The sequence below is a fragment of the Hesperophylax consimilis genome, chromosome 9 (assembly GCF_061612785.1).
Source record: "Hesperophylax consimilis isolate HC1 chromosome 9, BYU_Hcon_1.0, whole genome shotgun sequence".
In the NCBI taxonomy this organism is placed as follows: Eukaryota; Metazoa; Arthropoda; class Insecta; order Trichoptera; family Limnephilidae; genus Hesperophylax; species Hesperophylax consimilis.
The window spans coordinates 12,240,722-12,376,609 of NC_142844.1; the positions used below are offsets into that span (position 1 = coordinate 12,240,722).

The window sequence follows — 135,888 nt, forward strand, 5'->3', positions numbered from 1 at the left end:
GGAAATTCCTTGTTCAGCTACCCCTACCGTTTGTGCCACGACGCGCAATACAATCATGAATGAAATTCCATACAATCATCATCAATCGATCAATCACCAAATAATATCATCATTTCGTTTGTGACGTGACTGAGTACCTGATAACTTCCATTGAGGGCTGCTGTTCACATAGGAGACTCAGATATTGTAAAATTGAAGAAAATAGAGAAAGGACACATAAAATTCAAAACACACATTATTTCACAAGCCGAACTGTTGAGCACAAAAACGATCCGTTCTCGTGAGGGAAATAACAAACATTCACAAATCTTAGGCACATAATTAGCGACGTCTGTCACGGGACATCTATGGGTATAAAGAATACAGTGCGTCTTTTGCGATAAGGGAATCTGCTAAATTTAATGCCAGATTTTGCAACCGAGTATATTTTCAAGTTGCTCCATATTAGAGGTGGCTATTTCAACAGTGTAGTTGTGATTTGTACAGAGTCAGAAATTGTGCAAGTAAAAATAAGAATATTTTTAAAAAATCTGTGATTCGGAACTGGCTTACGCTAGCAAAACGCAAAAGTATAACTGTACGTGTATATCGAGCCATAATCGGCAGAACAGCGTAAGCGACGTTTTTTGTCAAATTACGATTTTTAACGAAAGCCGTTCAATTTTACCTAATACGTATGCTACAAAAATATAACAGTTCTATCTTACACCTGACGCTTTTTTGGTACCTGTGCCTTTTAGCGTATGAACTTCCTTACAAATCTTGTAGATGATCAAAACAGCGCAACCGACGTCATTTGATAGCGTAAGCGACAATATGGTCGGTTACGTTCTTACGCCGAACGGTAGAGAATGTTCCAGTTTTGTCAGTTAGCGTCCATCGGATGACCGGTAAATCTGTTTAATTTAACGTTACGTATTTAAATATTAGCATAATTAGTTATATAATATTAATATAATTACTGTTACCTACTACGCACTGTGCGTTTAAGGGGTAAAATGTCTATTGTGTTATGAAGTAAACTAATACAAAATACTTTTCTTGTGCAGATGGCTCCACAAACTCCAACCCGTAAGATGGTAGAAATAGCATTACAGTCTTTAGCTAATACCTCTTCAGGTTCACCGATTATTATGCCAAAGATAGATGGTGATTCAAGAAAGTCACCTACATTACCGAAACCTTTGACTACTGTTCGTCTAGTAGATTACACTGATAGCGAAAGTGATTCGATGGACATTCTGGAACCCCCCGATAATAATTTAAGAACAATTTTATGTATTGACGAGGAGCCCCATAATCAGAAAATAGATGTTTGTGATGGGAACACTTCAGCAACAGCACATTTAAGTCCAATTGTTCAATTCTCCGATACTGAATTATGTTTAGATTTCGAACCATCTGAAGAGTCTTGGAAGCCTGATTCAGATGATGCAGAAATGAGCGATGAAAGCTTACTTATTGGGAGTGTTAGTGATCCACATTTATCTGTTGGATATGCTGGGTTAAGGAAATCAAAATTAGTCCCAAAGAGAGTGCGAAGGAGAGGAGAAAAATGTACTGGACAGAACAAAAGTGTTAAACCAAATCCGTGTCTAAATAAAAAATGTGGCAACAATTGTGCCATTCAATTCAGTGAAGAAGATCGCCTTAACATACATGCATTTTATTGGGGCATGGCCAGCAACCAGCGGCAGAGGGACTGGCTTCTTTTGTGTATAAACAAACAGCCAATCAAAAGAAAAAAGGGCTAAAAATGATAGCAGAAGAAACACATCATATAAATATTTCATAAATTGGAACAAGAAAAGAGTTCAAGTCTGTCAGCAATTTATTTTGACAACTCTTGACATCGGGCAAATGACTATCAGGCATGCATGCAATAATATTTTAGAAAATAATTTTTCTAAAACCGATATGAGAGGAAAGCACGAACCATCCAATAAAACGGACCAAGAAAAAAAGGACATGGTAATAAAGTTTATTACACAATTGCCCGCTGTTCCATCTCACTACTGTCGAAATAACATATAATGTCGAAAAGATATCTTCCTGCCGATTTGCGTAATGTGAAAACTGTGTATAAAATATACATTGAAAATGTTAATTCATTAGATGAATCTGGGCATAGTAACATTGTGAGTCTGAATATTTTTAGAAAAATATTTAATACGAATTTCAACTTGGGTTTTCATTTACCTAAAAAGGACAAGTGTTCTTTATGTGAGAAAGTGAAAAATTTGTCCGGTGACGAGAAGCTTCAGCAAACTGAAATGGATATTTACAAAAGTCACCTCAGCGAAAAGGAAAAATGCAAAGAGATCTTCATTAATGATCAGGCTAAAAGCAAAAATGATAATGATATTTTGTGCGCAAGTTTTGACCTCGAGAAGGTGCTAACAACTCCCCATGGAGAAAGCGTAAATTTGTATTATAGTCGAAAATACGGAGATCAAGTATAGGGATCTTAAAGGTCTCTGCGAGAAAGGTATTATTCCTGAGAGGATGAGGCATGAATTTTTGGAACTGCCACATGGATCCACAGTGGAAGATACCTTACCTGAATCCGACCAGGAAGACATGTGAATAGTTTTGAAAAATGTGGCTCAAACCAACAAACTTTTTCAAAAATTGCCGATATAAGTGCTATTATTAAAAAAATATATAAACGATGTATCTATTATGTTTATTATTTGTTAAAATATTTTTGTTTTATTTTTATAGTTTTTAGAAAATAATATTTTTTCTTAATTTTCCCTGTAAAGTACAAGCAAGATAATTAAAAAAATATTACTTTAAAAATATATATGTTTTTTATTAGTAGTTACTTATGGCCTATTGCATGATAAAAAATTTTAAAAAATCTACTCCAAATAGCGTAAGCGACATTTCAGAGGGAAAAAAATCTGTTAGGGTTACAGGCAAAACAGCGTTACCGCCACTATCTCGACAACTGGAGGCATTTAAATAAAAAGTATTTTCATTTCATACAGGCAGTAACCAAAGATTATTAATCTTGATTAACCTAAATCCTTTTTGGAATCAATTAAGAGAGTTAATTAAAAAAAACCTTCTCCTGTATAATTTACAAATTGTCGCTTACGCTGTTCTGCCGATTATGGCTCGATATGTTCAGGCATTTTTTCTGTTTTTGTTGGTAAGAAGAGGAAGCGGTTGCAACAGAGCTCTCAGCGGCAGGACCAAACATGCAAAATCCCTAATAAACTTGCAAGTAGCCGTTCCAGTAAGATTTCTGAGTCCATATTGATGACTCGCAGGAGTCGAGGGACGCGCTTGGAGCCAAGGAGCTTTCCGGGCGATTTGTACAGATGACGCCGCGTCTAATCCAGTCCAGGGGCGGTGCGGGCGGTGCGGCGGGAAGGGCGGGCGAACCAAGTCGGGCAATTAATTGCCCAGGACCCAAGGAGGACCCAGCGAGGTCCCACGCCCGGATCACTGGATAAACCCTACAAGGCAACTAGACTTACCCGAAGGCCATAATTTACGGGTTTCAGTGTTAAAAGGTATTAATGATAATTACCATCGGTTAAACCGTAAACGCTAAATGGTGTTTTAGTCTCTTGTATTTTACGCGACGCCTCCGGCTTGAAGGGTTTAAACAGATTTAAACTCATTAAGATTTATAAATGAAAGCATGCTATTGAAATTACTTTTGAACGCGTTATTACAAAAGTTCGGCCAGTCAAAGTTTTTTTATGGTTTCTCCATAAAAGCAATATTAACGACTTTTACAGAACTTTGTGCTCTTGCTCGCAGTGGCTGCGGTCCAATCGACACTTATTCAAAAACGGATACCTTGATCTACGCAGGTATTACATTACGTACATATTTAAAAAATTATATTTTATGTAATTTTCAGGTCCTGCAATAAAATCTCCAATGATTATCATTGTACACCTTATAACGCCAGTTACATTTTCCGTGGATTTGGCGTGATATTTTTTCACTCCCTAAACACAAGTTTTCTCTCAATTAGGTATTAATTAAAATCATATATTATATATTTGACCATAGTTAAAAAAAATATGATTATAATTTATAAATAAAAAATTGGCGTCAAAATGCACATCTTGTTTTTACTAAAATCATCTATAATGACTAACATAACTCCATGCTCCATTTCAAGTAGTTGCTTCTCGCAATAATTTTATGCACAATTCTTATTCACAGAGATTGGGTCGCGTGGGGAATGAAACTTGCTCTTTATTTTTACATATTTGTTTTTTAACAATATTGCTTCCTTTCAAAAGAAAAAAAATACAGATGCAATAGTCCTTAGATGTATTAGTTTTTTGGGAAATTTAATAAAATAATTAAATGTATTTTTTTTTAAATATAAATAGTGTCCTTTTTGTGTGATTTTTAAAAACTACTGTCACTGAGCAAAAAAATGTAGGAAGCCAAATGGAAATACCCAATCATATTTCTGTGCTCTTGGTATTTTATTCTTGTTGGCAGCTTCACGATATTATGTAAAATTGCGACATAAGCGCCAAAGCGGAAATTAACACAAATTACCCTACAACATTTCTGTGCTCCTGGTATTTTGTTCATGTCAACAGATTTTGAAGTTAATTTATTTAGTCCCGTGAAAAATCACGTTATGTCTGAATTGTCAACAAAACAGTTTTGAAAATGACAAATTTACAAAAATTTTTTTAGATGTGTACCTTATCGCTTGAGTGAATGAGGAAGTGGAGTCCATTTTTTTCATACCTTCTATATACATTTGTATTTTTTTATTGTTATAGTTTTTATAGTTTTCAAAGTTTTTTTTTGGGTCACCAAAAACGTATTGAAACTATGGACCCCTTGCCACCGATGATCACTTTCAAAAAACCTTTTTTTCAGACCTGCGCTGTATTTTATACGTGAGCCGAGACGTTTTTTACTCTTGAGATTACCCGCTTTTAACGTCGAAGGACAGTAGGTAAATGTTACATCTCGTCACTAATGTTATCGTATTGAATCAAAGTTCAAAAAATGCATTCTTGACCGCACCTGATTTTACAATTTACCGTTGTTTAAAAAGGGGCATTGACCAGAATGCAAATGTTCTAAAATACCTACTATAGATGAAGAGATTTTCAAATTCCCCACAAAATCGCCACAAGTTCCTTACCGCCAAAATGAAACAATATTATTTAGAAATTAGCATTCTTTATTACCTACTTATTTCCGGATTTTCTCTTTCGTTCTGGCTTTAAAAATAGACTTTTTTGAAAAGTTTATGTGAACAAAAATGAAGTATAGTGCGTTCTCATAATTGTGTATTGTAAATATTATTTTTCAATTTGGTTGGATAATCAGAATTTCCGCATTTTCCCTTACAAAATGAATCTACCCGCAAAAAAAAAACAATTCTTCAAAATCTTAGAATTTCCCCGTAATTAGGGGAACTCTCCACGATTAAGCATTCCTTATGTGGATGATGTAGACAATAGATATATTACTCACGTAGCCTGATTGTGATGAAACTGCAGGTTCAGTCGTACCAACCAAACGGTATATTTTAATGGGATATTATTTTATTTTGTTTTAAATGAAGATTTATAAATTCTATGTGTAATAATATATAATAAAACTACGTATTCAGAATCAGCGTTTGTTGATCTATATGCACTTTTATATATTAAAGCCATAATATTTTTCACTGCAGTTCCATATCCCCCAAACAAACACTTCCAATATTAAATTCAAAACAAAAACTCTAAAGTACATTAAACGGAAGTTACTGACAGACGGAGTCACAACCGAATTTTTTTAATTATGTGCTCACATTCTTTATATTTTTTGTATATTATCTATGTATGTAAAAGCCCAATGGACGTCTCAATAAATAAGTATCAAAATCACGCATGTGAAAGCACGGAACTGCGTGTTATAGGAGCAGGAGATATTCATCCTTTGACAAATAATACATAGACTTATATCCACTCATACCATAACTTCCGTTACGAAATTAGTCTGGCAAATTTACATTTTCCGAGACGTTCGAAACCGAATGAGTTAAACTTGAATATTATGCCTAACTTAGAAATTGTACGTAATATATTATACTCATATATACTTTATTCAAAATAGACTTCCGTTGTATTTATTCAGCGGTGTTACTCAAGAAATCATTGGTAGTTGGTGTTGGTAAGGTATACACGAAGACAGCTCATACTTGCACCAGAAGTAGCCGCAATCGCCAGAGCGAGTACAGAGATCTGAAGTAGCCCAGCGATTCCGTTGGCAATCAGATCTTTGAATCAGGTTTACTTACCGAAGTTAAGTGAAAACCAATCATTATCCGTCTTTCGTTTACTTTGCAAAATAAATGTCCCCAAGATCTTCCATCGGCGTTTAATTTCCAATCCAGCAAAAATGAAATCGTTTAAACGGAATGAATTATTTTAGCGGGTATTTGTCATTGTACCGAGCCCAAACCGGCTGATATCCCGGATTCGAGATTTCAGTGATATCCAAATATTGACTGTACTCTCAATGCTGACTATCTCTTTCCCAGCAACGTTTGATGTTTGTTTGCTATTGTAAGGAGCGAAATATCTTTTTTGGTGTAATTAAATTTGATTGTTCAGTCGTTTTGATTAATTTGTTAAGTGGCGTGATTGTCTGAATGGAGGACAATCATTTCTCTCTGTCATTAACCGCGTGTCGGGAAAATTAATCATTTCTCGAAGTTCATTATGAAATAATCCACTATTATTTTGATTAAAATTAACACTTCACGTTTTTTAAAAACGGATATTTATGCATTACATCATAAATATCCATATAATTACTAGCCATAGTGTATCTATTGGTGAATGAAGACTAAAAAAGATGATTTCGCTCTTGTGTCCATTGTTTATGGCAGTGGCTGCTGCTATACGGAGAAAACTTACTGATATGAAATACTGTTATTTATTCAAAATCTGGTCAAATTATTCGTTTTTTATTAAAAATGGGACTGCGGGCCTATAACGAATGAATTGAAAGAATTACTAACAAAGTGTCAGTCAAGGACAAATGTTTTACGAGGACGGCGAAACACGTGTTCATACAAATACTGATATACTTATATTGTAGCATTCCGTCGTGATATCTATTAGGAAAATGTTTTTTTAACAAGATCATTTTACACCGTGTATATACGTATACAGTATATATTATTTTCTTAGTAAGTTTCAGGGCGAACTTAACACGTTACTATATAAATATATACACACATACAGACATATTTATACATATGTATTTATATACATATATGACAATATGAATACAATAATAAATTGTACAATATATGCAAAAAAAAATCGTACCGGTACACAAAAACTTTTTTATTACGGCCGCGCATCAAAGGATGCGAAGGATGTATATGGGTAGGAGGTGGAGAGGGTTTTCATCGGGACTTGAATTCCCGAGACATGAGATACTTGGGTTCGGATTTGAAGCAAGTTTTGAGAAAAATGATTTGGCTAGGTCAACTATGTATTTTTCAAGTGTAGGGATTTTCGTGCCTGAACTAATAATGTTGTTTTGTGTCTTTTGGTGAATGTTCTAAGCAAGACATTTTAAAGGGTTTCAAGCCTCTTAGTGTTGCTTGTGGCCCAAATCGGGGCGGCTTAGGTCATGATGGTTAGTAATTTTGATTTATAAATGAGAATTTTGTTTTGTTGTGATGTTTGATTGCTGTAATGCAAAAGCGGGTAAAGGGCTGTAGCTGTGTTTTTTTTTAATTTTGATTGATTTGTGTATGCCAGGTGAGTTTTTCTCGGGTATGACTGCAAGGCATTTAACCTTGTTTTGCGAACTTTCTTCGTGAGTCTTAAGAGTCTCTAAGAGTTCCGAGGTATTGATGACCGCCGTTTATAATGTTTTTAAAAGTTTCAGAGAAATTTCAATACAATAATCAACATTCAAGCTTTGTGCGTTTAGATAATTTATGTTCCCAGGCGACATTTCGCGGTGAGCGATATGGAACCCGCTCACACCACGCTCGCTGACTAAATATATATATATTTATATATATGATAAAACTTGGACTATATATATATATTTAGTCTATATATACATAGACTTTATACATATATTGTCCTAATAACCAAAACATAACCAAAATATAACAAGTAAAATTAAATATTTATACACGTTTTTCAAGAATTCTCACTCAACTCACATAGAAATGTGTGTTTGCATGTTTGATTATATGTTGAATTATATGTGAAAAAAAAAAGTAAAAATAAAACTAACTTTCTACTACAACACATAAATACTTGTCACACTTAATCACAAACACGCTAACACCTCAGCACAGGTTCTCCTAGTGAGGTGTTCACGTAACATACAATATTACCCACACACAGTTTTACCTCATCAACCTATTTTATTTATTTTCTGTACCTTTTTTAAACAAAGTAATCATTTGTAATGAAAGTAACCACTGTAATCATTTGTAAAATGTGTATTCAAGAATAAATATATAAATATCAAGAGATAAAGTACGTCCATCAAATCGTGTGGTTTCAGTATAAAATTTTAAATCCTAAGATTTGGGGTTCGACTACGGGTATCTCATAAATGTTTTTTGTATTATAATATGGCCGCTCTCCGGTCTAGGTGTCATGATGTTGATTGTAGTTTGAAAATAGCTCTACAAGGAATATCGTAAAATGAACCAGATTAATATATGCATATCTTTTGAATTTATATTTGTTTTTGTGAATGAGGTTGACCGAAATGAATTTTTTGTTTGCATTTTTAGTACAAAGAAAGCAATCCATCGTTGAGTCGTGACCTTTTTAAATCTTGTTAGACTTTATCTCGTTGATCGAGCCATCATAAATCATAATAAAATCGTAATTGTAAAAAGCATTCACTTTGTGGCTCATCATAATTTATAATAAAAACACATAAATTTGTTTTTATTATACATAATAGTTGGTCACTGTCACTGATAGTTGACCACTATCGTGGTCAAAAACAAATTTATGTGTTTTTATTATACATAATAAAATCATTTATATACGACTTTTTGCCAAATTTTATCATTTCCGTTTATGATTCCATGTTTTTAGAACGTCAGAAATAATACTCAAAACAATTACAACAAAAAAAAATCTGGTCATTCGTGATTGTGTGAATCATTTGTGATAAATACTTTTAAAAATTGATCTCCGGAAGTATGTTGTAATATATTTTACCTGAAAGAGGTTCGCTTGTACGTTTCAAAAAAAATTCCCGTGTGTACTTTTCAAAATACGTCTATCCGTAAAGTAATTCAGTTACTTAACTATGTAAAGTTCTACGTTAAACCAAATAATTCCCATATCAAACCAAAACAAAAGGCAAATAGCTTTCCAAAAAGCATAAAAAATAAACTTTACAATGTTCACATTTCAAAAACTATTTTCTTCGATAAAAATGCGTCTTTTTGGGAGTTGTTTGCATGTCCAGTTATTAGAACGTGTTGCGCTTCATCCTTATTTAGCCACCATTTCGGACAGTGTTACCGTGTTCATAATAAGGACAGCTATGTGGATTGTAGTGAATTGTGTTTTTATGTAAAAAATGGTTTGACTGAAGATTGAACCTTCCTCTCTAAGCACTGGAGTCAACCGCGCTAACAAATGAGCCGAATCCCGATTGGATAGGGCCAACATTTGTTTCGTGTACTGATATGCAATTTCATAGAAATGCTTGTATCTCCGCATGTGCATGCGTGCTTGCCTCTAAAATTCACATATAGAATGCATTGTCATCATATCTGCCGAGTTTCAGCTTGATCGGATGTCGGGAAGGGGGTTAATTTCCACTTCCAAAATTTGCATTCATTCATTCACGAAAACAAAATCGAAATTCAAATCGATATTTTTTCTTTAATAATTGAAGACCCCAAGGCAAGAAGTTGTTAACTTACATTGAAGGCATTCTGAGATATTTAGACTTTTGCGTTTTGACTTATAATTTTTTATTTGAATGTCATATACAATGTGCTGATCCTTCATGGTGTAGTAAACAAACCAAATTTACATTACATTTAGTAATATTAAGTAGTTTTGCCGTCTAAAAGTTAAAATAAACATGTTTTCTACAAAAATATGTAGTTAACATGTTCATGCCATCTTCAGGGATAGGTGAGGAAGATACAGAATTGAAAGGCAAGAACATGTTAAATTCTTGTTGTTTTATTTAATCAAACAATAAGAATGATATAAAGTAACTAAATAATAATTATTATTGAAAAGAAAAGGTAGCAGAGCATGTGTCAATTTTTTTAAATTTTTGCATGTGAGACTTTTAAAAAATCCACGATAAAACTCATCCAGGTATGGTTACAATTTTTGGATAGCATTCCATTTGGCCGCATCGATTTCTTTGTTATCTCTCACTTTTGATGACAGCATTGGCGGGGAAGATAATGTTTCAAACTTTTTTTTTTAAGATCCACTTCTTTCCAAGGCTCTTCTTCGGAGAGTGATTTTCGATATTTATAAATCCCGAATTCCTCCACTCTTATCCAGCGAATTCCTATTTGAAAGTTAACCTTTTTTCCGATAGTGTTTTTTGTATTGTGTATAAAGTTCAGATGCCTTTTTCTTATCATGTTTTTGCATTTCAAATGCAGCTTTATACATATTTACATGAACTTGGTCAGATTTTTTGCTATCGCAAGTCCCACAAGTGTCTGTCTTAGGCACACCAAACGACAAGTTGAAATCCTCTGTAAAGATCCTAGTGTAACGATTCAACGAAACAGGGGCATACTCTTTTTCTCCACAAAACATATTATAGAGCTCATACAGTTTTGGGATTGACAAATCGGATGCGAGGTACAATTTATGGGGATTTTTGTTCCTGGAATAATGTGAAGCTTCTGCAGGGAACATATTGATGTGTTCTCTTACTTCTTTAAGCTGGTTATCTGGTGTTTTGTTAGGCCTCGTGCAGTGGCGACCTCTGTGACTTACTGCTGGTGATAAAACTCCTGCAGCTACTTTTCTCCTCGAAATATCTAATCTGCCTCTACCTATTTGGTAAATGGATTGTAAGGCTGGTTTGCAAACTTGTTCATTAATTCCTTGTATTGAAACAGAGTACGTAATATTGCAGGATCGTTTGGCCGAAGTGATCCTGGTTATATTTTTAATATTCATCGATCTCAATAACAAAGTTGATTGGGCTTCTGAATGTAGTGAATAAAACTCTAGAAAGAGTTTTTGCCTAACTTCGGCATTAAATCTTGAATTACATTTCAATCTGCAGTTGCTAACACAAAGATTTTCTTCCAGTTTTGGTGTTTTAGCAGGTTTAAGGCTTTTTTTATAATTAACATAAGAATCACCTCTCATCCTAGCGTCCCGCGCTATTTCTCTTGCTCGCCCTAGCTTGGGCCTCTTCCTACTCTTTTTAGTGCCTGAAAATAATACACACATTCATATCAGTTAGCGAATAGTCAAAAATGATTTTTTTTAAGTTAATCTGAAATTATATACCTAGGTACAGCAATACAAATTACCTTCTAAATGACTGTTTTCTATATCAGAAACGTTTAAATTGTTTTCAATTTCGCTTTCAGCGTCCTCAGTATATTGTCCTACACTGCTTTCCACAGCAAGAGCTGCATCTGAAAATAATAATTTAATCTTCATTACATGCAAATCAGTAAAATAAAATTCAATTCAAGTTATAAAGCCTTATCCTCACCAGTTTGATTTAAAGTATTGAGTATCTCATCTTGTTGTACGTATTCCAAAATTATATCTCCTGTACCAGTGGTAGTAGCGATATACTCTAGACTCCTCTGATTATCTTCTGAAAATACAAAGTACAATAAAATAATCATTTTTAGTTCAATGTTCAAAAGAATTTAGTGTCGCAATAAAGTATTTTTAAGTTTACCTTCCATTAACATGACATCATGTTGAGGTATTCCTAATAATATCCCAAACTCAACACCAGTCAAAGAGTCTTGAACACTTTCTGAAACGAAATATTGTAAAGCATTAATGAAGGAATTCAAAACATAAGAAAACATAAAAGAATATTCAGAGTCACAGAGTAAAACTTTTTTTTTTGCATTTACCATCCATTAAAATTACATTATTTTGAGGTATTTCTAAATGCTTCTCAGGTTGTACTAAATTAGTGGACTCTTGAACACTTCCTGAAACAAATTAATAAGCATTACAATAAAAATTTGTTGACTTTTAGACAGAAAAACACCAAAACAAAAATGATCCACCCATTTTCAAACTACTTTAAGGATAAATTAAGATGAACGATAATGTTTTATACAGCTTACCTGATTCCCTGATCAATTTTTGACACATCTTCACCATTTTTTCACCTCTGGAACTCATTTTCGATGATTTTTAAATAAAAAACGTGCACTGCAAAACTTTTTAAAACCACCAATGTAAACGTCAAAGTGAGTGAATAACATGTTAACCATAAAAATCTAAGCCAATGTAGATGGGAAGAAGTTGTTAATTACAGAATTACGGCAAGAACTTGCTAACTTAGTAGTTAACAAGTTCTTGCCCTTATTTTATCAACTTAATGTCACAGAAACACGTAGTTAACATGTTCATCACATTGATTTAAGCATGTTCTTGCCGTTTTTAAGCTCTGGCATGGTGTTCATTGGAAAGAGCGTATGCGAATTAGTTTAGAGAGCATTCTAACTCATTTTTTACGAAAATGTAAGTTAACAACTTCTTGCCTTGGGGTCTTCAATTGCAGAATCACTTTGTGGCGTCATTTTAATTATATGAAAATAAAATACTTTGTATACACCATTATTTTTTATTTGTACACGTACATGATTATAATTTTTTTTTGCCTCATACATAAATACAATAATTAACTATTTTATATCTTTTTGTTAAAAAATAACTAATTAATCACCATTCATTGTAATATTTTTATAATAATAACTAATCAATCACTACTCATTATAATTATAACTAATCAATCATCACTCATTAAAATAATAACTTATCAATCACCACTCATTATAATTATAACTTATCAATCAACACTCATGGAAATATTGTTATAATAATAACTAATTAATCACCACTCATTATATTTTGTTTAGTAATAACTAATAACTAATTAATCACCACTCACCGTAATATTCTTATCTATAGGTACTTATTTGTCCATACGTTTTTTGTTTATTTTTAATTTTTTTAAATTTGATTGCGTGTTTATTCGAACAAAGAAACCATTGGTGTGCAAATCAAAACCATGTCCATCTATTTTAATTAAATAGTGTTGTGTAAGTTTGTACCAAGTATTTTATTTTCATATAATCAAATAGATGTAATTTTTTGTATTTCTTTGGCATTCACTATGTAACAATTTCTTGACATTTTTGTTTTTAATGAGTTTTATTATTCCAATGTACATTTGTTACGTATAAATTTTATTAATTAGCGACCGGTTTCGACGTCCGTGTCATTAACTAGCTATTTTAAAAGTAAATTTTTAAGTGCAGAAATATGGGGTTTTAATTAGTTTGGTTCTTTGGTGGGAGGGGATTTGAGGGAGGGGGAGGGGGTTGAGAGGGAAACAGAGGGAGGACTCAACATAACGGGGAACATTGGACGTGTCGAAACCGGTAGCTAATTAATAAAATTTATACGTAACAAATGTACATTGGAATAATAAAACTCATTAAAAAAAAAAACAAATAGATGTATTTAAAAAGATACACAGAAACTTGTAATATTCATAACTCACATTTATACCTACATGAAAGAATAACAGAACAAGGCACAGGCTTCCAATTTAGCCAATCCAATTGAAGCAGCCCCCTCCTTGGGGACGGGAGACGGGAAGACGTAATATACCCCCTTGTGTCAATAGCACACCTCTCGCGCAGATGCCTGACCGCCAGAAACCGCACTCGATATTATATTTATCTCAGAAATACATCTCGAATGGCCTCCTCCGGGAGATTAATCAAATACCCGAGAATGGAGTCCGCTCCTCGAGTCACGGACAGCCCCGCAAAGGCTCCCAAGAACACCCAGCCCATACTTGGGACTTGCCGGGGCCGGAGCTAGGGGTTGCTAAAACTACTCGGTTCGTGGTACTTGCTACTTTCGTAGATACCTCTCGCGTACTTGGGTCGCGTCCTAAATCCGTTCTATCGTGAAACTCTGAAGATGCAGCACGTTCATCAAATTAGATGTTTTGAGTTCATTACAATCCTTGTTTGTTCGACATTTTATTTATTTAGAGATGTGGCAATTTACACACGGTAGTTACAAAAAAATAATATGAAATATAGAAAGAAGAAAAAAGATTATAACATTGATTTTTTTGGGTCCAAAGTAAATCAAATCGATAGTTGGAAAATAGAAGAAAAAAAACATGTTATATTTACCTCGTTAAAATACCTACCCACCGTTAAAGTGTTTGATAAGCTCCGCTTTATACATCAATCGAGGCATATTTAAAAATATCAGCTGCATAGCAAAAAGTTACCGTTAGTGTGTAATCTAGTTATAACAGAATATTAGCCTGAAACCATAGTATAATTGTTACAATAATACGTACTGGGGAATCTTCCTCTTCTTCTTCCCCTCTTCCACGTTCTTCAGTTTAACAACACTCTCTTAAAGAAGTTACCATAGATTCATTGGTTCTTGGCAGCTGGCAAATATAAGTCACGAGAAATGAACAGAAATATTATATAATAGTAGACATAATCAATTTACTAACAATAATCGATTTCGTTTAAAAAATTTACACTTTCTAACCTAAAATTCTGAACTTAATTCTAACTAAGACGATCGTAAAATAAAAATATTTTGCACTTTAAAATGCAAGTTTCTTTCTCATTCTTTCAATCGTTTTTTTACATTAATGCCACACAGGAGGAGTTGATGAATATAATTTCCATCAGGGCCTATATCATCTTTGGGAATGCTTTGTCAGGGGTCTTTTTTAAGTAAAGAAAGGAGAAGAAGTTCTGGAAAGGAAAAATATATGAGGAGAGGTAAGAATCTAGGGATCAGAGTGTACGGATAAATGAATATATGCCTCCCGCTCCGGTTGCAAGGCCATGGTCACGAGACCAGCTGGCGCTGAAACCCGGGCACATCACGGGCTAAATCAACAAACGTAGCGAACCCCTTGGGGTGACCTTTGGCTGAGATGTTAGTTATCAATTAATGGTTTCCATAAGCATTGGTTTTATAAGTAATGATCCTGCCACCGAGAGATTTATTATAAATTCTCCCACACTCTCACAAACGAAGCAAGAATCAGAAAGAAAAAGGTTTTTAATTAGATTTTTCCTACCCTCCATAGTTCTATCGTCGCTTCTAAATCCCCGTGAGTGGTCGCCGGTCACCCTCGGAGGTGGGAATAGCTCTGAGCTCTGTACGTAATTCAAAATTGGCCAAGACTTTGATAGACTTTATAGCCCGTGGAAAGGACCATATAAAACAGACGCGGCCGAGAGGGACGCTTAACATATAACTTGGGCTCATCGAACATTCAACTTAACAATAGATAAGAAGGTGCTTGGACACAGGCGATTATGGGAAATATGCCCTGCCTGTATTTAAGGGATGATTCTTATAGTGATATTATTCTTATAGTGATTTCAAATGTAACGGCCATATTCCATTTGAAATCACTATAAGAATAATATCATAGGCTGGGGAGGATCTTATAAAAACAATCTAAACTCTGTAAAAGTTTCACAAAGAATCATCATAAAAGTAATACTAAAAAAAATCTACCTTCTCAACATAATCACTACTTAAATAGTTTCCAGTACCAAATGTCAATGACATATTTAAGCAAGCTTCCATTGTAAAAATGTGCAAAGAAAAAATAACAAAGAATACCAAGAATTTTCCAAACTGGTGAGAAATGGAAATCAATTTAGTACACCAAATTTTAAAACAACACAAATGCAAAACCATTATACATATTTACCAAGCCATAAAAAACTATAATAATCTCCCTTCTGAACTGCGCTGTATTTTCAACCAATCAGAACAAACAAATTAAATTAAAAAAATTTAAAAACTTAAATTAAACATTACATTGAAAAATCTATATTCTATACAAAAATATTATTACAACATAAAATCTATGTAAGAATCGTGGCTCCCTTATTAGGCACAATAACTCCTCCTTTGTGATAAGGTATACATAACCAAGAAGATTAAAATATGGAAGATTGTGAACTCTTACAAAAAGACCTTAAAACTTTATCTGCTTGGTGTGTTGACAACAAAATGGAACTGAATATAGCTAAGTGCAAAGTTATAAATTTCACCAAGAACACCAACAAAACCCTATATTCATATAGCATATGTAGTCACAATCTGGAAACAGTTAAATCGATCAAAGATTTAGGAATTATATTCGACAACAAACTAACGTTCAACCAACACATTAAAAACACTGTAAGTAAATCAAATAAATTACTTGGTTTTATTGTAACATCAACTAAACTGTTCAAGAATTCTAATAGCCTAATAATTCTATTCAATTCGTTAATCCGCAGTGTTCTTGAGTATGGGTCAACAGTCTGGAATCCACATTATATCACACAGGTATCTAGACTTGAATCTGTCCAAAGAAAATTTACACGGATTTTGTCTTATCGATCAGGTGTCTACTATCTACTAGACGGTTACGAGCAAAGACTTACATATTTCAAATTAGAGAGTCTAGTTAAAAGACGAAACATCAATGACCTCTTAATGCTTTACAAAATTGTGAATAATCATGTAGATAGTAACATAGTCCATCTAATCAAGTTAGCCCAAATTCACTAAAAACCTTAATATATTTTGGACCGAAATTTTTACCAATAACACTGGTTATATTAATCCTATGTCTAGAATGTCTCGATCATACAACGATATCGCTAAAACACATGCTTGCATAGATATTTGAGATTTCTGTACCTAAAAAAAAAACAAATATTGTTTGTTGATTTTTGATGGTTTGATATTTTCTATTATATACCTAATTTAAACATATTTTTAAAATTATTATGTCTTGTAATTTCTGTAATTTAAAGCTTTGTATAAAAAAATTATGATATTGTTTTGATAGTTAATGTGCAAATGTGATTGATGCAGACACATTAGTCTAGGGACATTTATATTTGTATGTAAATTTATTTTATACTATACAAGAATGTACTTTAAATGTCCTGTTTGTGTCTCAAATAAAAATAAAAATAAATAAAAATAACCAATGATGATCTAAAATGTAATATTGTTAAATATATATGTATCTATATTCCTTATTTAATAATAAAAATATTTAAAAAATATTGGACGAAGATATACGCTGCCTTTTAATATTTCATTGATTGTCATTATTTCAATATAACTTTTCTTTCCTAAATAACTTCTTACTAATAGTGAGAACTCATTGTGTCTTAATAAACTACTTTACTGTGAATAAATTGTTGGTCATCTAGGTTTCCAAATCATAAAAACGTTTACCAGAGAAGGAAAGTCTAGAAGGGATATTGAATGAAGAGAAATTCAGTCCTATATGGAGTTTACTGCAGACTGAATGTTGTTGGTGCTAATAAAAAAATGTTCATAGAAGCGAAGCTAGCAGTTCACAATGGACTGCATAGTAAAAGTAATGACCAAGAAACATGCATAGTTGACAACAAAGGAAAATGCAAAAAACATATCAATTTCACTTTATTCCCATATAAAACCTTAAATGATGAAATACACTTCCCTAAACTCCTGCCTTAAATTAACCTTAAAATACCGTTTAAACTCTAATCTTACCAATAAAAAAATAATTTACAACCGTTAACGGTATTTTATACAAAAGACTGTACACTTTTTATTTGGTATTATTACTAATAAAAAATGTCTCGCAACATTACTTTTTCATTGTGCTACTATTTTGCATGTGTGCCGTCGTTTCACCACGAATGTCTGTGTTGATTTGGCATTTATGATTAAAATCATTTTTTAATAATAATTTCTATTATAATTATCATTTTAACCCGGACATAAAATCGGAAATAATACTATTAGTATTATGTCCGGGTTAAATCTTCCCCATAGGAAAAACCAAACCCTTCCACACACTTTTCCACAAATGATCATCTAGTCAATCAACATTATGCAAGTGCATTATATAAGCAAAATAAATATTTATTTAATATAAACGGTATAAATATACCATAAACTCATGATAACATGTCACAGTTAAAATCGTAGAAATATTTTGAAAAAAGAATTACAAATATATGTGGCATTTGAATGTGAAATGACATTAGAGAGTAAGTAAACAAGAGATACAAGTACATAAGTTTCTATAGTGCAAATAAGGTAGAATTAGATTTAATTAATATTGATTGAAAAGATTTGATAGCATAGCCCTCTTGTACCTACCTTGCGTGCAGTTAAATAGATCTGCCACATCTGCGTATCTATTACTAACTTCATGCAACCTAGGTACAAGCGAGTGTTTGGAATACTCAGTCCTGATATTGTTGCATTTAAACAAAATTTTAGAACGAGTAGCTCTCGTGGGTATATGAAATTCAATGAGGTTAATTAAATCAGGACTGTCTATACTACCATTTACAATTTTGAACATAAATATTAAGTCGGATATAATTCTTCGATCTGAGAGTTTTAATAAATTTAGATTTTTCATCAAGTAATTATAATTTATATTTTCAATGGGAATACCGAGTTTAAAATTAATGTGTCTTAGGAATTTATGTTGAATTTTTTCGATTGAATCTGAATGTAATTTGTAGTGGGGGGACCAGATCGAGGAGTTATATTCGACTTGACTACGAACCAGGGATGTATACAAAATTTTTAATGTTGAAATATTCTTGAAACCTCTGGAATTTCGAAGAATGAAGCCTAGCATTTTCATTCCTTTATTATTAATATTATTTATATGCGATATAAAGTTTAATTTAGAGTCGAAAGTTATCCCCAGGTCATTAATTTCTTCGACAGAGGTAAGGATTGAGTTATTGAGTTTATATGAATGAATAATTGGTTGATTTATTCTGTAAAATTTAATTGAATAACACTTATTTATGTTCAGATGAAGTTTGTTAAGAGAACACCAATTAATTAACCTGTTCAAATTATTTTGTAGACAGATACAATCTTCAGCGCTTTTGATTATTTTAAATATTTTTAAATCATCTGCGAAAAGTAACGTATTAATATCTTCATCAAATATATTTACAATATCATTTATGAACAGTAAAAATAATATTGGGCCTAAATGAGACCCCTGTGGTACACCACTGGTAGCTATAAATTGATTGGAAATGAACAAATTGATTTTTACAAGTAAAACTCTATCAGTTAGATAGCTAGCAAACCATTGTAAAAGTTTTCCGTCAATACCGAGCTTACGTAGTTTGATCAGGAGAATTTTATGGCATACTTTGTCAAAGGCCTTGATAAAGTCCGTATATATGGAATCGACTTGAGTTCTGTTAGCTAATGCGTTTGATATATAGTTTTCATATAACGAGAGATTTGTCAGAGTTGATCTACCCGACAAAAATCCGTGTTGATTCTGAACAATGAGATGGTTAATACATGGTGAAATTTTATCAAGTAATAGTTTTTCAAAAAGTTTAGGAATTACAGATAGCTTACATATTGGTCTATAGTTAGTAACATCACTTTTATTACCCTTTTTAAATATAAGAGTTAGATAACAACGTTTCCAAATATCAGGGAAGCACCCTGTGTCAAGAGATTGATTAAACAATAGAAAAATCGGCTCAGCCAGTGAAGTAATGCAATTTATCAGGATATTGGGATGTACATTATCAGGTCCAGCCTTTTTGTTTTTGTCTAAGGATTTGATTTTACTTATAACGTCGTTTATGTTGATGTGTATGGCAGGGATATGTATGCTCTCGTTAAGCGACGAAGGTGGTATATAATTGTCTGGGATATCTTCATCATAGACGCTTTTAAAATAATCAGCAAAATAGTTAACTTTTACATTCATGTCAGTACTACTCTTTTCTTTGAAGTGCATTGAAAGGGGTAAACCTTGTTTATTTTTTCTAAGAGAGTTAACGTGAGTGAAAAAGTTTTGAATATTAGAAGGTATAGAGTTTTCGATTCCATTTATATAATTGAAATATGAATTTCTTGATAGTTTTTTACATTGAGTTCTATAGTTGTGAAATATCTTGTAGTCGATAAGAGAGTTCGATTCTTTAAAGTTTTTGTGTGCAATTTTTTTACATATAACTAGGTTAATTAGCTCGCCACTGAACCATTTTGGGAACTTCGCTTCCTTGAAGTGTGAAAGTGGTACAAAGCTTTCAATGGCCTTATTAATAATTTTGTAAAATAATTCAAGATTATAGTTAATGGTATTATTATGGTGAAGAAATGACCAGTCTTCATTTGCAAGATATTGATTCATGTTAGAATAGTCAGCTTTGGAGAAATTATAAGTTAGGTTAGGAAGAACAGTTGTGTCATCTGGTGAGTTATTAGTAGTGATGGTTATGCTTAGGGCGGGGTGATGGCAGTCTAGGGGGAGAAGCTCGTCAACTGATTTAGCAATATGGACTGAGGTATCACTGCAGAATACTAAATCCAGCAGCCGATTATTGGTATTGTAGACTTGATTGACTTGATGTAGAGAGAGTAAGTTCGTCATATCTATTATTTCGCGGGCATTTTCTGGTAGGCTTAAGTTATTATAAGAGTCCTTATTCATCCAATCAATGCAAGGGGTATTATAGTCACCAAATAAAATTGTTCTGGCATCAGGGTATTTATTTTTAAAGGTTTCGAGGTCATCTATGTGGTTTCTGTAGACTGTGATATGGGATCCAGGAGGAATGTTGACACATCCCAGTAGAATTTTACCTGATTTAGTTTTTAGTAAAACGAATACCTGTTCCACGTCCAGATGTTTACAAATTAATCGAGTGGATGGCAGTAATTTTGTAACGGATATAAGAACTCCTCCTCCTCTGGTTTTAGTACTAGTGGCTGGATTTCTGTCAAGGCGGTAGGTGTTGTAAGATGAAAATCCAAGTTCCTCGGTGTGAATATCAGGATCAAGCCAAGTTTCGGTAAGAAGAAAAACTTCAATGTGTTGGAGTAGTGGAAGAGTAGTTTGTAGCTCTATGAGTTTGGTACGGCAGCCTCGGATATTTTGGCCGTATCCGATGATGTGTTTGAGTTTTTTGAAGTTGACCTTATTATTGTGGGCTTGTTATTCATATATTTTATTGTTAACCCAACTTCTCCTCCCTTTATCCGAGTTTCCAATTCTTGGCGGAGGTCCGACAAGAATTTTCGTTGGTTCGGTGTTTGGTCGGAAAAGATTTTAACAGTGGAGTTGGTCAGATAAAAGTTCTTTCTCCTGAGGATATTTATTGCTTCAGTGGAGTTCTTTAGAATAACCTTAACGGGCCTAGGTTTATCCAGCCTCACTGCTCCAAGGCGTAAAGTGTAGATAAAGTTAATTTCAATGTTACTATCAATCTTATTCAAGATATTTGTAATTTGTATTTTGTCATCTTGTATTTTTTCTATTTGGTTGAGCTTAGAGCTTTCAGGAATATTTATGATTATTAGATTATTTGCTCTTTTTTTTCTTTCTTCGAGTTCGTCGGCTGCTTCACAAGTAGATACTACTGAGTTAGGTTTATTGGATAATGCTTTAAAAGCTGACAGCTCACCCTCGAGTGCTGCCATTTCGGCAGCCATTTGAGCAATGGTTCCGAGAATAGCATTTGTTTTTGGTACCATTTTTGCAATTTGATCTTTGTTTAATTTGCTTGTTGGGTCAATTATTAATTCAGTGAGGGCCTCAACCGCGTTTCTCGCCAGATTGATGAATCCTTGGGAATCCATTTTATTAACTTAAAATTTTTTTTTTTTTAGGAAAAATGGAGGATGGGTCAGCCTGTATTTAAGGTGGAGTGATTTGAAGTAGATACTAGGGACCCAGCCGCGCGGTAGTAGTTTGGGTGACAATAATACTTAATTTTTTGACTTTTATTTAAATTGACAATGCTCACTCAGTTATGAATTTAGGAACCAGCAGGATTGCTCTCCGACTTCCTTAAACTTGCAGTCTCTCAATGACTCGTTAACTTGTTAGTTTCACTGTTTAAAAATACTGTAAAATATTAAATTGTGTTAAGCGTAAAATTGAGTGTGCTCTCCGTGTCACTATATAAGGTTGAATGTAAAACAATACAAGAACACCGACTCCAAATATTTTCATATCAGAGGGTTCGGCTTGGTAGAACTCCTAACAGGGCCTATAAATCCTACTGATCCCTCAACATAAATATTTAAAAAATCTTGCGTTATCCTACATGTATTTAAAATGACTGAGTTTTGCATTTAAATAATTTTTGTATAATTCAATATATTTACTATTATTTGTGTTATTTTTCGTCAGTTTTAGTCCATTAGTAACGTTATATTGTTAATAATATAATTTCATCTTATCAAAAAAAGCGAGGGTTAATTAGGACTTATTATTTTTTACTTCATAAAACTTCCATGAAAGTGATGTTGTTTAATAACATAAATGCCTTATGCAAGTGTAGATAAATACAAAGTAAACAAAATCAACGTTCACAGCTTTCAAACAACAAACCACACTTTTTCTATTATTTCATTGAGGGGTTTTCTGGCAAGACAGTGCTATGCCACCAAATCTTGATTAATATGAGCATTAAAGTTTAAAAAAATTGAAATAAATTCTAAATACAGCTTTTATCATGTTGAATTTGCGTATACACAATTTAAATATGAAAATATAAGTTTGCGCTTGGAAAGGTCGCATAAAAACTAAACGTACCTATAACTTTTTTATGTGTAAATTTAAAAAATATGCTTTTAATGACTAATTATTTTTTTATTTATGTGAAGCTCATCACCTACCGTCATAAAAATACCTATATAATTACAAATACCGTACATAAGTCCCAATTCCTCAATAATCTCTGAAAAATTTTCAGGACGAAGGGCAAACCAAAAAATGCTTTCGATTTTTCAATATCAGATCTTTTAATATAATAATATTAGTCAATATCCCAATCCTCTAGTAATTTCTTAAACCGAAATATCTTCGTATTGCTTAAAATTGAAACCTTTAAAACATATCAGCTTAACCGGCTAGTAGCTGAGGACCCAGTCGCGAGTTCAAAGCAATGCTAGCTGAGTCATCCATCATTGCACAAGCAACATGTTCGGCTTCCATAAAAATTTGACATATTATTTTTCAAATTTTATGTCCTCAATGTGAACCATTTTCTAAGCACCCCCTAATACGAAATGGTTTATTACCGAGACGACGCGTTATGTTTGGCACTAATTTTATCACATTAGTGATTTTGGCGCCGGTTTCAAACGTAGTTTTTCTTTATTTTTTATTTGTTCACCAATTTGTCTAGGGGGGCAGCGTGTTCATAGGTACACATTAACATACACTTATGCACCGCATACCTTTATTGTATAATATATTTTATCCAAAGATCTTTACCTCAAATCATTCCCCGGGATTAGTTCTTATCCCGCACGGTAAATTGTATTTTGTTCACTCAGATTTTTCGTAGAGTATCTTAAGAACCTTATAAACTCTTTACTTATCTACTGTTTGTTTCCATAGTAAAAATTTAAATGATATAAATTAAATACTATATTTAAAAATGTGCACGCTGGAGTAATAAAACCTCCTGGTATGGTAATAACATAATTATATAATGAATAATGACACTCGGTATGTCCTACGACTCGCTGCACTTGCTAACTTATATTTGCACCGCGCATCGATTCAGTTGCATGAGCACGAGATTTCTGTTAGCTTTAGCGAGTTGAATATTAAAGATGTTTTGCATGCAATTTGCTTCGACTCGGTTCGACAAGCACTTCGATTTATAGGTTCTACTCGTGCCTACGTACACGACTTTACTGCACACGTTATTATTATTCAATGCATATTGAGTGCGTCTCGGATAGAATTCCCTTCAAATGTAAACTCTGGTAAACGAGCAACTTTTCACGACAGTTTCTTACTGGCAACGTTTTTCCAGTAAGAAACTGTCGTTTTTCTGTAAAGATTGCAAAAGATTGTTGTGTATTGTCTATTATTACTTACTCCCTTATTCTGTCTCATACCGAGAGATAAATCACATTTAGGAATATAAATTATAATCAAATTCTTGTACTGTTGTACCGCCCAACTTGAATTTTACTTTTCTCTTCTACACACTCTCATAAAAAAACATAAAGTTTTTATTGAAATAAATACCATAATTCATAAAGACATTTCCAATTACATATTTTGGTCCAATTAAGTCTTCTGCGAGCGAACTGTACCTAAGTTTCTCTAATAAACAATAAACAATGTTAGTCTCAAGTGACCTGTATATTATTTGCCCTACAGGACATAAATAAATAATAATACATATATGTACACACTAACGCAACATCACGTTTATTGGTCAATACAATATATATTCGTTTTAATACTAAAATCTTATCGGAAACCTATTAATCCTTTTTTTACAGTTTGAAAATGGCCAGTTTGATGGACAGTTTGAAAATGGCCTTAAAAGCCGAAACAGCTGTAACAATAACAAAAACCAACAAATACTTGCAGCACTTAATAATTATATTATTAAATTTGATTTTAATTAAATTTAAAAAATATATAAATGGAGTTCTACAAATTAAACACAAAAACAATAAATGTATTAATTCATTATTTAAGGGCCTGCAATCCCTTTTTAATATTCGTAACAAATTGCCAATAGGTACTTATTTTTGTCCGCTTAGCGATAACCGGTGAGCACTGTGCGTAGACCGGATTTTCTAGTCTCCGGTCGTTCAGCGTTTGTGGTGAGTTCGACCGGCTACCGATATTACGATAACAGGTATTGCCGGGCCAAATCTATTTCCTTCTCGCTATGTCATATTATGTGCGTATCTGTTTACCACCTACCCGCTACCAAATCTGTTATAATTTCGAAGGCGATTAATAAATAAATAATTTCGCAGGAGATCGTTTTTTGTTTAGTGAATTTGTCTTAAATACATTATAGAAATCTTAGCGGGACATGGCAATATTGACGACCAACACCTTGCACAGAAAGATTATTGACTACTAAGACAGTTATTCGGCAATAAGTAATAATAGGCAATTTTTCTTACTGTTTTACCAGTACCTTTACCTAATAATGTGTAGGTAAAGGTATCAACAGCCGGATGGATATCGTAATAATAAGATTTATTGAAGGTTGGTTTATGTAGATTAAAATACGTGAATAAAATAGTAAAGTATCGTGTTCAGAATGAGATATTTTAATAAAAATAGGGATCGTTAGGCTGAAGCAATATTTTACAAATGATAAGTACGTCGTCAATCTTGGGCTGCGTATCTTCCTTCGTTAATTTAACATTTCACATTCGGATCTGTTCTGACATTTCTTTTTGTTGGGAAGTAAGAGCTTCACAGATGCACTCATAGAGGGCAGTGCATAGAGCTTGCTTGGAAGTCCGCAAGATGGCAGCTAGTAGCCAGTAGTCGACAGGACCAGTTAGAATGCTCCCAGACAAACTCAGCGTCTCAGATCTCAATTAGCCAGCTTCTAGTTAGGTCGACTATCGAGTCACTATTGTAATACACGAAGTATTAATAAATCCCTGATTTTCCACAAAGAACTAATTATTTATAATCTCCTTTCACGACGAGTTGGAGAATTGTTTGTGGGAACACAACACTTTTAAATACTTATTTCATTTCTGCATACGTTCAAAGATCTAACGTATCTACAACCCTATTCACAAGGAAAGGAAATATTCGACAAAGAAACTTTGTCGCGGAGGGGTCGACACTCGATCTTTCAGTGCTAGACACTTTTCGCAGCAAACTCGCTGTTAGTTGTAAGTTAAGGACGAAACAGAACAGTGACGAAAACAAAATACTTTTAAAAAGTTATTAGAAAGTCATAAAAAGTGAAAAAAAAATTGATTAGTTTAGTTTTCTTCATCAATATTCATGACCTTAAATTACTTTTAAAAGTGTTATGTTTTGTCACTGCTCTTGTTTTGATTTTGAAAGTTTATTTAGATTAATTCAAAAAAATTCTTACATGTAGTAGGAAAGAATATATTTCTCAATAGTAGCTTAGACAGGGCCGGCCCTATGCAATCTCTATTGGAGCAGTCCGCTCCGGGCGCCGCATTGCCTAGGCGCTGATAATGTTTAAAACATAACAAATCGCCCTTGACATTAACATTTATAAAAAAGCCGCTACACAAAAATACAAATCATTAGAGTATTATTGATTACAGTGACCATCATCATCGGTCATTTACAAAAACTGCATAAAAAATTACCACATCACATATCTCACTCGCAAAACACGAGAGCAATTACACACAAACAATTACAAGTACCGTATATCAAATCAAATTTCGCTAAAAGACATGAATCTTACCTGGCTCCTCACATATTCAACATGTTCCTAACCCAAACTAAAACTTACGTCTTACCAAATAATTTGAATTGGGTGTTCAAAAGATTTGTAAACTGGTTGATGATAAAACAAAGAACAGATATTAGAAATATTCTAAACATCTAATGCATTTTACAAACCATACTGCACACAAATTCTAACAAAATTACTAAATTTTACAATTTATTATAATACGAAATACTCATTTCATATTTTTATACATAATTCTTCAACACATATAGTACTACACTTATTTTTCTATTTTTATATTAGGTACTCATTTTTTTCTATATTTTCTTATTATTTTTAAATATTTTTTACTAAACATTTAGTTTATATATAAATTGTTAATTGCCAGCCTATGAACAGACTATGTCTAGTGAGGAGGGTAATGAAGAAAAAAAACATCTGTACAGAACCAACCTTAAATAAACGCCCGGGTTGCCGGCACTGAAACTGAACCTACCCAGGGCATAGGCGTCTACTGGTTTTGACGAAGGGCGCCAAAATTTTACTTATTAAATTAATTAATTTTACTTAAATTTTTTACTTATTTTTTTTTTATTAATTTAATTAATTAATTAATTAATTAATTAAATTAATTTTACCACGCGCCGCGCCGTTTGGCTCGGGGTTGGCCCTGAACTTAGATATACGCTAGTAGTTCTGTGAACAGTGGACTCAACAGAGACAAGACAGTTTAGCGACTGCAGACAACACACACAGTTGACAACTTACAGCTCAACAACAGGGTTTGTGCCGCTTTAAACGCAGAGTTTAAGTATTTGTGCCCCGTCTACATGTTCCTCAGGGCATGTGAGTTAGTGTCAAAACAATAAAGTGCCATACAAACAATTAAAAAGTGAAACCAAACAAAATCGACCGCGCGGCCATCCGCCCGGCGGCCGTGCCACAAAACAGTTTTATAGTGAAATTTTCAAAGGAATTATTATTGTTACATGTTTTTTATTATTTCCAAAAGTGAGTCATCAGACAAAGTGTAAATTTCTAGTTGCTACATGTATTACTATTCTTCATTAAAAGTGAAATAAACAACAATTCAATATAATGGAAGAGACAATGGCCGACTTGAGAAAACTCAACCCATCAAGAGAGAGTCTCATCGAGTACCTCAATTCAATGCCAAATACAAGGGTTACAAAAACTACTTACTCGCAACAAGACCCCCGCTCCACCGCCAACTCGTCAATCTACCAAAAAAATGCAGACGACTTCAACATCGGGGACGTAGCTTCCCTATTCCCGTCCCAGGCCTCGCCCGTCACCACCCAGGAGGATTACGAACCTGATCCAAACTTTCCGCCGCCACCCTGGATCACTCCCTACGGGAAAACTAACAACAAAAGGAGGAAGGCAAACTCTCCGCGCCCCATCTCTCCCGTCGCATCCTGCTCTCAAAACCGATTTGAAGTCCTCTCGCCCTCAGCCTCAACGACTAGCGATACAATCACTACAGCAGGCTCAAAAACCACAGACGCAGACCCCACCGCCGCGGCCGCCCCGAAAGTTTTCAAGGCAAAAATCCCTCCAATCATCATCAGAACCACTACCAACTGGAACCAAATGCGCCAAAAACTTCAGGCAGCCGGTGTGAAAGTCGCCAATTCAAAGGCAATCCCTACTGGCTACGTTTTAAATACAGAAGACTCCACAAGCTTTCGCACAGCCACCCGCCTTCTCGAAGAAGCCCAAGTGCCCTTCCACACTTTCCAACTCTATGAAGATAAGACGACGAAAGCAGTCCTGCGCGGGATACCCCCGTCTACCTCCACGGAGGAAATACAAGAGGAGCTAGAAGAGCTCAACCTCCCTGTCATCAGCGTCACCCGCATGCGCTCAGGACCCAACAGAGTGGCGGCCCCCTTGGTTCTCGTCCAGTTAAACCACGGAGAAGCCGGAAGAAAAATATTTGAGCTGGAAACCCTCTTCCAGCTGCGAATCAAGGTGGAATACTTAAATCCGAAAACCGCCCCCTCCCAGTGCCACCGCTGCCAGCTTTTCGGGCACTCCGCGAGAGGCTGTCACCTGCCCCTCCGCTGCGTCAAGTGCCCTGAAAACCACCTCTCAGCCACCTGCCCCCACAAGCGCGAGGACGGAGACGCAACATGCACAAACTGCGGCGGACCCCACCCCGCCAACTACCAGGGCTGCCCAAAGCGCCCCGCACCTTCCACCCGCTACGCTCGCCGACCTGAGGTAAACCCACAAGTCACCTTCACATCCAACCCCACAAACCCCTCCATCTCCTACGCCCAGTCCATGAACCCGCCCCCCACCCGCAACCCCTCAGGTTCTTCAAACACCCCCCCCCCCAATAAACTCAGCACCCTTTTCATTTACAGATTTCCTCAAAAAATTAAACTTACAAAAAATCGGCGAACTCCTCGCCGACCTCTTACCAAAATTTCTCTCAGCTCAAAATCCATCAGATTACATTAGTATACTGCTCTCTGCAACCCCCCAGATTATTGCCCTTTTTTCAAATTAAATTATGGCTAACACCACCACCCCGCCCCACGCGCTCCGTTTGGCATTCTGGAATGCCAATGGTTTCGACAAAAACCTGCTCGAAGCTCGCCTATTCACCAACACACACAAATTAGACATACTACTCATAAACGAAACACACTTCACAGCCGCACAAGCACCAAAAATCGCCAACTTCACACTGTACAAAAATGACCGGTTACACTCACGAGGTGGTGGCACAGCCATCTACGTGAACAATAAAATCACACACCAACACAATACTACACCTACCCTCTCTACACTAGAGAGCACCTCCATTACCATCTTCACAAAATCTTCCGGGCCATTAAGAATCAACTCAATATACAACCCCCCACAAAAAGTAATTGATCCTAAAGACCTTGAGTTGCTTCTTGATGGCCCCACCCCTACTATTCTAGCCGGAGACTTCAACTCGAAGCACTCCGCCTGGAATAGTAGGCGCACCAACAAAAACGGAAGAATCCTTCACAAATTCGCCGCTTCCCATCCCGATCTAGTAGTCGCCGGCCCCGTGACTCCCACACATTTCCCGTCACACGGCCACACCCCAGACGTACTAGATATCGCCCTCATACACAAATCATCCTGGGCGTACAGCATACAAACCATTAACGAACTCTCCTCCGACCACAACCCCGTGCTGTTAACCCTACATAAATTCACCAACCCCCCCCCCCTCAAAAGCCAAACAAAAAACTGATTGGACGGCCTTTATGCAGAAAGTGGACGAAAACATCACTATAAAATCAAACATTAATAGCACCGACGAACTTGACTCTGCGGTTGACAATCTAGCCCTCAAAATACGCACCGCCATAAATGACGCATCCAAACCTTTACCCGTATGCCTCCCCTACAGCCCGACCGACGACTTACCAAAAGACATAGCCGACCTTATCTCCAACAAAAACTTTCTCAAACGACGCTTCACTAGAACTCCAGACCCTAGAATAAAGACTGCCATTAATAGACTACAAAAACAAATTAGACAAAGACTCTCCGAAATCACAAACTTATCCTGGAACAAAAAAATACAAGAAATTAACCCAAAGGATGGCTCCCTCTGGCGCTTATCAAGACAACTCAAATCTACACCGACCCCAAACCACCCAATACACGGTGAAAACGGACTAGTTTTTGACGCACTCGACAAAGCCGAATCTTTCGCAGACAGTTTAGAAAAACAGTTTAGCCCCAGTTACAAACACGCAGATCCCGACCACATCGCCGACGTCAACCGCAACGTAAACCACATTTTTGACACCCTCCCCCCTGACAACATCCACTTCACTACCCCGGCCGAGGTACGCAGCGCCATAAAAGGCCGCAAAAACAAAAAAGCCCCCGGCCCGGATGAAATCACAAACTTCGCTCTTAAAGCCCTCCCCCAAAAAGGCATCTTAGCCATAGTCAACCTTATTAATACAGCTTTCAGACTGCGCTATTTCCCCAAAAGTTGGAAACACGCGCACGTCATAGTACTCCCCAAACCGGGCAAAGATCCACTTTTCTGCGAAAACCACCGTCCAATCAGCCTCCTCTCCAACATTGGGAAAATTTATGAAAAAATCCTCCTCACTAGGCTCATCAAGCACATTAATGAAAAATCCACACTACCCGACGAACAGCACGGGTTCAGAGCCCAGCACTCAACCCTCCACCAACTACTACGGGTCACCGAGCAAGTCATCGGTGGCTTCAACTCCAATAGATCTACAGGCGCCATTTTCCTGGATATAGCCAAAGCCTTCGATAAAGTATGGATAAACGGCCTACTTCTCAAACTCCACCAAACAGACATAGATCCCCAACTGCTTGGTGTATTAAAATCATTTCTTCGGCACCGCACTTTTCAAGTGCGATACCGTGATGCAATCTCATCCCCACGTTTCATGACAGCAGGAGTACCCCAAGGCTCCCTGCTGTCCCCCACCCTCTTCAACATTTACACTCATGATATCCCCCTCCCAGACAACCCAAACTCCAAAGTAATGCTCTACGCCGACGACTCAACCCTCATGGTCACCCACGGTTCGCCCAGGATGGTTACACATCGCCTTCAGCAAGACGTAAACAGACTCCAAGAGTGGTATGACCGCTGGCGCATAGACGTCAATCCCTCAAAGAGCGTAGCCGTCTATTTCTCCAGAAATGGACGAACTACCGCTCAGAGAGGGACCATCACGATGTACGGCCAAGTCATACCATGGCAAAAGACCGCCAAATATCTTGGAGTCACACTAGACAGGAGATTAACTTGGTCACCCCACATCAAAAACACTTTAACAAAAGCCCGGCAAACCGCCGGCGCTTTATCACTACTACTACACAAAAACTCAAAAACTTCAATATCCAATAAACTCCTCATATACAAATCCCAAATCCGCCCCATCATTACCTACGCTAGCCCTATATGGGCCAGCGGAAACACAAAGCGACTCGAGCAATTCCAGAATGCCTCACTCAGACGGTACACCAAAAGCCCTTGGTTCGTACGAAACAGCATAATTAATAAAGGCTCGAACATCCCCCCACTCCGCAAACACATGGTGGATTTAGCCATACCATTTTATAAAAAATTAACTTCCCACCCGAACCCTAGCATTTCGTGCCTAGGTAAACCTAGCCCCTACGAGAACCCTTCCTACCCCCACCCAGTATCCATCATCTACCCACCCTAATGCTGGCTCTAAAAAAAGAATATTCAAAGTACAACCGATACAAAAAAGATAGTATTCGATTAGTTAAACCCTAAACTAATACCGACAAAAAATTCAGTCTCAAATACAAAAAATATAGTATAAAATACAAAAAAGCATAGTATTTTAAAGCCCCCAAGTTGTCAAGGCAGCCGAAGCATTAGGGCAGAAAAAAAAACCACCCCCCAGGTGACTTACCCTCAGGCCGCGAGAAATAGTCCTTAGATGGACTGCACCTCGCAGAATGTAACAATATGATATAGTAGAACAGTGGACTTCTCGTAAACTAGTCCCAGAGAGAGATCGTACGTGACGTCATATTTCATGTAAGAAGAGGCCGATCGTCGATGACGTGCTTTCGAGCTCTCTCTGGGACTACGTTAATGTAGATCACACAAACAAATTTACTGACAGACGAAATGCAATGTAGTCGTGTCAAAACAGGACTTCGCTGCGCTAAAATAAATAATTAAAATAAAATTTTGACGACAGCCTAAGATTCTTTTAGGTTATCATGACAAAATGAGTTTCATTATTAATCCACGGAAGAAGCGGCATAATTTCAAATTGGAATTTAATTTCCAAACTTGTTTATCAGAATTCACCAATTCATTTGATTAGGGAGATAATAATATGTACCTTGTCAGAAAAATTTGAAACCTGTTTCGTTTTGATTTTCTTTTCTTTTGTGACTATTATTGTCATTGCACTATATCTCATGTCATTTACGTGAATACAGGTTCAATCTCATTATACATTGTAAAATATAGCGTTCTTTGTAACCGAATGGGATTTTATCTCTAGCAATATTTCACAGGCACCGAATTCGCCTCTTATTACTAACGCATATTTTTGGAAAACAAAATAATAACTTAAGTCTGGCAGATTGAACTCCTCGGGCAGAGTGACAAAACATGTATATGTGCGTACATGTTTTGTCTCATTCTGGTACGTTTGTTTAATATGTACCTACCTATTTATTTATCTACATCATGGACTAAAATAAATCAATGATCTACATATTACGTGCGACTGTTGTAGAGAATTGAGAGCCATGTTTCATGTTTGTACAAATAACTCAAATCACAAAAACCCATTATCAAATTTATCAACGACAACATAACATAATATCTTTGTATGTCTATGATAATAAATAAAAATAATAATAATAACAAATATTCTATAAATATATATTCCCATATACATCCTTATTATAATTTAAAACATATCAATCGTCGTCATAACACCCATCAGATCAAAAACATATCGTTAAACTTATCAATCGACAGAACAAAACAAAACTTTTTAAATCGACTAGGTGCATGAAGAACACCAGCGAAAAATATTATGCCTTGAAAATAAATATTCATGTAGATCAACAAATGCTGATTCTGAATATATAAGTTTAATTGATTATTGATGTATTTTTGCACTTTTGTACGATACAATAACTAACGGTAGTGACGAGATGATAACATTTTACCTTGTTTTCTTCTTAGTCTTAGTCTAGTAGTGTCTTTTGAAATAAAATGGAGGCCCCTTGTGACCAGTGACGTCATACAGAACCACGCGATTTGGGGAGACCCGAAAAATATTTATTTTTTAAATTATTTTAACTGTTAAAACTTACTATGACAATTATAATAAATACTAGTACTTTTATAGAAGGTCATTATTGACAAAAAGGGGGACTGGAGTTCCTTGTTGGATTGGAAAAAACCGCATCCTCTCTACCTCAAGTGCTTACCCATTATACCTAAAGCACCGACTAAAGTGAATTCACTAAAAGAGTAAACGTGTTACCTACTGTTTAAATTTTTCATTAATGTGTGATATTATGTTATTGTCAATGCCAACAACCGGCCTAGTAAGTAATGGGCAGTTTCAACAAACGGCTTGCGCGAACCGACTGAATGACACCACTGCCTTTACCGATTGCCCCTGTCTAGAGGCCGAGGTGAGGACACATAATGCAACTGCCCTACACTCGTATTTGTTGATGTCAACAGAAGCTTAGCAGTTTGCCTTCAGTGTTACAGATGCCGGACATTATGTTGAGTAATGAGCGTCCTTTGTCGGTCCCGTGCGGGCCTGCCCCAATAAAAGCACCGTGCGTCATGCTTCCCGATAGGTGGACACTTTGAATAGGGCACGTATTCTTTAGTGATTTATTCCCCACGTATTCCCTCATTCTATCTTGCAGTACACCGACACCCTCTTCCTTCTGCCCGCACATCTACTCTACAGTCTCACCTTGCCTCCTCCGGGCGCCGACATACATCATCGCTATCTTGTATTTTTATAGCCGCCACCGCGGATGCTTTACTATTATTTTTACCATTTTTCAGCGGCGAATTTGGTAGGGATTTCCTGAAATTGATGTTAGAACTATTTCTCTCCGATATTACGTGGTATTTGTATGAATTCATAACATTTTTATATTATATACTATTATGAAATACAAACATAATATGTACCTACACATGTTTCCAAGTATGGCGTCAAATAATGTTAGCGGGAAAGCCACAAGGCATTGGGCAAGTACATACTCCCAGCCGATATACTCGCGGTCAGGAGTAAGGTAAGGAGGGTGTATGTCCCCCATCCTGTTTAGTGTATACACGGTAACAATGTATGCATAAACCATATAAGCTACGCGGACGACATGATCCTCCAAGCTCCGTCGATCAAAGGATTAAGATTACTGCTAAATATTTGTGAAAAATATGGAAAACAGCACAATATAAAGTAAAGATGTACAACCCCGAGAAGATGATGTAAATTAAAGATGTACAACCCGAAGAAGACGGAATTGATTGCGTTCCACGACGGAAAAAATCCATATGCAAGTAAGATGCTCCCCGTACACCAACGAGACAAGAATAAATACATGTACGAAAGTAAAATACATGGGGCACATTAGTAATCAAGACCTACGGACGATGGCGATATCGAACGTCAAAGGAGAAGCCAAGGCATAGTGTCTAATATGATTGCCCACAGATTTTGCAAATTCAGTAATACTGTTAAAAGCAACACTGCTCAACGCATTCTGTACCAGCCTGTATACGTGTGAAACATGGTGTCACCAAGGGCGGATCCAGCTTTGGCGCCAGGGGGGGGTCACGTAGTCGTGGTCAAGTTTTTTTTTTTTTTTTTTAAAGAAAGACAAACATTCCCGGGTTACGAATAACCCAACAATAACTCCTACCACCACCACAGAAAGCCGAAAATGCTTGCTTGTGTTGTGATGGAGGACTTAGGTCCGGTCAGTTACAGTTACAAGAAGTTATAATTTAATTTTGATAATAATATATACAAGTAAAAAGTAGGTATTGTTGGATATGGTAACACTAGGTATATCATTAAGATTGTCTTTTGTTCCGCAAGCCCGGGCGGCGTAGGCTCGTGTAATGTCAATTGTCAACCAATACAGTACAGATTACAATTATTAATCGTGTTCTTATTTCACCACAATATAACATGGTGTCAGGTGTGTCTTCAACATAGTATTGTGTGTAGGAATCTTGCAACTTTTTGAATTTCCTTTTCCTCGTTGTAGTTATTCGCCATCATATATAAAAGAAATGATTGCTTAAAACGTTTCCACTCGCCAACCATATCCGTAGCATTCTGCATTTGCAGAATTTGACTCGACATTATTATTGTAACACTTTGCTTGTCACGACAAAATAGACAAATAATAACAGCTTGTTGACCGTTATTTCTTTGCTTCCTGGTAAAGAATTTGAATCGTTCCACTGTAATATTCACTGTAGGTATGAAGTGTCTATCCAGTCTATCGAAGAGTAGAATAATGCCTCCCAGCGTGCTCTTCTCAATAGTGAGGCCGAATGAATTAAAAATTTGAACTCCTTTAGGACCAATCGTGTGCAGCAAATGTTATTAATAAATGTAAGTACTGTACTTCCATATTTAAGAGGAATATAAACGCTGGAAATATTTCGATTCTTGTGCTTTATAAATTTTAAAACCGAGCGCCTTGCACCGTCATATTTTGGCCTGATTTGCACGAGGCAAGTAATTTGAAATAAATATTGTTGCCATGACGCGGTGCTTGCAATACGTAAGAAGCGCCCAGCGAGATCTCCGTTCGCCGATGCTTCCATACGCTTGTTAATACCTTGTTACCTGGTGGATGAATACCGTCCATTCTATTTTGCCAGCAGCGTAGTCAATATTATCGACAATCCTCAAACTATGGGGAACGCTAATAAAAGTAAATATTTATAAAATTTAAATTGATTTTATTTATTTACAATCCAAACAAAAATATTCTGAAAGTGAATTATTAATAGGTACATATAAATACTAACTTTTGTAAATACATATTAATTATAAGTACCTACGCTACGTAAAACACCCAGACTCAAGCCAAAACAAATGTTCATTCCGTAAATATTAGCCATGCAGGTACGGACGGGGCTTGAACCCGCGATTCATTGTGTGAATTTATCTAAGATTTTAGGTTAGGTTAGTTAGGTTAGTAAGCTTAGGCTCTTCAAACTCCCTCTTCCAAAAAAAATAATTAAGTAGGTACATAAGTCACACTCTTTCAGTAAGTAGGTAGGTACCTACTTATCTACCCACGAGGTACTTTAAGACTGGGGTTATACTCGCAATTAAAATTTACGGATTACATAATATTTTGAATTTTGACAGGTCACTCACAGCTCACAGGAGCGTTTACATATCGCACCTCCGGTGCTAAACTGTCACTTATGCAAGTTTTGTCAAAATTGATCTAAGTATGAGAAAAAATAACTAATGTACCTCTTTACTTGGTGTGTCATCGTCGTTTGTGTAGAGCGTATAATTTCCGCGTGAGGGTAGTTATGTCGTTATGGTTTTGGTGCAAATCTAACCTCCACTGGGAGAAACAACGTTTGATTGGTTAGTTGCGCGCGGCACCCCGCTCGAATAGCAGTCTCCTGGAGCTACAACGCCACTAAGGTAATTGTGACAATTCATTTTTATGATTTTGGAGCAATAACAACACTTAAGTTGGTTGTGACATGAAATAATAAAGATACTTTTGTACGTAGTGACATTGTTTCCCCAACCCTTATGTTTTATGGTATAAAGTTTTCGTTCGATTAACAATTGTGACAATGTTCCTGATTCGTGGGGCGAAGAAGGCTGGTAAACCATTTGTGGTAAAAGAAATGAATTACGATGATTTCTTTGATTTGAAGTCACTTGAGGAAAACATGAAGTTCAATATAGCAAAAATTTAAACGGAGATGTAATCAAAACTGGTGATATTAAATGCATTAAATTCACAAAGAATTGTGAAAATTACCAATATCGAACAACTTACAAAACTGAAAACTGGGTAGGAAGCAAAAGCTATAATTCAACCAAGAGGAAAAAATTTACGCGGAAGTAGAGGCAACGCCCAAAGAATAGATGACATTCCCTTCAAGCAAGCATACACTTCAAAAATACCAATTACAGAACGCAAAAGCGTGATTTATTGCAATTAGTGGAGGCAAATATCATACCAAGATACTATGAAAGTTTCTATAATGATCTCATTTAATTTTTTGTGCTTCTAACATTCTATAAAGTCACATTTCCACTTGCAGGGAAAAAAGTTTATTGAAACCACATCGTTAAAGACTCCCTGATTTTCCTGGAAATGTGACAATAAATTTAAGGTTTTTGTTTTTTTAAGAGTACCCAATTAGTACAAAATTAATGCTAATTAAAATAATAATAATAAGTAAAAGAAATTGTATTTGTTTGATACTGTTGTTAATTGCGTAATTATAGTATTTAAATAGGAACCATACGTGACCAATAACTGATTTAATATGAAACGTCGCTGAAAACCGTTCGTAAAATGGTAAGAAGACTGAGATTAAAAAGTCTGATTAATAGTAAAGTTCTATATGTAGAATTAAGAACGTTTGTTATACTGCTTTGATATTTTAATTAATAAAACTTTAGAAAAGTATGATATCGTGTTTTGATTGTTATGACATAATTGCCTGGTAAATTGTTTTCTAGTGCCATAATGTCACTTCTGGGAGGGTTGTAAATTTAAAATGTTTATATTTTTTTATTACAAAGTTGTGAGACGTTTGCTTTTACTTTGATATGAAGTTTAAAGTTGTAGTTTAAATAATTACCAGTTCATTTTTTAGACAAGAAGAACTATACATTATAATAGGATGTCGAATTTTCAAACGCTTCTCCTGAAAAATTACATTATTTGCATAAGTGACAGTTTAGCACCGGAGGTGCGATATGCATCCGACTTGTGGTAATTAATGATCACGGAAGTTGTTCGGAGGTTCGACCTGTGCCTGTGTAAATGCTCATGCGACCGTTTATATCAATCTGTAAATTTATTTGCGGTAAGATGGCTTCCTTTCAACAACGACCTGCTACTGTCAAATTTACTCGATTTTGTTAAGAAAGACAAAAAGGCCCAAATAAAGTGTTGAAATAGATTTTGGCTTTAATCAAACAATTATCTATGCGCTTTTGTTCCGTCAAAGGCGACAATTAATTTCGTTTTATCCGAATGACAGCTACCTACCTGACATCTGCTGACAAAAACCGGCTTCGTATTCAAAATTTCAAATACGTAAATGTTAAAAACAGAAACATTAGGATTAGAAAGGATTGGACCGATAATAGGCCACATGCATCACATTTAAAAAAAATCCGGTTTAGGCAAATATTCTAAGACGTTCCGTCTTTTTTTTTAATCGTATTTTTGAAACCCTGGATTTTTTTTAAATTTCAACTCGAAAAATCAGACCACTTTTTATAAACCGGAAAAACGGGACATAATTTTATATGTGCAAAAAAACGGTAATTAACTAGCCGAAAGTCATTTAAAAAAGAACGTTTTCCACACGAATGTCACAAAAATGGCATGAAATTGTACGGAGTTCTGTTCATAACATCTGTCAAAACACCGCCATCTTTAGCAAAAAGCATAAATATACCAAACCACCTACTCATGCAAAAAGTCAAATCAAAGGTTAAGTGGTTAAGTTCGCAGAGAACAAACAATAAATCTAGTGAACGTTAAACGTCAAATTCAAAAATTCGCCGGATATCAAAGTGTTGCCGTATAAAAAAAATAATCAGTGTGGAATTTTACAAAATTAAGGGAACATAATCGGAGACGGAACATTTTCATGTAAATCATTCAAAATCCATCATTAAAAATAATACTATGCATTTCTAAAAAAATTACTAACGTTTTCGTAATCTTAGTAAAAAAATCTATCCACACTTTTAGGCCCAGGCTACACGAGCGGTTCTCCCGCCGCGGGAGAACCGCTTGTCAACCGCTACAGACGGGCCCAGGCTACACGAGCGGTTCTCCCGCCGCGGGAAACCGCTCGAGAAAGCGACCGTGGACATTATTTGGTTCATTCTTCAAAATGGATCCGCCAATGATCACTGCTCTTGCAGCGCTTATTTTAATAGAGTTATTAAAAAAAAAAAACGACGAAGTGTTTGGGTGGCACCAATATTAAGTAATCGTTTAAATTCCGGAATATTTCATTTAATGTTTAGTGTACACCGAGATAATCCTCAAAAGTTCTTCACATACTACAGAATGTCTGTGAACTCGTTGGATGAACTTCTATCAATTGTGAGCCATAGTATTAACAAACAAGATACAAACATGCGACGATCCATCAAACCTGCAGAACGCTTGGCTATCACACTCAGGTAAATAAAATCACATAATATTATTTATTATTTTATTTAAAAAAAAATATTAATAAAAAGTAGACCAGAGTAATTTATTGAAGAGGTAGGTAAGATATAATATTATAATAATCATCATTTTCTTGTGATGTGTCAGAAGCAGTCTCATTTTGTGGCGATGCTACTCTGCTTATTGGAGAAAATGCTTCAGAATATGTTCTTGAGCCTGAGCTCCCATCCTGGTTTCTGCGGTAAATAAATTCAGACAAGTTGCTGGGAATATCGGGATTTGTATTTTCATTATTTGCGTAGGTTGTTTGCTTTCTTTGTATATTTCTGAATAAATCTCCTGATTTTGTGTTAAAACCACAGGAGAAATATTAGACTCACGTTCGTCTGAAGTACTGGCAGCAGTAGGGCGTATAAAGGACAAGAGGTCAAAATAAATATATCTTTTTTTTGTGCTGATTGTCCCGACACTGTGTTGGTTTCTGACTTTACTTCTTTCATATAACTGTCTTTGATGTTCTTCCACTTCTTCATGAGATCTTTTACTGTAAAAAAAAAGAAATATATTATATTTATAATGCATCTATTATTTTTTACGTTGTGGCGAGCTCTGAGACAGGCCTATGTTCAGCAGTAGACAATATTGGCTGATGATGACAATGATTTATTTTTTCAGATATTTGGCTTCAGGAGGAACATTCACAGATTTGGAATACGATTTTCAAATTTCACGAAAAACCATACCATTTATTGTAAAAGAAACATGTCAAGCTATTTGGGAAGAACTGGCACCTTTAGAAATGCCAAAACCAAATAAAGAAAAATTGATCAATATTGCTGAGAAATTTTACAAAGAAGCGAACTTCCCTAATTGCGTTGGCGCCATGGACGGCAAACATATTAGAATTATTTGCCCTCCGAAAGGTGGATCTAAATATTTTAATTACAAAAAATACCATTCTCTTATTTTATTTGGAGTGGTGGACGCAGACTACTGTTTTACATTCACTGATATTGGTGCTCCAGGTCGAGAAGCTGACTCATCAATCTTCAAAAGTTCAAATTTTGGGCAAAAGTTAATAAATTCTCAGTTAGATCTACCAGAGCCCGCTTATCTTCCTGACAATATAGGACAACCACCTGTGCCTTTTGTATTTGTAGGTGACGCTGCGTTTGGTCTAAACAAAAATGTTATGAGACCATTTTCTTTACGAAACATAACATTGCCCAAGAAAATTTATAACTATCGATTATCAAGAGCTCGCCGTTTTGTCGAATGTGCGTTTGGTATTCTCAGCGCAAAGTGGAGAATTTTTCATTCAAGCATCATGATCAATCCACCGAGTGCCATACCCATTATAAAAGCAGCTTGTGTGCTACACAACTTTGTAAGACGCAGAGATGGGTATCGATTTGAAGACACGATTGAATGTGATTTCGAAGAATACGATGTAGTTCAGGCAGTTGCAGGCCGATCTACTGGCATTACAGTAAGAGATTCGTTTATTCGATACTTCAATGGTCCTGGTGCCGTTCCTTGGCAAAACAGGATGATTCATTAAGACGCTGGTTACTAACATTAAATTTCAATTATTATAACATTATTATTTAGCGTTTATGATTTTAAAAAAACTGTATATTCGTAAATGCCATATGTGTGATCCCAAAAATATTGGTGAAACTTTTCAAGATGGAGAAGCGTTCATTATAATCGTCAAATTCGCGTACATTTATTCATACTCACGTTAACTGCATCGCAAAACCAAACAATTTCAAGCATATTTCAATTAATAGGAACTGATCTAGAATGTTCATTATCGATACAAAACCATCCTATAAAGTTTCTCTAACATTTTTGAGGTCACCCTGTATAAGAATAAAAAGTATACTCACTAGATCTGTTTTTATCTTCTGGTCCTAAATCATCCCAATGATCCATCATTTGTTGTCCTATCTCCATCCATAACTTTGCTTTTAATTCTCGATTGGCGTAATCATTTAACTTTACATCATATAAAGCAGGCCGATCTTGTATTTCAATTATGAATCGCTCCGTATCAAACATGTTGTAACATGAATCCTTCACGCGCACGACCGACCAACAACGCTCTCTCGCAGGGAATGAGCAAAAGCGGGGAAACCGCTCGTGTAGTATGAACGTGGCGGTTATCCGCTGCGGGAGAACCGCTGCATGCGGCGGTCGAATTTCTCCCGCCCGTGAACCGCGAGCGGCCGCGGCGGGAGAACCGCTCGTGTAGCCTGGGCCATACAACGTTCATAGTAAATTGTGTCTGGAGCGGTTTACAGCGGTTCTCCCGGGCGGGAGAACCGCTCGTGTAGCCTGGGCCTTAGCCTTCATTTTAATTGATTCTGAAGAATTTGTTACCAATATTAAAAATGTGTCCACTTCCGAAGTTATTAATTCATCATCTAGAAAAATAAAATCTGGTACTTACCGCTAAGTCCGCTAACTTTATAGTTATACACGGGTTATAAAGTTTTAAAATCGTTGAACGTAAAATATATTAATTGTAAGGTATTGTTTTATTAATCTAAAATATAAATAACTTGCATCCCTCGTGCGGCATAATTTTATTTTTTTTAAATTCAATTATAATTTCGCCGAAATAAATTAAAATGTTAGCCTTGGGCAAAACCTCGATGAACGAGGTTGTGTCTCGCCTTAAGAATTGCTTTAGGAAGTATAAGAAGGCTGGTAATTCGCGCGGGCGCGTTAGACCTGTCCAGACCTGTCAAAAAACTTCCGAAAGAATAAGTTCTGTAACTTACTAAAATTACGTTAAGTGACTTTTGGTGTCGTTTACATTGGGAATTTGGCCAAACTCGCCTTCAAGAGCGATTTACAGGAAAAAAACTTACGAGTCTAACCCCAGCCTTAGAACATTAACAAATAACATTTGAGTTTAAACACACATACACTGGCATAATGAAGAAACTGATTAGATTACTTACCATTTCTTGTAATGAATTGAATTTGCAGCAACAATTTTTAAGAACACTATTACTTATATTGGAACTTATTTTTTTAAACTTAGTAAACAAATAAAAGTAAACACTTTATTAATAAAGTTTAGTCGTTCCGATTTAGGTTAGGTTTTGCTAGACGCTAGACGTTAGTCGAAACAAAGCGCGCGCAAGCGTCACACGTGGTTACACGAAATGTGTCATAATAATATGAAAGGTGGCGGCCGAAGCGCGCGCCGGTGGCGGTGCGCGGTGACGCGGTAACATTCGAATTTTCGATGCGTTTGTTCCCGAATAATGCGTTTGCCCTCAAACAAAGTATTATATTAAATTAATTAAATATTGAAAGTACTTAAATAAAATTTATATTGTGACAAAAAATATATAAAAAACATTATGTTTAACAATTTTAATTAGTGGTCCACCTAGGTCCTGGATGGGCCCAGGACCTAGGTAGTCATGACCCCCCCTGGGCTGGGGCCCAGGGGGGGGGTCATGACCACCGTGACCCCCCCCCCTGGATCCGCCACTGGGTGTCACTACCGAACTTGCTCGATGGAACGACTCCGAATCCAACATAAATGACGCCTGTAGAATCATATTACGAAATAGTAATAAATGGATTTGCCGGCCTAATGAGACATCGGGTCACTGGAGCCAGGATGTGGATAATGGCCTTCGCCAACACGGTGGTGACCGCAGCCTACTCCTAGTCCTGAGTAAGCGCTGGGCCCAAGCTTACTCAAGACAACGCTCTACATAGTGGTCCTTAATTGCTAATTTATTTTTCTTTATCTATTTTTGCATTTTCACATATTTATTGTATGAAAATATGTATCTCTATGGGACATATGGGATTGCACTAACCTCCCCACATCATGGAATAAAATTGTTTTTATAATTGCACATAATTAAAAAAAGAGTTACAAAACCTTACATGCAACAGAGTCGGGGTAACAGGGACACATACATCTGGCTCTGTATCTGAAGTGCTCCAAAACCAGCCTGCAAAAAATAATAAAAAATCGATTACGCCCTTAAAACACATACACATCATGATAAACTACTGAATTTTGGCAATTAAAACAAAAATAAATCATTCACGGTATGTTGCAAAAAAAACATTCTAGGGGTGTTTTCTTATTTATTTTGTGATGGCTCGTTTTTAAATGGGTGGCGAGGCGCTAAAATAGTGACACGTCAGTGATCCAATAATTTTGAATAATATTTTATTTACTATATTGATTGAAAATTAACAAAAACCAGATTTATGCATGTCGATATGAGCCGGTAGAGGTATAGGTATCAGTTAATTTTTATATTCGCTAAGAGATTTTTAAGTCCGTCAAGTTGCTCTCTGTTGTAAGCCCTGGCAAAATAAGCCTGGTGATACCATGACTAAAAAATACTGACATAATAATGATTGTATTATTTGTATAGCGCCGTTTTCGTGAGAAAATCACCTCAAGGGCGCGACATATCGGGCGAGCCGGCATACCGGTAATTTTTAGTAATGGTTCATTGTTAATGGTAGACTGGGTTCACGTGGAGAGGTTTGGCCCTTTGCCCTTTACAGCCGCACTCTCTCGATGTATCGCCTTTCATTGCAGTATGACGGAGGGATTCCTTTTCACGCTTTTTCTTTTTCACACACTTCACGAACATATTAAAATAATATATATGTAGATTCGGTAGGCCCCAAGAGTGTGAAACATTCAACAATTTTCATGCAAGCTGTAAGTACAATGTTATTGTCATTTTTACTAGCCCAGTATTAATGCACAAAAATTATTCTTTTTAAAGATTACTTGCTCAAAAACTTAGACTTTCAGGATTGGAAGGACAAAAAAAATAGCGATATACTTTCTAAAATATTAACAAATAATTATAAACAATAATTAGTCGCCTGAAATATCAATACAAATTGAAAATATCTCCCGAGTAAAAATAAATTCCGCCAACGGGAATTGAACCTGTACCTTTTGATGTCCGGTCAGGTGCTCTGTCACCGCTGAGCTTTGTCAGCTTATTTCAAACCCGCCAAATAATTCAATTTGTACTAGTACTTCAATCAACAATTACTGCTTATTATATTTTTTCGCCTGTTAACAACCAACTTTATTTTTATTCGGGTTCGATTCCCGTTGGCGGGAGATATTTTCAATTTGTATTCATATTTCAGGCGACTAATTATTGCTTATAATTATTTGTTAATATTTTAGAAAGTTTATCGCTATTTTTTTCATAAGCTATGCATAAACCCTTGTCTTATAGACATTAGTTTATCATTAAAAAAATTCTAAAATATTGTCCCCTGAAATTTACTAAATATTTCATTAGAAGAAAATTCTGCGTAATATTTTTTTATTTGCGTTATTAAAAATTGCTTCACTTACCCATCACTAGCGTATCAAAAAATATTTTATCCATGCTTTTCCATAATTTGACGACGACTTTTGACAGGTGCGAGTGCAAGCGAGTGGTATATATATGACAGGAGCTTTGTTTTGGTAGTAAAATAGAGCTCGACCAAAACTCGGCAATTTTCCTTCAATGTTTTCTACGGATATCTAGTCTATTACAACTCAATATAAATATTTTAAATCTTGAAATGAATTATAAAATCGATCAGATCTGTCGTGTTTGTCTTGGGGAGGGTAAATTAACCTCTATTTTCACTGAAGAGATAATTTCTCCTTCGCTTATGATTTTGACATGCACAACAGTTAAGGTAAGGCTACTTATTTAAAATTCAAGATAAACTTGTCGAATTAAGCCACAGATCTCTCCTAAAATTTTAATACTCGGGTGTTTTTTTCTAATAGAGTAACATTCAGAGCAATCGAAAGAATTTTGTTGAATGTATTTTGTTTTGCAGATAATGAAGAATGATGGCTTGCCCTCAGATATTTGCAGCAATTGTCTGGAGAGATTGTGCATTGCTTTTCAATTCAAGCAGCATTGTGAAGGCTCAGATCACCAACTGAGAAAGTATTTAAGTAAAAATGCAGGAAAGGAATCCAATAAACCAGGGTAAATACATTAATAGAATGCCAAGTTATATACAATCTTCACTACTGTGGACTGTTATTACTCAGTCAGACTAATTACACTATAATTATTTTCAGATTATCATCCAGCACAAAGCCTTTTGAAGATGAGAATCTAATCAAGGATAATGATATGTTGGATGCGGTCAGTGTTGTTTGTGAAATGTTAGCTGAGCATGCTGAAAAAATGGGTAAGGTAATTTTTGGTTATTTTTTAGGATTGCTGGCCATTAATACAAATATATTTTTTAAATAACACTTCAACAATAACAATTCAACTTAGTTTCTATAAAAGCAGACTATTTACGGGGAGTGGAAAATACTGCAATTAAAATTACAATTATGTGAAATTAAAATTTTCTTTATAATATAATAATGAGATAATTGTAGAAATATATCGTATATTTGTACAGCGCCCTTGAGGTGATTTTGCACAAAAACGGCGCTATACCAATCATCCAAATATTAATATTATTATTATGGCGGTCATCCCACCCAAAAGCAGATTTTCATTTCATGTAATTTAATTTTAATGCATATTTTCCAATCCCCCGGATGTCAATAGTTGGCTTTTACGGTTAGTAATTAAGTTTAATGAAAGTGTTATTTCAAAAAATCTTCATATTAAACATTGACAGCAATCCTAAAAGATAACCCAAATTTTTTTTACATGTTAAATTAAACATGTACACCATCACACGGGGCATGCACATCTATGCATTTGGAGTAGTAGAGGTGCTGGAATAAGTCATCACTGCTTTCCACACTTCAAGTTCTGCTTTGACGACAGATGTACTTCTTTCAGATATTCAGGCATTAACACTCTTTGTGCGGGAAATGAAGTTATACCCGTTTGATCTACTGGTGTTCGACAGCGGGTAGGGTAGATCTACCTTTTAAGCCGGTTCTACTTTAATAGCTTAAAAGATATTGCTATCCGATATTTCTATATGAATATTGTATACCAACCTCTTTGGAAAGGTCCTAACTATACTTTTATAGCTGGGGGTATGGTGAGTAATATGTAGAAAATTTATTTCAAATATGTACATTTTTTTCGAAGATACATCGATTTAAATCAAAATTATTTTTTCATATTCAACTCTGTTTTTTACACGTTGCCGCCAGCGCGTACTGCCTGCACAAAGGGTGTTAAGAACCAACCCCCTCCCCATTTCTTTGACTTCGCCCGTGTACCATCATAATTTATCTGCCAAGCCTAATTCATAATATTTTTATTTAGAAAACAAAAAATATACAAATAATGCCGCTTTGATTGATACACCAAAGGACAACAGTGAAAATGCAAAAATTAAATCACCAAAAAAGGCTGGCACTTTTGTAGAAGCCCACATCAATACTAAAAGGTTGGTTCACAATATATTTGAACACTTCTTAGCTTTATTATATTCTACAGTCATTAATGTATTGCTACATTATATCTAATATTTTCCAAAATGGACAATTCTTGCTAAAGCTATGTACATAAATCTATTTCAGAACTAATTCATCAAAATTTTACCGATCCAAATCCAAGAGATTGAAAGAACCAGAAAAGTGCTACGACTGTGGGAAATTGTTTAACTATAGCGGATATCTTGAAGCTCACATTAGGACTCACACTGGACAAAAACCTTACGAATGCACGGTAAGACTTAGGGCCCGTTCCCACTTCCGTTTTCAAATCGGAGGCGGGTCCCGTTTTAAAAACGGATGGCCAATGGCCCTGTTCACACTACCGTTTTAAAAACGGACCATACTCTACGAAAAAAAATAATTGTCGATTCAACAAAAACATGTTATTTGCTCATTCTTCAGTAATGGTGCGCAATGGACGACGATGAAGCTCTTGTTGTCATGTTGTACTTATTAAAAAGAAGGAAAAAAGTGAAAAGAAAATTTTGGGTACACCCAATCATAGCCGAATGATTTTCTGTAGGAATTTTCCAAGTGTTAATTGGTGAGTTGAGAAGTGATGAACTAAAGTTCTTTAATTATTTTTGAATAATAATGATTGGATTATTTATATAGCGCCGTTTTCACCATGAAAAATCACCTCAAGGGCGCTTAATGGCTTAAGAGAATGTCTATCACTTCCTTTAACCATCTACTGGAATGAGTTTCAGAGAGCTTAACATATCAAAATAAAAAATTGAGAAAGTGCATTTGTCCTGAAGAAAGGCTATCGATATTTTAAAGTAAGAAAACAATAACAACTCAAATATTTTTTTATTATGTGTTTATTAAACTAATACGCTCTTCCGTGCATCTCATTAAAGCTTTAAAATTTTAAAAAGTAAACTTAAAAAAATAAAAATAAAAATTTTGATGTACAAAAGTTGTGTACACCAAGTGTTTTGTTTTTATTTAGTTAAAGATAAAATATTACCATACTTTTTCTTCGACCAGTGGTATTAAATTTTCGGGATTTATTTCCTTATCCATTATTGTAGTTTTGATTTATTTACTTAACAAAATAACCAAATACAAGCACGCAGCGTGCCTGCTTCCTTGCGACAGGGAGCGGGCAGGGAGGGGTCGGGGTTTGGCGGGGACTCTGCCGGAACGACGACGACAAGTGTGAACATCTCCATACAACACTATGAGCGAGCGTGTGCCGACACGATTTGAAAACGGACGCGCTGCGTAGGCGAGCCATCCGACAAAAAATGTTGGATCCGTTTTCAAATCGTGTCGGACAAGTGTGAACAGCTCCATACATCCACTACAGCCACTAGGGCATCCGTTTTTAAAACGGGACCCGCCTCCGATTTGAAAACGGAAGTGGGAACGGGCCCTTACAGTTCATAACTCTGTCGAGGGACCCTATGATAATTATTGTTTTCTGCAAGCTGGTGTTCAAATGATCTTGTCATCAATTTTCTGTTAAAGCAACTATTTAGAGTGGTGATTAAAAGTTTCAAAAACAAATTATAATTCTAACTTTATAACCAATTTTTGATTTCCCCTGATTTATTATTGCCACCTGAAATCATATTCTAGGGCTCTCTAATAGCATAATTCTTATTAATATTTTAACCCTGCTATCATTCTTTAACTCTTATTTAAGCAATAGAAAACAAAGAGTTAAATTAAACAACTTTGTGTCTACTATTATTGAAGTAATGTCCGGCATACTTCAAGGAGCACATCTAGCACCGCTTCTTTTTAACTTGTTTATAAACAACATTATTAGTATTTTTTCTCATACACGCTTTTGGCTTTTTGCGGACGACAATAAGATTCTAAAGATAATAAAAAATCACGATGACTGCCTTCTTTTCCAATCGAATATCGACTCTTTCAATGATTGGTGTAAAATTAATTATTTGAAACTAAATGTCGATAAATGCAAAATTATGTCCTTCTATAGATCAAAAAAACCGATTGTCTTCGAATACAAACTTAATAATATTTGCTGAACAACTGTTACATCTATTAAAGACCTTGGTGTCTCTCTTGATAGCAAGCTTTCTTTTCGGGATCACATAACTGCAATCGTTAATAAATCCCTCAAACTACTTCGTTTCATCACTAGAATCACTTCGGACTTCAAAAACGTAAATACCCTTAGAACTCTTTACTGCTCCTTGGTTCGCTCCCTTCTTGAATATGCTTGTGTTATTTGATCTCCTTTTTATGCTGTCCACATTCGAAGCATTGAATCTGTTCAACATCGGTTCTTAAGAGGGATTGCTAGGAGGCTAGGTTCAGAAAAAGGCAAATACTCATATGATGAAATTGAACTAACTCTAAACCTCTCTCCTTTGGAAGTCCGTCGGGAAAGAAATGACCTCATTTGCTTCTTCAAAATTATAAATGGTATTATTGATTCACCTACTCTACTGCAACTCATTCCCTTCAATATCCCCTCGCAAAGACTCAGAAATAATGAACTGCTCTTCCTCAACCATCATTCGACAAATTATGGATATTATTCACCATTGTCCAGAATGTGTAGACTGGTCAACTCAAGTCAAAACCTTAACTTTTTTGGGATAAGTCTGAATGATTTTTGCCAGTCGCTAAACAAGTGACGGAATATTATAAGTGTCCTGTGGTCCTGACCCACGGCGTATTCTTGACTTGATTCGGCTTGTCACTTTATTTTCTTATATTATATCTGTCTTTGCTTTCATGTACCTTTGTCTACTCCTGTATTTTTCATTTTACTTTATTCGTGTTATTATTTTGTAATTTGGACGATGTCCGTTAATAAATAAATAAACAAGAAATGATAATTTAACATATTCAAATGTCGTTAGTTTATTGCATTCTCTCATTTGTTTTCCTATTGGTATCTAATCAATTTGGTGAGCAAAAAATATTTTTGAGCCTGTTTATAATTCCATAATTTTTCAGATATGCCATAAGAAGTTCACACAAATGGGTAATTTAGCTCTGCACATACGGACCCATACTGGGGAGAAGCCTTTTCAATGTGAAATCTGCAGGTAACAAAACAATCCAACCTTCCTCCTCCTCATGTCTTCCTCCTACTACCTTCAGCCTCTCAAAGTACCCCAAATGGGAATACCATAATCCTAATGGCTGCAGACAGTTAAGACTCTTGTGCATCATTCCAATTTTGAAAAAAAAAAACACGTGTCTAGATAATATTAGTAAACCTCTAAATAGTATAAAATAAAGTCGCTATCCGTGTCTGTCTGTTAGTGCGCTTAGTTCTTCTAAACTAGGAAACGAATTTTGATAGGGTTTTCACTATCATTTAGAGATTTTTTTACCGGAAGGATTCAATATATATAACATGCATATTATATTTTTAGAAAGCAGAGAAACTCAATGTTTTGTAATCAAGTCGTAAAAAAATTATCTTCGGACCTTACATTGCTAACGCCGGTTAAACTTTGTGAGATACATCAAAATAATGTACTACGGAATTGTATTTTATAAAAAGGCCTACAGAAAAGTCTGCCATGGTAAATGTCTATATTCTAAGGTCAGCTAGTCGTAGTAATATAGGAAAGTTACAAAACAAGATGATATAATGAGATGAGGGTAGGGAGGGGGTGGATTGATCTAGTACTTTAATGAAAAGGTATTTTTAAGCATCCATTCCGTTACTTTTACATTCCTCTTATAAGTTTCCACCAACATAGTTTCTTAATGGAAGTAACGGATTTTATTTCATAACGTGATTAATAATGTTGGTCCAAATTTATGTAAAAACTGTATATTTTCCAAAAATATATAATGTTGGCTAAATACGACACCACAAATTTAATCTTACACACATAAAATTGATTACAAAATCAGACTTTGTTTAATCAAATGTAGAAGTGGACGTGGTAAAAACACACTATCTTTTGTTCTAAATCAACTTAAAAAATCAACCCGTAAAAACATCTATTAATAATTTTTTTTTTTGGTTTGGCTGAGGATTGAACCTTCAGTTACAATACTAGAGGCAACTGCACTAACAACTGAGCCAAATCCAAATTGGGTAGGACCATTTATTTTATATACTAACTGCTGTAATGTCATCAAATTTCAGAGAAATGCGTATATCCAAGATTGACACCAAAAAGTGATAAGAGTCTATCTGCCGAGTTTCAGCTCGATCAGGTGTCAGGAAATGGGTTAATTTCCACTTCCAAGATTCTACTTCATTCATTCATTCAAGAAAACATTCATTCATTCATTTGACCGGTCAGTGGTTGAGTGGGCATAGCGCTTGGGTCTCACCCGAGCGTCGCGTGTTCGATTCCTCGGCTGGCTAAGTCCTCCATCACAACACAAGCAACATTTTCGGCTTTCTGTGATGGTAGTAGGAGATTTTCAAACATTGTTGGGTTATTCGTAACCCGGAAATGTTTGTCTTTCTTTTTAAAAAAAAAAAAAAAAAAAACAAAAGTGAAATTCAAATAGAAGTATTGAAAAATACAAACGGGTTTGACAATTAGCTAACTAAATATTAGCAAACATACAGACGACACTTCCACAAAGATCAGAAAACTAACTCATCTATTCATGTCTGTTAGAAATATTCTTTGCGTAAAAGATCTTAACCCATTGGCCTCAAACGACGCCGTCCCGGCGGGTCTGGTGTCGTCGGCTTAAAAACGAAAAAGGGATACATAATTGACGTCTGTGTTTAAAATTTTAAATGCCAATCGCTCTGTAGATAATTAAGCATTCATTTCGTAGTAATTGGCAGGACTCCGTTGGTACAGTTTTTTCCTGATATTTACGATTGAAATTTTGTTATATTTCAGCGTCATTGAATTTTTTTTTAAATAGCGTGTGGTTCGGGAATTGACAAGCTTGTTTGTCAAATGCGTGGTGGGCGGCTAACATCAGCCTAAATTGAAATAAAATATATTATGGTCATAAGTATGATTAATGTAAAACTTTTCCTAATCCAATTATATAAAAAAAGAAGAAAAAAATGGTTTTTATAAAAAAAATATTTTTTATATCCTCGTTTAATCATATTATTATTATTTTTTAAAAAACTGCATATATTTTTTGCATACCTTAATTCAATGAACGAGTAAATTTAAAAAAAAATTTCGTTTGCATGTTTAGTTTAAAAGTTATGTAAGATTTAGTACACCACTGCAGATTTAAAACTTCGGTACAAAACAATTCGGAGGCCAATGGGTTAAACAAATGTACCATGCCTTGTGTAACTCATTGCTGGAATATGCATCCTTGGGATGGGGAGGATGTTCCAAAACATTACTTGACCCTCTACCAAAAGCACAAAAATCTCTTCTAAGGATCATTCTTAAGTAACCATTTAGGTATCCCAGTGATCTATTATTTGAAGAGGTACGAATTCTTGATGTGCGGCAACTGTATATAAGAAAAATTATTTTACATACACAAAAACATCGACACCACTATTTATCCATTGATCATCTCCACAACACCCGTCATGCAAGGAGGAATCCAGTAGTTCCACCCACTACAAACACATCACATGCACAAATACAATACTCCTACTTAGGGTCTAAAGTGTTCAATCTCATTCCCAAAGCATGGAAATCGAAAAGTGTTAGCGCTTTGCGAAAATGGGTTAGCAATTGGCTTCTGGACATGGGGAGAGTCGAGAGCGAACTCATGCTAACACAAACTCACATATCTAATATAAACTAATAAGTGTTTAATTAAAAAAAATGTTAATTAAATTTTTTTTTTTTTTTTTACTACTTTTCTAAGTACTTAGATAGAAAAAAAAAATATAATAGCGTTGATAATATTATGTTAAATTTTATTTTTTTATCTTCCAAAAGGCTATTTTATACTTAAGAGAGATAAGGATCTAAAGTCAGTTTTTATTTTAAGTTTAAAAATGGTTATTTTTGTTCCTAATACTTGATCTTCATTGTTATTATTATTTAAATTTAAATTTGCGAGTCTTTTGCGCGGTTTTATTTCGATTACTGTATAATAATGACTAGCCATTTAATAAATAAAGATTCGAAATTTTAAAATTGGAAATTCATATGTCATACTGCATATATTCTGGTCTAGTAATGTGTAATTTTTATCACCTAAGAAATTCTAAAAATATAGTACTATAGGATTCATATGTGTTATACTGATTTATAAATGTGGAAATTCTAACTATACAATTGTAAATGTTCTCCTAAATGCCCTAGAAAGAATCTCAGACTTGTGATGTCCCAAAAGAAACCATTCATCTGTTCTGAATGCAATTACTAATATTATCCAAATTGACCCTGGTAATAAATTACATCTTTGCGATTCTTTCAAGGATAAAGAAACCATCCTGTCACTTCGAATGCAATCAACAATGTTCTCAAAATTTGTTTTGACAGCATCGCCATTCCATTGTAAGAATATTATGTACGAAATACACAATTTGACTGTCCTGAAACGGGAATCCTTCCCAGTTGGACAGACAAAGGTTCATTTTGTTTTGTATTGTTTGTAATTTATAAAATAAATAAAATAAAGTAAATTAATAAAAATAAAAAATAAAAATAAAAAAAAATATGAAAAAAAATATAATATGTAATATTATATATATAATATTATATTATATATTATATTATTATATATAATATTTAATATGTCTGTTAAAAATATACAACTTTCCAATATTCTACAATACATAACTATGAAAAAATCGTGGGACACGACGAAATCGCAATTGGGTCAATCCGCACCAAATCATCCAGGCCATGTCACCCACCATCTCAGATTTTGATGAAACTTTAAATTTTTAATCCTTCCATATAGATAAGAAAATATACCAAATTTTACCTTCCTACCTCAACTCGTTTTTTTTTATGGGCAGTTGAAGTTTGGGCAAAATAAGCGTTTTTACATATTCCGAGCACTCCGGAAGAGCTTGTACCTTCAATGAAAAAAAATTGTATCTTTGTCATTTATAGTGCAAATGCAATGAAAATTTTCAATATTATCAAGAAAACTATGCTGATTGCAGAAAAAAATAAATAAACCCTTTACATTTATCTACTTGACTTTAAAAAATTACCAAAAGTAATTTTTTAAGTAATTTTTGGGACGGAAAAGGTACTTTACAAAAAAGCAATATCTCGGGAAGGTACAGTGTTAATGAAGTAATTTTTTTTTTATTCATATCTACAAATAGCATAGAATCACATACAAAAATAAAATTCATGGCATTTTACTTGCTTCAATAAATAAAATCCATTTTAAACTTTTTTCAAACTTTTTGTAATTTTTTTTTATTCTTATCTACAATAAACATAGTACAACCTAAAAAAATAAAACTCCTGGTATTTTGTGTGCTTCACAGTGTAGAAACGTTTTTAAAATAAGAAATCTTTATCATACAGAATTGTTCTAGGTTTTTTTAAATCTAGATACAAAAATAAATAAAATCCATTTTAAACTTTTTTCAAACTTTTTGTGATTTTTTTTATATCTATTTTTAGTTTGTAATTGGGCAAGTTATAGTTTAGGTATATAGCTAGTAATATAGGTTGAATGAATGGACTAATATCAAAGAAACAGTCTTAGAGACAAGTCACTACATGGAAATGATGTATCTGCAACAAGAACAAGACAGAACATGAAAATTACTATCTGCCTCATCACTAAGTTTGCAGGATAATACATGCTTTGTTTCCTCTGACATGCTTAGTTCTGAGTCAGCTTCAAAGCAGTGATCATCTATATAAATACAGTAGTTGTTTCATGTTATGGTGTACGTTGTTAAAATGTCTCTAATCGAAACAAGTTTAGTTAAATGTAGTGTGGGACAACATAATGGTACTGAATGTCACAAAAAAAGTTATACTAAGTCAGAGAAATTAACGAGTGTGGATTTGTTAAGTGAATTTGAAAAAAAGCTTATTCAACAAAGAAGTTTTGTATCTACAGACTTGGTTTTCAACATTTGTGAGCACCACAGAATATTTAACTTAAATAAATATGAAACATTTCAAAAAGCTTGTTTTGACCCGTTCCAAAGCCACAAAAGGAAAATTACAAAAACTTTAAGAACAGTATCCTTGGAATTTTCAGAGAACATTAATACCATTCTAAAAGTAACTAATAAAGCAATCCCTGGACAAAAAATTTGTAATGCATGCAGAGCAAAAATTAGTAAGAGCCAAAACCTTAACAATGAAATTGAAGAGCTTAACACTTTTCAAGAAGACATAAGTGAAGTTGAAAATGTTTTAAACAAAGAAATTTTTTTACAAGAAATCAACACTTCTTTAACTGACATTGGAGAATCTCCATTTAAACTACATGCAATACCATCCCACAGTAAGTCTAGTTACGCTAAACGGAAGTTAGATTCTGCTTGTTCAACCTTAAAGAAAAAAGTAAGTAAAGTTTTAGAAAAAGAATTTTCCCCAGTAAAATGTGATGCAAAAATACCAAGATGTATTCAAGAAAAAGCTAATGACATGGACAGGCTTGTTGAGTTGGTTAAAAAAAAATTGGAAACACAAGTTACACGCCGTGAGAGAATTCAGCTTCTAACTCTCGCTCCAACTTCGTGGAGTAGAAAAAAGGTTGCTGAAGAATTCAGTGTTGGTCTCAGTTGACTCAGTTCGTAAAGCACGAGAGCTACTAAATGAAAATGGTATCATTGCTTTACCTGATCCAAAAAAAGGAAAACCATTAGACCAAGGAACAGTTACTTTGGTTAAAAATTTCTACCAAAACGATGAATTTTCTCGTGTTATGCCAGGGAAAAAAGATAAAGTTAGCATAACCAAAAATGTTTATGAACAAAAAAGACTATTGCTTTGTAACCTGAATGAACTTTATGCTACCTTCAAGTTTGAATACCCTGCTTCAAAAATTGGGATTTCGAAATTTTGTTGGTTGCGTCCCAAATGGTGTGTGCCAGTAGGTTCTCCAGGCTCTCATTCTGTCTGCGTTTGTGCAATTCATCAAAATGTAGTGTTGCTTCTTAATGCTTGTGACAGTGAAGAAACGTACAATGATTTAATGGACTACTTAGTGTGCTCAAAGAACAATAGAGACTGTATGCTTCGACATTGCGATAAGTGTTCAACATCTAGTGAAAATCTTAAGAAACATTTGTTAGAAAAATTTGAAGAATGGGACCAAGAAGATGAAATTACATACAGTGCATGGGTAACTACTGATAGAACACAGCAGGTTTCAGTTACAGTTCCCTTTCATGAATATGTAGAACATCTTGTGAAGAGTCTTGTAAAACTTCTTCCTCATTCTTTTATAACAAAGTCTCAATCAAAATATCTCAAAGAGTCCCTAAAAGCACAGCTTCAGATAAATGAAGCTGTTGTGTTATTAGACTTCAGTGAAAACTTCTCCTATGTTATCCAGAATGAAGTCCAGGGTTACCACTGGACGCAAGACAGTTGTTCACTCCACCCAGTGGTAATTTACACTTGTGAAGAGCCTGGCAAAGATCTCACAGTGTCAAGCTTGTGTGTAATTTCAGATGACTTGGAACATGATGTAAGTTTCGTTTACGAAACTCAAAAAATTGTTGCTCAATTTTTAAATCAAAAATTTCCCCAAATTCAAAGTGTTCATTATTTTACTGATGGTTGCGCAGCGCAATATAAAAACTGCAAAAAACTTTTTAAATCTGTGTCACCATCAAAAAGACTTCAACTTGAAAGCATGTTGGTCGTTTTTTGCTACGAGTCATAGGAAATCTCCCTGTGATGGAATAGGTGGAACAGTAAAACGTCTTCTAACTAGAGAAAGTTTGCAACTTGGCCCTGGCAACACTATCACAACTGTAGACAAAACTTTTAAGTTTTGTCAGTCGAGAGTAGAAAATATATATTTTTACTTGCTGCGAAAAGAAAGCTTATTCACTTGCAGGCAACAATTACAGCAGCGTTTTTCACAAGCTAAAACAATACCAGGCACTCGAGGTTTCCACTGCTTTGTTCCTCTGTCTGAAAATGAAGTTGGCACAAAAAGGATAAGTTCAGATTCAGATTATGCTTTGATTTTTAACTTCAGCGGGGAACGAAATCGCTCTGAGCAACTAAGTATGGTACAAATTTGTACAAACTCTTATGTAGCTTGCGTATATGACAACCATTGGTTTTTTGGACTTGTGGTTTCCAAAGATGAAGACGAGTGTGATGTATCAATCAAGTTTATGCATCCTTTTGGCCCAGCTCCATCCTTTTACTGGCCACATCAAAAAGAAGATATTTGTTTTGTTCCACTACAAAATATTTTTAATATCGTTGACCCTCCCACAACAAAAGGTTCAGGAAGAGCTTACTACTTTCTTGAAAAAGACGTTCATCATGCTGATCAAAAGTTCAACCATCTTATGGGTCAGATCAAGAATAAAAGTAAAAAATGAACTTGAACATTTATTTGTAAACAATATTATTGTAATGTACTTTCATTTAACCTAATCCTACATTGCCTGTTTTATTTTTATTGTATTTGTTTTTTAAAGAGTTAACTTTGTATTGAAAAGAGTTAAAAAGTTGATCTTGTTATAAAATATTGCTATGGTGTATGCATTCAGGGTAAGGAACAAGGTACATTATTTTGTTGGTGCCTTAAGCTTACATTGCAAGCTTACCAGCATGTTGTAAAGGACCGAATAAGTTTGACTTTTTTTATTTGCAAATACAGTATCTAGATTTAAAAAAACCTAGAACAATTCTGTATGATAAAGATTTCTTATTTTAAAAACGTTTCTACACTGTGAAGCACACAAAATACCAGGAGTTTTATTTTTTTAGGTTGTACTATGTTTATTGTAGATAAGAATAAAAAAAAATTACAAAAAGTTTGAAAAAAGTTTAAAATGGATTTTATTTATTGAAGCAAGTAAAATGCCATGAATTTTATTTTTGTATGTGATTCTATGCTATTTGTAGATATGAATAAAAAAAAATTACTTCATTAACACTGTACCTTCCCGAGATATTGCTTTTTTGTAAAGTACCTTTTCCGTCCCAAAAATTACTTAAAAAATTACTTTTGGTAATTTTTTAAAGTCAAGTAGATAAATGTAAAGGGTTTATTTATTTTTTTCTGCAATCAGCATAGTTTTCTTGATAATATTGAAAATTTTCATTGCATTTGCACTATAAATGACAAAGATACAATTTTTTTTCATTGAAGGTACAAGCTCTTCCGGAGTGCTCGGAATATGTAAAAACGCTTATTTTGCCCAAACTTCAACTGCCCATAAAAAAAAAACGAGTTGAGGTAGGAAGGTAAAATTTGGTATATTTTCTTATCTATATGGAAGGATTAAAAATTTAAAGTTTCATCAAAATCTGAGATGGTGGGTGACAAATCCAAAATTTTCTGGATGATTTGGTGCGGATTGACCCAATTAACAAACTTTGACAAAAATGCCCGAAAACATGAATTCAATGCACATTGTTATGTACTAATAATTTATAATTTTTTCTGCAGTAAACAATTCACGACATCGAGCAACATGCACGCACATTTTAAAATTCACACTCAAGTTCGAGATTATCAATGCGTCCAGTGTCCGAGAGCATTCAAATCTTCGAGGGAATTATCCAACCATGCTGGCACCCATACAGGCAATATATTAAAAGATTATGTCTACTTTAGACTGTAATTTATTAGTATTAATATGAATATATATGTGTAACAGCCCTAAGGGCATAAATAAATAAGTAATTTGAATAACACAGGGGCATCCCTAGCATGCCGGTTGAAATAACATTCAAAATGTATCATCCAATGTAAATTTTCTTTGAAATAAATAAAATTAATTTAATTTTTTTGTCTGTCCAGGTATAAAAAGTCACGTTTGCAAAATCTGCGGCAAAGCCTTTTATAAAACAAGCTATCTAAACATTCATCTGAAAACTGTTCACATCGGAGAAAAGAATTACAAATGTTCAGAGTGCGGCAAAGAATTTTCCAACTCATCAAATCTCACATGTCATTACAGGTAAAAAATATTGATTTATTGAATATACAATAGGAACTAGTTTCAAAGCCATCAATATTATTGGAACAGGCAATTTTCCATGTTGGCAGTATTCAATTGCGCATTGTAAACCAATTTCTATAAAATCCTAATCCAACCAGTGCTAAACAACAATTCATGGTGCTGGGTCCTCATGAGGAACAGCGATAAAGTTTTTGCCGCCAGTAAAATCGCTTGACTCTAGGACTCTATCGGATAGGATAATCCAGGAAAAATGACCTTTATATTTATTTGCCCAATTATTTGTAGTAAATATATGCGACATAGTCAGCCGAATGCATTGCATTGCGTTGAATAATATTAATTATATAGTTAAAGTATTCTCAGGTAGAGCTCGTATCCAAGACATGATGACAAATGCTCCACATTTGAAAGGAACTTACGTTATAACTCGTTTCGTATTATATTGATGGGTAACTATCAAAATAACATTTTCACAAAAAGAAAACTATAGATATATAAAAAAAATGTTATCTGTTCTTAAAATTCCAATATCCAAAATCGGGTGGTCACCTTCCCATTTCATTATGATGACATTTTAATTTGAATTGTTACAAATCTAGAAATTAGACATCCCGGACAGGAACTTATATAAACTTACAGATAATCTCATTTACGTGAGAACAATCCAGTTATAAAGATAATGTCATATTATTTTATGGTAAAATTATTAACAAATAAGTATGTAATTAATGTCAAATGTCTACCTCTGTACGAATTTTATCACCATTTTGTGAAAAATTTTGTATAAAAAAATAATCTTGTTTTTATACATGGCAATACCATAATAGTTATGCTATTCGAAAGAAACACATGTTCGAATGATTAAAGGCATTCGATATTCTAGGTTTCTCTGTCCTTGTTTTCATATAAGAAGTGTGAGAAAGAAGATTTTTATGAAAGACTTTTAGGAAGATCATCGATGACGTGGATACGGTCTTTCTCCGGGACTAGTAAACTAATTTTATCAATTATAAACCATTGATGCAGATTTACATTAATACTGTTGGGCATTGCCAGAATCTAGGTATTATCCCAACAGCTAGTTATGTATATTATATAAGAAATTCTGAATTATGTAGCTTATATTGTTATTTAGTAGTATCGTGTAGGAGCAATTACATTTTTTTTTTTCTTCATTTAGTCCTTATTGTAAATTACGTATTACCAACCTGTTCTATTAATTTATATTATTTTTATACCATCTGCACTTTTAAAACTGGTTTATTTATTTGTTCTTTTTTCTTATTTAAAAGGAAAATTATATGGGCCATTTGTTTTTGGTTATTTATTTTGTTGTTGTTAAAAATAAAAACCTTCTGTTGGCACTGTATTATACAGTACATGTAAAAGCCCACCATGGCGTTTAAATTAACAAATTAATATTTTAATTCAGTACTGTTGTAAAACTACAGCCGAGCCAACCGGTCTAATAAATAACATTGTCATTACCTGTCGTTCTCATCTTCTTTACACTCAAATATAACAATTTATTTATTTATTTTAGAATACATACTGGTGAGAAACCATTTTCATGCACTTCTTGCGGAGCCTCCTTCAACCAGTCATCTGCACTCCATCGTCACAGAAAACAGCACCAATCTAACGGGAAGAAGAAATCTGCTGTGACAGGTTCCCTCAGCAACGTTCACCACAGCGACTCCGGAACCCCGGACTTGGATATTAGTCCTCTAGTCATAACCCAGAGTCAAAACCTTACTGACGGGAACATCATCATTCCAATTGATTTCGGAAAAAATATCACGTTTGCTGGATGCGATCCGGAACTTTTGCATTATGCCAAAGCCCAAAATTTTCATAATAATTTTGGAAAAAGAGACGTTTCTTTTATATTTAACTAGAATAAAATTTATTTAACAAGCCATATGGTTGACACTCATAATGGAAATGACGAGAGGTAAAAATCACGATGTACAGAGCTCGGAATTTGAGAATTTTTTTTTGCTCCAGAAAATAAATTTCTGCTTTATAGTTAAGTTGGCTGAATAGAATAAATAGTCACATATTTATTATAAGACTGAATAAATCTCTTACCAAATACGTAGATTAAATTTATGTTTGTTCCCGTTTGTATTATTATGAATATGTATGTACAATTAAGAATATGAAAATACTCCGTCAAATGATTGTTCGTAATCTTTCCATCTACGTAATGTATTATTCTGAAAGGTTTTTGTTCAGAATGCTTTTATATCAATAAATAGAAAATTCAATTCACAAAAGATTTATTATTTTCTTCTTTTTTTTTCTAGTCTGTAGGTTTCTCATTTTTTCACTAGATTCATTGTTTGATTCTAGAGTTATGCAGTATGTATAAAATTACATCAATCAATTTATAATAAACTAACTAAGTTTTCAAACACATTCATCTACTGGCTTATGCTTATGGACCTTACAGACCACTCAATTTGCTTGGTTCAACGGTTGTGTGTCAACCGTTAAGTGTTAACCTTATCGCATACAATGCACCTCCTCATGGTTCAATTTTACATTCAACTCAACCCGATTGATAACAACTGCTTAACCAAATTGAGTTGTCTGTAAGGCCCTTTAGGTTTTGGTTCAAATAATAACCTCCTCGAACACAGCGTCACTTGTAGGTGACATAAAAAACTACTTAATTTTTCCAAATTCATTATCTCTTTGTCAATAATGGTACACATAGTAATTCTTTTAAAATACATCTCCCAAAGTAGTATTACCAAGATAACGTATAATCCCATATTATTTGGTTGTAAAATCTCTATTTTACATCTAAAACGTATGCAATATGCCGAAATGTTTTATAGGTACAACTTCAGATGAATTTAGCAGAATGTGAAGCATAATTTTATGATAATAATATTTGACAGAATTGGGTGAAAGTGAATGTAGGGTAAAACAAGGAAATGAAAGTAAAAAAGGAAACCAAGCACCAAAACTATGATTCAAAGATATTAGAATCTAATATCTTTGTCGATAGCAGACTGCAAACCGCACCGGCAGACCGCAGTCTAAACACTATTATCGGATTATATCTTCAATGACTCCAAAGCACGACGATAATGACATGCTATTTCCGATACCACATGGTGATCACCACAAATTAACGAATGATAACAATATTTCACATCACAAAAACACCAACATCCAATCCAATTCTTTCTTATGCTCGAAAAAAAAAATTTTGGATGTTCTAACATAATATCATTTTGAAATCTTGTCAAAAATCAACTAATTTTCTCTGGGTTTGAGGAAAATAATAAACCAATGCAATACTAGCATGTCAGAATGATGCAAGTAGCTGTACAATCTTAAAACAATCCACATGTACACAATATTGATTGCCCGGCGTGCGCAAATAAATTTTATTTGATTAATTTGTGTTATTTCACAATTAATTAATTAAAATAATATATAGTATATTTGCGGCACGTTCCAGAGTGGAAGATACTACCAGTATCGCCCTGGTGTAAGACCACCATTCAGAATTGAAACGTTGCTCCAAATGGCTTTAGCCGTGTTTAGTGACTAGATCTGAATAGCCAGGTACTTCCCCACCTTCCTCTTTCCCTTCCCCACTTACCTTCAGCCTCACAACATCCCCCAATTGGGGATGCCATAGTCTCACTGGCTCCAGACGGGAGCAGTTGGGACTCTTGTGAGGTTATTCACTATAAAAAATAAAAAAAATAAAAAAGTATATCGACTGTGTTTTGATAAAACCCTTCAGTCACATTTCTTGGGAATGTCACTTTTCAGTGATTTCATTTTGAATATTTTTTTCAAATTACAACATGGTAAAGTCATTTTTGCCAATTGATGCATTTTTTACTAAAACAAATTTATGCATTATTATTTTTTTTGGTTAATTTCGAGAAAACTGCAGATGAAATTACTCAACCCTCAAATTTCTCAAAATCAAAAATAGAATTTAATTTTTGAAAAACAATTATCGACTTTCATATAAACTTCAAGATTTTTTATTAGTTTTATGAATCCGTAAATATTCGTTTTTATTGTCTCCTGTAAAGTTTGAATTTTGTTGATTGAAGGGTTTTACCATACCACAGTCGATATCGTTTTTAAATTTGGGGAGTTATTCAATTAGCGGCATGTGCAAAAGAATGTTGCTGCATGTGTCTATTGAGTCCACTGGATTGTATGAATGCCTTCTTGCAAACCTGGAAGAACAAAGAAAAGGTCGGCATAAGATAATGTCTGATTAAAATAAAATTAAAATATCAGCAGTAATGAATAAAATTGCTGGCATTATAAATTAGCCTTTTCAAATAATCACCCAAAAATATTATTGTGTTCACTGTTGTAACGATTCGTAACAAAACTGATGTTGCCAATTTACATAAGACCTTTTGACTCCTAGGCCCCAGACAATTTTTGTAGTGAAAAAGTATTTCAATATTTTTCACGTTTGATCAATTTCACACAAATTTCAGGCATGCTCACAAATTGCTTCTACAGGTTTATCTTTTCACAAATATATGTATAGCAAGCAGTTGCTCATTGACTTCGACGTTAGCGACAGAGCGCCCCTGTCTGGACAGTGTAAAGACAGGGGAACTATGTCGCCACTCGGTTGGGCAGCGTTGTGAGGCGAGTTAAGGTAGGGGCCGTAGAAAGGTATTTATTAATGCGGGTCTTGAAAAGGCCCGGATTATATGAAGGAAGTAAAGCAGATGCCGGTAGATCGTTCCAAATATGAACATATATTTATATATACCTACAAAACATCTACCTCCGCTCGTTTTTGTCGATTTTCACGCATGTGCACCGTTACCGTTGCACCTGGGATCAAAGCTGCTAGCTCCTTAGAGCAGTATCCATTAAAATACCTGTAGAACAGACTCAGCATGCCTACATTGCAACTGTGCATTAGAGATGGCAATCGGTCTGTTAACAACCGATTGTCAATCAGACGGACCGCCCTCCAAATCCTTGCAAAATCAAGTGGGTTTATCATGTATTGATTGTTTTTTAACCTTTTGAACGCGTTAATTTGCTCCGTTTTATCTATACCCGTACGCGGTACATATTTTCAAATACCTATGCACGCAATTAAATGTCAAATTATACCATTTTGGCATGATTTATTGGACTATATAGACAGAACAGATTATTCTCCACAATATGAAAACAAATCCTCGTGTGTCAACACTCTTAGATGTTTATAAAAACAAAAACATAAAATTTCATACAAAGATGTACCGTATCTTTTGAATGTGGTCCCGCCATTCACTCGGCGTGTGTGTACTTAGGCCACTGCGTTGATAGACACAAGTGGGACACCATGATCCATCCATGATCACTTATCATTTTTGGTTATGAAAAGTTGTGAATGACATACTAGTACTAACGCCATCCGTTGACAAAAATGTAAACTAAAGGACTAAAAGGCGCGAAGAGGCGCACTTGATTATCGTTCTTTTTATATGAAATACAATTTTATTTTTGAGAAATTCTTGTAGATGTCAGCATCGTGATAGTTCTACAAATGTCCAAGTGAGCAAGAAATACATTTATAACGAAAGAGCGCTGGAATATCGGCCGTCAAAGTTTCCGTATCAACTTTTGATACAGCCGCGTGTGAGTACATAATACTTTTTGCTGTAACATCAGTTGATACGGCCGCGTGCAAAGAGTTAATTAAGATAAACCCAAAATTAATTCAATATAATGAATTTCAAAGAGTTTTCTCTGCACATCAATATTCTATCATATAATTTTCCAACTGAACTGAACATTCCATTTGAACAGAGGCTTCATCATAGCTCAGTATTCACAAAAGTTAATGGTACAAGAAGTTGGGGACGCCCGAGGAACATGTGACACGTTCAAGTGAATGAAATACTTAAGTCAGGTCATGTCAAGAGTCAGAATAACACAATGCGTGAATGTAAATGAAGCAAGGAGTGTTTGCCAAGTCAGAGTTAGATAGTTGTTTGTTTGAAATGGACATTAGTATACCCGTTACTAGTTTGTACCTACTCACCTTGCATTTGTATGGTTTAGTGCCGGAATGAATTCTCAGGTGTGCTTTCAAGTTACTAGAATTAGTAAAGGTGTGGCCACACTCCTCACACCGATAAGGGCGCTCCCCACTGTGGATGGAGAGGTGGGTGCGGAGGTAGCTTTTCCTGAGGAATTTTACCAATTAAATCCTAATACCCGTGATAAAATAATATTTAATTCAATAAGGTTTTCCGATATAAGTGTGAATTAGAAATGCATAGTTACCTGTGGAAACTCTTCTGACATACTGAGCATTTGAATTCTTTTTGATCAGAATGTAATTTCATGTGACTGAAAAAAAACAAATATGTAAATATCATTGTTGTCATAAACTGTCAAAATAATTTGATACTACGTCTTTTGGACACTCCTTTCTTTTTTTCAATTCAATATGAATACATCGCGATGCATTCTTACCAAATATCGTGATTTGTAATTTGGTCAAACCTAACCTAACATTTAGTGATGCCTTTTCCACAACGTTCAGTCTATTTTCATTATTCTTCTGCCAATTCCATGCTTCACTGTCGCACTTCAGGACTGGTATTAGAACTCCATTGTGGACAGCCAAAATGGCATTCTTTGACAACTTATTATTAGTGACATCTGCAACCGCTACCATCCTTTTCATTTTCATCAGCCTTCATGCCTCTCACAATATATTTAATTTGTACTTTGTACCTTCATTTACACAATATCCAATTAGGATACCGAAAAGATTTTCTTATCTTACCTCTGTAGGTGTTTATAAAACTTAAAGGCCACATGGCAAACAGTACAGATGTGCTCCCGTTGACCGGAGTGAATTTGTTTGTGAATGAGGAGGTTGCTTTTTTGTGAAAACTTCTTCCCACATATTTCGCAATCAAAGGGTTTCTCTCCAGTGTGTGCCCGCATGTGAGATTTAAGCCCTGAAACAATATATTCATATAAATTATCAGCCTTTACCAGTTGATAATCTTTCAACCATGACACTGTGATAACTAGGTAACTTAATGTTAATACAATCTGCACAACTATTTTTTTTTTACATTAAGGAAAGAAAGGAGAGGAAGTTCTGGGAAGGTAAAAGGTATGGGGGTTGGGTAGGAATCTAGGGATCAGTGTGTCCAGAAGTGACGGACATATGAATAAATCCCTCGATGGGTCGAGATACCAATTGGAGAGGTAGGGTCAAAGGGTGTCCCCAAACCAGCTTCTCCCGATCTGGCACGACACTGCTGGTGGGCATCTTGAACACACCTCACTCGATGAACCTGGTCACCCCTGCTAAATCACCAAACGTAACGAACCATTTGAAGTGACCTATGGCAGGTGTTGGTAAACCAATAAATGGTTCCCGAGGTGGGGCGGTACCTAAACCCGCCTCTTTTGCCAAAACCTTGCAACAAATTCTGCGTTTCGTAAAAATGAAACATACAATAAGTTGATATCCATGTTTAAAAACTATCTTCACCCGGCTGGCGTTAAAGCGGTGGAGTTCAATGTTGGTATTACAGATCATTCCAAATTCAAAAATAAGTTAACATATTATAAAAATATTTAATAAGTACTTAATTACCGACTCCATTGCCAAAAAAATTATGCTGTTCATTATAATATAATATTTAAATAATGCTTAGCATAATGTTCTTGAAATTCATTCAATTGTTACTAAAAAAAATTATTACTGTGCCAACACCGAGCTACTCTGGACACCCGCAGACAAAAGACTTTAGTGGCAGCGACAGTTGGAAACTATTCCAAAATTCAAAAAAAGTCTCTCTAGTGTTGCGTCGCTTGTGCGCGCACCTCCATATATCATAATGGATTTTTATGCCTGCAACTGTCGCTGCGACTAAAGTCTCTCATCTGCGGGCGTTCTTTTTATCTTTGAAATTATTTGTTTTACACATTCAAATTTTTTCACATTTCTTAAGTCATTTTAGTTTTTTCAGTTCTTTGTAAACAAACCTTTTTTTTTAATTTTTTTAATTTATAAATTTTATGTAAGACTAGGGGTAAATACTGAGTAAATAAATAATGAATATTCATTTTTTTGATAGAAAACCAAATTTTTAAATAAAACATCCCATTAGCATTTTTTAAGTGCAAAGGGACAGTAAGTACCTAAACAAAAAATTCTTCCTTTATTACCTGTTGACTGTGTAAAACCTTTTCCACAAACAGCACAAATATAAGGTCGATCCCCTGTAAAAACAATTTTTTTTATAAATACTTATGATATATCTTGCTTTAAATTTGTATGAAGGAGTCAACATTTTAATTTACAAAGAAAAATCAAAAGTTTTACCTGAATGTGTTCTTAAATGTGTGACTAGCGTATGGTACATGGTAAATTTCTGGTCACAATACGAACAATCGTAAGGTTTAACTCCAGTATGGGTTCGCAAATGTTGGATCATGTAGCTTCGATACTTGAACACCTTTCCTAAAATATGAAAGCAAAAAAAAACATATATATAATATCAGCCTTATTAATAAAAAAAACATTTCCCAACCGTTAAACAGTGTTGTAGTTGCACATTGAATAAAGACTGTACAATTTCTGTTTCGAACTCTTACTAGTAAAAAAATGTGTTTAACTGGCAGCAAAAGAGCTGGCAACGTTCCATTTTGGTTGAGTGACTCACGAGGTTCCCGTCTAGAAAATATTATTTCTGACATATTATGTTTTAATTGACTGTTACCGCGTGAATTTAACAAGAATCTGTGAAAGTGATGTTTTTTAATAACATAAATGCCTTATGTATTTGAAGGTAAATAAATAATATAAATCCAAATCACTAATAATTAATGCAAAATGTCCATTTTTTTGGTGAGAATTATTATAATATTTTTTTTATAATTTCTCGTTCTTCCACGCAACTTCCCCCTCTTTGCGCAAGTTGGTTTGTTCCCTTCGCTCTTATGGGCAGTTCTGTCACTTACTTTCTCTATGAAGTCTAATATTTTTTTATTAACGCTTTCAGACAGTGTGTATATATAAAAAGATGTACTTAGATTACAAAAAAAGTGAATAAAAGTTGGCAGTTTTCATATTCCAATTGCTGGTATATCAGGCGGTAGCCATTTTTATATTTTGAAAGGTGATTTTTGTGTTTAATCTCGATCAAATTATTTCTCACGATTTTTTTTAGTTGTGAGTTTTGAAGGTATTTTTTCAAGGATTCATTTTTAAGGAATATTTTTAAATTTAATAAAATGATTTTGGTATTCAGTGTACGATTTGTCATCATATGTGAAACAAACCCTCTGACAAATAATTTTCTTTAAAATGCAATAACTTCTAAACTATTGAAAAGTTAAGTACTTAAAAAATTTCATCAATTTACCGCAAAGCTCACATTGCTCCTGTTCTTCTTTCTTTTCTGAATTTGCCTTTTTTACTGTTGACTTCTTGCTTTTCTTAAGATCCTGAAATCAAAACATATATTAAATTGACCATAATTTTATATTATTACCAGAGTGGTATTGCCCTGGTGAAAGATCACCATTCAGAACTGAAATTTTACGTGAAATGGCATAAGTCGTGTTTGGTGACTAGATCTGAATAGCCGGGTACTTTCAAACCTTCCTCTTCTCTATCTCTTCTCCCTCCCCACTCTTTTCAGTTCAATATTCTTTCAGTTCAGAGGATACAATAATTCCACTGGCTTCGGACAGTTGGGATTCTTGTGTAGTGTTAACATAAAAAAGAAAAAATAAAAACCATTGCATGGGATCAAAAATTCTATGCATCAATTGAAGGTTGCAGTAGTTACTGTCAAACAGTTCGATCAAATTAAATCAAGTTTTATGCTATGTACACACATATATTCATGTTGGACGATTTAGCTCGATTGAACATGTTGACTTGAAACCCGTGTTGCGTCCACACGCTCGAACATCTCGACACAAGTAGCCATAGATATACTATCAAAATTATCAGTCAAATGATAAATTTCTGTCGAACATCGAGCAAGAATTACGGACCTTGAATCATTTTCGCATTGAACAAAAAAGCATTGAGTGGGACATTTTCGAATGAGCGTAAAACCATTGAGCATGAACGAGCGTGGGTAATGGCCTTTAGAATTGAATACATAGGTAGCTAAAATTTTGATAATAATAAATAAGTCACCTGGTTTTCTTTATTAACCTTTTTCCGGGGCCTTTTTGTTATTGTTTGCATTTCATCAGGAAAAGTGGCTTTTAATGCGGTGACAGTCTCTTCAATGATTTGTGAATTTTTGTCAAATGTATCTTTAACACTTTTATTTAAATAATCAGTATGGTTATTCAAATCATCTGGGATAGTAAGCGTATCATTTTGGCCTTGAATTATACACGGAGGCTCCACAATTTTACTTGTCAAAGGACTAACAGATCTATCATCAGCAAGAAATGACAAATCTTCACTATCGCAAACATTTCTCAATATTTCCTTTTCTTTATTAAGAGGATTTTCCTTATCCCCATGTATTACAAAGTCGTTTTTATGTATCAATGGAGTTGGGTCTTTGTGCTGCAAATCCCAAACTGAGATTTTACAGTCTATTTGGTCCACGTCGTCGGCTGAGCTGGGGTTAATAGAGTCGCTGACCGAATCAAATAGTTTTGCTGGCAAGCTGTCCAACATGATATCATTATCATTAAAACTTTCGCATTTAAAAGATGAGCTCACTTGACAATCTCCTTTGGACAATGGCAATGTGTTGAAAAGCTGGAAAAAAGTGTAACGAATATTTATTTCTTGAATAATTAATGTGAATTTACTTTGTGGCACCATTTTTAATTACAATAATAAAACACTGTTTTAAATAATATACCATTTGTCATCATCAAAATGATGGACTCAATTTCGTAACTCTATACATATTTTAATCTGCGAACTAGTGACAAATATGAAGTTAATTACATTTGATAATACTAACAATAAAGTTAACAAATGGAGTTACGAAATTGAGTTCATCATTTTGAATCCCCTTGTATATCAACATGTTTCAAAACCAATGGTTCCTTCATCATACAAAGTTTGCTAAAATTGAATATACTTGTATATATACTTGATAATTGATGAATATACTTGATAATTGATGAATATACTTGATATTTGAATAAATATTATCGAAAACAGTACTTAGTTAAAACTAAGTGTTTATTTTTTTTCACTGTTTATTTATTAATGGACTATGTCCAATTCACAAAATATTAATATGTATTATTATTTTGGTGATTTATTTTTGGGGTATTGTGCTGTGTTGCGCTTCCTCCTTATTTAGACAACGTTTTGGACAGCATTACAGTATCCATCATCAGGGCAGATGTGTAAACATTGTGGTAAGTGTAATATATAAAATGAAAATTCTTAATTGATATTGGATAAAAATTAAATGTTATAAATGAGGTAAATAAAGATTTACTATAGGAAAAAAGTATCGTAATTAATTTATTTACCTCATTTATAATATTTAATTTTATCCAATATCAATTAAGAATTTTCATTTTATTTATTACCTTTGAATATGAAATGAATAAAAAACGAAATAAAAAATGTATATCGAAAGTGTTTTCTATGGATCATATTCGTATGGCAATCTGTCACACTGTGAAGGATGTATACTTCAAGACAGTTTTAAGAGTATATAACAGTACCGGTTGCATTTATATCGGACGCTTGTTCATTATAATTTAAGAATGACTTTATATTGTTTTTGTTTACATCTTTCGCTACTATTTACTACTATAAGAAATAAATAAATATTGTTTGCGTATAATGTTAATCCGTGGATGTGACATTAATAAACTATTTTGAAATTGTCCACATTCACGGAACTCTGCATTGTGTACCTAGCTTTAAGATTGTCAAATTCCTTGAAATGTAAAAATGTAACTTGTAAAAAAATAAACAATAAACAATTGGCCGGCGGGTAGCAAATTAGAAAGTGTGGGGTCCAAGGCTGGCTGGTACGCTCCAACGGCTATAGAAATCCGACCAATGAGAAGCCATAAACGGTCCGCTGGACCTTGGCTGACCTTTTTTTATGTGCCGTTGCCGAGTCGCAACTTTGACAAAAAGCAGCATTTTTAAATTCTAAATCCTCTTTCTCCATTGGATCACCCTCGCCTCGGACCTCCGCATCTACGAGCTACCTGCCGCAGCCCCTTTCTGCCAAGTTCTGAGAATTTTATTGGCCTTTCTCCTTCAACTGAAGAATCCTGCATTGACAAGATTCCGGCGGGCACCACGTGGCTTAAGAAGCTGACATACTTAACTGCCTTTTTAAAGGCAATCTTTCATTTATTTGCATTTGCACAAAGTCGTATATATACCAGAAACGTCCTTTTCAGGACGAGGTTCAATTGATTTGCATTTTGCACAAAGTCGTGTATATTCCAGAAACGTCCTTTTCAGGACGAAAGTCAATTGATTGGCATTTACAAAGTCGTTTGAGTCGTGTAACTAACCCCTATTTTTTCAGTCTGTATGCACACGACATTTAGTCGGGTACATAATTGGTCCTTCGTAACCGGGTTCACACGCCTTCACGCCTTCTGGTAACCGGATTCAACACGCCTTCACGCCTTCTGGTTACCGGATTCAACACGCCTTCACGCCTTCTGGTAACCGGATTCAACACGCCTTCAGGTCCACACGCCTTCAGGTCATCAGGTCCACACGCCTACACGCCTTCAGGCCTTCAGGTCCACACGCCTTCAGGTCATCAGGTCCACACGCCTACACGCCTTCAGGCCTTCAGGTCCACACGCCTACACGCCTTCAGGTCATCAGGTCAACACGCCTACACGCCTTCAGGTCATCAGGTCCACACGCCTACACGCCTTCAGGTCATCAGGTCCACACGCCTACACGCCTTCAGGCCTTCAGGTCCACACGCCTACACGCCTTCAGGTCATCAGGTCAACACGCCTACACGCCTTCAGGTCATCAGGTCCACACGCCTACACGCCTACACGCCTTCAGGTCCACACGCCTTCAGGTCATCAGGTCCACACGCCTACACGCCTACACGCCTTCAGGCCTTCAGGTCCACACGCCTACACGCCTTCAGGTCATCAGGTCCACACGCCTACACGCCTTCAGGTCATCACGCCTTCACGCCTTCTTGAAGGATGTCACCTACTCTACGCAGCGGGCGCGGCGTTTCGAGCTCCTCAGAGACATCCCAGCCCGCCCCCGCTGTCCCCGCTGCTCCAGATGGGCCTTCGCCACCTTTGGACTTGGGCCCACTTACCTCGGGCTCTTCTGAGCACGCTGTCGCCAACCGAGGTCTCGATGTTGCCTCGCCCGCGGTCCCGGCCCTTCTTGCCACGGGCCCCGCTGTCCCGGCCCCCCTTGCCACGGGCCCCGCTATCCCGGCCCCCCTGGCCCCGAGCCACGCATCTATCTGCTCCGATGATGTCGCTTCGCCTGGGCTTACGTCAACCGATGACACCGTCCAGAAGTTACGTCGAGAAATGCGTGCCATGCAACAACAGCACGCCCAGCAGATCGCAGACCTGCTGGCGGCCCTGAGGCCTGTGCAACCAACCACCGCGCCGGTGATCGTCCCGGCCACGGTGTCCTACGGAGTAACCACGCCGGTGATCGTCCCGGCTGCGGCGTCTCATGAAATAACTACGCCGGTGAACATCCCGGCCCCTACCCCGGCATTCGTCGGAATGCAGCCGGTAGCTTGTGTCGGCCACACGGTATCGAAGCCTACCGTAGTCGAGCGACTCGTGTCTCACGGGGGTACAATGCCAGCCTACAACTCGGCCCCAATCATTACGCCCGTTTACGGCTATACCGACGGCATGCAGCCGGCACCTGAAGTCGGCCACACGGTATTGCAGCCTGCCATAGTTGAACGACCTGTATCTAACATCGGTCACCCACAGCAAGCGCCTCCACTATATGCGCCGGGCCCTGATCTACAAACACACCTTGCCGCATCGTACAATGAGCCGCGGTCTGTCAACCTGCAGAATGGGCAGCCCGCCAGTCTGTCCCATGCGGATATACCTACTCAGCCAGGGTATAATGTGCACCTCAATCGGCAGCTCCATCCTGGTTACCAGCATCAAACCTCCTCCAGCCAGGAGTTCTCACCAATATTTCCACCACCACCTACTGCCGATGAGACTTCTAGACACACAAGTGAGTGGGCACACCAAGGCGCGGACTCCGTGGCGCAACTTGCTTCTGCAATTACAAATGCAATTCGCGCCTCGCGATCCGAGGATAGCCCCCGTCCCTCCGTAGAGGATGACATAAGAATGGCTGCCCTAATAGCCAGGCAATCTACCGCCAAGGACCTACCTTCCTTCTCGGGGGACCCGCTCGAGTGGCCTACGTGGATGGCCCAATATTCACAATCCACGGCCACCTGCAAGATGACTTCGAGCGAGAATCTCATTCGGTTGCAGCGTGCACTGAAGGGCAAAGCCCGAGAGGCCGTCGGCCCCCTGCTGATGGATCCAACGCAAGTCCCCGAGATAATTGCCGTCCTTGAGCAGCGATACGGCGGCTCGGGTTCAATTGCTGCCTTGATGCTGGAGAAGGTGAAAAAACTGCCGCATCTCACCGCCAAAGCATCACTTGAAGACCTGGCAGATTTTTCTGGAACAATCCAGAACCTCGTGGCGTCGTTGCGAATCTTGCGGACCGACGGGTACCTCACTAATCCTGCCTTGCTGTCTGACGTCACATCTAAAATGCCGTGCACGTTGCGACTAGCCTGGTTGGCGGAAGTGCGCGGACAAACAGTTCCCGCCACCATAACTCAGTTCGCGGCATTTTTGAAAAGTTTTGCAAACGCGATCCCCTTAAGCGGAATGGTTGACCCCGCACGGTCTGCACGTGCCCCGCGCCGCGAACAAGTTCATGCAAATGTGCCCGCTAACTCAAGAGTGAACAATAAAAACAAAAACAATAGTGAAAACATTAATTGTGCGCAGTGTGGCGGGAACCATAAAACTCGTGAGTGCCCGGCATTCTTTGCGAAATCAGTTGATCTCCGCTGGGAAACAGTGCGCGCGAGTTCTTTGTGTCGCAAGTGCCTAGAAAAACACTATACCCGCGAGTGCACCTCTAAAGTGTGGTGTGGAGTAGGAGGCTGCCGCGCCCCCCACCACAGGCTGCTACACAACCCCGCGCCCGCTTCCGCGCCAGTGAATACCGTCGTGAGTGGTGCCGTCAATCTATGACGCCAGAGTACGGATTGCCGTGTACTACTGAAGATCGTGCCAGTAGTACTGAGCACTTCGTATGAAAATGAAGCTTCAGTGTTCGCGCTTCTTGACGAAGGCTCCACGGTAACCCTCATTGATGCTGACACTGCGGCACAAATTGGCGCGAGCGGCCCAGTCCAGGGGCTAAAAATTCATGGAGCAAAGGGAATGTGCACATCTGACTTGCACTCCCGCCGGGTGAAAATAACCATAAGAGGTGCAGGTAGCAGTGATGAGTATCATATTACGGCTCACACAGTGACTGACCTCAGTCTACCGGAGCAGCGTGTCCCAGGAAGACGCGTCACCCCTCGGATACTGATCGGGCAAGACAATGCTCATTTGATAGTATCAAGAGACGTGCGGGAAGATTTCGGCACCACGCGAATAGTGTCGCGGACCGCACTAGGGTGGATTGCCCACGGTGGTACCGATCCTGGCAGCGATGGCCCAGCTACCACCCTGGCCCTGCAGATGGAGACAGCCGCAGACATCCGCCTGAGAGAGTTGGTGAAATCCAACTTTGCCGTCGACTCTCTCGGCGTAACATCTGCGGCCAGAGTCAATGCGAGTGAACTCAAAGCCACAGCCCTGATGGAAAAGACCACCCGTCCTCTACCAAACGGCAGGTGGGAAACCGGGCTATTATGGCGAAACCCGGAAGTCACGTTGCCCGACAATTACCACTGTGCCCTGAAACGTTTACAGTCCCTCGAGAGAAAGCTGGCAGCAGATGCAAGCCTAGCAGCGGCCTATACTGACAAAATGGGTCAGCTGGTAGCTAAAGGTTACGCCAGGAAACTGTCTGATCGCGTGATATCAACATCTGCCCCTCGGAAGTGGTATCTCCCACATTTTGCGGTGCTCAATCCAAACAAACCCGGAAAGATTAGAATAGTCTTTGATGCTGCCAGTCGATGCAGAGGGACTTCGCTAAATGACCAGCTGCTCACCGGTCCTGACCTGCTGTCTTCTCTTCTTGGGAACATCCTTCGCTTTAGAGAAGGGACTATTGCCATAGCAGCCGATATTCAGGAGATGTTCCTGCGCATCAAGATAAGGAGGGATGATCTGCAGTCACAACTGTACCTGTGGAAGTCACCAACATGTCACGAACCTGACACATACCAGTTGACATCAATGATGTTCGGGGCCACATGCTCGCCGAGTAGCGCCCAGTACGTACGAGACAGGGTTGCCGGGGAATACGAACACGAGTACCCGGCCGCCGCGGCAGCCGTTCGTTCCAAATTTTATATGGACGACTATTTGGATGCGGTAGATACTGCTAGCGAGGCTGCCGCACTAGTACAAAGCGTGAGTGCCCTTCTTGCAAAGGGAGGGTTCCACTTGACGAACTGGGCCTCTAACAGTCCGGAAGCCATAGTTGACATTCCTTCCGGAGACCGGGCGAGCTCCACAGTTCACATCAGCAGCGGGGACAAAGAGATGGAGCGAGTACTAGGGCTAGTGTGGGACCCATCCACTGACTGCTTCCTTTACTCTTTTCAAAATGCAGTCAGCCCCGAAGAAGCTGTACGGCCCACCAAGAGGCAGCTTCTCTCCATCGTAATGAAGATCTTCGACCCGGTTGGATTCGTCGCGTGCCTCACAATACGGTCAAAGATCTTGCTACAAGCTGTGTGGCGGTCGAGTGTTGGATGGGACGACTTGATCACCTTTGAGCACGCCGAGAGATGGAGAGATTGGCTAAGCTTGCTTCACGAGAGCAGCGTTTCGGTGCCGAGGCGCTCCCTCCGGCACAAGCAGAGCAGCGTCACCTTACACCTATTCTGCGATGCGTCCGAACAAGCTTGCTGCACCGTCGCATACTACACAGAAGACGTGCAGGGAGTTTTACACGCGACATTCCTAGCCAGCAAGTGTAAAGTGGCTCCACTCAAACCCCTCTCCATTCCCCGTCTTGAGTTGCAAGCCGCACTCATGGCGGCTAGATTAGCCAAGACCATCTTAAAAGAAAGCCAGGCTTTAATAAACCGGACTATCTTCTGGACAGACTCTTCAACCGTTCTGTGCTGGTTACGTACTGATCCACGCGCCTACTCTGCATTCGTGGCAAACAGATTGGGTGAAATAGATGAGATGACCAGCATACCTAACTGGAGGTGGGTGCCGACGAAGTTGAACCCCGCCGACATCGGAACACGTGACTCTGAAGTGCCTGATCTATCACCAAAAGGAAGATGGTTTTGCGGCCCTGCATTTCTTACTGCACCTGAAAGCGAGTGGCCAAAGGAGCGATCTCCCACCAAGAAACCCGACAACGACGTATTGGAGGTCAGGCCCCATTATGTAGGCCTAATAACCACTACAGGAGAGGCGTTCCCCTTAATCGAACGGTTCTCATCTTGGAACCGGCTAATTCGATCTACAGCATGGATACTCCGTTTTGTCAGGCGGTGCCGATTGGGGTCTCACAAACCCGCCGAGGGCACATTACGAGCAGAGGAACTGAAAGAAGCAGAGATCAGATGGGTCAGGAAATCCCAGGAAGACGCCTTCGCAGCTGATCTGCATACCATACGACATGGAAAGGCGCTACCTGCTGGCAGTCGTCTTAATTCCTTGACCCCCTTCCTCGGCCCAGATGATGTCTTGCGGATGAGTTCCCGATTACGAGCCCTGACAAAGACCACGAGCGTGGCCAAGACCCCCATCATATTGGATGGCAACGACCCGTACGCTCGGCTGCTGGTACGCCACTACCATGAGAAGGGAGACCACCCTAGCACCGAGAAGACAGTGGCGGAGATGCGCTGCAGTTTTTTCATTCTACGGCTCCGCACTATCAGCCGGAAAATAACACACGACTGCCCCACTTGCCGCATACGAAGAATCAAGCCCTCTCCACCATTAATGGGGGCGCTACCATCTTACCGCCTGTTACATCATGTGCGTCCCTTTACTCACTGCGGGCTGGACTACTTCGGGCCAATGGAGGTCACAGTTGGCAGACACCGGGAGAAGCGCTATGGGGCAATTTTTACCTGCCTTTCCACCCGCGCTATTCACCTGGAACTTGCTGTTACGTTGACTGCCGACTCTGCCATTATGGCCTTGCAAAGAATGACCGCCCGAAGAGGTCAGCCCGAAGTTCTGTACTCGGACAACGGAACGAATTTCCATGGAGCAGACGCTGAGATCAGGGAAGCCTTGGATTCACTAAAACAAGATTCTAGAATTATGGACGCCATGGCTACCAAAGGCATTGAGTGGCGTTTCATACCGCCACTCAGTCCCCACATGGGGGGAGCCTGGGAAAGACTAGTACGGTCGGTGAAACGGGCCTTGAAAGCTACCTTAAAGGAAAGGGCGCCGAGGGAAGAGACCCTGCGCACAGCACTGGCAGAAGCTGAGTTTGTTGTCAACAACCGACCACTGACTCACGTCTCTGTTGACCCACGAGATGAAGAGCCCTTGACACCAAACCACTTCCTTCTGGGGTCAGCCGGAAAGCGCCCCCATTTGTCCCTGTATGACAAAAAAGAAGAAGAGGTATGTCTCCGCCGCCAATGGCGTATCGGGCAACAACTTGCAGATATGTTCTGGAGGCGCTGGCTCCGAGAGTACATCCCCACTATGGGCGCCCGACAGAAGTGGCACCACCCGGCCGAGCCCATCAAAAAGGATGACCTTGTGGTGATCATGGATCCTGCGCTACCCCGGAACAGTTGGCCGCGCGGCCGAGTCATCGATGCAAAACCCGCCGCTGATGGTCAAGTGAGGACCGCCCGCATTCAAACAGCTTCCGGGATATATGTGCGGCCAGCCGTTAAGATTGCCGTACTGCTGCCAGCCCCAAAATCCACCACTCCAGAACCATTTACAACACGGCCCGTCCAACTGCGAACCAGGGGTACCGGTTGTCCAGATCGTCGAAACACTTCACGTCCTCCCAAATAGCTTGGCGCAGAGGGCTGCACCGGGGGGAGTATATCGGACGCTTGTTCATTATAATTTAAGAATGACTTTATATTGTTTTTGTTTACATCTTTCGCTACTATTTACTACTATAAGAAATAAATAAATATTGTTTGCGTATAATGTTAATCCGTGGATGTGACATTAATAAACTATTTTGAAATTGTCCACATTCACGGAACTCTGCATTGTGTACCTAGCTTTAAGATTGTCAAATTCCTTGAAATGTAAAAATGTAACTTGTAAAAAAATAAACAATAAACAATTGGCCGGCGGGTAGCAAATTAGAAAGTGTGGGGTCCAAGGCTGGCTGGTACGCTCCAACGGCTATAGAAATCCGACCAATGAGAAGCCATAAACGGTCCGCTGGACCTTGGCTGACCTTTTTTTATGTGCCGTTGCCGAGTCGCAACTTTGACAAAAAGCAGCATTTTTAAATTCTAAATCCTCTTTCTCCATTGGATCACCCTCGCCTCGGACCTCCGCATCTACGAGCTACCTGCCGCAGCCCCTTTCTGCCAAGTTCTGAGAATTTTATTGGCCTTTCTCCTTCAACTGAAGAATCCTGCATTGACAAGATTCCGGCGGGCACCACGTGGCTTAAGAAGCTGACATACTTAACTGCCTTTTTAAAGGCAATCTTTCATTTATTTGCATTTGCACAAAGTCGTATATATACCAGAAACGTCCTTTTCAGGACGAGGTTCAATTGATTTGCATTTTGCACAAAGTCGTGTATATTCCAGAAACGTCCTTTTCAGGACGAAAGTCAATTGATTGGCATTTACAAAGTCGTTTGAGTCGTGTAACTAACCCCTATTTTTTCAATCTGTATGCACACGACATTTAGTCGGGTACAGCATTTATACTTATTTTCTATCATACTGAAGAATCTGCTGAAATGATCGATATCAAATGAAACGTCAAAACAATATCTACGATGGATGTGACTTGCGCATGTATTCTATGTGTGTCAAATGCATAAAATATCCAACAGCGACAATAAATAAAAGGCGGTTTACATAAAATGAATTCTATATAAAATGTGGTCTACATAGAAGGTGGTCTATGGCAGGACAACGTCTGCCCGGGCCCACTAGTTTATTATAAAAATACCCCGTATTATAAAAAAAGCAGGTACTAAACTGTATGTATTATGGTGGTAACAAAATATAAATAAGAATAATAATTATTATTATATTAAGAACATTTATAGTTAAACAGTCAAAAATAATCTGTTACTGTTATTATTAGATTTTTTTATGATAAAATAATGTTTATAAGACAAGGTTTTATGCATACAACAAAGGATAACAAATAATTATAAGCAATAATTAGTCGCTTAAAATATCAATACAAATTGAAAATATCTCGGGAGTAAAAATAAATGCCGCCAACAGGAAATGAACCCGCATCTTCTGATGTCCGGTCAGGTGCTCAATCAACAATTACTGCTTATATGCTTAATTATTGCTTATAATAAGTAATTATTTGAGCTTACATTCAAATTGGCTAATAATCCAGGTTCTTGCTTCATTGCTGCAAAATCACTATCCCGCAGTCTAAAGTCAAGCTGCTGCGACAGTGACATATCTTGGCTCATTAATCGATAGGCCGATAGAGAGAGATCAGACTGGGCTAAATCCAAACACTCACTTGTGATGTTAAAGTTCAGTGGTTTGCATTCTGTGAGACACTCTGGCTGGCTCTGAAATATAAATCACATTCATTTTATACCATGTTGAAATTCCGCTACTTATCTAACAGTTTACAACTAATCCATCTTAATCCATCTACACAACATTGTCATTCTGTGTATGGACTTCTTTAATAATTAATATTTTAAAATATATTCCTTACCTGAGTCAGGGTTAGGTCTATATTATTCGGAGGACCTTTGCCCGTTACGGTCCTGTTCAAAAATTGCCGAATTTGTGCATCCGCTGCCTCGCACTGTTGTTTAAATTGGTAAGCAATATCCAGCTTATTGTGGCACTTGTAGCATATCTGGCTAGGCAACCCATCGCCTTCAAATACCTAAAATCATCAAAATTATAAATGAAGCAGTATAATAATATTTGATTGATCGGTTCTTAGCGTTGAGTTGCCACACATGCGCTGCGGGTTCAGTCCTCTGCCTAGCTAAGTTCTCCATCATTGCTCAAGAGTTTTCGCTAATCATGATGGTAGCAAGGAAATTCCAACATTGTCAGGTTATCCGTAGCTTGGGAATGTTTGTCTTTCTTTTTAAAAGAAAGGACAAAAAAAATCATACCTGAACCCATGCACATGCCATTACTTTGGCCCAAAGTTGGACTGATCGTCCCGATGAAAAGAACAAATTTGAATTCTTCCTCGAACCAGTGGGCACCAGACAAACACGACACATGTCATTAATATTGTAAGACATTTTAATATTTTAGAAAAAAGCTAGAGTATTTCAGAGTGTGTTTATTCAATGAAGATATTTTAAAAGTAAATCATTTTTAAGTATAGATTTATGGAACACAAATTACAAAACATGAAAAAAACTGAGAATTCATAATCATTTCTCATTTCGTACACAAAAAGAATAATGACATTTAGTTGTGGTGTTGCCATTGAATTAGCTTTTTTTCTATTTTTCACCAAAATAGCAACACACCAACTGTCACCTTATATCTCTAATTTTGGATAGCTTTGAAACTTGAATACAATTTTTGAAAATACTGATATTGTTTTTCATATTTTACAGTCAGGATTTAAATTTTTTATATGAAAAATGGATGTGGCATTGAAGAATGACGTCCCAGGAGATCCAGCTTTTCCCATGATAAGTTTTGAAAAGCAAATGTTTCTAGATATTTTGGAACATGATGCCTTGATGATTAGTGCGAAGTGAGTTTTGAAGTTAAAATGTTTATTGTGCTGCTTGTATTTACCTAGCGTCGGTCCAAAATTAACATCATCAGAAAGATTAGCATTATTTACCAGTCATACCAATACTATTTCTGACTTAACAATCCGTTTTCCCAATGACAAGTTTTTAATCATTGGCGACTATAACATGCCCAATATCGAATGGAATAATCAACAAATGCCAAGTAACAGAGATTAATGCGCACTCGCGTTACTTAACTGCTTATCTTTTGCAAATTTAACCCAATTTAACCATTTACCTAACAAATATGGTCGAATTTTGGACCTCGTCTTCTGTAACACTTCAGTTAATGTGTCGCTTGCCGACCACCCATTAGTTAAAGAAGATGCTCATTGTTGCGGCGTGAATGGACTGTAATTGCGGTATTTTGTGATATTGTTTGATCGACTTACCAATATCTCCAAACTGTCGGCACCTTCCACTTTGCTCTGCTTTAATCACCGGTGGGGGTAATTGTTAGTATTGGAGGAGGTCAAGGAAAGGGAATAGTGATATTGGATTTTGCGATATGGTTCAATGCGTTATAGATTGCTATTTTTATGCACTATTTCACGGCGGTATTTTGCAGTATGACATTTGCCGTTTACAAGCGCGGCGCGGTGGTTTTAATAACTCAAGATAGGTTATGCGGAAGCGGTTGCACTTGCGGCGCGGTTACTTAAACAACTGACTCATGTAGCTGAAAGGCGCGGAACGCGGGTGGGAAACAACTCGAACCAAATACTATGCAACAATAACTGGCCCGAGCACTCATCATAAATTATTGATTGTAGAACTAGAATTTCCACCCATAGAAGGTGGCAACCCTCTCAACTCCTCGAACAATAAAATTATTCCATAAAGCAGATTATGCAGAGATCAATGAGAGACTGAAAGAAACCGACTTCTCAACCGTTATAAATGCACCGGATGTAAATACAGCGTTAAATTCGTTTTATGTTATAATTGAACAGATTATCGAAGCGTTTATTCCTAAGAAAGTTGTGAAATCTGGAAAATACCCACTATGGTACACGGCAGCCTTAATAAAAATAACAAACGAAAAATTAAAATTCTTTAGAAAATGGAAGCGCCATTGGAACCCCCTTGATTATCTCTCATTTTCATTGCTTCGCAAAAGGCAAAAAAACAGTCGCTTCAGCAGCTTACAAAACCTACATTTCTACAATAGAATCCGGTATAGGTACAGCATAATGTTAAAAAAATATGGTCTTACGTCAATTCTCAAAGAAAATCTCCTGCCATCCCTGATCATATGATTTACGGTGAAAAAACTGCTAATGACAGTAGAGGAGTAGCCAACTTATTTTCTGAGTATTTTGGATCTGTATTTTCGAATTCTCAACCTGCACATACAAGCAATGCCAGTCTTTGCTCTAATTCAAATAGCATAATCAACTCAATCGAGATCAAAGAAGACATCACATTCAAATACCTTAAGTCCATTGATATCAAAAAGGGGTCAGGGGATGATCAACTTCCAGGGATCTTCATAAATTATTGTAGTAAACAATTGACACCCCCCATTTTTGTTATTTTCAAACTATCTGCAGGAACATTTCCCGACAAGTGGAAAACAGCCTTGATTACCCCAATATATAAAAATGACAGTAAAAATGATGCCTCAAACTATCGACCTATATCCAAATTACCGATACTAAGTAAAGTATTGGAAATTTTTTTTTACGATCAATTATATTCTACTATCTCACCCTCACTCTTAAACAATCAACACGGCTTCGTGAAAAATTGCTCCACAACTTCAAATCTTGCATTTTTTACAAATTTTCTTCATGCTCAAATGGATATGCGATGCCAGTTAGATGCCATTTATACGGATTATTCTAAAGCATTTGACCGTGTCAATCATTATATTCTTTTACAAAAGTTATTAGGTCTAGGAATTCACGGTGACCTCTATAGATGGATCGCATCATACGTCAATAATCGGCACCAAATCACGGTTGTCAATGGTTTTGCATCTTGCTTAACGGAAATCGTCTCAGGTGTGCCCCAGGGGTCGCATCTTGGACCACTCTTATTTAATATTTATATAAATGACATTTACGTATGCTTTAAAAATAGTTGCTTTGTTTTATACGCGGATGACATGAAAATTTATAAAGCTATACAGTGTTTACCCGATTGTATGGAATTGCAAAGCGATCTTGATAATTTGTGCGTATATTGTGAATCAAATTTATTGTCCTTAAACATATCTAAGTGTCAATCTATTACGTTTACTAGAAATAAAAACAAAATCATCTATCCATACAACTTGAATAACAAACCTTTACAACCTATGTCTACGTGTAAAGATCTAGGTGTTTACTTAGATAGCAAATTAATTTTTGACAAGCACATTGAACACATTATTTCAAAATCCTATAGAATGCTAGGTTTCTTATTAAGAATATGCAAAGTTTTCAAAAGTGCTAAGACTCTGAAAATGTTGTTTTGTTCATTGGTCAGAAGTCCACTGGAGTATTCTTCCACAATATGGAATCCTCAATATAAGGTATACATAGATTTAGTAAAGTATACAGAATAAATAAATTAAGTATACAGAATAAATTTTCGAAACATTTACTCAAGAAATACAACAAAACTACAAATAATATGTTAACTTTACAAAAAAGACGCACATTGTCCGACCTGTTGTTTCTACATAATCTGCTAAATAATAAAATAGATAGTCCCGAATTGCTATCCGTCATTGGTTTAAATGTTCCAACGAGGCGTACCAGGCACACTACACTATTTCATATTGAAGCCAACAATACCAATGCAGCAAACAACTCAGTAATTACTGGCGCAATCACAACATACACCCATTACGAAAAATTACTACATTTAGACATCTTTCATGATTCCTTTCTAACATACAAAACTAACTTATTAAATTTCTTAGCATGACACATAGACATATGAATATTAGTAGACCTGCCCTAAGTGATTAAAAGCGTATTATTCCCCACTCCCCATACCGGTTCCATTGGAGCCGGCTGTGCTCGCGTATGGCCTCAAGTGAAATTTGAAAACGTGACGTCATCATTCTTGTGCGAACTATGGTCGAGGCATCATCGGTTCATTTTACGAAATAACACGGCAAAATGTTGACTTGTACTACGAAAACTTGTAAAAATAGATGTGAAAAAGAGAATAAACCCAATTGTCGTATTACATTCCATATATAAGCATTATTTTACTTTATTTTAAGCATATTCACATCGTATAATATGAATCAGTTGTTACTATCACATCGAGAAACGTCTGGACGCGAAACACAAAGCTGGTTGGTTGCTGGGAAGTAAATTATGAACATTTATAAAAGTGTCTTAACTAAATACTTAAACGAAATATTCGACTCTGAAAATTGAACCGAATTTTTTTGCCGAATTTGGACTTCGCAAATTTGTTCATAACGTGGCGAGTAATTTGCGCTCCCATGTAAAAATGTCTATTCATTCAAAAGCAGATTTTACTTTTAAGAAGTAAATGGTGATATTATAATGCGAGATGCCTATTTACTGTCAGATTGATTTATTGACGAATCACAGTCAGCTTCACTCCCTTCGTTCTTCAACAGTTGATTTTACCCCTCGCCATTATCTTCTCGTCTATTAATTCCTATGTCTGTGGCATGACATAATATTTCAAAAATATTTTCACATCATTTTTCAAAACTCCTATGTATTAACAGTCAATTACAATTCGTGAGCTTATTATAATTCTTCTTTTCAATTCATTTATTATTATCTATCCACACACTTCCTTCCTTTTATAACAATCTCAGGCGAAATTACGTAATGATATTTTATGGACATACGTAATAGGTACTACAACTATGTAATAACTAAAAATATCTAACTGTATCTTATTCTACTGTGTATGTCTTAACAAATAAATGTACATCCTCATAGAATTTATAAACATTGCTTAATTTTGTTATTATTTTTTCCAGGGGATTTAATGAACATGTAATTGTGATGAATCTTCTTCGGGCTCATGCTGATCCTTCAAATTTGGTTTTGGTAGTAAACAGTGCGGATTATGAAGAGAAATATTATATGGCTAAACTTAAACTATCTTCACTTCCCCTTTTATCTGCTGACAGGTAAAATCATTGCAATACTTCAATTAAAAATGAACTCACTAGCTTTTTGGGTAAATAACCATATTATTTTATTTGCAGGGAAAGAGCATATTTAAATGGTGGTGTCCATTTTGTTTCAACTAGAATTTTAGTTGTAGATCTACTCAAAGATCGAGTTCCCGTAGAACACATCACTGGGATCATTGTCTTGAGGGCTCACAGCATATTGGAGTCTTGTCAAGAAGCCTTTGTTTTACGACTCTACAGGCAAAAAAATAAGGTAGTTTTATTCAATTGCAATACTACCATTTGTTTTGAGATTTTTTCCCGATTTGTGTAACTTCGTCTTGTTATCAGTATTTCAACTTATTCCAGCATGTTCCATATTTAATTTTCAGACTGGATTCATCAAAGCATTTTCTCACTCGGCTGAACGGTTTACTTTTGGATTTGCTCATGTAGAAAAGGTTATGAGAAACCTGTTTGTTAAAGAATTATTTCTATGGCCAAGGTATATTACTCACTTAAAAACACTTTGCAATGAAATGTAGTTCATATGACACCTAATCATTGAACATTTCTTGTAACTTTTGCAGGTTTCACGCTTCGGTAAAACAAGATCTAGAAAATGTGCACACAAATGTTGTAGAACTTCATGTTCCCCTAACAAGCAAAACTACTTTGATACAATCATGCATATTAGACATCATAAATTATACCACAAAAGAACTGAAAAGGATAAACCGTACTTTAGAATTACAGGTAAACAAAAAATAAAACTATTTTATTTGAATTTGAATAAAAATATGTTTTGTTTGCACACAAATTTATACATATGTATTTTATTTGCCTAAAATTGTGAGAGGCTCTCAATATTACATTTTAGTAATCTGGTTATACATACTCACAATTTTACATTTTAGTAATCTGGTTATACCTACTCACAATATTAATTTTTCACATGTTTTTAGGAAATTACTGTGGAAAATTGTCTTATAAGTAAATTCCACAAAATTTTGCAATCTCAACTCGATACCGTTTGGCATCAACTGAGCAGCAGAACTAAAGAATTGATCCAGGATTTGAAGATAATGCGGACTCTTATTATGTTTGTAACAATTTCTTAAGTATTGTAAATAATAAATAAATCTCACAAGGCTATGATTCATTACATAAATGTTTGCACATATCATTTGGTAATTCGCTAATGTTTCTGTAATGAAGACCGAAGATTTCAATTGTACCGTTACTATTTCAGTTCTCTGATCCATCAGGATGCTGTAACCTTTTACTGTCTTGTGAGGCAGTATAGATCTACCGAGTATGCTAAAGTAAACTCTGGTTGGATTCTGTTAGATTCTGCAGAACAGTTGTTCAGATACGCACGAACTCGAGTTTTCAATCTGAAAAAGGGTAAATTTACGCATCATTTATTTTTACTATAAATTGGTTTGTTAGTGAATTGTTATAATTTTTTTTTTTACAGAATTTGAACCTGAATCATATTCAAAGTGGAAGTACTTAAGTGAAATACTAACCTTCGAGATTCCAGAAGAACGTAAAAAGTATTATAAAAATTCCCAATCTTCCAAAATTTTGATTTTATGTAATGATTCGAGAACATGTAAACAACTCAACCAATATCTTACAATGGGATCTCAGGCCTTCATGTATTTATCAGCATTGAGAAATGAACTTGATATACCGCTACTATCTAAAGATTTTCAATCTTATAAGAATACACACAAACACGACATTGAGGAAAAGAAAGTTGAGCCAAATGCCAAAAAACCCTCAGATAGCAAAGACACTAGTTCTAAATCAAATGAAACTGAGATGGATAGTATATTCTCCAAGGATGATTTAGAAGACTGTGATCTTGATAAAACTCAATTTTTGTTGACAATGTCACAAGCCATCATTGATAAACTATCGGAAGGAACTTCTAAAACTATAAAGAATAAAGATGAATCGCTATTTGAACCATTTACACAGGTAATTAAATGCTCTACAAACCCCTGACACTTCTGAAAGTGAAATAATAATTACTACCATTTGATTGCGCCGGTTTGATACCTACATCTGTATGTATTAATTATTGTTGTTGATCGCAACACAAATATTCAATTTGTTGGTGGAATAAAACTAACGCTCATCTGTTTAGTGCCGCTTTTGCAAAACCCGCAAAACAATTGTGTGTATCGTGCACCCCGCCGCAATCAACCTGTGTACCATTATATTATATGTGTTTGTTATTATGTATAAAGACAATTATATTTATGTGCATTTTATAACCACCTTGAGAGGTATTGAGAAGCAAGCAGCAGATCAGGGCAAGTCTGTGGCATTTCCCACCCCTTTCCTTCATAATTCCTGCATTACTAGGTAACTCAATATCATTATTACTATCACATTCACAATGAACGGAAAGTATTGAACCAGGGCAACTACCGTTATTGCTCCATATCATTTGCCACATTTTTTTAATTCCAGATGGAGAATATGGATCTTACTCATATCGAACTGGAAAGTCCATTGATTTGCATTCAAACATTTAAGAATAACGAAGGAGGAGTATGCCTAGAAGATACATTGATGCAATTTCGTCCAAACTATATAATAATGTACCACAGTGACATATCGGCAACAAGACAGATTGAGTTATACTCGGCAAGGAAGGATTCTTCTTATCCGTCACTCACTGTTTATATTCTGGTCCACGCTAACACTACAGAAGAACAGGCATATCTTACTTCACTGAAAAGAGAAAAACAATCGTTTGAATTGTTGATTCAAGCTAAAAGTGTAAGGTTACCTTTATTTTTAACTCATTCTGTGCTTTTTTAACTTGATGCATCAGGGTATTCAAACTAACCAAATTTAACTTTTCAATTAAGTAACTTTGGAGCCAAATACAAACTGTTTTGCGACTCACCATGCAGGGGCTTAGGATCACAAGGGCCTATCTACAAAAAGATAGTTTTGAGAGATTGGAATGCTCATATTTATTTATTAATTTTTTAAAAAACATTACATATTACAGTGATCTTTGGTTGTCCAATTAGGAGATTAACCTGTTTTAGGACAGTCAGAAATAGGCAGATTTATTAAATGCGATTCTTGTTTTGTCTAGACTTTTACTTAATTATTGCTCTTTATAAATAATTTGAAAAGTTTTCTTGGTTGATACAAGAAGTTGCTAACTATATATTTTAAATAATATAAACGTAGAGAATAGACTAAAAGAATATTCAAAGATGATATGTAATTCAAAAATAGCAATATAGTAAAAAATTATTGACATTATCAAATTGAAATTTTACTTTTTATTTAGATTAAATTAATAAGCTAGAATATCAAAAATAGATAAAGAAAGAAAGGAGATTAAAAGAAAATAGAAATAAGGGAAAAATAAATAAAAACAGCGAATTAAAAAATATGCAAAAAAGAAAAAAGTATATGTATATATAAATATAAAAAAATAGAAACATGTAAGCTTTTCAACCATTCCGTGAAATCTTACTTTAGATTTGGTGAAATTAATGCGCCAGAGAATCAAATATATATAAAAAAGAAAAGAAATGCCTAGCTGTATGCCCAACTGTATCTTTTAAACGGCTGTGTGTACAAGATAGAGCTTCGTGTCATTAATAAATAAGTTTATGGCATTACCGAGACCAAAAAAAACCCAAAAAAAACTCAAAACACCAATTTTTGTAGTTAGGCCCCTGTGATTCTAAGCCCCCCGCATGCTGATACCCTAACGGTATACATACAATGATAAACTCATGAGGTGATCATCAATGATGAAGTTGATTTCTGCTATTTGCAAATGCAAACCATATAACTTATCTGCATGGGTACACAACTTCATAGACGGGTATTAGTAATGTAGAAGATTCCCATTGCAGACTATGGTTATTCCTGAATATCAAGATGGAAAGTCTGAAATCCCTGTGTGTTTGGACATGCATGAACCAGAGGAGCCCAACTCAAATTCCAGAAAAGCAGGTTAGTATTCATTTTATATTTTAAAAATCAATACTTGGGCCCTTCTTCTACTCAATTTCATATAAATATTTTATAAAATAAAATAAATAAATACGCTAGTATCCAATACTGACTGATGTTGTATATTCATGTCGCAAAAAACTTGTAACGCACAGTCTGTATTGTTTCTAACATTGATCTAAAGCCTGCCACAGATAGCTGCGCAAGTTGCTGCACAACCACGATTAACACAAGAGCTATGCGGCTTGATACAGTGATGCAATCGCACATTGCTAGCTATGACAATGCCTGTTTTCGTCTCAGCAGTCGTAGAGAGTATAAGTATTTTTGCACGAAATGTCAATATTTTTTGCTTGATAATATTTCAATATGTCTTTATTTGTGGCTGAGCATGGGAAGAAACATGGATGCCGTGGACTAGCAAGGTTACAGTTTCGCTCGTCCGGCGAATCCGCTGTAACCCACGCGTGTGCCTCTGACTTCACATATCCACCCAGCCGTGCATAGCATGCGCTTGGCCCGCTATATGTTAATATGTATAGCAGTTCATAGTGAACAAAGCTAAAGCCACATGTTAAATGTAGCCATGCGCATCTATGTGTGGCGGGCTTAAAACACATGCAATGTAATAAAATTTCTCGACACAAGTAACAAAGACTCATAAAAACTATAATTTTTTCATTTATTTATTGCTCCGCCATGTTTAAAGTCACAATGATGTTAGTGGTGACGACTGACCGGCTGGTCGCGGAAAACTGGTGTCACTGACAGAAGTTACGAAGTTAGATGTTAGATTATTAGTTAGTATGGCGATAGTCGCCAAGATATCTGAATCGTCGAGTATCGGATACTTGAGTATCTCTCTTGAAGAAATTGACTTGTTCTTCTTTTTTTTCTAGGAGGACAAGAAGAAAAAGTCACCCAAGAAAAGCCACGAGTTATTGTAGACATGAGGGAATTCCGATCAGATTTGCCAGCACTTCTACATAAGAAAGGAATCGATACTGAACCAGTTACAATAACTGTAAAATTATTTCTATGTGAAATTTATTTTGAAGGTAGGTAGGTACCTACTAGATGTTTCAATTTTTTCTATTTTGTTTTATAGGTTGGCGATTATATTCTCACTCCTGATATTTGTGTGGAAAGGAAATCACTATCAGATCTTATTGGCTCTCTTAATTCGGGGAGGCTGTACACGCAGTGCACCCAAATGTGCAGAAATTACTCTCGGCCCATGCTGCTTATAGAATTCGATCAAAACAAGCCATTTCAGCTACAGGTAATTGAGATTACTTTACTATTTACACACACTATTTCAAACCACAGATTGTTATTCACTATACATATAATGTTGATAGATACCTTCACATTAAAAAAAAAACATTCATTCTTTCGATGAGTAGATTAAACAGTGGCGGTTCTTGGCCTAATCTTATTGAGTTCATTCAGAGAGTAAAAAGGGAGAAAAAAAATTCCCTTAGAAAAATGAACAAATTCTATGATCTTTTCCATATTTTTCTCTTTTTATCACATCACTTCACCATAGATTAGTGCAAAAATACATATACAATTCATTAAAACGTCAGTGGCTAATGTATATAATGTCATAGGTTACAAAAAATATTTTTAAACAACAAAATCACAATTTATGCGAGAAAATGTTTGTTTTTTAATATAAAAAAGTTCTTCAGTTGTTAATTTATTTTAATAATTGTATGTAACACTTTAATCACAGAAAAAATCCATTGATTTATGCAAAATACTATTCTGTACAAATTTGGTGCTAACAAATCTCATAGGTTCTTCGCGCTCAGGCATCTAGTAGATTTCTAAGATTTGCAGGTCTACCACTCTGACACCATTAGTATGTTTGTATGAACCTAAGAAACATGATGGACGGTCCGATAGGTGATGATATTCATAGCTATGGGATCTGGGATTCATTTTGAACTCGCTCTTGGGCAGTATCATTCAGACTGGTGGATTTTTTAGCACAGAATTTGAATGGCACTCTGTTTAAAGTTTTTTTAAATTATAACAAATTTGGTCTTATTTCCTTAATTTTTATAGGATTTCACTAAATGATAAAAATAAAAGTAAATTGCCAGTACCTAATTTCAAAGATCAATTAAAGCACATGACTTTAATATTTTAGAAAATGTTAATGTTTTTTATTACGGTAATGTTTTTTTACTGATTTATTCCATTTTCACTTTGTTATTATATTTCGTAAAAAAAGTACTCAAATCATTTTTCGCAGTTTTCATGAAAACATGAATTTAACATACATAATATGGCGGAAATTAGTACTGGACACTTTATCATTTTAAAAATGTCATGATAATATTCGAATTTTGAAAATCAGTCAAGAAAATTAGAGAAATCAGGTAGGTAGGTACCGGCATATTTAAATATAACTCTTCAATATTTAAATAGTATTTGAAATTATTAAAGTTCATAACATTTTTTTTCTAAAGGGCCACTATGTAGTATCAAGTGATATCACAGGAGCAGATGTTCAACAAAAGCTTCAACTTCTCACTTTACATTTTCCTCGTTTGAAGCTAATTTGGTCACCCAGCCCCTATGCAACTGCAGATTTATTTTTTGAACTGAAGGTAAAAATATTTATCTTTATTATAAAATATGTAATATCCGCGCAAGAGATCCAACTGCCCAGATCAAGAGAATCTATAGTATTAATACCGAGGAAGGTTGCAATGCAGAAGGAATGGGGGAGAAAACAAAAGAGAATTTTTAGGAGAAACTGGCTTTTCTGATATAAACACATTTAAAGTTCAAGCAATGCTCCAATTTTAAATTATTCTTTCACCAGAGCTAAAATCATATTGCACTCTGCATCATTTACAATAAATTATTGTAAACCTACATACATAATATTCATGTTATTATGGGTTGTGATTGATTTGTCTCCAATTTCTTTCATTCATCGTTGACTTTGGACAAGTGGCATAAGTTTTAACTGTATAAAAAATAATGGCATGAATATTTCCACTTACTACATTACCCAAATAAAATATGTCATCGTGATGTTCTCAACCTGAATAGGACAAGGGGAAGACAATGAAATGAGATGACCATTTCGATATTTGAATATTATTTTAGCACGGAAGAGCTCAACCGAATGCAGCGGACGCCTTGGCACTGGGAGGAGAGGAAGCTGGTGTAGAAGCACTCCTCATCGAAAGGTTCAATCCCAGGATTCACGACTTTCTGCTCAAACTTCCCGGAGTTAATTCTAAAAATATCTCACGACTGATGAACAAAGCTGTTTCTATGGATAACCTAATAAAATTAGAAAAGGTAAGATATTTTACTAAAACTAAGGTTGGGGTAGGAATTACAAATCCGGATTTGTTCAAACTAAAAATCCAGATTTAGTACAGATTTTTTATTTGATTTGCAATCCAAAGAACTTTTAGGTTAAGTTATTTTAATCTCCAATAAATCGATGATTAGTGCCATTTTGGAACAAACTGATCAGCTGTCAAGCTTAACGGCCATATTTTTTTTGCTTGATCTGCTTGATTTGATGAAAAGCTAAAATGGGCTGAGAATCGGCGTTTAAACGGGGAAAATTCAAAATGGTGCTGATTTACGATTTGATGTCCACCAAATGTGATGGACTTTGAAACACTTTAAGCTGATTGTAAAATATTTAACTTCAAACAACCAAATATAATTCTTATTTTGTAATGAACTAACTTTGTAAATTCAACTTTTTTGTTGAAGCAAACTGGCTTTATATCAAATATTATTAAAAAAGTTGATTTCTAATGTTTAGTAAGGTTCATAGGTTTATAGGTACTTTTAACATTACTTTAAAGACAGTTTTGTTGACAATTTATAAAAAGAAGAAAGACACAATGTTTTTTTTGTCATTGTTAAATACTCAATATTGTTTTCAGAGTGAATTAGATGAAATTTTGGGAAATAAAATTGATGCCGAGATGCTTTGGACCATTCTTCACAAACCCCATAAGCCTCTACAATCAAGCACTGATGCTAAAATAGTAAAGAAAAACAGATTTGGAAAACCAATGAGAGGGAAAAGATTTTAACGCAATGTGAACTCCATAATTATTTATAATAATGGATATTATTTTTTAAGGTCCTGGACACTTGTGGCAATAACGTTGTCTCCTGCTGCGAAATTTCTTGGTTTTTACAAATGTATCATATTAATAAGAGCATACTGAGACCAGAACTTTAATAATTTTTCGAAAATACTGAAATACTAAAAAAAATTATCTGTCAAAATGTTGATATCTCCGGCTGGCCGAAAAGCGTGACTTACGGGACACCATTGCATACATTTTACCCAAGTTCACTTTAAAAGTTCATAACTTTGTAATTTTTAGAGATATCGAAAAACTAATTTAACTCTTTAAACATAATGCATTTTTATCAAAATAAAAAGATAGGAGATAATCTCATTCTTAAGTTTTCTATTGCCTAGGAAACACCACAAGTGTCTGGAATTTACTGGTACGTTTTTAAAATGTTATATTAAGTACAAAATGTGAATATTTTTATAATTGTATAGAATTATAACATAATTAAAATACGAGCTGCAGCTTTTCAAATGTTTTTTTTATTTAAATTTTGAATTAACAGAAATACAAGAAAATAAAGCAACAAAAAATAGGGCCAAATTAAATAACTAAATGACTATCCGACGGAGTATCAGAGATTTATAATATATTAAAATTCGCAAGCATATTTGAAACAGAAAAGATAAAGTGTTATGTACGATTTTTTTTAAAAAATAAATTTATCTATATAAAATACAAATGGATAGTAATAATAATTATAACAATACATTGATTAATAGAATGGACTTAAATTAAATTTCACAGGGAAAAATAGATTAATATCTATATTATCATCACAAAAATATTACTGCTAAAGAGTGCCATCTGCTAAGTACATGGTAAAATAAACTCTTTTTTTCATTTAATGGCGGCAACAACTCGCCAAATGATCAGACCAATACACAATGCGATAATGACACATCGGATGTAGTAAATCACATGTCACTCCTTCCACTGTCGGTTTTTGTCAGTGAGTGGGACATAGCATACGCCCATCAATCTGGTTGCGGTCACAGAGCCATCTTCAAGTTTGTCAACCTAGAAAAAAGAAAACAATTTATTGAAAGTTTCAGCGAGAGTCTAATTAAGGAAATGAGCTTCTTTGTAAACTACCGGGATGCCGAGCTCCCGTCAAATACAAACCCCCCTCGAGTGCCGGCTATAACATTGAGTTTTGCACGCCGTGTTCTAGCTAGAATTACGAAATTACTCACTATTGTTTTGCAAAACTCCTTTTTTGTAAATTGTACTTTTTTACCAAGTAATGTGTTTATGTATTTATTAAAATTTTATGCATATTGCATCAGCAGTTTCCACAGAAAAAACATCTTACATTTAGAGAAGTTATTTTTTCTCCTTCATTTTATATAAAAAAAAGTTAAACACAGAAATCCAAAGATATTTTTATGGCTTCTTCAATAATTTATTGTAAATTCACTTTGTAACATCATTTTAATTAAATGAAAATAATAAAATAAAAATATGTTTACTTTATGACCTGATGTAGGAACCTTTGGTTCTGCCAAGATGTTGATTATTTTATTAAAATGGTGGTGTAAACAAAAAAAAAAATTATGGTTTTATTATACTTTCAATAAGCTAAATAGTGTCGTTCACAATAGACATGGGCAGATTTATTCACAGAAGTGAATCGCTTCAGTCTGATTTCCCTGGCCCTGAGAATTGATTAGTTTTATTCATTACTTTTATTTACCAAAAAAACAGGTTATTTAGTGTAAATCGCACTTGCTGTGAAACTTCATTATTTTATTTTTTATAGACGACTGTTTAAAAAACAGACATTCATCAAAATAGCCCTAAATATTTATTGTCTTTCTGAAAGATAGTATTCTAAAAGATGCGCTACAAGGATATGTAATTTATCAATATATGATATTTTGAGAGAAAAAAACCTCATAAAATTGTGGTAAAAGTGGATATTAATTACAACATGCAAATTGATAGAAAAGTGTATTTATTTTATATTAGACTAGCACAGTTGGATTCCAGATTTATTGCGACGTAATAGGATTAATAATAGTCTATGATTAAATCTAAATATTAAATCATTTTTGGTTTCACCCGTAAAGTTAAGTAAAACTAATTTTATTTTACTTAAAATAGTTCCACTTCATGTGCTCTAATATAAACATACATTTTGATGTGAATGTTTTATGACAGCAAACTGATCTTATCTGCATATCTACATATTCAGTCTAATCTGCTTATGTGTCTCCTATTTTCAAAAATGGCAAAAAAACAGACGTTAAAAACTACAGGCCAATCTCCAAACTTTGTATATTTAACAAAATTTTTGAAAAAATAGTCTATGACCAACTATATTCTGCTCTTAAGCCCAGCCTGAATACGACCCAACACGGTTTCATTAGTGGTAAATCTACAACCACAAATCTTTTAACCTTCACAGAGTACCTGCAGGATAATTTGGATAACAGAATACAAGTGGACACTGTCTATACCGACTATAGTAAGGCGTTTGACAAGGTCGATCACTCAACCTTGTTGAACAAGCTTTTAAAGATTGGTATTCACGGCAATCTTTATCGTTGGCTCTCTTCTTATATCTCCAACCGTAGTCAAATAGTAGTGGTTGCTGGATTTAAATCCGACTCTGTTGCTGTAACATCGGGAGTTCCTCAAGGCAGCCTGTTAGGACCGTTACTATTTAATATCTATATCAATGATATTGGTCACTGCTTTTTACACTCGCAGACCATCCTATATGCAGATGACATGAAAATCTTCTCACCTATAAAATCAATCGAAGACTGTCACAAGCTGCAAAAGGATTTACAACGTTTAAACGCGTATGTTAATGCCCATTGTCTTGAATTAAATATATCCAAATGCTTCATCGTACGCTTTACTAGAAACAAAAACATATTTATACACGAATACTCAATTAATCATCAACCTTTATCTACCAAATCAGAAATTAAGGACCTTGGGGTTATACTTGATAGTAAACTGAATTTCAATAAACATATTGACCACGTAGTCACTAACGCATCTTCTATGCTGGGTTTCATAATCCGTTCCTGTAAACAATTCAAAGATATTGCTACTTTCAAAACACTGTATTTCTCATACGTTCGTAGTATCCTTGAATACGCATCACAAGTGTGGAACCCAGGCTATGCAATACATAAAAATAGAATTGAAAGTGTTCAAAATAGATTTTTAAGGTACCTTAATTTCCGCTCTTTTCGATCTCATATCAGTAATGAAGACTCTGCAAAGTTCTTCAATATACAGACGTTAACTTTCCGAAGAAATATAGCAGATTCGGTAATGTTATTCAAAATTACACACAATTTAATCGATAGTCCTGATCTTCTTCAACGCCTATTATTCCATGTTCCCAATCGCAACAGCAGACAGTCGCTTACTTTTAATCTCCCTCATTGTAAGACGAATTCCAAACAAAACTCATTTATCTACAGATCCACACACTCTTTTAACTTAAATTATTACCATATTGACATATTTAACTCGACTTTACGTGACATAAAACAAAAACTCAATAATCAACAAAACTCAAACTAGAAGTTCAATCCCTATATATTCCCGTCCTTTGCCTCTTAATCCTTATCCTATATTTCCCCCTCCTCCCCCCCACCCTCCTTTATTTTAATATTTTCTAACTAAACAAGAAATTAATTTAAGAGAACATCTCTATGCCATTGTACACCATTGTAACACCATTAACTATTCATCAGTGGAAAGTTCATAATTGGCATAATTAATAATATTATTATTGTATCATTATATAATTAAAGATTTGCTGTCAACTTTTCCAAATAAATAAATAAATAAATAAAAGTAGGTAGGTACGTAGAAAACGATAATAATATAATCATCGTATTTATTTCTCATGCATAATTATCGCTTCGCGCCTTTTCTCGTTGTATGTAGTTCAGGTTTGAAGCCGGAAGTATTCACCCGACTATGTAATAAAATTGACGGCACGGTGAGGACCTAGTAAGGAGTATAGACTACTATTCATTGAAACATACTGAAATAATTGACTGTTGCGGACAGACAGATTGGGTCCTAGGCAGTGGCGGCTCGTGACTTTTGAATGTGATAGAGGGCTAAATATGAAAAAATCGACTTTATTGATGTTGTTCAGTCCAAAATGATTATATTTTTTTTCTAAAATTAGATTTTTTGTATGAAGATTTTCAGGACATTTGGGAGAAAAAAAAGACATTTTCAGTTGTAACAACATCAATATGTAATGCCATTTTTGTAATATTAGCACTCTAGTACACCCGAAAGTCACGAGCCGCCACTGGTCCTGAGACCGGTGATGTCACAACTGAAAAAGACATATATATGGTTTGATTCCATGATAAGTTATTGGGATATGGTTTTGAGCGCTTGGGACAAACCCGATAGCGACAGACCAGTGAGATGTGGGACTTTGGGACAAAGACGTCACAGCTGAATACGGACTAAGTTTAAGTGAAAGAAATGCTCGGAATTTTGAACTATTTGACAGCGGCTCATAATAATATTTAAATACCTACGAAATAATATATGATATTTAAATCATTTACAGTACACATCATTCTTACCTTAATATTACATTATTCATCGAAATAATTTATCAGAAAAATTTATGGTGCTGTTAAACATCGTAGGATGCAAGGCCGAAGATAAGGAATGAAGAATCAATTCTATTTGAAATTGAGAATCAGATCTAGTGTAACATAAGATTGAATTTATTAATTTAATTCACTCATTCAATTTTGCCGGCGTCTATTTCACAATGAAAACAAAATAATACAATGTTTTCCTTTGAATAAATATAGTAATATAACACAATATATAGTAATAGGTCGATGATGCTTTCACAATGGCCACAAACTTTTTCACAGATAAAATAAATATGTTTGCAAGTGGTGAAACGATGAGATAGAAAAATAATTTTAAGAAATATTATTTCCTTCCCAAGCGAATCTCTAAATAGTATAAAACATAGTCACTATCTGCGTCCGTCTGTTTGGCGCTTAGTACTTCTAAGCTATGCAACGGAGTTCATCCCAAAAGTATGGAGTGATGCAATCATGTGCGGACAAGATGCAAAAACACAAGTACCTACAAAAAAGTTCAATTCAGAGTCCAACGGTGCAGCGCATTGGACCTTGCTAATTTTGACTCTGAGGTACGTCCTAGCAAGTGACCGTCACCGTTCGAAACTGAATTTAGTTTATATGAAATATCCCATAGCATTTTTATCTTCATTGTGAATTCGGAAACCCGCGCCGGGCCGTATTCATTCAAACGGGGGTGCTTTTTTACTGCGGAGTAATGGCGCGCTGTTCAAACTGTAGTAATATTATAATCCAAGTGCGCCTTGTTCGCCTTAGTTATTCTTTGGGGGTTCACTGTACAAACCGCCACTCATAAAGACTTATAATAACCTGTGTTAGATGTTGATCTCCTCCTTCTGGTCCGACTGGAACAATCATTCTCCCGCCAGGCTTCAACTGTTCAATGAGCTGCAAGAAAGAAAACAATAAACTATTTCTGATAGGAATACTTTTATAAAGGTAGGAACCGGTGAATTGATTATTACAATAAGTACATACTAACAATTCAAAGACTAATTTTTATTTTTTTAACAAATTATTATAAGCAATTCACAAATACACCTACAAAAATTGAATGCAGCAGCCTTCTGATTGCCGGTCAGCTGCTCTAACCACTAAGCTACGTTGGTTTATTACAAACCCGCCAAACAATTCAATATGTACTAGTATTTTTCATTCAACAATCATTACTTATTAAAATCTTTTCACCTGAAAACAACATTCTTTATTTTTGTAGAAAAGGCTTTGTTAGTGCTGAATTCCCTACTATAATTATTGCTCATAATAATTTGATATCCTTTGAGCTATGCATAAAAACCTTGTCATAAAACATTAGTTTATTATTTAATATTTTATAATTTTTTATAAGTTATCTGCTTATAATATGCTTGAAATGTATGTGAAAATTGATTCCTAAAAAATCAAACATAATACATACAACGCCCTTGTGGCAATTTATTACAAAGATGCAGTTATACAAATTATTATTATTAAAGTGAATACAATTTGTATGGACTCACAGCTTGTGGCATTTGAGGGGCAGCAGCCCCAACATGTATTGCGTTATAAGGAGCTTCATCTGGAAAACCTAATCTTCCATCGCCAACTAGGAAACATAAAATAATATTGAAATTACCGAATTTTGTTGAAATGGCATGTACACAAACAATTGAATTGAAAAAATACAATAGCCAAAACTAAACGACTGTTTTTTTTCTGTGAGTGTATATGGCTACACAGAAGCACTAAAGAAAAAATAATGCATTTAATTTAATTGCATAACAATATTATTGTAAAATGGAAATATCAATACATAATATTTATATTATATAATGTCAAATATAACTACAGATAAATACAAATGAAAATCTGACCTACAAGCTCAATTCTGCCGGAAGTTAAAAATTCCGGATTGTCTTTGTTTAAATTTGCGGCGGCCATTGAAACGAGAGAGGCTATGTGGTCAATCCCGACTACTTTTCCCTCTTCTCCCACCATCACGGACATGCAGGCTGTCAGATATCCCGAGCCGGAACCAACATCCAGGGCATTCTCGCCAGGAACAAGATGGTCTTTCAGGTACTCCAGAACATGAGCGTGCTAAAAATATATTAAAAATATGGCAGCATTACAAATATGTTCAAAATAAGGCAACACTAAAAAACAAAAAGAAATTTGAACAATAGAAAATAGAACATTGGCAGAAAAAAGCACAGTTTTTTTCATTAGTAATGTTTGATAGTGTTCAATGTCTTAAATTTATTTATACGCGACCAAACAACTTTATTAAAAATTCAAATCATGCCAGCCAACGACATGGCGCTTGTGAATATGCTGTGCCTCACTGCAAAACCAGGTTGGCCCAAAGGCATATTAGTTTTATTGCTCCAAAAATGTATAATTCTTTATGTACAACCTTTAAAAGGGACACGTGTGTAAACCTTCAATCTTTTAAAAAGTACATCAAATCTTGGCTAAAAAACACTGAACTAGATATTTTTTTCTTATAAGTTTTAGCAAAGCTATCTGTAACATTTATATCCATGTAGAGATTATTTTTTATTATTTCACATACATAAAAAACAGCGGATATATTTTATTGTTTGTAATGCTTTGTCTGCTAATTCACTTTTTAAGATGTCTTCTTTAAAAACTAGTATTTACCTTATTTTTTGTGTTATTATAAAACTTTTGCATATTTCATGATTTAGTTTCTTGTATTGCATCTCTACAGTAACTCTTTTAAAATAACTTAAATTTATATTTGATATTGTATCTCCACTTAAACCATATAAATAAGATAAAAATACTTAAATAAATACCCACACTCAGGCTTCGCCTTTGTGGGATTTTTTTTAAAATTACATTTATTGTACATTTATTTCAATATTTTTTATACATTTTTCAATATTTTATGTAAGTATGTATAAAAAAAAAATCAATAATAAATAAAAAAAATAAAAAAATAAAAAGATTCTCAAAGCAGATAATTATTTATGATTGCAAAATTTATTAAAATATTTTTGCACTAAGATATTTCAAAAAGTAAATTAATTTTTTTATTTTTACATCAATATCACGGTAAAATTATACCTCAGATACTTAGTCTTAAGCAATATTATAGACAACCAAATCAATTAATTAATAAGACTTGTCCTAACATGAGATCTGTGTATCATTTCGACGAGCTGGGGTCAAACTGCGTTATCATTTTTTTGGCACCAGGAGAATTCTAGAATGCTTTGTATAAACTATAACATCAGTCTTACATTGAGCGTACATTGAAATAACCAGACCATGTGCAGAAAATTAAATTTGCTAAAGTAAGGTTAAGGTTTTCAGCGGTGTCCATTGTTGGACTTTCCTATGCAGGATCTGATTTTTCCTTCTTAAACAAATCGCCTGGTTTAACAACACTAAATTTAAGTGAAGTGGATAAATTATAACACATTTGTAAATGTGTCAAACTAAATAGTGTAACAAAACATAAAATTTTGGAAACAAGCCTGAACTTTTGTTTACCCATTTGTATGTATTTAAGTTTTCTATGCAGCCAGCAATTTGCGAGTCATTGTAACTAGGACTAGTAATTCATACGCAGATTTTATATTCGAGAACCGAATGGTTATATTACAATGCGAGTTGCCTTTGTGTTGTCAGATTAATTTATTGATAAATCACTAAAAGTGGGACGGTCACGCCGCTTTAAGCGCTCCGCTCAAGTTGGTTTGTTTATTTCCCTTTCCCTGATTGGCTCATCTATGAATTTGAATTTCTATGATTAATATAGATAAGAAGACTACCCAAAAAGGACAAAGCCAATATGCAAAACAGTTTATTATACAAAGGGGTAAAATATTATATTGCGCTGTCGGAAGCCATTAAACCAAACTACACTAAATAAATTCAAAATAGATTGTAAGAACAATGATAAGCAAAATAAAATGTATTAGTAAGTTATAACTAGTCATTTGTAAACAAATGTACAAATAACTAAAATAAATAATCAGTATAATTCTGGACGGTTGGGTTCAATAATGTTGCATTCAAAGTAAGTTTTTTTTTTTTTCCGTAAGAAAGTTGTGTGATGATACACTGGCTGTAAAATCACTAAATAATAAGTTAATATATTCAAGACATTAAATAATACCATATGCGGAGCACTGATGGTGACAGAATATCCGATCGGCTGTGGGGCATCTATATAGGGTGATCCTGGGCAGTAATGTCGCCTATCTACTGCAAGCATAGCTGCTTCAACTTCATCTGATCTGATTATTTTATGTGCTAGAATCAATAGAGTAAACATGTTAATATATGAGATGATCATAATTGTAATTTACTACTACTAAAACTGATTCAGATTGTTTGCGAAGTAAATAGGACACTATTATAAATAGATATAGGCTACAGATTTTCACAGCCAATGGTCTTTGCTAGATGTTTTTTGTAGTACTAAGCCATTTTGCGCCCGCCAACATGCAGTAGTTTCCTATACACAACAAAACTGGACAATGCTACTAGACTGTTCAAAAAGGTGGAATAAGGAGCCAGAAACCGCAAACAAAAACATTAATTTTCAGCCATTTTATAATTTGAAATATCAAATATAATCATTATGTAACTGTTTCCATTGCGTGCTGGTACAAACAGGCTTTATAGTTTCATTTTGTTTTCTTTTATCAACATCACAAAATCAAAGTACCTCTCAAATTTTTGACCATGTCTGCATTGTCCTTGCCATGACACCGCCAAGCCATGTTGGAAAATTGTCTAAAGAACTTCCTAGCGTCTTCTAACATGTATTAATTATAAACATTCATTCAATTTTTATTCTAAGATGTTTTTCGCATTCGACTTGGTGGAATTTTTTTAGTTTTTGACAGATCTTTGATTGCCAGCTAATATTTTTTATTTTCCTGAAAATATTTTTTTCCTCATTTATTTTTTGGTTCTTACTTACTCATAAAAACCATTTAATTTGAAGAGCTGTTGTTTTCGTTTACAGATTAACCAAAGTTTAATAATTATCAAATAATATTTTAACAAGATGCATCATGGTTTCTTGTAAATAAAGTCCTGGAACAGTTTTCAAAATGTTTTGATTTTGCAGTTCTTACCCACAAATACAAAATCCTAACCCCTAAATGTCAAATTGTCACTTTCGATTCTCATTGGTTATTTATTTACCTGATAGCTGTCGCTGCGGTCAACCGTCATGAGAAGTGGGTCGTATGTTGGACTTGTTGCCGTATTTTTATTTTGCCATATTTAACCCAAAATTATTAGATTTGTTCTCATTTATTTAATTATGAATATAACAAAGAATGTCCGACGGGTTTAAAATTTTGACCATATGTTGTTAGGTGAGAACGGCGTATTTTCTCCTTATTATCTTGCCATATTTTATAGGTTCTGTATTTTCAACTTTCATTATTTTGTAAAAGTAAGCACTAATCTTCAAAAAGTGTGTGATAAATGCTAGTGTGTGATTCGGTATTAGCTTATTTAAGCGTTTTTAGTGATCGTTTTAAATTTGTTGGAGTATTTACAATCCAAATTTAACTTTCAAATATTTTTTCCAAATAATAGGTGTGTGCAATGTCATCAATACAGGTATGAGTAGGTTAGGTGGAAATATTATTTATCCTTTTTGAATGTACAAGAATTTGGACTACGAATGTCGGTTATTAAGTAATTTATTCATTTTCATTGAACAAAGCTTGTTTTTATTATTTTTTCACACTTAGATCTGTTATATACAATTAGAAATATTTTTAATCAACATTCGTAATTTTATAATATGTTTTACTCATCAAAATTATTGTATCCTTACACAACATTATTATACAAAAACATTTTTTTTAAATCTGAAAAACTGCAAAAATATAGTTCTTTTACTAATTGTTAAAAAAAGTTGGCATTTGTGTGATTGTTTTAAATTTTCGTGGTTATTTCTTTTATGAGTGAACTCCTATTTCCTTGATAATTTTTTTAAATAATTAATCTATAATAACCGTAGTTGTGTAATAGGTGAGAGTAAAAATCAATTGTTTGCATTGATAAAATTTTGTGTATATACTATTCAGAACTAGACATTATAATACATGTACCAAAATGCACCTTTCACATTATCGACAAAGACAACTCAAAATGCAATAATGTTAATAATTGTACGAGACCGATAAAAAGATAAACAACCAATCTACAATGCGGAGAAAAAATCCTAATAGGTATATTTTTATAAAACCAAAGTTAACAAGTAATATGCATAACTTTTGAGATATTTTTAGGGTAGTTAAATGTCATATATACCAGCAAAATGCACACAAACTAGTTGTATGTCGAAACTTATTCAGATTATCAATTGTTTTATGAAGTCATTTGCATTTTGCAATGGGCAAAACTCTAACCCAATTGCTACATACTTGCGATGACTAATGATTTAGGTAACAACTCATTTTAGTATCCCTACGAAGCGTGTTCTTTGTCAACTAAGGATTTTTTTAACCTTCAAGAAATCTTGCATATTAGGAATTTTTCACAACTGCAGTTCAACCATAAATACACATTGTTCTGAATTTAGGCTAAATTTCAAACTATTATTATTGACTATAATTCCTAATTTTCCTGAACCTTCTAGTGCTTCAACACTGCTAGAAAACTTCTCCAACTTCCTACTTCTTTTAGTCTCATCTTCAATATCCTCATTTGTGACATCTCCGTGTATCTCTATTATTGATTAAAAATTCTATAACGTATGTATTTCTTGTGTAATTAACTAATAATATTAACTAACTGTATCATTCCAGGTAGGTAGACTGAATGGGGTGACCCAGAAGCATCATGGCCGACAAGTTGAGATTGGGGTGTGATGTCCGGGAGTTGAAGATTGGCGCTAGTTTTCTTAATGATAAAAACTCCACATTTCATACTTTAAAATGTAAGCAGCGCCATCTTTTATTTCTTCACTGTCTCCTAGGAAGGTTTGATAACCATTGACTTGGAAAGAATTCTTAATGTCCTTATGTTGTCCTTCTTTGCTGACCTCGGTCTATTGCCGACCTACCTTATTTCTTCTTCGTTTTGTATTTCTCTTACTTATTACTTTCATGATTCTCGAAGGTTCTTCAGCAATGGCATTCCTTAGCTACCAGCACTTCATTTTCCTTTTATTATTTTTTTTTTATGAAGAGTGTAAGTCTTTATATAAATCATTCTTCATCGTACGGTCAAAGAATCAAAGCCTAGGCTGGAATTAGTGCGATGCTTAAGTCAGTCGCATACTGTTGATCGCTGACCATGAGTTATGCAATGTTGCCATAGTGTCGCACCAATGTCACCTACTCTTTTTATTAATATTGTATACATCAAAGACTGGAAACAATGCATCACACACTTCAAGCCTACATTTTAACTGAGCATCCTGATCTTTGTATATATATACTAGAGGTGTCCCGAGGGCGATGATGCACCTCAGTAATAACCCCCTCCGTCAACATTCATTTTACAAGACTGTACATATGCGATCCCATCAGTTCATGCGATCTTTGCCACACTGAACACTTTCATACAGATAGTAAGCGCATCTGTCAACCGATGGCGTGGGATTACCGATGGTCCTCGTACGCGGCGCATAGCGACTCTTATTTCTCTACTTATTTCCAGCCTTACTGCCCTTTATAGTTATAATTACAGTTGTACTTTATTAGTTTCCTTCTTTGTTTGTGACTCTTTCCATCGTTGAGATTTTTTGCATTCTACAGTATTTGTATTTAAAATACATTCAACTTTGACTATAGCATATTTCTCACTCATACTGTACTAGCTCTACCCCGCTACGCGTTGCTGTGGCTAAGTCTGTCTGTGCACATAGAGAAACAATAGCGAGTGTTGCTTTTAAGTCCACCACATGTCGCTGTTTTTCAAAAAGCATGTTTTTACCTGTTCCAGGTGATATCTATATAATATAGGAATATAAACACACACACGCGTATTCTAATGCAACGCTGGGTCAAAATTTGAAAGGAATCAGTGAAGAACTTTTGGAGATTAAAGATTTTGAACAAACAAACATTTTTGTTTATATAGATAGAAAATTGAAAAATTGTCTAAAGAAGCGAAGTTAGCAGTCCACAATGGAGTGCTGGTACCTACCCTGATGTATGGAAGTGAGGCATGGAAGTGGCAGAGAAAAGATGAAAGTAGATTGAATGCTGTTGAAATGAGATCCTCGAGGCGTATGTGTGGTAAAACTGATGTAAGCATAATGAGTAAGATTAAGAAAGGGACGCTTAGATGGTTTAGGCATGTAGAGCGAATGAGCGAAGAAAGGAGTGTAAGAAGAAACGGTGTGATTAGTTATATAGATAGATTGAAAAAAAAAATGTGTTCTGTTTTGATAGTAACTAGTGTGTGTTTTCTTTTAGGTGATTTTAAACCTGCTTCAGTTGACGCCAATAAGATGGCCACTGTTGATGTCGGTACCAACAATCAAGTCACTGTTACAGTTCCCCATTTAGGTAAGAATTCATAACACATCACCAACTTCTCAAACTTATGCTTACTTCTATCTCTGTCCAGAACTTATGCATGTGTGTCTTAGACATCCAAAAATTTTCAACTCAACCTATTATTTCTTGATTTTGTACCACTTTTTAATATTTGTGTTGATATTATGTTTTATTTTTACAGATGGGGCTGGAGTTCCACAAACTGTATTCAAGGGCAATCAGAGAACGTATAATAAAGAATGTGTACTTATAATAGATAGAAAAACTGGTGAAATGACTCTTGAAAAACTCTCAAGTAATATTCAAGTAAAAAAGACAAGGTAAACCAAAATAAAACTTAGTTCAAATTATCAGAATTTCAGAAAATGTTGACATAAGGACGGGTTGTTTCACAGAATTTAAACAATTCATCAAATTTTAATGTTGAAGGTTCTGTGGAGGTTCTATTCAAGTTCTGTTATTATTTCAGTTTTGCGAAGGCCCTATCCAATAATGATATAATACTTGAATAGAACCTTCATAGAACTTGAAAATCAACTTTTAAATTTGATGAATTGTTCAAATTCCATGAAACAACCCGTCCTTAATCCATTTATTGGATTGATTTTACTAAACAATTTAATAAATTAGACTAAATAATGAAGCTACTGCTTTGTTTTAATCCAGTTTAAAATTCTCAATTATGACATTGGTTCATTCTGTAACTGTCCTGTTGAAATGTGTACATCTTTCAATAACCGTATCAACAATTATTCACAGTTGTAATAATCAAAGGCAATCATTGCACCACTAAACCTTCCTTTCTCCCAACACTAATACAAATAGACTTTTTTTGGGCTTCCCCAGTAGGATTCCAGTAAAATGTATTTTGTCAGGAGCAGGTACCTACTTAAAACTATTATTATTTTTTTTTAAATAACTGAGTATGTTTGTTGTACCCAGGCAAGAGCCAGTCCACAAGGCGGCGCCTCCCCCTCGCCCTGCCGATACCAACAACTGCACGCAGCGCTCCAGTTCTCGTACGCGTGTCACCACATCGGCGCGCAGGGCTCCGCCGCCGGCCCAGAACCCTCTCCTGCCTCCACCCGCCTCGTGCACCCCTCCTCCGCCCCGCCACCGCACTGAGATACCGCAGGCTGCACCGTAAGAACCTGAATCTTAAATCTACACACATCCACAATATAATTTTCCTTTCAGATTTGTCATTCATGGCAACCCACAATCATTTGGCCCAGTGACCCAGAAGCAGGCCTTAATAAGAAGTAGACTGATTGCGTAAAAAAATAATCTAAACAGAATGATGGAATCTTGTGTAGGATATTTGCAGAGGATGCCACATCCCTGGAATGTAGCCCCGTGATAACAATCATTCGTAATTTCAACATAATGTAAGCTAAATTCAGGCTCACACAGAACTAACCACAAAGGAACATAATGTAATATATTCCTTCAAACCCACCTACATTCCGAACTAGCACCTGGTTATCAATCTAACTGGATCTTAATCCATGTTATCCATTTACTGTGGGCAAATCAAGACACTTCTTGGGGAATATATTGTACCTTAAACTGCCAAACACCATTGATTTATAATATATAGTTCTTCTTTCTTATCAGCACTCAATGTGGTTTAGTGAAGGGAGATCTAAAGCTAAGTACCCACGCTAGTTCATGTTCAATGGTTTTAGGCTCATTCGAACATGGGTACCGTCTCGTTCGATGCTTTTTTGATCGATATGGAGTCAACGGCTCGATGCGAAAAGATGCAAGGACTGTAATTCTTGCACGATTTTCAACAGAAATTTACGATTTATCTGAGTGTTTTGGTGGTTTATCTATGGCGTCTTGTGGCGAGCTACTTGAACGAGCATGGTTCCAAGTCAACATGTTCTATTGAGGCAAACCGTAAAGCATGAATTACGTGTGTACATATCTTAAGAATATACATTCAGTGCTCAAACACTCTTTGTGTATTTAATTATTTACGTGTGACAATATTACTGTCTCAAAAATAATGTGACAGCCCAAACTCAAGGTGATATAAGATTTTTTAGTGCCAATTTTAGGATAAATGGTGAGAAAAATGAAGTATTAAAATATTATACATATTTAAATGAAAAAACTGAGACATTTTGCGGGTGATGGAAAGATGTTCTGACACCCTACTTCAATATAATGACTCGAAGCAGAAATTTTTTAAATAAACATTTTAAGTTGAGGACATAAAAAACTTGGCACGACAAGCGAGGCATGTTTTTTTTTGCTTCCACTGAATATTTGGCACTTTGACAGAAATCAAACCAGCAACCTCTCTATCCCAAGTCAATGATGTAAACTCTTTGCTAGGAATGCATTCTTCAAACGAAATAACAATTAGATAGAACATTTTACGATGGGAAACCACCTAAATCTCTTCCCCCACTAATCAGATTTTTAAGGTAAGGACATACTGGACCACAGTGGCAGCTTAAGCAATGCATTAAGGGTAACCGGACAAGTGACAAATCAACACGCTTTTGAAAAGTGATATAAAGTATTTATTGTTATCAAGTTTAATTTGTAGAACTCCTTTTTAATTTTAATTTTTTTATATATTCAATAATAAAGTCATGAAAAAAAACATATATAGATTACGTTAGGCTTGGTTTAGGTATACGCTGGATTTTTTTTCACTTATAAATATCACTTTTTAATGACTTTATCCAATAACAATAATAATAATAATTGGATGACTTGTATAGCGCCGTTTCTGTGCAAAATCACCTCAAGGGCGCTGTACAAACTTATAATACATTTCTACAGTGATCTATGTTATTACTTAACTATTTATGGAGATAATATACAGTACAATACTTACCTGGTAGGTCACTTGAGATTAACACTTAATTAACATTATCTAATTGTTTATTAGCGAAATTTAGATACAGGATTTAGGACATAATTGAAAAATTGAATATTACTGGACTTTCTCTTAGGAATGGTATATTTAATTTAAGGGTACGACAGCTTAAAAAGGTAAGTTTTTAGTTTAGACCTGAATTCTCTGTTGGACTTGTTATGGATCTTAGTTCCGGAGGGAGTTTATTCCAAGCCTTCGGCCCAGAAACTTGATGTTGCTGATCTAAGAGTTGACTGCCCCAGACCAGTGTTTTCCGGGACGCATAGTTCAGAGATGTAGGGTGGGGCCATTTCATTGATGGATTTAAACACCATCCAGCACAATTTGTACTGGATTCTTTCAGGGCACTTGAGCCAGTGAAGGTTACGAAGGTGTTCTGAAATGTGCGAATATTTTGAAACCCCGGTTATGAGCCTTGCTGCTGCATTAAACACTGATTGAAGTTTGTCAATTTGATATTTTGGAAGGCTAGCATAAATGCCGTTGCAGTAATCGAGATGTGAGACTACGTAAGAGTTGATAAGTAGTTTTATTGCTTCTGTAGGAAGGTTTCTTCGGACAGACTTGAGTTGTCTTAGATGAAAAAAACCGGTGCTTACAGTCCTATTTATTAGACTTTTAAACGAAAATTCTGAATCTAAATTGACACCGAGAAGTTAGACTGTTGTTTTTGGGATGATATCGCTGCCAGAAATAGTAATAGGTGAATCGTCTATGAAATGTTGATGTTTGTTTGTGGCTGCCCAGAGAAACTCACTCTTAGATGGATTGAGCTTCAGCTTGTTTGAAGACATCCAACGAGTTATTGCTTCTAGACATTCAGTTATACGGATCTTGAGACTATTGATTTCATTTGGAGCGCAGTAAAAATAAACTTGCTAATCGTCAGCGTAGCAGTGAGACAAGAGATCAAATGACAAGATTATTTTAGCGACTTCATTTGTAAAAAGGATGAAAAGAAGTGGACCCAAAACGGATCCTTGGGATACCCCTGAAGAAAGTGTTGTGAAGTTGGACAATTTATTTCCAACCCTTACGGCTTGTAAGCGATTGGATAAATAGGATACCAGCCAATTTTTTATGTCGGAATTCAAACCAAATGTTTCCTCTAATCTCCTAATAAGGAATTCATGATCAATCGTGTCAAACGCTGCACTTATGTCTAGGAGTGAGATAAGTGATAACTTACCTGACTCTACGGCAAGAGTTATGTCTGATAGCATACGAAGTAGTCTGGTTTCAGTTGAGTGGAACTTTCTGTACGCAGATTGACGTTTTGCCAATAATTTATTTGAATTCAAGTGACTGGTTATTTGTGCGGCAGCAATTTTCTCCAGAATTTTTTAAATAAATGGTAAGTTTGAAACGGGTTGATAATTATCTAAGTTATCGGCGTCTAGTTGTGAATTTTTCAGTATTGGTGTAACTACAGCTGACTTGAGTGGTTCAGGAAAGTCACCCGTGCTCAGTGATTTATTAAAAACGTGAACTAGGAATGGAGCTAAAACAGTAGAGCATTGTTTTAATAACCATGTTGGTATAGGATCAAGACTGAACTGTTTATTAGGTGAGCTTGAAATAATTTTTATTACTTCTTCCAGCGTTGTGGGTTTGAAGGAAGACAAAATTCCTTTAGAATGTAATGTGAATATTAACGGAGGGGCGTGAGATGCGGAAGCATGAATGGATTCAATTTTTTCCCAAAAAAAAATTGAGAAGGCTTCCGGGGTAATATCTATTTTCGTTGGAACAGTGACTTCAGAAATTACAGTCTTTATTGAGTTCCAGAGACGTCGCGGGTTGGTTCGCTCAGAGTTAATCTTTTCTTTCCAATACTCTGTTCTTTTGGAATTTATTTTACTCGTATACTGTTTTTGAGCAAGGATCCACTCGTCTCTTGTAGTTACAGAAGAGTTTTTCCTATAGGTCTTCTCTAATTTCCGCATAAGTCTCTTCTGGTTTCGACATTCATCGTCAAACCAGCCGTCAGACTTTCGAACTTTCCGTGTTTTTGATGATGTCGGAGCATATTTATTTAACAGACATGAAAGTGTTTTATTATATGTCTTGACAAGTTCGGTAGGGGTGTTTCTTTCCCAAACATTGGGTGTACATAAGAGAGAGGTCTGTAACTCTTCCAGAAAATCACTAAAGCTAAATTTACGCCATTCCCTTGATACAATTGTTGTATATGGTACTTTAGGCGGATTAAAATCAATATCAGTGCAAACAAGCCGATAGTCTGACAGTCCTATATCACGAATATCTGCTGAAAGCGGTGGATCACTGTTCTTTGAAATTAGTACATCTAATGTACCACCAGCATCATGAGTTGGGACGTCGACCCATTGGTGGCATCCAAAGCTGGCTAATAGATCTAAAAATTTAACAGTGTTTGGTGATGTCACGCGCTCGAGACGAATATTAATGTTGCCTGTAATAATGAGTGTGTTAGAGAGTCCGTCTGAAACTTCCAAAAACTGTGAAAACTTATTATAAAATTCTACAGAGATTGGTTTCGATCCGGGCCTATAGAGGGTGCACAACATGAACAACGTTCCTGAAAAAGAAACCCTGCATCCAATATACTCAAACATGTTAAATGTACCGAGAGCTACTTTGTTTAGCCGTAATCCTGGTCGGGCTATTATCGCGACACCCCCGTGATTCACGTTGTAGCGGTAGGAACTGTCCGCTCACATAACAAGAATTCTAGACACGCGTTGGCATAGAATTTCTGCCGCCACTCGTTGATTTCAAGTAGCCGAGCGTGGAATTCCAGAGAAGCCGGCAGTTGGTTTTCGTGGCAGGTGGCGGAAGGACATCGGAGAGACGGGCTGTTTGAATGTCGGAGATTAATACGCGCACGTGAGACAATTTTTATTAATCCACATGAATTAGACACATCTTTTAGATATCACCATGATTATAAATTCGTTTAGATGAGTTTTCTAGACTGGCGCTCAGTGGTGATGTCTTATTTTTTTAGTAAAATTATTAATTTAGTTAAATCACGTTACAAAATGGCCCCACGTTGGGCGCCATTTTGTAACGTGATTTACCACATATTAATATAACTTACCGTATACCAGTTATTTGCTCTACCGTGGCTTGCAGCAATAAAGGGAATGAAATGAATACAGCAATATTAATTGTGATAAAACAACATGGAGTATATTTGAGACTAAACTTGAATACAAGAGCAATACTTGTATTTAAATTATCAGGGGTGGTTGGCTATTAGTTAGCACAACGCAAATTGAATTCGGCCACGATGTTTAACTTGTATGATTATATTAACTATGAAGCTGACATCACCACTGAGCGCCAGTCTAGAAAACTCATCTAAACGAATTTATAATCATGGTGATATCTAAAAGATGTGTCTAATTCATGTGGATTAATAAAAATTGTCTCACGTGCGCGTATTAATCTCCGACATTCAAACAGCCCGTCTCTCCGATGTCCTTCCGCCACCTGCCACGAAAACCAACTGCCGGCTTCTCTGGAATTCCACGCTCGGCTACTTGAAATCAACGAGTGGCGGCAGAAATTCTATGCCAACGCGTGTCTAGAATTCTTGTTATGTGAGCGGACAGTTCCTACCGCTACAACATGTGAGATATTGTTTGATGGTAGGTCCCCATTAGGTCGGGCTTCTTCAAGAACCACATACCCTAAAGCTCGGAGTCTCTTAATTGAGTACGAATCACTGTTCTCGTGCCAAGTTTCTGTGACAGTAAGGATATGGAGTTTTTGGTCTCTGAAAATATCGTCCACCACCTCTAGTTTGTTGTTAAGGGATCGCGCATTCCAGGAACCAATCGCAAGCTGTCTGCTCCTATAGTTGGCATGTCGTTCTAATCTTATTTTATTTAAGTTGTTGTGGAATTTATCAGAATCGCGGAGGGCTATAGACGGTAGGTAATTCTGTTTGTCAATCGGTTCGACTACTTGAACATCCTGTACTGACGGAGACTTATTATTATTTTCATTACTATTGTTATTATTAATAATTTTTGGAACGTATTGATCCTCCCTGCATAAATATTTTGTTTTTGTCCACCGTGACACTTCCTGTATCTAAACTTCACATTCGGATCACAGACTGGATTGTATATGGTTGCTTTTGCAGTCACTGAAGGGTTCAACACACTATCACTTTTAAAACTTAGGAGTGTAGCATGATCACTTACAGCAGGAGTGTTTTCGGCCTGTGCTGCATCACAAAGTATTGTGTCATATTGTTCCTTTTTGATGCACAGTGTATGTTTTTTATGATAGCGTCCAGCACGGCAACCACGAAATCTAATTTTACGAGTAGTATTATTATCGCGCCCAAGGTCATATAATGATATTTTTGCAGCTAATTTAGGGTCCATAAAAACACTTTCACTTTTGAGATGTAGTAGTGTCGCCCTGTCCTATCGGATATTGTTTACAGTCACCACAGTTCAAAGAATACCCATTATAATAAGTATAAATTATAGGTTGCTCGCTAGTCTTTCACACTGCACATGTGGCCAATTCCTTCGGCCGATTACCGATGCTGCAGAGTTATTGTGCACTTCTAGAACAACGTGGCAGATTTGAACTTAAAATATTTGAAATTTTGTATTAAAACTTGAATTAATCTCGAATCAGGGACACTAAAATTATTTTATTTTTATACATCTAACTTAAAAATTATTGCGGTTATTTTACACTTTATCTATACCGTAAAAATTGAGAACTTCCCAAGATTTTCAAAATAAACTCGGAGCGCTTAAAAAGCAGCCGGCCGCCCCTAGGGCGCCTCTTACTAATGATGTTGCAATATATCTAGACTAGCTACGGTCTCACAAAATTACGATAAAATGTGCCAAGTAAGACACACTCTTCTGTTTCCAATAATATTCTTAATTCAAATATTGTTCATGTGTGACAAAGATAGACATTCAAAAAATATGTGTGTACGAACGGAATAAACGATAGGACCGGGCGGCATTTTCATATTCGTAAAAGTTGCATCGAATACTACCTCAAGGCCGACTAGAGTACAGGCCTGGGAGCCACAGATTTTGAGAAATCATGTGATTATATCTTTGCCGTGCCATAATAGAACAATGACAGTTTACAAATACATAGCTGCAATTGTTGATACTCATTGTTACTGCTGATTTGTGTGTTGTTTTATTTATTATATTATTTGTAATAATCGATAAAGTAATTTGCATGTACATGTTTACGTATGAAATGAAATTCCTTAGCTTTTACAAGTGTTTACTGAGCCAAACACTTTCTTATTACACCTGAGGGCTTTTTGGCACTTTTTTAATGCTATTCACTTAGAGGTAGCACACAACCTTACCCAACACTTGACAGTTAAGTACTAAAACTACAAAATCGAAAACAATACAGTTGACTTACTTTTTGCTTGCCACTTTGAGATTTGTACAGTGCGTCTATGTATATTGTAATGTTGTTGACTTTATGTCATTCTCCAAAAGTGTATTGATTGGTCACTGTCCCGAGCTGTCATTGGACTGCATTAAGACATTTGGCAACTTACAATTCATACATTTTCTATGAAAATAGATATTTTAGGAACAAACTTGTCACACGAAAGAAAGATGTCGTTTGTGAAAGGCCTTCCAAAATTTAAGGTTACGTTTGTTTTGATTTTTGGCGTTTATTAACATTTTTCGCGTGGTCTTCAGAGAACCAAAGGGGAGTGGAGAGGGGAGATGAGGCCCTCTGCCCTCTTAGGGATCTCCCCGAAGGTCAAGAAATCCTTACTTTTCTGTCGTGGGACCTTGGGGGAACCAAGAAGGAGTCAAGAGGATAAATGAGGCCACCTCCATGAACTCTTCCCTTGTGGGGCCTTTAGGAAACCAAGGAGGATTGGAGAGGAGAGATGAGACATGGGAAGACACGTTGTGGAACCAGAAGACATAGCCTCATATACAATGACAACCCTGGTGAACTTTATAAAAGGGACCGGGTTAAAGGATGAGGTAAAATGGGAGATAGCACAAAGGGCCTATGGCCTAAGTGCTCACGGGAACTACATGTAAACCGTCTCTGCCCTATATAACATTTTTCGCTCGTTTTGTTGTTGAAATGGCAGATGAACAACTAATAGATTTAGTAAGATGTTACAAAGTTATCTATAATGTAAAATTCATTGAATGTCGTGATTCTACGATTCAAATTTGTATTGGACAGTTATGAATGTTGGTCTGGGAACCTAGTATTGCATATGCAGTATGTCCTTACCTTTATCAAACAATAAACATATTTTTATACATAAGGCATATTTTACAAAATTGATCTACCCACATTGATATTTATCTACTTTTCTTAACCTCATCCACGTGACTGTGACCATATGTGATCCTTTGTCGCCCCTCCCCATAACAAGATGTCAGATTATATGTGATCCACAGGGTTTTACTGAAACTCATGTTTTGAAGATAAAATCTTTTCAGATATCAACTGAAAACTTTTTATTCAAAGTGCTCCTTTTTATTAAATTAATATTATTAACATTTTATTCTCATTGACCCTTTTGTTTTGCAGATGGACTGTTAACAATTCAGGGCAGAGCACGCTTGCCAGTCTTCCTATGATAGGTTTCGATGACAACATGGTCCAGCCGGTTGCAGACAATCAATTCCACCTCCCTCCTCCCTTACCACCGCCTGTCAATGGACACAGCATGGACATACCAATTAATAAACCGGTAAATATACTAACTTTCATTTTATTCTAGTTATTGTTAAAAATTACAAAATGTACTCTATCCACTTTTTAAAATGGCCCCCAAAAGTAAGCTATAGGATGGAATGCATGTTTAGAATTAAAATAATTTTTTAGAATTAAAATAATTTTTTGCATGAAATAATATTTTATTCGTAGATAATAAATCGCTTGCCCTGATTTAAAAGATTCGTTTTTATTTTGAAAATAATAATCATCAACTTTTTATAGCGATAAAATCACATTAAGCACGCTTCACATTTTGTTAAAATTGGTAGCCCCTTGTAAAAAGATATGTTTTTAATTTTCCTTTAAAGATTTCAAAGCCGCTCCCCGACCACAAACCAATTGGAAAGTTACCACTACCCCAAGAAAGTGGACCCAGTACATTAAAGGCTCTGTCCCCAAATTTCGCAGCATTTGTACGAGAGGGTTCAACCAGTCTGTTTGACGCATCAGACCTGGCCAACCTAAGCGTGAGTTGCCTCTGAGTAAGAATGTCCCTCACGCAGAGATCAGTCGTGTATGATAGTGCCTGCCCATTCAGTGCCTTATACACCATGAGATTAATTTTACACTGAACTCTACCTGTGACTCGAAGCCAGCAAAGGCATTGACTTAGAAGGGGAGCGATATGACAGTATTTGGTGTTTCCGTCTACTTTCATTTCTCTTCTTTACCTTCTTCCAATATCTTAATTTGCTTCCAACATGGACACTTATTTTAAGCATACATCTAGCATGCAATTGCAGCTTCACCCAAAAAGCAGTATATTCCCTTCATACGACTGAAAAGCAAAGAATTATTGTTCACACCAACAATAAATATGTGTTACAGAAATTCTCTTCCATTACTGATAAACAAATAATTAGCCAAGTGTTCTTTGCTAATTCTTTAGCTTTACAAAATGTTCATGTTAACTTAATGTGTTATTTTCCACAGCGGGAGTCTGAAGATGTTGGTATGCTGAGTTCCTCCAGTGGATCCTCAAGCAGCGGAAGTGAAAGTGAACACAGTGACAGCGGAGGGAGCGATAGTGAACCTGAAACTAATAATCCTCTACCTGTCCAAATGCCGACCCATCATCCAAAACCCGTTGTAAATGGTACGTTTCAACTTTATACCGATTATCCGTTACTTTTACTTTTACATTCTTTAAAAATAGTACTAGCTTGTTCTTTGAAAAATCACATGAAAACTATAACATTGAATATTTATTTTTGTTGTTTAATGTCCGAGACCTAATTAACATTGAATATATTCATCCACCATGCATAAAAGGATTCGATCATTCGATTGATCAGCTGCCAGCTCCGCATTCGTGATCGGCGTGGCGAGCGATGACCATAGTTCTGAAATGCTAGTCAAGTCGGGACTTGCAAGCTGCTTAACCCATTGGCCTCAAACGACGCCGTCCCGGCGGGTCTGGTGTCGTCGGCTTAAAAACGAAAAAGGGATACATTATTGACATCTGTGTTTAAAATTTTAAATGCCAATCGCTCTGTAGATAATTAAGCATTCATTTCGTAGTAATTGGCAGGACTCCGTTAGTACAGTTTTTTCCTGATATTTACGATTGAAATTTTGTTATATTTCAGCATCATTGAATTTTTTTTTAAATAGCGTGTGGTTCGGGAATTGACAAGCTTGTTCGTAAAATGCGTGGTGGGCGGCTAACATCAGCCCAAATTGAAATAAAATATATTATGTTCATAAGTATGATTAATGTAAAACTTTTCTTAATCCAATTATTAAAAAAAGAAGAAAAAAAAAGGTTTTTATAAAAATAATATTTTTATATCTTCGTTTAATCATATTATTATTATTTTTTAAAAAACTGCATATATTTTTTGTATACCTTAATTCAATGAACGAGTAAATTTAAAAAAATTGTTTCGTTTGCATGTTTAGTTTAAAAGTTATGTAAGATTTAGTACACCACTGCAGATTTAAAACTTCGGTACAAAACAATTCGGAGGCCAATGGGTTAATACAATAAGATATAGATGTATACAATTTTGTATAGACAATAGGCGTCTCGATCTCGAGATCGATTGACAAAGAATTAGCCATTTACCAGGTACTGAAATAGAACCGTTTCTTTTTCTATTTACTTCTGTAACCGGTTCCCGATGGCGGGAAGGTTGATCGGTGTGAATATGTTCGGATTTTGGAAATACAATTTATTCATCTCCTCTGTTCTATGTCACAGTAAATGGCGCATAGATCGATCGATCAAAGATTAAAAATCCTTTTGACTCAATCACTTTGCCAGTGGGTCATGTAAAATGTTCTATCAACTCAGAACTAATATGAATTGACACCGTTCAACGCCGATTTTATCTAATGAACAAATTCTAACCATTCAAATGTTAAGAATTCTGTATGGCGCTGATCTTCGCTATTTACGATTGTTAATATTATATAAGAATTTACTCTTTGTTTTCTGATTTTGTAAAGTGTTGCCAAAACCTCACATTGTGTTTTTGCATTATTATTTAGAGATTGTATTTAAGCCCTTATTGGTTGTAGGTGGAATGAACGGGAATGCCTTGAACAGTGCGGACGCATCGATGCCGATGCAACTTCTCAACGACGACTTGTGCCTTTCAGAATCAGGCAGTGATTCTGATTGAGAACCATTTAATTTAAATATTACCTTATTTAAGTACTTTGTATATAATATCAGATCCTATGTTGTATGTTATTATTGTTATAAGCTAAAGTGATTTACAAGCTAGCCATTTTCCGTTGTTAAATGGATTTTATTTTTTATAGAATACTTTAACATTGACATTGCGTAATGTTTATTCTTTCAGTTTTTAAGTCAAGTAATTGAACGAGATTACATTAACTTTGCTTACCAATAACCCAAGTACTTCATATTATATTTGCACATTTATACATATAGTAATAATTATTGTTTTCTAATTTTATGAGTATGTATATTATGAACTTAAATACTGAGTCTGAAGTGATTAAAATAAATTAATTCAATTGAAATCATCTTTTATTTTTAACCATGAAAAATCACAGTATATTATTTTTGTAAGATTTGTAAAGTCTAAAAAAAATGATTCAGGAACATTGCCTTTCAAAAGACGATCAGAAATTTACTTTTTCGAATGAACGACATTATCATCAAATCACATCTCAAATCATTAACAATTCTGAAAATTAAAGCCAATCCCAGTTCTAGAGGACATTGAACTTACGTTACACAGAGACACACCACTGAAATTATTATTTTTAATAATTATAATGAAAGATATATTTTCTTATTGTTTTTTTTTTATTCTAGAAGCTTATGAAATTTAAAGTATAAGACTAAAATGGCAACATTTATCAAACGTTGAGAGTTCCAAGAGTCAGATTTCCACCCAGGTGTTGCGGGTTCAACCCTTTGCCCAACCAAATACCGGTAGTGGGAGAAATTAAAATATCAGGTTATTTATTACCTGGGAATGTTAACATTGTTTTGTTTTTAAAAAAGGAAATAGTGTATTTGATTTATTATGATTTGGCCCCGAGCAGCAGTTTTTAAAGTTTTTTTTTTACTTTTAAACCGTCAAAAAAAAAAACCGAATTCTCATTAATTTTTTTATGTAGGTGTATATTATTTCTGCAGATTATAAACATAGGTGCTCTGACTGTTTTGGACAAATTTATTAACCTAGCCAGCCCGAAGAGGGATGTCAAAAAATCCCCATGTTCCACCTTATAACTAACTAACTAACCATCACGTCGTTTCACCGCAGGGGTAGGCAGAGAGGACGGACCGCCAAACAACTCGGTCTTGGCACACACTCCTTGCCTCATTCACATTCATACATCGTCTCATACATACTCTTCTATTGTTCTGACTCTTGACATGGCCCGACTCAAGTATCTGATTCACTTGGTCGTGCCATGTCTTCCTCGGGCGTCCCCGACTTCTGCTACCATTCACATTTGCATCGTATATTCTCCTTACACTCCTTTCTTCGCTCATTCGCTCTACATGCCCAAACCATTTAAGCGTCCCTTTCTTGATCTTACTCATTATGCTTACATCATCCTTGCACTCTTTGCAGATCTCCACATTCCTCACACGATCAGACATGGTTTTACCTCATTTCAACAGCATTCAATCTACTTTCATCCTTTCTTTGCCAGTTCCATGCCTCACTTCCATACATCAGGGTAGGTACCAGCACTCCATTGTGGACTGCTAACTTCGCTTCTTTGGACAATTTTTTGTTAGCGCCAACTGCGTTCAGTCCTCCATTAATGGAGTTACCTGCATTTACTCTTCTTTCAATATCTCTGTCAGCCTTCCCATCTCTCGTAAACATGCTTCCTAAATACACAAACTCATCCACTTGCTCCAAGTATTCCTCATTCACAGCTATATTGCACACTGTTTTCGTACTCTCTCTTTCAAACACCATTACTTTAGACTTACTTAAATTCATCATTAACTCATTCTTGATGCATACTTCGTTCATCCTAGACACGAGAGACTGCAGATCATCCATACTATTAGCAATCAGCATACAAAAGGCAACATACTTTCAAATTACTCAAATTCGCTCCCAATCCCACCTCTTTCAATTCTTGCATACAATTATCCATGTATAGATTGAATAACCATGGTGACATTACGCAGCCTTGTTTAACACCTTTTGTGATATCAAACCACCCCGTAAAATCACCGTTCACCCTAACACATGCAACGCTTCCCTCATACAGAGACGCAATTGCCTGAGTCAGATTCATATTCACTCCATACTTGGACAACACCTTCCATAGCTTTTTCCTGTCGACTCGGTCGTATGCTTTTTGTAGATCTACAAAGGCACAGAAAAGTTTCTGGTTTTTTGCCAGAAACTTCTCAGTGAGCATACGCAATGAGAAGATCTGGTCCATGCACTTCCTTCCACTCATAAAAGCACCTTGCACATCCCATATTTTATCCTTTGTTTCTTTTCTCACCCTTTCAATCAAAATTCTACCATACAGCTTGCCAACTGAACTTAGCAGGCTAATAGCCCTATGATTCCCACATTCCATACGTGACCCTTTACCTTTGTATAATAGCATGATCACTGCCCTTCTCCAATCTAAAGGCGTGTAAACCTCCTTTAAACATTGGTTAAAAAGATTGCACAACCATGTGAGAATTATACGGCTACCTCCTTTAAAATATTCAGCAGCAATATTGTCTAAACCGACAGCCTTATCATTCTTCATACACTTAATTGATCTTTCTATCTCATCCATGCTAATTTCGGTAACATTCACTCCATCATCATTCATATCTGATTCGCCGCTGGAATCACTGTCACTCACTTCGCTTTCGAAGACTTCCTCGAAATACTTCATCCATCTCTCTTTTATTTTTTCCTCATTCGTCAACATTTTTCCATCTTTCGATTTTATCACTTTCATGCTTCCGTTTTCTGGGCCACACCGGGACCTTTTGACTTCCTTCCAAAACAACTTAATGTTTTCTTGGAAATGGTTTGTCATTTTCATTCCTTCTTCCTCTTCCAGGTGTTTCTTTCGTTCTTTCACTCCAACTCTTACTTTTTTCTTACATTCCTTATATACTTCTTTCGCTTGATCCTTCTCTTCACTGGAAGCACTTCCAGCCGCAATCAGACATAACCATGCTTTCTTCTTCTCTGAGACTAGTGCTTTAATCTCATCATCCCACCATGCATCACCTTTCTTCCTACCTTGCGTACTTATACCACAAACCTCTCTAGCAGATTCACAAAGACTCACTTTTATGTGGTTCCATGTTTCGTCAATGCTTAGACCGTCCATTTTCTTCTCATTCAATCTCATCTCTGCACAATTCACATACTTACTTCTCACATTATCGTTTTGCAGTTTTTCTATTTTGACTCTTGTTGGAGTCCGTTTTCACTTTAGAGCGCCAACCGCGAAGGGGTTTACTCTCGATACCACCAAAAAGTGGTCAGTTTCAACCTCAGCCCCTCTGAAAACTCTCGTGTCCTCGGTAACGGCTCTCAACCTGGAGTCAATTACTACAAAATCGATAATTGACCTCTCATTTCCTCTTTCCCACGTATATTGGTGGATACCTTTATGATCGAAAAAAGTATTGGACATGAACAGGTTCCACTCTAAACATTCTTCAAGTATTCTGTTTCCGTTGTCATTCGTTCTTTTATCGCCAAACATACCTAAGGCCGATTCAAATCCGTCACATCTTATTCCTACCCACCCATTCAAATCGCCTGCCATTATAATTCTTTCATTAATATTTTTCAGTCTCATTACATCATTCACACCAGTCCAAAAATCATCTTTCTCTTCGTCACTCTCAGAATTGACAGGGGCATAACAAACAACAAGAAACACCCTTGTCAACCCGATTTTGAACCTGATCCACATTATTCTCGGACTTACACATTCATACTGCAACATACATTAAATCATTCTGGGAGACAGTAGTGCTGCAACACCTTGACACGCCCTCTCCGTATCTGGTCTCCCAGACCAAATGACGAGCCTATCATTATGCTGCATTGTACCGCTCCCTTTTTTCATACTCTCTGTTACACAAAGTATGTCCAAACATTTGCTAACCATTGTGTCACACAATTCATTCATCTTTCTTTCCATACCTCCTCTAATATTCCACGTACCAATTCGACATTGTTCGAGTTCCTTCCTCCTCTTTGCGCCACCGAAGGGTTGACGATGTGATGGATAGCGAGCCTCATCGACACCTGTGTCGGCCATTCCCTTCTACGAACTGCTTATCTAGTCTATATTAAAGCAATTGGTGAAGAACGGAGATTTAAGATTTTGAAGAAACGAACATTTACATATTTATTTATATAGATTTATGTAATACTGTTTTGTGGATCAAATAAAATATGTATTCCAATACTACTCTTAAACCTTCTGTTGTATTTTTGTAAATCTATTTGACCACTGTATTTTTATTTTTGTTTGTTAAATTTTTTAATGTTTCAAAATTATCTGTCATCTTAGTTGTACTACCTACATGTAAAAGCCCTCTGCATAGACTTGAATGACTTCAATATTTGAGATTTCCTATTCCCGTATAGATTTCCCATAAAATTATAACCATCTCCCTTAACTTTAACGGCACATAGCACTCTCTTTAGGGTGAATTGCCTAGTACAAAAAAAAAAAAAAAAGCCCTCTGGACGTTAAATAAGTAAGTAATAACTTTAAATTCAATATTAATAAAACTTTTATTTAAAAAGAAACTATTCTATATGCGTTTTTTACGCTTTAAACGCTATTAGGTATTAACGTTTACCACAATAATTCTAATGATAGAATATTTCATTCAATTTCAAATCAATTTTCAATATTTTCAGCTGAGTGCATTGCAATAATAGAATCTCTCAAATATATAATCAAAAATAATTTTGAACATTCCCTCGTTCTCTCTGACTCTCTCAGTTCCCTCCAAAAACTTAAATCCAGTCCTCTTCTTCATCCTGATGATCATTTTGTATGCCTTATTCGAGAGATGATAGCATCCATTCAAAGCTCTGGTAAATCTGTAACTCTGATTTGGATTTCTGGACATGTTGGTATCATGGGTAATGATATTGCGGATGCCTTGGCAAAACAAGGAGCGTCCAACCCTGTTGTTACCCTCGTAAACCACATTCCCTTATCTGACATTTTTTCCATCATCAAAGAAAGATCCCGCAATGTTTGGTCAGAGTATTGGCACATTGCTAGTCAATCCAAGGGAGCCTGCTATGCCTCAATACAAAGGACTATACCATCAAAACCGTGGTTTCAGCAATTCCCTCATTTTTCCAAAAAAGAAATTTCTTCACTCATTCGAATGAGGATCGGTCATTGTTCCGTTCCTTCCCATCTTTTTAAAATTCACGTCCTTGACTCCCCAGATTGTACATTCTGTGGTCTAGAAGTGGGAACTTTAGATCACATATTTTTTGGTTGTCCCTCTCTAAACAAATATCCTCTCTTCTATCAAGCCTTAACTAAAATTGCCTCCCCTCCATTCAACATTTCATCTCTTTTAAGTCTGAACTCGACTCCAATTTTCATTATAATTTTGAAATTTGCCTATTTAAATAAAATTAATATTTAAATTCACCTTTCAATACACATTTCTCAATAATTTTAAATGATGGCCAAGAACACCCTTGAAGGGTGAAAGCCAGAAATAATGGAAAAAAAAAAAAAAAACGCTATTAACCTTTTTTTTAAGCATAAATATTTTTAGTTGTTTAACATAGGGGTATGCAGCGAGGATAGATCGTCGCACAACTTTGTCTTGGAACACACTCCTAGTTTCATACGCATTTTATACACCTTCTCATATGTACGTCTTCTGTGATTCTGACTCTTGACCGGACTTAAGTATTTAATTCACTTGATCACGTCTTCCTCGGTCGGCCTCTACTTGTACCATTTACATAAGATATATGCAGTGGATGCGGCAAATATCTTTTCACTGTCAACATGATATTTTCAGACTTCATGTCCGAGTTAAATCTTCCCCACTGGAAAAACTAAACCCTTTTCCACAAATGATCATCTAGTCAATCCACATTATACAAGTGCATTATATAAGCATAATAAATACAAAATAATACAAAAACAACACGTCAAATCACCAGAGATCAAATGGGAAAATAATTCACCGACTCCAGATATTTTCAGAGGTTTCGGCTTGGTAGAACTTCTAATTGGACCTATAAATCCTACTGATCCCTCAATACAAATATTTAAAAATCTTTTGTAATCCTACATGTATTTAAAATGACTGATTTTTGCATTTTTATGTCTAAATTCTTTGACAGGTCTAATACGCCTAAATTTTGAATGAGAGAGCTAGGTATAATGCCAGTAGCCGAAATTACAAATGGTAATATTTTTATATTCTGAGAATGCCAAATTCTTTTATTTTCATTTCTTAAATCTGTGTATTTTTTCAGAAACAGATTTTTTAAAAATTTACAGAAATATAGTAAAAGAAAATTATGAAAAACGTAAATTACAATTTTAATTATATTTCATTGTAAGCTAATACAAAATTAATTCTTTCAGTAAGCCAAATCTTCAGTAAGTTCACCAATTGTTTGTTTTGGGCACAGTTTTTAATTTCAGCAGGTAACATATTAAAACAACTGGGATTCATATAGTTTAACTTTCTTTGTCCATATTATTTTTTTTTTTATTTTTTTTTTTTTAAATTTATTACTTGTAAATTATTTAACATTATAAATGATAACAATATGCATATATAATTTTTTCGTTTTTTTTATTCTACTACTCCATAAGTTGAGCTCCAGGAGCTCGTGTTTATGGAAGGAGTATTTACAATTAGTTCTAATGATTTTTTAAACAATAATCAAAAACTTTTGATATAAATACAAACATAATATTAACATAGGTACACAAATTAGAAAAGTGTGTTTTTAAAGATAATTAAAATAATATATCTTCTTACAGATTAAGTAAGCGTGAGGAAATTAAGGGTACAATATATCAGGTAAACAAATTAGAAAAATAGTTTTTTAAAGACAATTAAATTAATATATAAATATTTTTTTACAAATTGAGTAAGTGTAAGAAAATTAGGGGTACAATATATCAGTATCCAATTTTAGGGACTTAAGGTTATTCTTAAAATATATTTAGAAACTTTACACCGATAGATGACGTTATTTTCAATATTGTCAATTAAAACTCTTTTAACGCGTTATGCTTTTTAATATTGAGGTAAGTTATTGGTTCGCGCATGCACATAAAATATATTAATCTGTTATAAATTTTTTTTTGCACCAATACTTTTATAATTTTACAGAACGGCAGAAAAACACACAATTTTATTGTAAAACCAACACGCACAGAAAACATTTGACGCGGAAGAATTTTAATACCAAACCAAAAGATATTTGTAAAAAATCGTGCATTTCAAAATTTCTACGGTAAAACGCTCAAGTCTAAAAGAGAAGGATGATAAAAGTATTGTTGAATTCAGTAATTTAAATCGTCGCTTGGGGAGATTGAATTTTTTATAAAAAGCGCTGGCTAGGTAACAAAGCATATGGCGCGTTGCTGGCCTTAAATGGACCTTTTTTTTAAAGGCCGCTTGCACTAACTATGGCCATGTACATTGTACAATCCATAGCGTAATAAGAATATTATCACTCTATACAATCCTATGAACTTCGGGAAATCGAGAGAAGTCCGTTTTACATGGTTACCAATAACGTATATATTTTTTACTGGTGATTTATAACTTTTTCAACGAAAAAGCTGGAGTTTTTTAAACTTTGGAATTACCTTTTTCAGCGTGTAAAATTTAAAAAAATATCGACTTACCTATCGGTACCTATCGCTTCTAGAAAAATCGTCAACAGTATTTTTTTCTTATACGGAAGTTGTTTCTCATTCAAAATAATGTACCACCTCTCATAGTTTTTTTTTATATCTTCCCTCCACGTAAAATCATGGAGATGTATCCGTAGTCTCACTTGCTCTATTATTATTATTATATTTTTTAGTAATTTTAAGTGCTTCCGTGTTGTTCCCTCGAGTGTTTTCTCTTGGGGTAAGAATAATCTCGTCAAATTTAATGTTTCAAAGACCCAATCATGTCCGTTTGATAGATTCTCTAGTCTTCACAAACAGATTGCAATTTTTAGAGCACAGGCGTCGGGTAGGAATGCTATTCTTGTTTTACCGGTATTTCAATGGAAGATGCTCCGAGGAACTAGCGTCGTTGATCCCCCGGCACCGGTGCATAGTCGGGCAACACGCCAAACGCGCGCCCAACATGTGTACACGGTTGACATTTGTCACATAAGAACGGGTCGCCGCTCGCGACTCTTTCATGAGTTCAACAGCTCGGCTGTGGAACGATTTGCCGGCCTCTATGTTTCCTCTTTCCTACAACATGGGTCTCTTCAAGACCCATGTTCACTCCTTACTCTCCTTAAAAAAAAACCTCCTCACAGCATCTTCAAATATGACATAGGCCCTGAGGGAAATTATTTTCCTCAAGGCCTCCTGTGTGGAGTTAATTTAAAAAAAAGCGCTGTCCACGTAAAGGAAATTACTGATGATTTTAAGACCGAGACAATAGGGCTATGGTATGAGAAATTAGACACATATGTTTTCGAATGAAAATTAGAAAGATATTTAGAGAAAACTGCATCGATTGTTGTTCCGTGTCTTGTGGTAGGTCACTTCAATTGTTTACACTTTTTCAATAGTTTTTTATAACATCTCAAACCCGTGGCAAGTGGCAGACAGATAATGTTATGCTAGAGTATATAGGTACCTACGTAGCTCGATCTATGCATTTTATTGTTTAGTACATCAAAATAACTAGGCGAGTCTATCTATAGTAATTTTTACAGATTCAAGAAAGTTCTAAATTATTAAAGTCGTCCTTGTTATCGTAAGACAGTTAATTTAGCCCTTTTACTGTAAGCCTCCGTCGCAAATATTCCGTGCGCTCAGTAATACTGGAACATTTATAAAAAAGCGAAAACATTATTCTATTAGCATAAAAAACCATTCCATGCAACTTGACATTTTTACTACAAATGCATCTAACTAGGTACTTTAGAACCGTCGGAATGTGTTGCAAACGTTCTTGTGAAATATATATCGGAACTGCTCCCACAGAAGTATATCTCTTCTAGTGTACGGACAGGCTAGAGTAGCGTTTTTACCTACTGTCACTAACACAGAGGCGGATTTGCAGTCTTGGCCGCCCTAGGCCCCAGATCATGTAGCCGCCCCTTTCTCAGTACCCATCATATTGACCAGGAGTATCCAAACTTTTCAGTAAGTTCCTAGGGTCAATACCGTTTTAATTTTCCTGCCATTATCATTCATGGTTCATGGGGTGAGATTTGTCCAGGTCTTGGCGGCGGATACGTCTGCCCACCTGCTGCGTGGCGGGCCGAATGGAGGGAGGGAGGGAGGCCTTGCACCGCAGTTGGAGGGATGTATTCATACGTATGTCACTCCTGGACACACTAATCCCCAGATTCCTACCCACCCACCCCTCATACATTTTCCTTTTCAGAACTTCCTATCCTTCCCTTCCTTAAAAAGACCCTCCACACAGCATCACCTAAGATGACATAGGTCGTGAGGGAAAATATTTTCCTCAAAGCCTCCTGTGTGGAATTAATGTAAAAAAATCAATTCGCTGCAATTGCTGTACGCACGTTGGCATAGTGACCACTGCCGGCACTGACTGCTGTCGCCTGTCGCGAGCGGGTGCGTATTTCCAATCCCTACGCGGGTTTGTTCCTCTGGAACGATTTCGGTCGAAAAATGGACAACGGACCACTTTTATTTTTCTGCGATTGATTTCGGTCCAAAAATGGACCACATTTCCTACCATTCGTAAAACATTTATTGTAATTATTTAAAACATTTTCTTGGCCAGCCGTTTATTTTAACACGGAGCTATTGCAAATTGCAATGCTTTATCTATTTTGACAATAGATGTCACAAATCCGAACTCCGTAGGCTACTTTAGAACAATGCTAAAAAGAAATAAAAATCCTTTGCCTCTTAATCCTATTCCTACGTTCCTCCACCCCCCCCCCCCTTTTTCATAGATTTTAACTGAAAATATATATATTTTTATTTTTTAAAGAAAATACCTTTATAATGTCACACTTTATTATTCACTATCATCAGTGGAAAGTTCATAATTGGCATAAATAACATCTTATTATTGTATTATTTTATAATCTCCGATTTATTTATTTATTATAGCTTTTGTAAGGTGATTAAGAGCGTGTTCACACAGAGCTATAATATGTGTGGGATGGCGTATTTCGGCATATCGCTCGCCGTACATTCCAAATTGGAAAGTATGGTAAGTATATTTCATATGTAGAATATTTAGGTACTTAGGAAGTAATTTCTTGATATCATCTGTGACTTTTTTGTCACGATTGGCCGCCCCTAATATCTGGCCGCCCTAGGCCCGGGCCTACATAGGCCTAAGGGCAAATCCGCCTCTGCACTAACACTTACAGTAATTAGATGAAAAATAATGACTTTTGTTAATGTAATTACTCGGTTATTATAAGTAATATAACAGTGAAATTTGCGTTCGCGCAAAAATCATTATTAGTATTATTTTTCAGTACTAAAATAAATAAAATATTATCTGTAGATTTCGAATGGGGCAAACAAACAGTTTATATGAAAATTGCCGCTTACGTTTCACCTTAAGTGTAACAATTTAGTTTTTTTGGCATTTATGAGCCAGAGTCATCAGACCATTTTAAAATTTCAATGTAGTCTTTTTATAAAAGGTCTATACAAGTTTGCAAATCACTGCTAGAAATCACCAAAGCAATATCATCCGCATATACAAAATGCTTTACATTTCTAAAAATGTATTGAATAATAGATACATATATAATATACAGAATTGGACCTAATATGGAACCTAGAGGAACGCCGGCAAAAAATTTTTTTGCAGAGTTTAAGAGTTTTAATATCATGCATCGGTTGTTTAAGTAATTTTCAAAAAGTTTTATTAGTTTTCCTCTTATTCCTATATTTTCTAGTATTTTAAGTAATTTACTATGACCAATAGTATCAAAGGCTTTTGAGTAATCTATAAATAAGACCAATGTATGTTTTTTACAGTTTAATTCATTATTTATCATGTTGGCAAATTTGTGAAGCAGCAATTCTGTACTCTTTTTTTTGGAAACCGTATTGATTAGTATCTATTTTAGAAAAATCTTCTAAATATCTTATTAATTTTATTTGAATATATTTTTCAAGAATTTTTTCTAGTGATGGTAAGATACTAATTGGTCTGTAGTTACCCAATAAGTGTGGCCACCTCCCTTATATATAGGTCTTATAATACTACATTTTAAGTCATCGGGAATTTTTGCTTGAAATAAGATTATATTTATAAAATGGGTTATAATTGGACCTAAGATTGAAATAAGTTTTTTAATATCTTTCAATCTGATATTATCAATTCCTGGAGAAGAACTCTTCATTTGTTTAATCTCTCTCTGGTTTCAATCCTGGGATTGGTTTGCAGCAATTTCATCTAATCTCCTCTTCCATTCTTCCCTGTCTTGTGCGGCTCTTTTGACTTCTGCATATGATGAGCAGCGCACGTCCACCAGCAGGTCCTCCAGGTACTCTCGGCGTGGGCGTCCCCTAGAGTTGGTCCCCTCGGTCATACCCTCCATTATGACATGCAAGAGGCCTTCTTGTCGTATAACATGGCCGATCCATCTTGCACGCCTTTCGGACAAGGTCCTGAGCAGGTGCCTTCCTCCTTCGATTCTTTGGAGAACCTCCTCATTTGTAATATGGTCTCTCCAGGAAATTCCTAACAGTCTTCTATAGGACCACATCTCAAAAGCCTCTAGTCTCCGTTTATCTCTTTCGGATAGGCACCATGTTTCGCAGCCGTACATCAAGATACTCCATACATAGGTCTTGATGAGGAGTATTCTCAGTTTTAGGTCTATATTATTTGATTCTATTATTTTCGACCTTTTATTGAATGCAAGCCTAGCCTGATGTATACGGCTGTCAACCTCGCTCTTAGACCGACCGTCCCATGTTATTTTGCTCCCGAGGTAAACAAACTCCTTGGTGTTCTTTAGTGGAATTATTATTTATTTATCTTCATGTTGTAGTTGTTTTGAAGAATGCTTTGCATGGTTGTTAAGGCCTCTTGCAGTTCTTCTTCGCTTTCAGCAACCAAAGCAATATCGTCAGCAAACCTTATCATATCAACCTTTTGCCCGTGTATCTTTACACCTTTTCTGTGACTCATTCTCTCTCTCAAGTCATCAATCGCACTCTGTATATAAGCATTAAAAAGAACAGGTGACAGAGAGCATCCCTGTCTCACCCCTTGTCTTATACTGTTTTGTTTAATAATACTATCTATATCCACCGCAGGTGCCCTCGGTAGGTACATGCTTTGAGGCATCTTTTTTGGTTCAAAATTCAATTGTCTTATGGTTGCACTATGTAACATATTGCAAACACTTTCAGAAAAATAATCAACAAAATCATTAGTTAAACTTTCTTTTGTTCAATCTTTCATCAGATATTTAGAAGCATTTTTATCACAGTCATTTTTACATTTAGTTCCTAAAAAATTATTTCACTCCTCCCATGTTTTTTTTAAGTCTTGAAAATAGTTTTTGAATTTATCACTATAGCAAGAAGTTTTTAATTTAAATAATTATTTATTTAAGACATTTCTAAAAAATTTATATTTTTTCTCGTAATATTTGTTTGTTGGAGCATTTTTCCAACGTATAAGTTTTCTCTTTTTTTAATTTTGCATAAAATGTCGGAAGATATCCAATCGTTTTTCGCATAATCGACATCAATGATATAAGTTTTTTTTTTAATTTTGTCATGTAAAATAATATCGGGTCTATTATGACTAATCGTTCGTTCTGTTAGTATATTTTTATCATAATATATTTTATAAAATTCGTTTTCTAAAAATGAATTTGGTTTGTATTCATAATATGGTACTACATTACGGCAGTCAATCAAGTTATGTTTAATTACCAAATTTTGGTGAATTATTTTTAAAACTTGATTGTGCCTAAATGTATACTCGGACGGTGCTAATATAGAACATCCCGATATAATATGTTCTATAGTTTCCGGAAAAGCCAAACATTTTCTACACAAATCATCAATTTGATTTGTATCTTTGATTATATGCTTTCTATAATTTTTAGTATTAATGACTCTATCCTGAATGGCAAGCATAAATCCTTCTATTTCTGCGCTCAACTAAAAAAAAAAAAAACCGGTCAGTGGCTTAGTTGACATCGCGTTTGGGTCCCAGTGTGTTCAATTCCTCGGCTGGCTAAGTCCTCCATCACAACACAAGCAACATTTTTCGCTTACTGTGGTGGTAGTAAGAGATTTTCAAATATTTTCAGGTTATTCGTAACCCGGGAATGTTTGTATTTCTTTTTTAAAAAAATAAAGAATTATAAAATATATACATACAAAAGAAACTAAAGCAGATAAATTTCAAAAATATAAAGCTATTATATTATACAATGAACATCAAAATGATGCAATGCAAAGTAAAAAAAAGTAGAAAGGAACATAATTTATATCGGAGTTCACAAGTTTAGTGCAGTCGAGTATTGTTTGGCTTGCTTGTACTGTGCTGCAGCAAAATGAACCATAAAGGTTACAGTGAAGATTGAATTCTATAGTGACATTTATTTTGACTCAATTGATTTCGACAAGATGTTCATGTTTTATTTCATTCTTCAGCTTCATCCCCAACAAAATTATTTTTTTAATCCATCCGCCACTACTTTAGATTAATTAAATGAGAAAATAAGTTACTGAGACAAGGCGCATAGTTTCACTGAACTAGGTCCAGTGGGCATACTTGAGTTTTACTGCATTTAAAATTGCACATAAGTTCGATGGTCAGACAAGCTCTCACCAGCTGCTACAAACATGTCACTCTAGCCTCTTTTTTGTGAAAAATATGCCTATTTTGTGCTTTTGTATACACTCACAAATCACATATAATTTCCAGTGGCGGCTCGAGCACTTCTTCGATAATGGGAACCGGATTTTTTTTGTGTACATTTTGAGATCTATCCAGAGATTGTGAGATCCCTGAAGCGTACGTGTGGTAAAACCATGTGAGAAATGTGGAGATTCGCAAAGAGAGCAAGGCTGATGTAAGTGTAATGAGTAAGATTAAGAAAGGGACGCTTAGATGGTTTGGACATGTAGAGCGAATGACCGAAGAAAGGAGTGTAAGGAGAATATACGATGCAAATGTGAATGGTAGCAGAAGTCGGGGACGCCCGAGGAAGACATGGCATGACCTAGTGAATCAGATACTTGAGTCGGGCCATGTCAAGAGTCAGAATAATAGAAGAGTATGTATGATACGATGTATGAATGCGAATGAGGCAAGGAGTGTGTGCCAAGACCAAGTTTTTTGGCGGTCCGTCCTCTCTGCCTACCCCTGCGGAACGGCGTGAGGGTTAGTTAGTTACTAAAATCTTACTATCATAAAATTTCTCAAATAAAAATGTTCACGAACAAGTCATGCACCTAATCAGCTGTCTAAACACGAAATAATAAAAATATCTCTCTAGATATCGTCAGTATTTTGTTAGAAGAGCGAAACAGCCAAAAAACTATTTTACAGAAGGTTTTCACTCTAGTTTGTGAGCTACCTACCAACAATTAAAAATTCATTTGATTATATCAAACATTTTTTTAATATCAAAGTCTAGGCTTTTTACTTACCGTGTAATATAAAAATTATAATTTACGAATTCCGTGTAAAGAAAAAAAAAATCTAAATTTGGTTATTCGCCCTTCATGCATATCATAAACTTAGACTTCTGGTACTTTCGCCGTATTTCTTTGTTTATTTTCAACATTCCGATGAGTGATCAGTACTCATTTTTGGGTCCACACAACACACAAACTTGCTGCGTCAATTATTTATTGTGTAAGTACACAAAAAACATACCAAATTTTTTTGCACTGTAGCGGTAATCGAACCCGCAACCTTTTGATTTATAAATAATACTGATAAAGTTATGTCTCATTCAGTTCGACAATAAAAATATTAAATAAACACCTCACCTTTTTAGGGTGGAAAATTGACCCCGGCCCGACAACAAAAAAATTCATTACAAATAAATAATTTTTTGAAAATTACAAAAAGTACAGTTGAACACATTATTATAATCATCTTCTGTAGCAATAAAATTTGAATTGTGAAGTGATTCATAGTATCCATCATAAATTTGTGAGATAGCACCCCCTTTACAAAATGCAATTAAATTGTAATATTTTACTTTTGATAAGGGAAGACGATCTTTATAAGTTTCAATTTGCAATTGGTGCTGGTCTACGTCTTAACGAGGCGTGGGTATCAATGTGAATTTTACTGAATTCTCCTTTATAATCGTAGCGAAATAAAATATTGCTTTTCTGATTTTATTTTAAGCCAAGCTACTTTTTGGCCATCCACAGTAAAAAAAATAATTGACAATGATAAACGTGGGCATTGCTCTCCAGTTTACGAAGTCATCGAGAAGGTACTTATAAATCTTATATGGGTATGGATTCTCCCTTGAAATTTGGCAAATTATTTTCCATTCTGCTGGAGCACTCACACTAATATTCTTAGTAGCCCGCTCTATTGTGGAAAGCATTGAGTTTCCTTCTTGTCGGGATTGGCTGTACTCTCAATGCGTGCTATACAGTGTTATGAGTTGACCATATCTTCCGTTACTCAAGCATCCTCACAACCACAAATAGTAGAGGATACGCCACCACATCAATCACGCGGCGATACAGTCAAAAACGTTTAAAAAGCATGCCTTGAACACATGCAAACGGAAAAGATTGCCTTATATGGTGCGATCCTGAAGGAGCAGAGACGAACGGTCATGCCAAATGATGCCCATAAAAGGTATGATTGACAGAATAAACAGACCAATTGTAGTAACACCCAACTACTGGAAGAAATTATTTATTTATTTAAATACAAACGGCACGACATGTGCCATTAACATAAGTATAAAAGTATAGTCAATAAGTACAAGGTATAGAGTATACAGCATAAAGTTTAAAGTATAATATACGGTAAATAAGTGTAAAGGTTAAATATGAAGTTAAGTATAAAGTGTAAACTATAGAGTATAATTTACGTACGTGTAAAGTTAAGTTAATTATAAAAAACAAGTACAAAAGGTAAGAAAAATAAAATATTGTTAATTATTGTGACTAAGAATAATTATTTGTCAACTATGCCAAACATAAATGATTGTCAATTATCAAAGTAACGATAATGTAAACAATAATTTACTATTCTTGCATACGTAAAAAATATTTTTTTACACATCTTTTATATGATAACAGACTTCCTTCATCATTGATATCAAAGTATTCATTTCCTAATCTATTATGATTATGAGGGCAAGGAGCAACAGACCGGCCAACACTTCAGTTCCGGGAGCTCCTGAGAGGGGAAGGGGTGCCGCCCTGGCGACAGGCCACCAAATGCCGAACACACTTCCAATGGCGGCATCTGCATGGTGCCCGAATGCCTGAGTTGTTTCGAATTAACTTTGTCTCCAAAGATTAAACCACGCTACCAAGACCTACTATAAACATCACGTAAGCGCTGTTTCATGATAATGGAACCTTAATTATAATCACTACAGATCCTGTTAATTCCAGAATAGTTAATGTTCTTAATAAAAATGGTACATCAAAAATAGTGTTATTATTGTGATAATTCTTTGTGGGAGAGGCCGATCTTAAATCCCTGAGAAAGGAGATTTGAGATGCTCTTTCGACTTGTCCTCAAAATGGCCACCTGTTTGTGGAGTAATTAGGGAGTAGTCGCTTGTGAAAGTAGATAACTCTTTCCACTCAGTAAACATTACACCTTTTAACAGCATGCAGGTTTCGAATTTGCCCACCGCAGCTGTCGGTCGTGAATAAGAGAGTTTGCTATTTTAAATATAGTTGTAAAGGCAGGTCGCAATTTCAGTAGACCCACGCTTACCTTCTACTTCAGTCCACAAGTTTCATACAAATGCCCTGATGGGACAAAAGGTTGTAAACTGTTTAGATTGTAGGTAACTTTCTATTGTATGAAAAAAGCCAAAACTTTGCTTTTGAGACATTCCAGCACTGCCTGCGTATCAAAATTGAGTATGCAGTACTTCGAATCTTCTTTGGCTTGAACAACAGCTTTATTGTTGACTTCCCATACTCTATCCTTTCGTTTTAAATGGTTGT

The 135,888-nt window shown here is 35.6% G+C and overlaps 6 protein-coding genes across 10 annotated transcripts; 3 read left to right on the top strand and 3 right to left on the bottom strand.

Moving 5' to 3' along the window:
• Positions 1–9,904: 9,904 nt before the first annotated feature.
• LOC149420917 (uncharacterized) lies at positions 9,905–12,740 on the bottom strand. 2 transcript variants are annotated; one of them, XM_089635287.1, is made up of 6 exons: positions 12,311–12,740; positions 12,092–12,172; positions 11,908–11,988; positions 11,713–11,820; positions 11,525–11,632; positions 9,905–11,422 (listed from the first exon to the last, which is right to left on the bottom strand). In XM_089635287.1, the coding sequence occupies exons 1-6, from the start codon at positions 12,366–12,368 to the stop codon at positions 10,548–10,550; spliced, it is 1,311 nt and encodes a 436-aa protein (XP_089491413.1). In that variant the 5' UTR covers positions 12,369–12,740; the 3' UTR covers positions 9,905–10,547. The 2 variants fall into 2 exon arrangements, with proteins under 2 accessions (XP_089491413.1, XP_089491414.1); XM_089635288.1 differs by having other exon boundaries at positions 9,905–11,632.
• A 32,164-nt stretch (positions 12,741–44,904) lies between these two features.
• On the top strand, positions 44,905–61,180 carry LOC149420918 (uncharacterized). Its single transcript, XM_089635289.1, has 9 exons — positions 44,905–45,178; positions 45,326–45,480; positions 45,576–45,688; positions 46,741–46,864; positions 46,998–47,145; positions 49,860–49,951; positions 58,395–58,531; positions 58,749–58,908; positions 60,455–61,180. Exons 1-9 carry the CDS (start codon positions 45,059–45,061, stop codon positions 60,807–60,809), a joined length of 1,404 nt encoding a protein of 467 aa, XP_089491415.1. The 5' UTR covers positions 44,905–45,058; the 3' UTR covers positions 60,810–61,180.
• Positions 61,181–62,651: 1,471 nt separating this feature from the next.
• Positions 62,652–80,697, bottom strand: LOC149420919 (uncharacterized). Its single transcript, XM_089635290.1, has 11 exons — positions 80,411–80,697; positions 79,996–80,172; positions 79,637–79,843; positions 69,101–69,682; positions 68,313–68,394; positions 67,271–67,408; positions 67,114–67,167; positions 65,711–65,888; positions 65,203–65,268; positions 64,958–65,102; positions 62,652–63,131 (listed from the first exon to the last, which is right to left on the bottom strand). The coding sequence occupies exons 1-11, from the start codon at positions 80,543–80,545 to the stop codon at positions 63,051–63,053; spliced, it is 1,845 nt and encodes a 614-aa protein (XP_089491416.1). The 5' UTR covers positions 80,546–80,697; the 3' UTR covers positions 62,652–63,050.
• Positions 80,698–80,795: 98 nt separating this feature from the next.
• On the top strand, positions 80,796–93,694 carry mei-9 (DNA repair endonuclease XPF mei-9). The gene is made up of 15 exons (XM_089635616.1): positions 80,796–81,012; positions 85,020–85,172; positions 85,251–85,431; positions 85,550–85,662; positions 85,748–85,913; positions 86,123–86,259; positions 86,410–86,564; positions 86,638–87,146; positions 87,645–87,956; positions 89,063–89,162; positions 90,062–90,186; positions 90,271–90,444; positions 91,643–91,783; positions 92,292–92,489; positions 93,095–93,694. The coding sequence occupies exons 1-15, from the start codon at positions 80,897–80,899 to the stop codon at positions 93,245–93,247; spliced, it is 2,733 nt and encodes a 910-aa protein (XP_089491742.1). The 5' UTR covers positions 80,796–80,896; the 3' UTR covers positions 93,248–93,694.
• A 217-nt stretch (positions 93,695–93,911) lies between these two features.
• Positions 93,912–102,766, bottom strand: Pcmt (Protein-L-isoaspartate (D-aspartate) O-methyltransferase). Its single transcript, XM_089635621.1, has 6 exons — positions 102,605–102,766; positions 102,050–102,186; positions 99,774–99,999; positions 99,420–99,505; positions 98,731–98,808; positions 93,912–94,318 (listed from the first exon to the last, which is right to left on the bottom strand). The coding sequence occupies exons 1-6, from the start codon at positions 102,699–102,701 to the stop codon at positions 94,223–94,225; spliced, it is 720 nt and encodes a 239-aa protein (XP_089491747.1). The 5' UTR covers positions 102,702–102,766; the 3' UTR covers positions 93,912–94,222.
• A 307-nt stretch (positions 102,767–103,073) lies between these two features.
• Positions 103,074–118,995, top strand: Eaf (ELL-associated factor). 4 transcript variants are annotated; one of them, XM_089635619.1, is made up of 9 exons: positions 103,074–103,124; positions 104,712–104,842; positions 106,329–106,421; positions 106,594–106,732; positions 107,355–107,555; positions 115,873–116,035; positions 116,370–116,528; positions 116,995–117,157; positions 118,585–118,991. In XM_089635619.1, the coding sequence occupies exons 2-9, from the start codon at positions 104,746–104,748 to the stop codon at positions 118,686–118,688; spliced, it is 1,119 nt and encodes a 372-aa protein (XP_089491745.1). In that variant the 5' UTR covers positions 103,074–103,124; positions 104,712–104,745; the 3' UTR covers positions 118,689–118,991. The 4 variants fall into 4 exon arrangements, with proteins under 4 accessions (XP_089491745.1, XP_089491744.1, XP_089491743.1 ...); XM_089635618.1 differs by having other exon boundaries at positions 103,075–103,131; XM_089635617.1 differs by having other exon boundaries at positions 103,082–103,265; positions 118,585–118,987.
• The last annotated feature ends 16,893 nt before the right edge of the window (positions 118,996–135,888 follow it).

Excerpts from the sequence above, each read along its gene's own strand:
- LOC149420917 (XM_089635287.1), bottom strand. The coding sequence starts at position 12,368 with ATGAGTTCCAGAGGTGAAAAAATGGTGAAGATGTGTCAAAAATTGATC. Across the intron at positions 11,821-11,907 it reads TGATGTCATGTTAATGGAAG|AAGATAATCAGAGGAGTCTA; the intron begins GTAAACTTAAAA and ends TTGTATTTTCAG. Across the intron at positions 11,633-11,712 it reads CAATACTTTAAATCAAACTG|ATGCAGCTCTTGCTGTGGAA; the intron begins GTGAGGATAAGG and ends TATTATTTTCAG.
- LOC149420918 (XM_089635289.1), top strand. The coding sequence starts at position 45,059 with ATGAATTATAAAATCGATCAGATCTGTCGTGTTTGTCTTGGGGAGGGT. Across the intron at positions 49,952-58,394 it reads TTTCAATGTGAAATCTGCAG|TAAACAATTCACGACATCGA; the intron begins GTAACAAAACAA and ends TTTTTTCTGCAG. Across the intron at positions 58,532-58,748 it reads CCATGCTGGCACCCATACAG|GTATAAAAAGTCACGTTTGC; the intron begins GCAATATATTAA and ends TTGTCTGTCCAG.
- LOC149420919 (XM_089635290.1), bottom strand. The coding sequence starts at position 80,545 with ATGTCTTACAATATTAATGACATGTGTCGTGTTTGTCTGGTGCCCACT. Across the intron at positions 69,683-79,636 it reads GATTATTAGCCAATTTGAAT|CTTTTCAACACATTGCCATT; the intron begins GTAAGCTCAAAT and ends ACTTTTTTCCAG. Across the intron at positions 65,103-65,202 it reads TGTCAGAAGAGTTTCCACAG|GAAAAGCTACCTCCGCACCC; the intron begins GTAACTATGCAT and ends AAAATTCCTCAG.
- mei-9 (XM_089635616.1), top strand. The coding sequence starts at position 80,897 with ATGGATGTGGCATTGAAGAATGACGTCCCAGGAGATCCAGCTTTTCCC. Across the intron at positions 85,432-85,549 it reads TCTACAGGCAAAAAAATAAG|ACTGGATTCATCAAAGCATT; the intron begins GTAGTTTTATTC and ends TTTAATTTTCAG. Across the intron at positions 91,784-92,291 it reads ATTTATTTTTTGAACTGAAG|CACGGAAGAGCTCAACCGAA; the intron begins GTAAAAATATTT and ends ATATTATTTTAG.
- Pcmt (XM_089635621.1), bottom strand. The coding sequence starts at position 102,701 with ATGTTAGAAGACGCTAGGAAGTTCTTTAGACAATTTTCCAACATGGCT. Across the intron at positions 99,506-99,773 it reads CGGCAGAATTGAGCTTGTAG|TTGGCGATGGAAGATTAGGT; the intron begins GTCAGATTTTCA and ends TATGTTTCCTAG. Across the intron at positions 98,809-99,419 it reads CCCCTCAAATGCCACAAGCT|CTCATTGAACAGTTGAAGCC; the intron begins GTGAGTCCATAC and ends TCTTTCTTGCAG.
- Eaf (XM_089635619.1), top strand. The coding sequence starts at position 104,746 with ATGGCCGACAAGTTGAGATTGGGGTGTGATGTCCGGGAGTTGAAGATT. Across the intron at positions 106,733-107,354 it reads ATTCAAGTAAAAAAGACAAG|GCAAGAGCCAGTCCACAAGG; the intron begins GTAAACCAAAAT and ends TGTTGTACCCAG. Across the intron at positions 117,158-118,584 it reads TCCAAAACCCGTTGTAAATG|GTGGAATGAACGGGAATGCC; the intron begins GTACGTTTCAAC and ends TATTGGTTGTAG.